The sequence below is a fragment of the Neopsephotus bourkii genome, unplaced genomic scaffold (genome assembly GCF_033783945.1).
Source record: "Neopsephotus bourkii isolate Nb327-2 ecotype Australia unplaced genomic scaffold, CSIRO-AGI_Nbou_v1 NB_359, whole genome shotgun sequence".
Lineage (NCBI taxonomy): Eukaryota > Metazoa > Chordata > Aves > Psittaciformes > Psittacidae > Neopsephotus > Neopsephotus bourkii.
The window spans coordinates 922,153-1,044,048 of NW_026900865.1; the positions used below are offsets into that span (position 1 = coordinate 922,153).

The window sequence follows — 121,896 nt, forward strand, 5'->3', positions numbered from 1 at the left end:
CGACTGGTACCCAGCCTGACTGAGCAGTGATCTAGCCCTTCTGGGTAACTGCCCCCAGTTCTACATCCTGGCCATGACGTGCTGTGGTATGGAATACCTCTTTGGTCAGTTTGGGTCAGGTGTCCTGTCTCTGCTTCCTCCCGGCTTCCCCTCCTCCCTGGCAGAGCATGAGGCTCACAAAGTCCTTGTTCAGAGTAAACATTACTGAGCAGCAACTAAAAACATCAGTGTTATCAGCGCTGTTCCCAGGCTGAAAGTCAAAACCACAGCACTACACCAGCTACTAAGAAGGATTAAAAATGACTGCTACTGCTGAACCCAGGACACTGTACAGGTTTCCATTTATTTTGCATAACATATACTCTTATGTCAACATGATTTTATAGCAGATGCTTGACAATTCTGACAAAAATCCTTCAAAATCAATAAAAATACTCCGTTACTTCAATATTACAGATGGACTAAAGTGGTAGCACACTAGAGCAGAAAAGTCACCAAAAAACCCAACCAACAGCAAAGGGTAAAAACCACCTTCAGGCTGTGTGAAATACAGTTAGTTTCAGATTTTGTCAATAGAATCATAGAATCGTAGAATCATAGAATAGAATCATAGAATAGTTAGGGTTGGAAAGGACCTTAAGATCATCAAGTTCCAAGCCCCCTGCCATGGGCAGGGACACCTCGCTCTAAACCGTATCACCCAAGGCCTTGTCCAACCTGGCCTTGAACACTTTCTGCCCCCTGAAAAACCCTTCAATGTACCTAGCAGGACAGTAGCTCAAACTGATGAGAACCCTCCTCAGCCAAGAGCTGAGAACACAGCTCTGCATGAGCCAGTCGGATTTGGCCAGAAACAGGACTACACACAGTCTGACACTGGGGCAGTTTTGTCCAAGCGAAAAAAATGACAGCAAGCACTGTGCTTTTCATGTTTTCCACAGGATATTATGGGATGTTTTCTGAACAGGTCTAAAACCAGGTTTTCTCCTGTACAAGCATTGAAAATGTCATAAAGGTTTAAATCAGTGCAGGTTGTAAGATCATCTTTGCCAGGGGTGAGCATTAGTTGTTTCAGAAGGAACTGCAAGAAACAATAACAGCTTTGGGATCTGAGCCACAAAATTATCTCAAACTAATGCCTAATTGTTAAAAATTAGCTTCAACCCTGAAGCAAGAAGATTTATGTCTCCCTCAAAGCTTCTCTTGTAGCATCAATTGTCATAATATTGAATATTGTATTCTTCCAGACCCTCTTTAAATCTTGTTACATTCCTGACCTCAGCAGCATCCTCTGGTAATGAGCTCTACAATTTAATTACACACTGAATAAAAAAATGAACAAAACATATTCCCTTCATCTGCTTTACATTTGTCACCCTTCACCTTATTCCTCTGCTATAAGACAGAGAAAATGGGAGCTACTTGTCCCTTTTTGTTCTATTCATCGGTGCTTTCTATGATCTTAGCATGGCCCTCTATGGTATTTTTTTCCTAATATCTTTGTGTTTCAATACCCTCCCCCCCCCCCATATGCATGTACTTCATCATGATAAAACTTCTAGTCATATGATGTCTCAACACTAATTCTATGAGGATGTTGTATGAAACAATCCAAACATAGTTCAAAGAAATGAAGGCTCCAGAGCCCTAGATACTACATCCCTCCATTTAAGCCTCTTACAAGCTGTGATGTACCCTTGATGAAACTAAATGCACTTAAAACATTATCAGCTACATTTTGTATATTCTGAACCATGTCTAAGATATTTTTCTAGTCATTCAGTAAGTAATTTAGGCAAAAGCAGTTATCAAAGAGCACCCTCAGATCTTCTTCCTTCTTTCAGAGCTTAGAAAGGAGCGTGGTATCTGTAGGCAATATTCTGTGGCCAACAATCCCAAAGTAGTCATCCAAGGACAGGCTGGAAAACTAAGGGTTTTTATGAACAGCAACCTAATTATGCTGTCATAGCTCTTTCTAAAATTGCATCAAATGCCACTTTCTGAACGCAGTGACCTACAACAGTACTGAATTCATTGTCATACTTAAAAACTAATTTTGTGCTTGGGCAGATTTTGTTTCTGGGCCAGGCAGAGAGGATATGGCAGCCTGAGACACAGCGACAGAAGCACAACGAAAGGAACAAGTCTGAGGGTCCTATGCAGAGGTACAGTGCCCATCTCCTGGTTCAAATGTTGTATGGTATCACACAAAATCTACGACAAACCATATTAGAGAATGTAATCTCTGCTCTTCCTAACACATCCAGATCACGGAAGTTTCTTGTTATTGTTCAAACATTAATTTATCTGTTGCAGCATAAGTGGATAAAAACCATCAGCAAGTATTATGGAAAGCTTTAATTATCAGCTGGGTTATTCATCTCTGGAACAAGCGTGGCAATGCAGAACTGTTCTGCTGCCTTATCCTGGCTGACCCAACCAAAAAATGTCTGTTAGTGCCAATACTGGAGCAAAACCTGGCAGAAAGACAAAGGCATAAATAAAGCTGAAAACTCCAGGATGCTGGGGGCAAGGGTAAATCTCTGTGTACCAAGGTCAGTGCTGATCAAACCAGGCTTATGTGTTGGTGATCTCTCTCAGAAGACCAGAAGGACAATTTGGTTAAAACCTGTTACCAAAACATGGTGTTTCAGAGTTAAGGAAGCATGTGAGTGATCTGGTAGCTCCTCAAGATCCTGAGGAAAAATCTGGCCACTCAAGGAAAAGGCAGAATGTTCACAGCCCTCTGTGTAGCTAAGGTTTCATGATACTTGTCTTTGTAAAGACATCACTGCAAACAGGAGCTGTATCCCCTACCTGTGAGAGGAGCATCAGGAATTCAGCTTCCAGTTTATTACAGATGCAGTCAATGAGATTGGCTTCTTTGAAGTTATGAGAAGTTTGAGTTGGATTTTCACACTGAGATTTTTTTCTGCTTGGATGCAACCTTCTGCTAAAACATCACACTTCCACCAAACACACAATTTTGTCCTAACTGTCTCATTGAATGGGTAAAAAAGAACATTTAGGGCACTTCTGACACTATTTAGTTCAAAAGAGATGCACATATATATACATTAAAATGATGGCAGAAAGGCAAATCTTATTCAAACCACTAGATGGAGAGGGGGATGGGGAGGAAAAACCCACAAAAAGTATTATTTTAAAGCACTTGAAGTTGACATTGTTTCCTGTTACAAGTCACAGATGCAAATATTCATTCATGGTACTGAGGGAAGAGATAACTGGCATATAAACATTTTCATGTGCAACTCAGCTAGCAATTAAAGCTCTAAATAGCACTTATTGATGTTTTTTAGACTCTTATGCTATTACAGTAAGAAAAAAGAATCAGGAATGATCTGATGAAAACTCATGATGATTTGATGTATTGGGAAGACTTGGATTACTGATATTCACACAGAGGCTTATTGAAGCTTTAAGTTTAGTCCAGGAAAGTTTTGCCACAGACTTCAGTGAGCTGGGATTTCCCTCTGAATATTTGAATTCTATGGACTCCTTCACATGGGAAAAAGTCACATGTCATTTAGACATGTGGACCAACAGTGTTTCTGTGACAGATTTCAGATGATACATACAACTTGTCCTTCCCTTCTCAGAGCCACAAATCCGTTATTTGAAGCATAACACTAAATTGCTCAATGGCAGAACTGACCCAAATCCCATCCCATGCAAACAGAAATTTGGTATGAATGTTGGAATACTTGCAGAATTGACAAGTTCACCATTTTGGTCAAAAGAGTCCTCATCAAAATAAAACTGATCCTGTACAACTAGTCCTTTAAGAAGAACAGAAAGAACTCAGCTTCCTAAACTATGGCAGTGCAGCCCCAGCTTTAACAGACCATGCTAGAGGGAAAAACCAGTCTTTGGGCTTTAAGTGTGTCTATAAGAATGTTAATCTGAGAGATGCAAACACTCCTCTGCCAGGACTGGGCAAGGATCAGAGCACTATTTGTCATTAGGAGCAACACCTTTTCCTGACTGGTGATCCACGCTGCATTTCAGCTGGTACGATGGAAGTGAAGGACAGCGCATCACTGCTGAACACAAGCCCTCCCTAGTTGTTGCTCGCTTTGTGTGAACACGGGTACAATGAGTTAAGTTCTTCAGTCAGTTTGATCTTCACACAGCCTTCTAGATCAATTAACAGGTTAGGGCAAGTCCAAATAATTTGCTGGCAGGTAGTCAAGCCGTATTAGAGTTCCTATATACATACCTAAGGGAGAAACAAGGTCTTACAAAAACAAGACACCAAATATCACTGACATTAATAAGAATGAATTATATGGCTGCAGGAGAATTCTCCATCTGAACAAGCCTAATGAGCCTCCCATTGCATTTTCAGAATATTTTCAGAGTTTTGCCTAATGAGCCTCAGAGAATGGAAAAATGCAAACAATGTTGGCCTGGAAAATTAACCGGCTGAAAGGGAATAAATTATCTTTCTCTTTGAATTTCTTTTTAGCAGGAAAAACACAAGAAACTTACAAAACATAGCAGCAGGCTTACCAGCAGACTTCCAGAGAAGTTTTACTGTCCTCCTCCTCCTTGAACTGCTCAATGATTTAGGAAACCAGTAAAAAAACCGTGCTATCCTCCTGATGGTTTTGCTCAAGTCGCTCCTTACTGCCATAGCTGAAAGGGCTCCACGGCTCCACCAGGAACAACAGACTCATGTATCCAGACAGAAGGAGGAAAGCCCATGAATAACCACACAGAGTATGCTCGCTCTGAGCTCAGCGTCAGCCAGCACGTCTCGGGACCACCTGTTAGTCCTAAATCCCCTCCCTCTCCGTCACTCCACTCAGAGCCCTCCAGACCTCCCTCTTGATTACAAGAAGCAGCTATATTAATAGATGCTCTGGCTAAAGAAAGACCACTGCTTCAGACTCTTAACCTGGTACTGTGTTTCCAATGATGTTAAAACAAGACATGTTTTCCACTGAAAGGTTGAGAGAGGCTCATTTGTTCATCTCTAGCTACCTTTTCTAGGCTGGAAACAAATCCCAAAACTGATACAGACAAGTTCCCTTTCAAAAGCCCTTGATCTAGGTCAATAGATTTCTATCTATAGAGAGTATTTTCAAAGACACTTACAAGCCTCCTATTGCACTGCTAAGTGTACTGCTAAATGTATCTTCATATGAAGGTTCTTAGCAGTACATTTTATAGAGACTTCCTTAGATAAACAGGATGTTAATGCAACTTTACTCTTCATGGATTTTAAGTCAAACATAAAAGTCAAGTCATTCACTGGCACAGTTTGTTTTAGAACTGAGCATCTATCCAACATACCACTATCCAACAAAATTAAGAGCATCTCAGTAATTAAGACTATACATGAATCAAACACAATACATTTGTAGATACAGAGATGCTATGAATAAATATGTGCTCCCTGCAGCACTTATCACAAATTCCAGCATACACTTCTGAACAGCAACCTTAGTGAACCATTTGCTAAGCTTCGTATGATTTCCTCAACTATATCACAAGTTTCTTTTCAGCTTCTCATGTTTGATTTTTTCTGCTAGATCAGTAGAAAACACTGAAAATCGAGACTAACGTCATGACAAAACAAAGATCCTTTTATATCAACTTTTAAACTACAGAAAGTAAGGGCTTTGTTACACCAGCTATGTCCACAGCACACAGTTAAGAACTCTTCTAGAATTCACAATGTATTTTTCTTCACTAAAACATGTGAAATATTTAACCCTGTTTTATAACCCTGACATTTTTAGCATACTGCTGCTTCTCAGGACACAGTGAGATAGATTGCATTTCCTCTGGTCAGGATGTCTCTGTATACAAATACACATTTCCATTTATACTCTATCTGTCACAATTCTTCAGCCAGTGTCAGTGAAAGAGCAGAAGGCAGGACTCAGCCCACCAGACTTTCTTGTTCGAGCTCCACCCTGCCATACCAGTAGGAATTTAGTAGCAAAGTGACAGTTTTAGCAGAAGTAGAAGGTCTGCCACCCAGTTCAGCACAGGCAAGAAGCAGGGTTAAAGGCCCAACAGCTTACTTGTGTCTTTCAGGAAGCAGCACGGGTTTGAATGTCCAAGAGCACCAAATCAAGCAATGACTTTTATTTTTCCTGAGATTTATGCATACAAATTTTTAGCAAAAATCAAAGTGGTATAAAAAAAACCAAAAACAAACCCAAACTATTTCAGGGTGAATATTTGTGAAGACAATTGGTGCTATAACTTGGTAAAGAATCCATGCAGGTATGTATGATTGCAAGTAGGATATAAACAGCACAAAAGTGTCTTCTTCACGTAACAGCAAATGTCGACACAGCATTCTTGTTATACTGGTCTTTTATGAGGCTTAAAAACATTCAGTAAAACACATCAGAATTTAACAATATAAAGGGGTAATTTGCTGATGAGACTAACGAACCTGTGAAGGTTTACAACTTACGGTGTTTGGTGCCTTACTGGAGCACATAATAGACAAGAGCATAAAATGTTGTATATCACTTTAAGGCAAACAGAACTCATTCTATAAGTTAAAAAGTCAGTTGGATGAATCTGACAATTATGTTATGAACAAACCAGCTAATACAGATGAGAACATGGACCTGAATTCAAGCTGAACTGAACAGCAGTGGTAGCCTTGCAATTTCATGGCTTTTCCATCACCTCACATTTCTAGGCCCTAGTTAAACCAAAATGTAGAGCTAAAGGACAACAGCCTGTCCCCCACAGCTCACAGATGAAGGGTCTGTGATGATGATGAGGGTTCCTTTCAACCTGAACTGTGAACTTCAGAATACAAGCCACTGTGCTCTGCACAGCAACGAACTGCTGTCAGCCTGCATCAGCTGCATCAGCTGGGATAAGGAGAGTTCACACAGCCCCTCATGACACAATTCTGCTTACATTACACTGAAGCATTACTGAAGTTAAGCATTTACTGTACTAAAAAGGTACTAGACAGGGCTACATGTGTACCTTTCAATCTCCTCTGACAAAGCAACAGCGCACTGAGATGCTTCCCAAGGAGGGCAGAAGGACCTGAAATGTGAGTAGAGTCCTGCTCTTGATCCCTGCCTCCCTTTAAGGAAAAAAAACATGTAAGGGTATTTCTTGCAGCAGATTTCAACCCCCAGGTCATACTCTGCTCATCTAAGCAGTGTGCTGGAGGAGGGGAGGGAATGATTGCTGTCCATGCTGCCGTCCCACCTGCCTGAAAGGGAGGTGAGCAGCTGTCCCCCCGTTCTGCTATGTGGGCAGCCTCTGACCCACTGCAACAGTGCAGAGGTCAGATCTCAGCAGGGCTCTGTGAAGGGCAGAAAGGCCACACGCAGACTCCATGCACATGGTACCCATCCCACATGCTCTCCGCTCATGGGCCAGGATGTGTGGCAAGTCACCACCTTGGCAGGAGAGCCGGGCACGCCACACTGCTCTCAGCATCTGCCCCGCACCCCGCTTTCCACAAGGATACCTGTGCACACCAGCTGGAAAGCAAAGGGGTTCTCACATCAGTGTCTACCCCAACCTACAGAGCCAGGCCCACCAGCTCTGCACAGAGCTACACTATGGCCCAGTGGCTGCCTTACTGCAGCCCTCCTGTGCCCACCACTGGAGCTGAGAAAATTAACAACACGCAAAAACCCCTCACTCTTACACAAAATACTCTTAAACAATGAATGGCAAACAACCAGCGGCGTCTGACTGGGAATGTTCTCTTGCATGTGCTGAGTTTACGGAGTTTTAAGGTAAATTCTCTGCTGATGAGCATTTGTTAGAGCAATGCTGCAGTGCTGAGATAACATAAAAGTGAACTCTAACAGTAAGGAGGAGCACAGACAGTGGTACCCGATGGGGGGCAGATGCAGCACTTTCTCTGCTCTGGGGCTGAACAGTATTTTTCTTCATTGAGGAGTTACTGCCTTTTCCACTCCTCACAGCTCTTGGGTAGCAGATGACTGGGATGAGCAAAGGATTTCATTTGCTTTGGTTTAACTGGAACTTCTCCGTTCAGTCTGGTTTCAGGAACAAAGATACACACACATCAATTCACAGTGGAAACTGTGTAGGAAAAGCTAAATGTATTGAGGAATACCTGCTTACCTGCATTAGCAAATATCCCTATTAGCTGGACTCAAAATGAGTTTTTGCTTTCTTAGATAACAATGTACTTGGAAAATGAGGTGGTGTCTTTCCGACCTGTCATGGTTTGGGTATGCGACACTATGCTATATACCACACCAACAGGCAGAGTTCAGTGTGAGGAGGTATTTCCAAGCCAGTCCGCACAAGGATATTTTCCACATTGATGGAGTTTGAGCTTCCAGATAATGAGGAAGAGAATTCCAGACCTCCATGGACTGCTTTCCTTCACTCTTTGCCTGACAGAGATCTGAAATGAACTGAAAGATTTCAGCAATCCAGAACTGGTTTATGCAGAGAAACACCCTAACTATGCACTGGACAGAACTGAATGTGTGCAATAGATTTATCTAGAAATCATAAGCAAAAACTGTGATCTTCCTTAAACCCTGTTCAGCTGTTTGTCAGAGTAAATTGTATCCAAGCAGCAAGAGAGGGGTCAGGCTCCAGCATCACTGCATTTGCATGACACTGTCAAGACACAGCATCACAGAACTCAAACGTAATTGGTAACATCACGTGTGACAAAGCTATGCAGCTGCTAGGGAGCTTAATAAGAACGCAATACAACTACTAGAAGTAAAGAAACAAAACACTGCTGGATTTCAGCTTAGTTCAGCAAAACTAGCATAATACTTTTGATTTCCAGCTCAGCTGTTCATCCCTCCCTAATCCAAATAAGTAGCTATATTTGTGAGGTTTCTAAAAAACCCTTTGATTCTCAGCAGCTGCACATGCACAAAAAGAAGGGATTAAAAATTAACCAGGAATTGGTGATCTGCAGCTTCCAAAACCTTTCCTCTGTTTGAAAGATGGAAGTTAAAGAACTGCAGGAACCAATCTGATGTAAAACACACTTGTTATCAGATTTCATGATCGATTGCAGATAAATAAATAAGGTTAAAAGAGAATGTATAGACACCTTTTTAGCTGTGACATCAAAAGTCTTCCACATGTTCAATCCTCTGTTATCAAGGCTTCCAATAATTTAAATGCCAATATGTAATAAATGTGATATGAAAGTAAAGAAAACTGACAAGAGGAAGAATGGTGAAAGCCTTACACCTTGTGCAATGGGTGACAGCTATGCTAAGAGACAAAAATACCATAAAAAGATGATGCAACCCAAACCTTGCTGCACATCAAACTGAACCAGATCTGTATCACTAGAAATTCCCATCCAACATTACCTTCTGCAAAAAATGCTTCTAGCCCGACACATTCCTATGATTAGAACGACTTTTTAAGTACAACAGCAAGAAATTTGGATGAAACTCATCCAAAATGGAGAAGCAAATGAGCATTAAATGAGCTTGAGCAGCATCAACCCCTTTTCATGGGTCTACGGAAGTGTCACTGTGCAAGTAGGTAGCTGGCTCCATCTAATTCAGTGTAGGTATCTGCAGCTGAGCTGGTTGTCATGGCTCCCTTCACAGTCAGTAGAGAAAGACCAGTGCCTCTTGGGCATATTGAGTCCCACCCTGGAGTAAAGTGCAACATCCACAAGAGGAGCTGTGACTTGCAAAGTTTCTGGAGGAGGCAGGATGCCACTGCAGAAAGCAGATCAGAGCCTGGGAGACCACTTCCTCAGCACTCACTCTGAGCAGCAGGAGGGACAAGCAATGGTGTCCCAACCCTTCTATGGCACACCGAGCCCATCTTAAGTGGAAACCCCTAAGGTTTTTTGGTATGCCATCTCTGTCAGGGACAGAAGACAGAACCCAGAATGGCTGAACCCAGAGCAGACAACCAACAACTGCAAGTCTCATTTCAGAGCTCACACAGAAGCACTCACCAAATGCAGTGGGATTTTGGTTCATTTTCTTCAGGCCTGAATAGCTGTTTATTCAAAATAAAATATGTAACACAAATTCAGCCTATTGATCACATCCCAGTGTCCTCTGAGACGAATTGCTTACTTCTGCTAAAGACTCTCTGTTGGGGACTAAATTAATTTCTCCCCTTAAGCAGCAGGGAAGTTTCTTCAGAGCAATAGCTCCAATGAAACACATTCTGGATTTTGAGGAAGAAAAACACAGTGCCCAAGCACATTTAGAATCATAGAATCATAGACCATCCAATTCCAACTCCATGCCATGGACAGGGACACCTCACACTAAACTATGCCACCCAAGGCTCTGTCCAGCCTGGCCTTGAACACTGCCAGGGATGGAGCATTCACAACTTCCTTGGGAAACCCATTCCAGTGCCTCACCATCCTCACAGTAAAGAATTTCATCCTTATATCCAAACTTCCCCTGTTTAAGTTTTAACCCATCAACCCTTGTCCTGTCACTACAGTCCCTAATGAAGAGTCTATCCCCAGCATCCCTATAGGCTCCCTTCAGATACTGGAAGGCTGCTATGAGGTCCCCACGCAGCCTTCTCTTCTCCAGGCTGAACAGCCCCAACTTTCTCAGCCGATCTTCATACGGGAGGTGCTCCAGTCACCTGATCATCCTCGTGGCCCTCCTCTTGACTTGTTCCAACAGTTCCATGTCCTTTTTATGTTGAGGACACCAGAACTGCACACAATACTCCAGTGAGGTCTCACGAGAGCAGAATAAAGGGGCAGGATCACCTCCTTCGACCTGCTGGTCACACTGCTTTTGATGCAGCCCAGGATACGGTTGGCTTTCTGGGCTGCAAGCGCACACTGAAGCCGGCTCATGTTCATTTTCTCATCGACCAGCACCCCCAAGTCCTTCTCCTCAGGGCTGCTCTGAATCTCTTCTCTGCCCAACCTGTAGCTGTGCCTGGGATTGCTCCGACCCAGGTGTAGGACCATGCACTTGTCAAACATTTGTTCACATCTGGTTAGTTCTTACTTCACTCCACAATATATAGAATCATAGAATAGTCAGGGTTGGAAAGGACCTTAAGATCACCTAGTTCCAACCCCCCTGCCATGGGCAGGCACATCTCACACTAAGCCATGTCACTCAAAGGCTTTGTCCAACACTATCCTTAAATAGTCTCATACATTGTTACATGCAAAAGAATACACCTTTGTGTATTTCAGCAGCATTTCTGCTTGATTCTTTTCAGTATTGTCTGTTGTACTCTACAGTTGTTCCCTGTTCCATTTTGTAAAATTGGTTTCAATTTGTTTTATGTTCTTTTCCAGGTGCTGGAAACGTGCAGAGGCAGGACAGGATGGCACAGAACTGTGATGGAAGTGAGTGTCTGAGAAAGGGCATTGCTACGCTTGTTCAGCTGAGCGTTGGGAAGGCAATGCACTACTTCCAGGAGATTGCTGCCAGTACAATCTGATGAACATTGTCATTTTTAATGTAGTTTGGTTACAGGCTTACTGTATGTTTGTATATAGGTTTGTGCATAAAAATTAAAGTTGAAGGTAACTTTAAAAGCTAAATACAGATAATAGTAGTGCAGTGTGAAAATCACAGCTCTGTATTAATTTTAGCTTTGTAATAGATACTACACTATTAGCAGTAAACTCAGGGAAATGAATGAACAGCCTGTAGGAAAACCACTTCTGTACATACACAGATACCCTTTAGAGTACAGGGAAAATAAAACTCAAGGCTGAAATTGGAGAGAAGATACTGAGTTTCCTCCTAACAGGGTTTGACACATAGGATTTAACTCAGTGGATGACAGACCAACTTGCCTGTGGGCTTCGGGTCACTTTGTGCCAAAATTAGCAGACTTCTCAGTGAGAGCTTGCATGGAACTATCACTAAGGGAGATATGATCACAGCAGAGAAGCAAAACTATTTGTTAAACACAGCTGAACCAGTAAGCTTATTCCATCTAATCTGGTCTTAGAACAAAAGTATTCTGATAATTTTTCAGGGTACAAGAAAGCTTTGAGCATCTTTTCTTTACATCCCTGCAAGGAGCATGAATGCTTACATGCTGTTTGCACTTGAGATTAGCAAGGGGTTTTATCGCTTAGAACAGTGTATGTTTCTTACTTCAGCCATGGTAGCTATTAGATAAAAGGTGAATATTTAGAACTGCATATATTAATTTGTATGTATATACGTATAGATGTGTGTATATACATATTTAGAACATTTATACTGAAGTGTAAATGAAAAATGCACAAAACAGATACAGCAGAGCTGAACTTTCATTGTAGCTCTTCATACTTCCTCCCAAGCTCCTACACTCCCTGTCAGACTGTTGTACCCAAGCTACTCCACGTGATGTGCTCTTCCTTTACCGAGCAAATCAAAAAGGCATTTGTCAGTACTCAGTACAGTGTGGAGAAAACAGACATGTCTAGCAGCTCATAAAGCCTCACGGCCAAAAAAGCATCACTATTTAGTTTCTGTTGTGTGCAGTGCTGACCTGCTTTTAACTGTTTAGATAAAGAAATCCAGGCTGGAGGTTTCTGGTCAACACTACTTAGCAACAGAAGGAAGAGATAACTGTGGTCCCTGGGCAAGAGCTGAGCTCTAATGCTGGATTAGACAGAGATCTCCCAGTTGACCTTGAAGAAGTCACTTCACCTCCTGGTGCTTTCATCTCTCTCTGTTTCACTCATAGCACTTCAGAGCAGGGACAGCTTCTTCCTATGCACACATACTGTCTACTAAGCACTTAGTGTGGCCAACAACTCTTAGAGCTTACAGGAAATGCAAAAAAAAAAAACCCAAAACAAAAACCTGAGAAAACCTTCAGCAATGAACCATGTTAGCAACTCATAAAAAAATACATTATCCAGTAAAACTTCAGCTTTACCTTTTCCCCCAGTGCATTAAAAGTCCAGACTAGCAATATATCAATAGTATGTGGATGCAATGTAAATCATCAGGCACCTGTAGTGATACTTTCCACAATGCCCCAAACTCCCAGCCAAGCAGTGCTAGCCATCTGTTGAACTTTGAGCATGGTCCAACTGCATAAAACAGGCACCAAGCAAAGCCTCCAAAGCTCTCACGTAACAAGGCCGAGTTTCTCCTTGGTTCCCCAAGGCTTTCTTGGCAGGCAGACCATCAGCAGGTATCATGCTGGTGAGTAACAGCAACATTTTTATTACTAGTATCTTTGCTTTTATAAACAGATCATTGCTTTATGTTTTATTACGCATCTTGAAGACATCCAAGGTTATGAACACTGCCTCCAGAAACACCTGCTTTATCCCCTTTTCATTAGTAGGCTCATTTCTGCTTCTCTATCAGCTCTCAAATACCCCTTTGTTTGAAACCAAGCCTTATGGCATCTGGCCTGCTTCCATCCCGCATGTGAAATGAAACACTGGGCAGCAGACAGGGCTCCTGCCCCATCACAAATGCTTCTGCGGGAGCTTCCTACAGAGCAGCTCCAAAGCACATTGGGGGGACAAGCGGGAAAGCCATGCAGATCCTGGTCAGCATCGGCATGGGAATGTTATGGGGTGATTTTATAATATTTCTCTCTTCAGGGCTATGCAACCTGAGTAACAACTGCTACTGCCTGTAGTCTCCCAGGGTTGTATCTGAGAGAGCCAGACTCCGAAGGACACCACAACTAATCAACTGCTGATGAGGTGGGGAACACAAGAACAAAGAAAGAGATCCTTGGAGAAAGGGTGAGAGCCTCTGCATACGAGAGTGTACAGCTTATGGAAACCAAGGAACTCTGTGAGGAATTACTGTTCCCTGCAAACCTGGGGGAGCAGGGTTCAGCTTTGCAGCAGTGGGAGCCCTACTGTGGCTGCGAAGATCACACACATGCCCCAGGAGATGGAGAGAAGGCAGCAGGCATTACCCTTGGAGAACAACCCCCATCAAAGCTGATCCTTGCTCTCCATTCCCACACCTCTTCCTTCCTCCCTGCACTGGGCACAGCATCCTCCAGCCCCACTAGCCCTGTGAGCTCCAGCAACTAACCTGCTGGGGCAAAAGATGACCCACACTCCTTCAAACCCAACAGGGAAGAAAACAGCTCTTTCTCTGAGCTGAGCCCCACTTGGCACAACCCAAACGCTGTGTCCTCCTGCTGCTCCAGCCCCTATGGATTCTGAAATGTGGTAGTTTGGGATTTGAAACAAAATAAAGGAAATGTTGGGAATTGTGCATCATTAAACAACTTCCTGGAGAAAGAATGGGAAGTGCCACTGTTTCTAATCTGCCTCCCCAGTTCTCACTCTTTAGAGAAACCTTTCAGGGGCTCCTTTGTCCCTGACCACATTTGGTAATTCAGTCGTAACTCTAGAAGTAGCTTTAGGAACCTAACCTCCCCATTACATGTGATTAAATATGAATGTACTCCTACTGCACAGGTAACAAAGTTTATCCTCTTCCTTAAAAACATGAAAAAGTACGGTACATGAATCTGATGGTCAAAAGAGCATCTTTCTGAAGGAAAAGAAAATCACTGATCTCTGCGTTTACTCCTTCCCTCTACATTTTACCTCCATTTCTGTAAAGGGGAATCTATTTCTTTACCATTCTTGACAGGAAGCATTCAGATAATATACCCTAATTTGTTCTAAGAGGATAAGGGGTTGGGTGGGTTTTTTTTGTCCCACCAAAATACCCATTTCAGCAGAAAAAAAAAGGCAGAAGGCCCTGACAGACCCTGAAACTGTGCTATGCTCTTCACGAGGGAATGCCACTCAAAAGGCAAAATCCAAAAAATGTGTAGGAAAGACATAGAGATGCTTTTCAATGAACAAAGCTGAAATGAATGCCTGGTAGGTGTGAGAGGAAGAGCAGACTTATCTGCACCCATGGGCTTCTGCATCTCTGCAGAGCACCTTGCAACTGGAGAGGCTTCTACACTGGGACAGGTAGGTCTGCTATCCACAGATCACAGTACACGCAGGTAATGTTACAGGCAGAACATACCTGCAGGTATAGCAAGTAACACTATAGGCAAAGGAGGAAACAGGCTGAGGGACAATGGCTTTAAACTTAACAGGAGAGAGATTTAGATCAGATATAAGGAAAATCATTTTTACTGTGAGGGTGCTGAGAAGCTGTGGCTGCCCCATCCCTGTCAGTGTTCAAGGCCAGGTTGGACACAGGGGCTTGGAGCAAGCTGCTCCAGTGGAAAGTGTCCCTGCCCGTGGCAGTGGGTTGGAACTGGAGGAGCTTTAAGGTCCCTTCCAGCCCAAACCATTCTATGGTTCTATAATTCTATGATCACTTCCAACTAGTATTTGAAACATATCTATTGACTCAATGCTCATCAATTGCACCTTTATAAAGAAATCCAACCACCAGAAATATGACAAAAATATTCTGGTTTTTTCCTTTTTGTCCTTTTTTCCTTAGTAACAGGCAACTTTTTACAGGCAACTTTACAAATACTTGTGAGTCTCTGCTTAGCAAGGTCCTTGAAGTCATGCAGTGTACTGGTGGTCTAACTCCTGCAGCCCCATCAACCTTGCCACACAAACTGAATACATGTGGTGTTGTACATGCAACATACAGTTGGTAAGAGTAATAACTATCAGTTCATCAATGTCATGCTTTTAACAGAAGCATCCATGACTTCCCAACCATGTCCCATAACTAAATACTAGAAAGGAACAACCTGGTTTTCCCTGGGTTGCCCAGGGAGGCTGTGAATGCTCCATCCCTGGCAGTGTTCAAGCCCAGGTTGGAGGAAGCCTTGGGTGAAATGGTTTAGTGTGAGGTATCCCTGCCCATGGCAGGGGGTTGGACCTGGATGAGCCTAAGGTCCTTTCTAACCCTAACTATTCTATGATACAAGAAATTGAGAATTTTCCCTCCAAAGTGCTCTGAGATTGAAAGAAAAACTGAATGCTAGAAAAGAAAATCCACTCTTTACTGTACGTCACTTCACTGGAATGAACTGGAAGAATCCCGATGGCTTCTGTTTCAAATTACTTTGTGCAGAGAATTGAGGCCAGGCAATGGCATTCTGCATCTGCGCTCTATCACCATGATTTTACCCCAAATAATAGAGGTGAAAAGGTGAACAGCAAAGCAAGTCTGGACTGCTAGACCAATTAAGCCACTTTTGAAAAGGAATCCAAAACAAACAGCAAGAGCTCAGATACTACAAAGCATCCTTTTCAGAGGTATTTCATTACACTTGGCTTTCTTCCTGGGCTGAGGTCCAGAAATATCAGTGCTGCCTTATTCATTTTTCTGAGAAACAAGTTGCTTGAATAAAGTGCACCTCTGCACCGCACTGCAACCGATGATCATCAGCCTCCTTGGGGTTTTTTTATTCTAATCCTTATTCCCTGAGTTACATGAAAGTCTTTTTCCAGTTTATAGCAGAAGCCCAAACCGAAACTTGTGGATTATGAACAAGAATCTCACAAAGGCAGAAAGACCTTTTCCTCAGGAGTTCCTTGTTCACTCCGGGGATCCCACCTCACTTTATGATGTGTACCAAGGAGCATACAAAAACCCAAAGATGATCCCAGCCCCACTGTGAAATGCCAAAAGGAAAGTGGAGCCTCCAGTGAAGCTCAGCTCAGGTATCTTCCCTGTCCCTGTGTGGATGGCAGGACAGAAACACCTAAAGGAAACCCTCACTCCTACAAGGATGTCCATCATAGATCTCTTCTCTTAGAAGAGGGCTGAACTTCAATACTTCAAAGTTACCCTTTTGATGTGTCCTTTGACTTTCTTCCCAGAGGGAATTCCTCATGCCTTTTAATTCTTATCACCAAATGCAGCACCTCTGACTGGTTTTGTCTAAGGGCAACAATCACAGAATCATAGAATAGTTAGGGTTGGAAAGGACCTTAAGATCATCAAGTTCCAACCCCCCTCCCATGGGCAGGGACACCTCACACTAAACTATGCCACCCAAGGCCTCATCCAACCTGGCCTTGAACACTGCCAGGGATGGAGCATTCACAGCCTTCCTGGGCAACCCATTCCAGTGCCTCACCACCCTGACAGTAAAGAAATTCTTCCTTATATCCAACCTAAGGTTCCCCTGTTTAAGTTTTAACCCATTACCCCTTGTCCTATCACTACAGTCCCTAATGAAGAGTCCATCCCCAGCATCCTTATAGGCCCCCTTCAGATACTGGAAGGCTGCTATGAGGTCTCCACGCAGCCTTCTCTTCTCCAGGCTGAACAACCCCAATTTTCTCAGCCTGTCTCCACATGGGAGGTGCTCCAGTCCTTGATCATCCTCATGGCCCTACTCTGGACTTGTTCCAACAGTTCCATGTCCTTTTTATGTTGAGGACACCAGAACTGCACACAATACTCCAAGTGAGGTCTCACAAGAGCAGAATAAAGGGGCAGGATCACCTCCTTCGACCTGCTGGTCACACTCCTTTTGATGCAGCCCAGGATACGGTTGGCTTTCTGAGCTACAAGCACACACTGAAGCCAGCTCATGCTCATTTTCCCACTAACCAACACCCCCAAGTCCTTCTCTGCAAAGCTGCTTTGAATCTTTTCTTTAACTTCAACCAATACTCCAACAACGTAACTGAAATCAGTATAATAACTATGTCTTTGTGACTCAGAATCATGACAATTCAGTATGTAGCTCCCTCGTACCTGGAAGATGCTGTTGCGTTTATCTGTTTGGATGACATAAAGTGAACGCCCCTACCACTTGTGGCCCCTGGAAAACCCAGAGTTACTTGGGAACCTTTTGGCACTATCACACCTTGCCAGGCAGATTAAAATCTCTGACCGGTACTTGTGATTTTAACCTCGGTTGTGATCTCTGGTTCACAAGGGATACACAAAGACTACCACAGCATTTCCACGGAGGTGACTACAGTGGCCACAAATTCACCCATAGTCCTGGGTATATTTGCTGCAGCTTTCAAGGCCAGTTTAGACACAGTTCAGATGCTGAGCACAGCTGTATCTGCTGGCTTTCCAACGTGGGGGACATCCTTTTTCCCCCTCTGTGTTTGCTTGCTCACAGGAGAGCCTGTGCCTGGTGCAGGCCAATGTCTGGCCACAGAATGGATGAACCAGCTCTGAGCTGCAAGGGCAGCTGGCCACACGTCCCTTCCTGATTATGAGCTCCTGACACAGCCTCTGCTTTCATTGCCCTCAGCCAAATCTCTTTCTCAGTCTGGCTCACTGTGTGCCTGTAAACTGGGAAAGGACAGAGGCTCCAGCAGCAATCCTTTGGCTACTGTTTCCTTTTACCTCCATAGCACTTTACAGCTTTTAAATATTATATTCATGCTAGGTCATAAATGTTGAATGCTTCCTTTGGTATTTAAACAGCAATTCAAGAGAGCGGCTTGAAGAAGTACGCCCCATAAAAATGGAGCTTGTCATGGAGGAGAAGGAAAAACACTGTAAGCTGTAATGATCCTGAGAAAACATTGCTGGGAGATATATAATCCAACATGACACTTGAAGTTCTTGCCATGGAGCATTTGATCATAGAAGAAAAAATACTGGGTTTAAGGTCTATTTTCACATCAGAGCCCTATACAACCTGTCAGAACAAACAGTGCACTGACTGAAATGGTAAATAGAAAATACTTTATTTTCACAGCCAAAGTATTTCCATTCCAAGATTAACCACACAAATAGAGCTACTGGAAGTGACTGTATATGGCATAACAGAAATCCTGTATCTCAGCAGAGGACAGTGGGAGGTTATTGCATCTTCTTAAACCAGAACACAACAATAGGAAAAGACTGACCTTTCTGTCCCAGCTTGGGTTTCAAATGTCACCTGTTAAACAAAGGCGCAGTGACGTGAACAGAAACCAAAGCACACAACATGTCACTCCACTGGAGACAGCACTAGGCTGTCCTGAAAAGTGCAGGAGCATGGCAGCCCTGGGCAAGGAACACCCAGAGAAACAAGCATGAAACCCAGCAGTGTGGCCAAAGGCTTTTCAGACCTAGGGATGGCAAAAGAGGACTTGTCACCAGCACTATTATGCGTGTTCTCCTACAGGAACTAGGAGGGGTAGAGTCCAGCAGCGGCGATGGAAGGGCTGGAAAGCAGAGAAGTTGTTTTCTACACAGGGAAAGGAAAATGCACCTTTGCTGAGAGAGTAAGCACATGTACATGGTGAGCATGGGGGATGCGTGGTACAAGAAGACGCAACCTCCTGCAAAGATGGGAAGGCTACAAAACTGATCAGATGGATGAAGCACCTCTCCTATGAGGAAAGGCTGAGAGAGTTGGGGGTGTTCAACCTGGAGAAGACTGGCAAGACCTTATTGCAGTCTTTCAGTTCTTAAAAGGGACCTATAAGGAAGATGGGGAGAGACTTTTTAGCAGGGCCTGTTGTGACAGGGCAAAGGGTGATGGTTTTAAACTGAAAGAAGGGAGATTCGGGCTGGACGTGAAGAAGAAATTCTTTACAATGAGGGTGGTAAAACACTGGCACAGTATTGCCCAGGGAGGTGGTGGATGTGCCATCCCTGGAGACATTCAAGGCCAGGCTGGATGTGGTTCTGAGCAACGTGATGTAGTTGAAGGTGTCCCTGATCATTGCGGTGGGGTTGGATTAGATGACCTTGGAAGGTCCCTTCCAACTCATACTATGATTCTTTCCCTCCTCTTTCAAGGACCAGAAGCCCACATGGTTTCTGCCAGGCACCGGGAGCCCACGAGGACCATCTGGGGCAGCAGCAACCTTTAAGAGGTGCTGCCCTCCCGCTGGGCAGACACGGAGCACTTTTACCCTGCTCACCCACTGCACCGTAACCCCAACCCACGCCCTCGCCCAGTGCCATGCGCTCACCCCGCACTCCCCTATCGCCCGCCCGGCCTGCAGCGCCAGCCGCTGCCCTCACACCCACCGCCGCCTGTCAGGAGACCCGACGGGGCCGGGCGAGGAGCCCGTTGCCGGCGTCAGTGGCTCGGAGCAGGAGCCGCCACCCGGCCGCCCGCCTCTCGCTCTAGGGCCGCCCAGGACCGCGCAGCGCCCCGAGCCCACCGCTCCCCGCCCGCGACGCCCGTTCCCGCTCACCGGCGCAGCGCAGGCCCTGCCAGAGGACGAGGCGGCAGCAGAGGTCGCACCACGCTCCCGCTGCTGCCGGACCGAAGCGGTGCGGCGGCTCAGGCGCCGGCGGCGGCGCCTCGAAGATGGTGCGGACGTGGCCGGGCCGCGGCGGGACCGGGCGGCGGCGGCGGCGGCGGGCGCCGTACGCGGGACCCGGGCCACCGTCGGGCGCATCGGGCTGCAGGAACATGGCCGTTGGCCGCTTGCCCCGCCGCTCGCCCGGGGTGGCCGCCGTGCGGAGCGGGGCGCGCCGGCCACTGCCCGCCTCTCCCCTAGGCGGCTGGCGCCTCACGCACACGGCACCCGCGGGCCAGGGGAGCGGAGCGGCGGGGTGGGAAAACACACACAAACACACACACACACACACACACACACACACGCACACACACACACACACACACACGCTCGGCTCGGCTCGGCTCGGCGCCGCTGCCGAGTCCTCTCTCCTTGAGACGGCTCGGGAGGAACAAACACAGCCCGGGGCTCTGGGTCACTCCCGGTGCGCCGGCCCCGTTCCCTTGGCTCGCTGCCGCCGTGGTTTGGAGCGGCTGTAACCTGCGCTGGTAGCGGCACGCACTAAGAGTGGGGATTGCAAGCAGATGTGACGCCTTTCCAGGAGGTTAGGATTTACTACAGCAGGTAAAACAGTTAAGACTCAGTAACACACTGCGCCTGGTGGCTTCGGGGTTTTGTTTCCCGAGCTGAAGTCTCCACGGGAAGGGTTTCCGTAACTCTGGCTCTTGTAATTGGGAGCAGCGACGGGCGGAGGGGAGGGAAGGAGAGGGAGAGGCGGAGGCGGGACCCGGCCCCGCACCGCTCCTCCGCGCCCAGCCCCATGTGGAAGCAGGTGACAGCGCGGTGAGAGAGGGGGAAAGCCCTGGTCCAGCAAACCTACAGCTGTGGGGAGCACGCGGTGAGCTGACCGGTGCAGCTCAGGCGTTAAAACATCGCCTGCTTTAAGGCAGCCGTGCACGGAATCGAAGTGATATAAAGTGGGCTGTAGCAGGGCTATAACGTGTTTTCAGGATAACAGGGTTCATGAACAATTCATCTGCACATTTACACAGAAGGTTCCGACGAATAAAAAGGGGAGGGGGGGAACCAAAATAGTTAAATCTCATGACCTGATTTCGTTAAAGGCTGTAAACTGCTTACTGACTGCTGAAAGCCGGAGCTGCTGTAGGGCTCCCATGGCAGTACAATTGTGCCAGCATCATCTTCCTTCACCATGAGTTGGCAGATGTGCCAGCCAAGCAAAGCCAGTGCTTGGCTGCTCCCCCGCACAGTCAGGGCTACGTGCCAGGTGCATTTGCTGACACCAGCTCTGCAGTGAACTGACAAACCCCGCATTGCACAGCATAAACATACTCAAATATGCTGAAGGGACCCTCATGCTGGCACCAGGGAGCTGGCAAGGGCCAGTGATGCACTTCTGCGAGCTCTCATTGAAATGAGCTGCCCAAGTCACTTCAAGCTGCTACTGCAGGGAGTGTTTCCCATGGCCAGGCAGTGGTGACACACATGCACCTTGATGGGAAGGCCATGGAAGCCTGCACAGTCACCAGCTGCATCCAACACCTGAGGTTTCAAGAGCAGAACACAGCTCTGAACAACTGTGGTACCCCCCCTGCTTGTAGCACCCCTCAACTCGACCTGTCCCTGGCAGTCTGCTTTGTGACAGGAGGTGAAAGGTCCCCAAAAGATAAGCATCTGCAAGTGCACTGACTGCTGGCCAGGCCCGTACCAATGTCAGAACAGCAGACTACACTGAGGGATATATCCCTTACCGCACTTTATTTGTAGTCAATGGAACAAATAGCAACAACAGAAAGCTGTCTAAAACACAGCAAATTAAAAGGTCATGCAGCCTTGCCAGTGGTGAGATTGGCCAAAAGAGCTGCCAACAGGTAACCCATTCCCAAACCCCCCTGTTCGACCAATACTGCTCAGTTCCCAGAAAACTATTCTGGCACTTGACTCTCTTTAGTCTTACAAAGGTATTGCCAAACTCAGGATATCTATTGGAAAAGTCTTGGAAAGGTATTTTTTTTTGTTCTGTTTTGTGCACTACGATGTATATTCAGAATCTCAACTCCTTTCACCACAGACACCTTCTGTAACAGCCTTCAGGTGACTTAAGAATTCTGCTCCCCTTTTCTCCCATTCTTCCAGCTAACCCACTCCCACTTTCCCCAGGTCAGTTATCCAGACCCCAGGCATATTTTTCCCCTTTAGCTTATCTTCAGGTGGCCAGTATATCTTGTCAATTTTTACAAGCCAGTTTTGAAGTGCTCATCATGGGGCTGGTCACAGGTAACCCAGGTTTTCCTCCCTAGAACCAAGGCAGGGCTCCTGTCCCTAGTGAGAAGCCACCCCTGGTTTAGCTGACCATCCATGGCTACCCAGTGATCTCATGCCCTCCATGGAAGGGATTTCAGAGCACCAGCAGGCTATGCAACTACGTAGTGGTAGTTCTGCGTTTCATTTTGCCCAAACAAGTTGATGCAGTTTATTCCACGTCTCCCCTCTTGTAGGCGTCAAGTCTTAAAACCCAAAAAGCAATCTTTTCCTTTCAGCCTTTTTAATCCTTGCCATAGTATTGTAGCCAAAATTATTCTGTAATTGCTGCTTCTCCAGTAATAAACTAAATCAGTACTTATGGAGCTCCACCAGTGGACTGTTTCACACCAAGCAGAGACCATGAATGTTGACTCTCTTGCAGAGAACTACTGTTGTTCAGAATACATGTCAGCAGAGTGGTTAAAAACAAAAAGGATGAGTGGCTTTACTGCACAGCCTGTGCTGGCGATTCCACTGTACAGGATGCATTTTCTGCACAGCTAATGCAAGCTAAGCCATGGCTTGCTACTTCAGGCTTTGTACTGTACTGAAGAGAAAACAAAGATATTGTAAGGTGATAGTGAAATTAACAGAAAGTGAAATTACAGGAAGACACAGAAGTAAGTCCACACCGTGCAGTAAGTGGTCGATGATGTATTTATGCCATTAGGTCATTCACTCATGCATTTTCACAATTCATAGGAAGACAGGTTTGTTCAAGTAACAGATAATTAATATACTAAGCTAGCCCCCCCAAACCAGGAAAGCCGCTTCAGGATGAAGAACTATATATTACTTTCTATTACTTCATTTGGCAAATCAGCAGCATGACCAATAGCATCAGGACACTTGGTTTGAGCCCCAAAACGATGGCACTACACACCACACTTTGACTCAAAAAATGTATTTGCTTCGTAAGAACACAATCGGTAGATAATGAACTGATTATTTCAAGTTCCTTAGCTACTGCTTAGTTAAAATTGCTTTAGGAAAAGAAATTTTAACAAGTGTAAGATTACTGATGTGTTTAGCAACACTAAACCAAGCAATGTTTAAAATGAACATAAAATACAACGAAACGTTTTCAACTGTGTATAAAACAATGCTGTGCATACATCAATGTACAGACTGTATTGTTACTACACTTAACTTCCTTTTTCAGACTGCTTCAGTATAGAATCACAGAATGGTTTGGGTTGGAAAGGACCTTAAGATCACCTAGTTCCAAACCATGGATGCCATGGATGGGGACACCTCACGCCAGACCATGTTGCCAAGGCTCTGTCCAGCTTGGCCTTGAACACTGCCATGGATGGAGCATTTGCCACTTCTTTGGGCAACCTGTTCCAGTGCCTCACCAGCCTCACAATAAAGAGCTTTGAAAATGATATATTCCAACTAACACTCGATTTCTTTCAAGATGAAGAGCCTTTGAAACAGCAAAGTGTTACAGACAGTATTGGAAAAAAACACAGTTTATGCCAAATTGGAGAGCATGATTCTTCTAACACTTGTGCGCGTGTGTTACTGACACTCAGTGAGACTGTGGATGTGGATGAACAAGTGTACAAACAGGCATTAAAACATTCCAGTTTGATATGATTCTGGTATTTTAAAACAAACAGTTCAGAATTCCATGGCTATCCAAGGAAAAACACCCAACAAACTGTTGCACTCCTTTTGCATAGCTAGATTTTTTGGGGACAAAGCTTCCAAAGAATGAAGCCTCTCATGTGGGTGTAAAACATATCTGAATTCCCTTTTAATACTTGATTTTCATCATGAACACTAGAAAGCAGGTCTCTGACATCAGGGCAGTGAATGTCCTCTTCCTTTAACAATGGAAGGATCAACTATAAATTTGATGCATTTCTAGTCAAACTTTTTTTTTAAAAAGCAATGAAAACATTTTGTGTTCTGACCTGGACAGGTAAGCAGGGAATCAGCATCCCAAAACAGATGCTATCAGAGGTTACCACTGCTCAGTTTATTCCTACACGTTTCACTGTTAAGGATGACAAATTCTCAATATAACTGGTCCAGCCCTTGTGACAGATGTAGTACAGCAACCAGAAGTGCTGCTGGTCACCACAGAACACCCCTGGCAAGGTTTCCACCAGAAAAGAATGACTCCTGCAATAATTTGCATGCTCTTTGTCTGAAACAAGTCAGTACATCTGCAGTATCCAAACAAAGTGAGGGATGTTTTCTGAGTTTCCATTTCTTTTCCTCTTTCTCCTCTCCTACATGTTTTGGAGCAGACTGTTTTGTTCTGCATCGCTGCAACCCAATAATGTAGTACTGAAAGTAGTAACTACTGATACTGCAAAATAACTGATACTGGAAAATACGTAAGTAGTCTTCCTAAGTTTTCCACCTAAGTTGGGTATCTCAGTTGTAAGTCAGCAGCGAGTGTTGTTCTTTTTCATGATCTAGACTGATAAAGTATTTTTCCAGTTTTCAGTTTCCACTGGGGCATGATGCTGCCTGGCTCCTGAATGCCCACAACCTCTCCACATACCGATTCTTAACCTTTTTAAAGATTATGCCTGCAAACAGGACTCTGAAAAAGCTATTTTATTTTGAGAACCCACTTTTCTTGTTGTCCTGGGTTCAGCAGTAGCAGTCATTTTTCTCCTTCTTAATAGCTGGTGCAGTGCTGTGGTTTTGACTTTCAGCCTGGGAACAGCGCTGCTAACACCGATGTTTCCAGTTGCTGCTCAGTAATGTTTACTCTGATCAAGGACTTTCTGAATCTCAGGCTCTGCCAGGGAGGAGGGGAAGCCAGGAGGAAGCAGAGACAGGACACCTGACCCAAACTGACCAAAGAGGTATTCCATACCACAGCACATCATGCCCAGTATATAAACTGGGAGCAGTTACCCGGAAGGGCTAGATCACTGCTTGGGTCAGGCTGGGTATCGGTCGGCTGGTGGTGAGCGGTTGTATTCTCTTCCCTTGTTGTTTCCCTTATCATTATTATTATTGGTGGTAGCAGCAGCGGTTTGTGTTATACTTTAGTTACTGGACTGTTCTTATCTCAACCCGTAGGACTTACATTCTTTCGATTCTCCTCCCCATCCCTCCAGGAGCAGGGGGAGGAAGGAGTGGGGGAGTGAGCGAGCGGCTGCATGGTTCTGGGTTGCCATCTGGGCTTAAACCATGACACTGTGGTGATCAAAAAAAGAGTTCAGGGAAATTCTGGACGTGCTGTACTCTAAACCAGACATTTTTACATCCAGTCTGACAACATGGAGTGCAAAACTTGCATGTACAGAGCAGTCAAATGTTTACAGACAGCACAGCACCAGATATGGAGAGGAACTTCAAAAAACATCATGAATTTGTTCTCTCAAGTGGAAGTGAACTAACTTCTAATAGTCTGGATGTGAAGAGAATTGCATTTCTACTCTGTCCTACCTGTGCTTTTAGTCCCTATTCACATTTAGAAAAATATCTCATTTAAAAGAGCCATCATGTTCTGTGACAATCAGAGTCATTCAGCTGAACTCCAAACTAGTAGTAGTGGTTAAAGGAAATCCAAAACACCCTTTAAAGGCTATTCATAACGTTCAGGGTTCCACAAGTCCTCTTGCAATAAAGACTAAGTTGCATTCTGAGAATAAAACGGGCAATATTCAAAGCAAACAAATGCCTATTTCATCAACAACATTTTTACCTTTAGGACTTCATCAGAGATCCTCCAAGGGGCTCGATTCCCTGCCAAGAGTAATTCTATCCTAACATTAACCCCCACAAAAAAAAAAAAAGATAGATATTTCTTTTATATTTACATATTATACATATTTACATTTTCTTTAATACTACAGTTGTAGAGGGAAATAAAACCTGGATACAGATTTAATATCTGCCTTTAAATGTCCCAACAGTACTTTTTCCCCTTGAAAAAATTTACAAGTCCTCTTCAGGTCCTTTGAACACTAGATACAGTCCACGTTCCGCAGGCCACCATCCATAGTCAATGCACCAAATCTGAAATGAAAAACATACCAGTGTATTCTTAGGTGACTGGATTACAGAATGAATCCTTAATTCATTATTATCTATTTATGGGGTTTCCTTCTCCTTGCCATGCACCAACACATGCATTTGTATCCAACTTTTATACGTGAAAAGATGGAAGAGAGGATGTTATGCTCCAACTATGGGACTGGGGAACAAAACTAAACCAATTTATCCTGACGCCAAACTCAGCTCTACAGCAATTCACTCTGAAGCTTTCAGGAGATCATTACTTTTACAGAAAAAAAAGCAAAGTCAGTCTGTATAACAACAGGTCTGCACAACAAGTCTGTATAACAGTTATGATAACAATATCCTCTCAGAAATATGTTGGCCTCTTTCTCCTTACTTTATTTAAGCAATCTGAAATTTACAAAATAATATATTTGGATTGGTACAATTCCACAGTTGTTAAAAAATATGTTTAAAAGTGAGGAGGCAAAAGACACCACTGGATCTGCAACAGCACTGTGTTTAAATTCAGAATTAATCTGTGCAGCAGATTTTTTTTTCTAGCCAAATGTAAGTAACGTGACATAAAAATGCCACAACTGCTGCATCAGTATGATTTTACAGTAATGTTTCAAGGCATTGGATACTTTTTTGAGGGGTACACCTCAGATCAGCAGTTCAAAAGAGACTACAGAATCATCCTTTGATGTAAGTTCTGGATCTACAAAATATATCAAATTAAGCCAGCTCCTAGTATGAGCCCCAAAAGGGAAAACAATTGCTTGCCTTTCCAAAATGTGGTTGTTCTCAGCCAGCTCTTTAACAACCCCTTCCATTTCCTCCTTTAGTTTCTTCATACTGTAGTAACAAGAAGCCAGAAAAAGGTTAACATTTTTATAGGGACAGTTTTACGGCTTCCACCAACTTATTACATACAAAAGAAGGAACAAATAACAAGTTGGTTATTTACTAAAATGATACATCAGTAGTGTCCCCTACTCGCTTCCAAGTCTGTGCCACCATCACTTTAGCAATATAAAGTTTCTCTGAAATATAAAATTATTGGTCTTAATGCAACAATCACTAAGTCAACCATATTTGTGTAACAGGTACAGAATACTGCATCAATCCAATTAAGAACTTCTCACCCAAGAGTCATTTCCACTAATGTGTTTGAGCTAGGATAGACTGTATTCATTGTATGTTTCATCCCACTGGAAGCTGCAAACATTTTCTGTGGCAGAGCATCTTGTAACTGTAATAGATAAAAGGAAATGTAAGTTTTAAGTTGTCACGTATACCTTGATGTCCACCTTGAAATTCTTCAAATTCTCCACTGCTGTGATGCCTCATAAGATCATTACAGTATTAAGGTGGCTGATATTCCCCAAGTTGAGATCATCACAAGTTTTTTATTGACATGACCTGTAGTTTCCCAATTTGTTCTATCTTCTTAACTGTCTTATACTTTCATAATAAACTCTCAAAAGGAAGAATTATCTATTTGTTACGTTTGTAGATACCCTAAGGAAACAGGATCCTAATCAATAACTGCCTTTGGTGGTGCTACTAGATACAAACCAGTAACAAGTAAAATGCTGCTCTCTACCATTCCTTCATTGCTTTATGCCTGCCAGGTGCTCTTCTTTCATTTTTTCTTTCTTTTATAAACAATAATAATATTACTGCCTTCATTATCTCAATTTTGAGGCACTTTGGTAAGTTTCCATCCTGCACAGTCACTGTCCAAATTTTAACAAAACCTCTTCTTTCATGTACCAGCAGCACTGGCATGCATCCTTGAGCATGTATCCCCTCATCTTGCATATGGAAGTATTGTTTTTATGCTTCAGTGTATTTAATCCTGAGTATTCAGTTAGTCCCTTAGATGCTCAGATACCATTATAACAGTTACACAGAACACTTCCCAATGAACCCACATCCATTTGCATAGATTTTTTGGGGGGGAATGCTAACACTACCAAAAAACTGCACCCCCAAAACCAAAAAAAAAACCCCAACCCCCCCCCCAAAAAAAAAACCCACAAAAAACCCCTAACCAACCAAACCAAAAGCACCAACAACCCAAACCCCCCCAAACTCCAAATTCATCAGGATTCCAAAAATGACACCACTCTCCAGGCCACTCCAACATCATGGAAATAGATGACCCTTAAAGTCCTTTCCAACTCAAACCATGCTGTGATTCTATGATTCTAAGCTACTATCATCTGAATACTACACCCATGCAGCCTGTGTTTTAATATGACTGCATTTAAGACTCACTATAAACAACACTAATGACACTAAACAATGTGGAACAGTTTTATCTATGCAAACACTTTACAGAATTTTGAAGTGTTCTACCTCATTTATATAATCCTGGTATTTGGATACCTCTTCTTTGATATCAAAACACTGATTGGTGAGAGCCAGTAACTGCTTCCTTGTGTGAAACATTTTCCTAAAAGAAAAAATGGTTTCTTTTAGGAGCTTCCTGTATAAAAGTGGTGCAGTGAACATGACCAAATAGTAATCAACAGCTTGCCTTGTCCAGTCCTCAGCCTTGTCCAGAAATGTATCATACTTGCTGACACATTCATCTTTGAATAGAGTTATGGCTTTTGTAGCATGCAAATACAGCTTCTGCCTGCAACACAGAAACAACCAAACAGTGTTATATTGCTTTCAAAACTTCATTCCTCTGATTTACTTACTGAAACTTGGAGAACAGGCATACGGGCTTAAAATCCCTTCAGCCACCTTTATGCATGTGGTTGTAAGGTGTAAGAATCCAACACAATGCATGAACTAACAGTTTCATGTTTCAAAAATATGCCTTATCAGTGAGGAAAAAAATTATTTGAAGCATTTAGCTGCAATAATTTTAGATGAACAACTGGTAAAATGTCTTCTCTGAGTCAGTATTTATCTGAGCAGATATATTTAAGGAAAAGGGATTCTAAATAGAAACAACAGAAATCCTTATTATTTCTTATTTGCCTTCTGCAGATACTTGGAACTTCCAGCATATATGAAGAATCTTTTGTGCTGAGTAATATACATGCAAGAAGAAAAACCACAGGATTCTTATGTCAGCTTACACTTACGACAAAATTAAAAAGCAAGCAGATAAGGACAGGAAAACAAACCGAAACCCAGTTCTGTTTAGTGTTGCAGACAGTAATCCCAGTCTACTTATTCCCTTATCATGCTCTGCATTGCGCCAGTAAGTGAAACTAAGGGATACTGGGACACTACAGTCCAATACCTGCTTCTGGTATTTTGTTCAGTCTTGCTTGATAGCTATTGGTTAATCACATTCTGGCTACCATGTAACTGGACTGTTATCAAGCATGCATACCTATATTCAACCAGAAAAAAAACAAACCTAGTTGAGTGCTGCTCCATTCTCTGTCTAGGGGTAAATATTACAAAGGCCAGCCTCAGTTGCTAAAGGCAAACAGTTCTTAACAAAAACCACTGTCATTTCTCTCTAGGGTGAATCAAGTTCAATAAGATGTAGGTAGGATTTCAAAGATACCTGAACAGTCATAAGGAGACACTTGTGGTAGAAAATATGCCAGTACTCAAACCCATGAAAATATCACATATTAATGCAATGACACAGTTTGAGTAGTAGAAAAAGCCCTAAAATTTCTTTAATCTGCCCAAGGGAGTGCAGTTTTAAACTGAGCCATGGCTTGCATCCCAGTGCTTGCCTTCTTTCCAACCATATCCTTAAGAACATAATATGAACAGTAATTTTGTAGTATCTGTCACATTAAGTTCAATCCCTCGCTGTTGCAGGGCAATGATGCATCTAAGTCTCAGCATGTCAAATTTGTCTTTCCTGCCCCTACTGTCCTTTATTTCAAGGTAACCTCCCCTCTACTTGGCAGTTATCCCATTTAGCTTTCTCTTTGGGAAAATCAAGCAGCATAGTTTTTGGAATACCAGTGCCTTGTACATGTTAGCTTTCTAGCTGTAATCTGGCAGCAACAGCAGAATTTTACAGAAGCAGTGTCTGAACTCCTGTAGCATCCAGCAAAGTCTAGGGAACCACTCAACTGGTCAGCCACTAGGAGAATAACTTAATTAGTATTAAGCATCTGTGTATGGAACTGAATCAAACCTGAGACAAGTACAACATCAGCAGAGCATCTGTTAACAGTTGCTCAAGAGTTAGTCAGTGGAGTTTAATGGGAGTCCAGACACCCAAGTTACATACAGACACTTCATGTGGCCACCTCTCAAGTGACAATTTTATACAGGCATGGAGAACTGCATTAAAATTTATTTTGCTTGCTATACTTCCTGAAAGATTAAATTGCTCTAGAATTTCATTCAGCTAGCCCATATTTCATTCACCTGTAGAAAATTATCTTCAGTTATAAAGTCACTTCACTCTTACTGAGGGCTTATTCCTCCCTAAAAAACAGGAGCAAAAATATATCTCCTGGAAGACAGTTAATGCCTAGAAAATGAACAGGTATTTCATAAGTATGTAGGTATTTCACATCTACATTTAGAAGGTCTATCAGGGATGAAACTCCAGTGTCAGAAAGCACCTCATTACCTTATATCCTATGTATTTAAGATATTTAAAGGCAATTTTTCACAAAGCAATCCCGAAGAGGTTATAATTTACAACAGGTTATTGGCAAGAGCACCTGAAGGACCTGAAAGCAATCATGCTACTTACCAAAGGTAACTTCAAAACTTACTTGTCAAATTTGTGAATTTGTTCTTCATTATAAGGAAGCCCTAGGATCAAAGCAGATGACAGACATTACCAGCTTAATTCTATTAGTTGTATTTATGTAAAACTCCACTAAGTGCAATTCAAGCTTATGAGATTAATAGTGGTGATACATTCATATGGGTGATTCATTCAGATGGGCTTTAAGATGGTGCCTTACTGAGAAAGATGTACAAACATGTTCACTGTTGCTGACTAACCCTCGATTCCTAATTTCCTAGTGGAACAAGGACTAACCTGACCTTTATATTACAGTTTGTGTTAAAAATGAATCAAAGAAGTTACTTACTTCGTTCTGCTTTGTCTTTTTTGAACTGATAATAAATATCTGTGATGGAACGCAGCAGCGCCTGCAGCCTTTCTGGACTAGAGTGACAAAAGGAAGAAAATGAGATCTTCTATATATAAACTTAAGTTATGTATTGATGAGTTTTAAGAACTATGTAACAATGTAAAATTCAATACATATTTAAACAATTTACTCACTTCCTGTCTTTTGGATGCATGCCTTCCTGATTTGCCCAGGTGTCAGTCAGTAAACCACCTGGAGAAAGTTTGGTTTTGATATCTTGAAGACTAGTTTCTAGCGTGCCCTGAGAGCTGGAGAGCTATATAAGAGCAAGAAAGTTCAATATTACCACTAGGTAAAGGGAAAAATTCCTTGAGGCTGAAAACAAACTGAGCACATTAATGCTATAGACCCATTTACTTCACTGACATTAACTGAAGAAATATGTCCATTATCTGTCTAGGCTTTGCTAAAAGCAGCTAAAGCATGGCATTATTAAAGTAAGAATCATCTCTGATGTTGGCATTTCTGTTACTCACAGAAAACACCGTGTATTTGGCTTTTTCTTTATAAACATCATTTTGAGAATGACACAGGCTTTGTAAGATAACTTACACGCAACAGTTTTGTCTGGATCTCTGAAATTTCATCCACTTCCGACGCTTCCAAGTTGATCTGCATCAGATTCTCGTATCTGGCCACAAAAAAATGCACAGTTAAAAACAAGCAGTGAACACACTTAAAACATTTCTTGAATCTACTGTAACAGTAACTATTTTTTATACGGAATACAGTGTCTGTCGAGCAGGAGCCATGAAACACTGACACCGTTAAATGGCCACTAATAATGAAAATATTTTAGTTATGAAAAAAAATCCTTTTTTTCCCTACACTTTAACTGCTTTTTAGTTTCAAGCTTCCATTCTTGACTTCCTTATTCATTACTTTTACTCAGCAGGCAGTGTAAAACTATTTCCTCTCATCAAATAAGTTTTAAAAGGTTACCAAACTAAAGAAGTCAATGACACACAACAAATACTCCAGTGCACCAAAATGCATTTCTGTGGAAGCTTATTGGAAAGGCTGAGTTACCAAAACCTTGAGGCTGGGTTAGTAGCACCATCTGCTCATACTGACACTTTCCATATGATTATCTCAAGTCCCAAATAAGTCATTCGGGACAGTATTTTTCCTGTTGAGTCTCAGGTACATTTTGTTTTTAAAAACATCATCAAAACCAGCTCAACTGCTTCCAGAAAATACACACTCTGCTCAAGTTCAATACTTCATTCACGTTTTCAAATAAAAGCTATGCATTGTCATGCTTTGAAGCATAGCCTTAGAAAGGGAGGGCAAACAAGAGGAGCTTTGCTAACTCCATCTAAGCCTTCTGAAGTCAAATAAACTGAATATCCTGTCTTTCCATAAGAGGCTGAAAGACCACATGCAAACACATAGCAAATTCCTGTGAAAATAAGAACTGCTCCAGTTCACAAGTGAGCATATTTCATTTTTTTTCTCCCAAATTGCTGCTCCCTGCAGGTCGAAGGAGGTGATCCTGCCCCTCTACGCTGCTCTTGTGAGACCTCACTTGGAGCAGTGTGTGCAGTTCTGGTGTCCTCAACATAAAAAGGACATGAAGCTGTTGGAGCAAGTCCAGAGAAGGGCCACGAGGACGATCAGGGGACTGGAGCACCTCCTGTATGAAGACAGGCTGAGAAAGTTGGGGCTGTTCAGCCTGGAGAAGAGAAGGCTGCGTGGAGACCTCATAGCAGCCTTCCAGTATATGAAGGAGGCCTACAAGGATGCTGGAGAGGGGCTCTTCATTAGGGACTGTAGCGATAGGACAAGGGGTAATGGGTTAAAACTTAGACAGGGGAAGTTTAGATTGGATATAAGGAAAGAATTCTTTACTGTAAGGGTGGTGAGGCACTGGAATGGGTTTCCCAAGGAAGTTGTGAATGGTCCATCCCTGGCAGTGTTCAAGGCCAGGCTGGACAGAGCCTTGGGTGGCATAGTTTAGTGGTAGGTGTCCCTGCCCAGGGAAGGGGGGTTGGAACTGTATGATCTTAAGGTCCTTTCCAACCCTAACTATTGTATGATTCCATTATTCTCTGGGATACTGCTGAATGCACTGAAGTCACAAATCAGAACCTACAGCAGTTTCTTCTGAGCTCTCAGTGGCTTTCTTCTACGGAGACATGGCAGAAAGCATGAAGAAGCTACCTGAACCAAACAGAGTAAACAAGAACCAGTCATGTCAACTAACTAGCTTCAAGAAGAGCTGAGATTACAGCCCTGATGATCTGCAACTAGGCTACAGAGCCATTACCTTGCTAGTTATCAACTTTGCTAATTTCACTGGTTGGTTGGTTGGTTTGGGGTATTTTTTTTAAGCAAATCTCTTTGAGCCTGTGTCATTTTGTACACGTTTGGCATGCACACAGCAAATCTGACAAATCCTTGGGTATCTACAATTACTACATACAAGATGTTCAATTTGCAATGCATAGCACCTCCAACATGGCTTAAGTCTATTCTTAAGTCTATTCTGCAAATGCAGTGGTTCCAACATGTATGCATCAATCATCTTGTCGACATGTGCATTTTCAGAGCAGCCTGGAAGCAAGTCTAGAAAATCCCATGACCAAGACAGCATTTGGGGGATCCTGGCAGTAAATTGAATAGGAAAACAAATACTGTAGAAGAATCCCATGAAGAGTCTGTATCAGACTGTGTAAGAGTAACACACCTTATTCTCTCCCATAAAGATGGAGCCAATGATAGTTTATGGGAAGACTGAACAGGACACTGTAAAGGCACTTTAAAAGTGGAAAAGAATTTGAGAGCTGGGCATTGCATGGGACTTGGAGATGCAACAAAGATCATGAGACAGAATAAATGAAATTGGAGGATGCATTTGATGGTGCAATCTCTTCTCCTACAGACCGCCTTGAGTGAAAAGAGGTAGGGCAGAAGAGTCTGACCACTGGAAAACCACCTGTTTCCTTGAAACAAAACAAGAGAAGTAAGTGTCTTCTGTGGTCTTTGAAACCTGGAAGTCTTCTGTTCTAAAAAGTAGTAATTCTTCAGTTCCTCCCTAATTTTTTTTTCCAGTTTTAAAGTGCTATAATAAACTTTCTGCTATAATGAACTAAATGGGTCCATATGTACAACAGTGAGATTCTGTGATACAGACCTCTGCCCTCTGAATTAACCAAAATAAACAAAAATAATATAACAGCCAGGCACTTAAAACAATGACAGAAGTAGTATTTCCTGTAGAGTTTACCTCTGGTATCCCTATGTGCAGTATCCCACAGTGATACTGGTATCACTGATCTAGTGACATCCTAATGTAGCTTTGTTTTTTGGTGGTTTTGTGGGTTTTTGGTGGGTTTGTTTTGTGGGTTTTGGTTCTTTACTTCTGTTGGGTTGGGGTTTTTTTTGTTGGGTTTTGGGGTTTTTTTTGTTCAGCTGCTCTATGTTGCATTTCAACATTAAAATTCTTCCATGCACAAAATGCTAACATCTTAAATCTGTGAAAGGGGCAGTATTTAACAGTCATCCTTAATAAACACACACAAGCAATCTCAGTGACAAAGGCACTAAAACACTAATTAAAGAATTGAGTAGCTTTTTCCAGGCTTTACTATAGCTTCTGAAGTCAACAACAGCAGATGAGCTAAGTCAGAGAAGAAATAAGAAAAAGAACACATACAATTACTTCTTAGTAGTAATTATTTGCTCCCATTAGGTTAAGCCACACAATAAACATTCTAATTTGTGCAAAGCATAATACTGAATCTGCTTAAGTCAATGCCATCAGCAAATCCATGCTGATTCAAACTTTTTATACACAAAACCCCTGAAAATAAACGTAACTTAATACCATTGTCATCAAAGATACTAAAAAGTCATTGCATTCAGTATAGTGCTTCTACTCACATTTTCTCAGCTTTCTCAATGTTTCTGCTGCAGAAATCCAGCCTGATGACAACCTCTGTCTTTTTGTGAACCATTTCATTGTAATCATCCTTGATTATTTCACTAAAAAGGGAAGCAACAGTCTGTAGGGAAAGCATTCAACTGCCATCTTAGCAGTAATCAGCAATACAATAATATGCCTACAATAGTAACTGCTAGTAAGAATTCCTATGAGTTAGAGATGCATTAATATAATCTTCCTATAGAACTATCCTGTGTAAGCTGCTGAACTGTACCTCCATGTTACGAGACATTAGACTTAAATTATTTACCAAAGAAAGCAAAATTGCAAATACCTAAACCTCATTGCCAAAAAAATGATGCTTGTTTCCTCAACGACAGAAAGAAGGAAATAAGTAGGAAAGCCTATTCATATTCAAGGAGTAAAGAAAACTTCCCAAGATACTGGGAGATCACAGAATTATGGATTGATTATAAAGGCATATCTCAATTAAAAAAAAAAAAAGAAACAAGTACAATGAAATTCCATCAGTTGCTTACAGTAGCCATCGTACTCCTTTTCGCATCAGCTCCTGGTAAAGCAGCAAGGAAGTGGCAACTCTACAGGCATAACAGATGATACCTGTTACTGCCTGGTGGAAAGCACAAACATTAGTACTAATCTGGCATTCTCTTCACAATTGTTTCAAACCAATTAACCACTGTAAGGGATGAAAATGTCTCTATAAACAAAAATGACACCACTTACTCTTAGGATTTACTTTAATTTCTGGGAAGTCACAAGTACATTTCTTCAGTTTAGGAATTAAACACATGCATTAAAAGAGACTCTTAAAAATGGCATATTTTTAAATTCTAAGGCTAGGGACTCTTCATTCACCTAATTCCACTTACAAATTTGCTGATTTACTTAGAATTGTGAACAAAGTTTCGGAAATTATAACTTACAATATTTTAATTCATTAATGTAAACTGATGACTTTATCTTCATTAATTTTAAAGACTCCTGGTGTTCAAAGAGACATATGCTTTCAGGACTACCATGCCTGAATACAAGGCTTGCCAGCAGCCAGTATTTTATAGGCATAGCATAAATGGTGGCCACAAAGTCAAAGCATGACAATGCGTCCATCCAGTAGTTCTAGAAAAGCGACCAAAAGGATGAAACGACTTCTACGTATCTCCCAGATTCTGAAAATTTACAAAAGGCAAAAGAAATTCAACTCTGCAGAGTCCTAGAGACCCCTCTCTATCAAAAGAGGAAAGTTATTTTCCTTATATTAAGTTTTGCACCACGACAGAATGTTATGAATCCTCTAGCTAACTTCAGATCTCCAAAGTGACCATCTCCTTCCCCTGCAAGCACTGAATTACGCAGTACCAGAGCACTTGGACTTTAGAAGCCTGTTTTTTTTGTTTTAGTTTGTTTTTTAATATACAAACTTTTTGTACATAAAGCATGGCTTTGATATACTTTTGGAGCTCTTGTTAATAAATACTCTTCTGTCAATCAGAATCCTCACTAGCATGTTAAAACTCTTTTTAACATTAACATTATTCATCTGAAAATCAAGTAGCTTTCATTTCAGTATGATTATGTGACACAGATCTATAAATTAAAATCATAATTACTCACTTTAGCCATACTGGCATCCCCATCCAAATCATAACGTTGATGTACTTTAGGAAGTAAAACTGAAACACAAAACAAACATCTTCATTTTATTATTTTCCACAGGAGACTTCAGAAATTCAGACTGTTTCCCCTGCCCATGCTGTGCACTGGTTTTTACGTGTATCAACACAGATTTTCATCTAATCTGTTACTGCCTTTCAATTTAACGTGGTTCTCATGCACACCTTTAAAACCAGCCTTTGTCTTAAGCACTTTAAGTGACTTGGTATCTTCAGCGAACTCGTTCACTTCCTTTTCCAGGCTCACTTTTGAACATGCTTCACAGCACAGATTTCATGTAGGTCTCCACTATCGATGTCTCTCCATTGAGAAAACCAATCACTTATTTCTGTTGTTCAGCCCTATGTTTGCCTACGTGGGAGACTATTCCCTCTTATCTTATACTTGGTTTCACTGAGACTCTTAGGGGCAGAACTTCAGCAAATGGCTTTTTGAAATCTAGGGTAGCCTCTATCAGCTGTATCTACTTTGTTCTCACACTCACTGACTCCTTTAGAAAGCTCTGACACAATACAAAGGCGCTGTTGATCCTCCAACAAACAGCTCACCTACCCACCCTCTTCAGCACCTCTGTGCAAGTACCAGCTGCGTAGAGCAGTCAGTATGTAGGACACACTGACAAAAGCACTACTGACTTCTCAAGTGCAGACATAGCCCCAGCTCATCTCTTACACAAAAGGGGTCTGGCACAGGGTCCTCTATAAGCCTCTCAGAGATAAATGTAAAAACTTACTTTTTTCTTTTTTTCTGTTATGGCATTACCTTATGTTCCAAGCAAAGGTAAGGTGTTAAGACCTCCTATTAACTGAAAGGCTAACCACATACATGACATTAAAAAATAAGAAGTCAAAACCTGAACTTCCACTTACTGAGTAATGGAACAAAAGAGCCAGCTTTGAATTACATCCTACAGTCTTCCTTTCTACTTATTAAAAGTGTCATGCTTCAAAATATTTCAGTACTCCATAGACCCCACTTAACACAAAGATGCTCAGGTACCCAGCACTAGGAACAAACATGCCAGATATTCAGCATTTTTGGGGAATAAAAAAAAAAGGGGGGGGGCATAGGGGGAACAAGGGCATTCTTAGAACTTCAGGTATCAAAAGAGAAAACTTTCAAACACTATTTCTACGATGTAACAGCCATAAAACAGTAATTAAATAACTCAGTCTATTTACAGAAGATAAGAAAGGAGAAATGGCTTTCATATACCTTCTTCATAGATCAATCCAACAATGTTCACAGGTTCCCTGCTTACTACAAAGATAGGATTCTCTTCAGTTGTTCTGGGGAAGTGCTGTGCCAATCTGCCAGGCTCCAGTATTAAGCGCCGACCTTCATATATCAGTTCTTGATTCTGAGATGGTATTTTTGTCTGTTTGTAGACCAAATCATGAAATATAGTAGCTCTATAATACAAACAATACATTCAGTAGTAGTTAGACTCACTGCAACAGTTCAATAATTCAGATTTTGTATTACTTTGATAAATATCTCTTTTCCTTCTGATTAAGAACTAGTTGTACACATAAAACATTTGACTTAGAAGCAGAACAAAAACCAGCATGCTGCCCAAGCTTGCTCTGTTACAAAAACAAATACTATTTCCTGCAAAATATCAAGCTTCCCTTTCTACCTCTGATTTTTCACCAAAGCATGTCTGTGTAAACAAACTTGCTTTGGCCTGGGCAGCATCAGATGAGATAAAGGAAGCATACGTTTGTTTCCTCAGGCATATGCATTTCTTCAAAGGAGATGGATGGTTTCTCCAAGAAAAATTCTGGTGTTTTAAATGTCAAAAAGCACACACCTTAAATTCAGCCTGTAAACTGACAGCCAGATTATCTCCAAAACAGGAGTGAGAAGGAAGATCAAAGACATTCTGGTGTTTTATTACCATCAGTCAATGGATACTAGGCATAATAATTTATAACAAACCTCTTCTTCCCCCACATCTCCAAAAGAAGAAAACCCAAAACACCCAACAAACAAAACCTCCCACAAATGAAAAACCTTAAGCACACTAACATGAAGGACAAATACGCCTCCTGTGCAGCACTAGCCCACTGGCACTCTTAATACTGCAGCTAGTATATAAATAATCATGAAGGTAAATAATATTAAAATAAATGTTTAAAAATAAAGTACAACTAGCAGCTTGAGCTCCAGGCAAGATTTCTCTGCAAAAATAGCATTTGGCCTCTTTCAAAATAAAAATGACACAGTAGAAAAACTGAAAAAGGCCAGAATTGTATTTACACATTTTATTAAATAACTGTTCGTGTATCAGCGGATGACACATCCTCTGTATTATCTGAAGTATGGCAGAGAAAAGACACTCATTTTTGTATCAAACCGTACACCAGATGTTATCGTTTTTAACATCAGCACTCGATGACCATAAAGTGAACTCCATATAACTTAGGATCCTAAATTGTACCAATTACAACTTCAGAGCCCCAGTAAGAGCTTTGTATGTCAGACACAGTTGATGTGCACCTTCTGTATTCTTGAGGACAAGATAAGAAAAGAGAGAGCTAAACACAAGTCTCTGGAAAACTACTTTGTCAGTAAGTAAGGTACATAAATGTGGGATGAGCTGGCATCCATTAAGAACATACACTGTAACACATCAAGGATTAAGTCTGTGTCACTGATGAACACCAAGTTTAAGATCAACTGATGTGACCTTTAGTGAGTTTATTATTGTTCAAAAGGCTTCTATGGATGGGGACTGCACAGGAGAATTACAAGCTTCCTCAGATAAACTGACAAGGGAAGGCTGCTGGATTTGTAACAGTGGTGATCTGAGCTCACAGTACAATTTGCCTGAAGGAAAACACAGTAATGAAAACAGAGAACAAGAACACTTACGTATTATAGCTGTGAATATAAACTTTGTGCAAGGTCATCTGCTGTAGTGAAAAGACGTGGATTATCATTCGGTGCAGTATGTCACTCGTTTCTGCAAAGAACTGGTCAAACCCCCAGCATTTTTCCTGGTCTGCTTCAAGAATGTTCACAAGGACAGGTGTGAGCAGTACTTGCAGACCCCTAGAGGACATCAGGAAAACAGAAGACAACTTGGATTTACTTGGATCTTTTTACCTTATATGCAATTGCAACACTTCATTTTACTTGTCTCACAAATGTAAATCTGAATCACAAGAAACTTTATGGATCCCACTCCTGTGTTATCATGAACAACCTCTTCAAAGTTGTCAGTGTGCTTATAAGCCACCGGAGCTTGCTTTAAAACGGTTTGACAGACAGCCCCATTAGAGGTCAGTGGATGCTGTACTCAAACTCACTTTAGTACTAAACATATAACAGTAAATACTGTTCAAATATTACTTGAAAATATTAGCATGAACACATGTTTAATAAAGTCTGCTTCAGTTATTATTTCAAGCACTTCAATTATATGGAATAAGAAAAGGAAACAACTGAGCATTATCATGAAAAATACATATAAACTGTAAGTTCTGCACACTATAAACTAATACATGGATATAAACAAGACTTTCACTCTACACCCTTTAGGAATCCCCATATTGGGCTTTCAGAAACATTTGTTTCTAGAATCTGTTCACAGAACAATTTCTTTCTCCCTTTACCATGTAAGAGCAGTAACTTTAAAATACTGAGGAACTCTCAGGAAGATAAATAGGTAAATGGGCTATGGGAGGTGTTTTTAAGATCATATTGACATCTTAGATCCTCCATGGCTCTTCCTACTGAGGATTACGACACATGAAGCAAACATATGATGATAAAAAAAATGTAGAAGATGCTATAAAAAAATGTTAAAATGTGTTGATGTGATTTTTTTCCCCCCTCCATGGCAAAAATGCAAGTCTCTGAACTGTCTTTTCTTATCATTTCCTTCCTACTGCCTAATCTTTGTAATGTCTGAAGTCACATTCTTGGACAAATGAATCTTCAGACTTTCCTCAGGGTGGAGAAAATAGAGTTATAATCTTTCTTCTACTCATACCACTTCAGATTCTCAGGTGCCCATTTGTAAATTAGCAACCATGAAACTACTTGGATGGATGAGAAGAAAAAACACTTGATAACCTAAAAGTAGACTGTACTGACCTACTGAAGAGTTCAAAGAAAGCAACTGCAGCAGTCAGATCTCTGTTCCAAAGATGCAATCCTGAGAGAATAATTGGAAAAACCCAATCAAGTAGTGTTGAAACATTTTGTGAGAAGTTCAAACTTACTTCGAAAGACTACAAGAAACAGGCATCTCCCGCCTCCACTCAATTGGTCCATTTTCTGCTTTCTGTACTCCAGAAATAGCACCAGAAGGCTTTTCAGTGATTATCTTGTACCTGTGATACATTATAAAAATAACAGACTTCAACTACTACTTCTTACACATACATAGGTATGGTAACTGATCCTCAAAAGGCATCAATAATATAAATAGAAATAATGGGCTGGCCTAAATTCGTAGGTGGTGCAATAACTCGGAAGCTTTACTTTCAAACTGACAGAGAGTGGTGCTAAAACAGTAAACAATGAAAATTAAACACTTTGGGCTGTGTCGAGAAACATCTTTGTCTACCTAAGTTTGGGAAAAACTGAGGAGAGATTTCAGGAATCACTGAAGGAAGCTGATTTTTTTTCTTTTGTACAAGTTTTAATTAATCGGAGTCAGATTTCCAAGGCTGTTCAAATTAGGCATTTACATGACTAACTTCTAACATATTCCGTGGCAAGAGATGACATTTAGCCACACAAAGTCACTTGGGGATAAAGAAGATAGACTCTGAGGAATTACTTTAACTTGGAAACGTTTAGCAATTGGCACACAATTTGGCATTGTCTAACCTTGCACTGACCAGGCTAGTATTTCTCAAATTTCTCATTAAACAAATCAGAAGCAATAGGCTTCTTGCAATAGAAAATTTTAGTTGTGCTTTCTCTTTTTGGAGGACAAGGCACATACAAACTACATTTTCTTGGCTTATCTCTCAAGTAGATACAACAACGATGCCTGTGAGACAATCACAAGATGGGCAGTTCCTTGAAGTAAGAAAACTGAAATCAGCTTTGCAAGGAGTACCAGGACGGAAATGTCACCGGCCTGTGAGAGGTCCCAAGTACCACCCTGCTTTATGTTTTAAATGCAACACACAGAACAACAAAATAGAACTAGACTAAGGCAAAACAGGAACCAATTCCAAACAGCACAGCATAGACACAACTTCAGTTTCATAGTCAGGAGCTGCTCCTGTTATCTTCAGCCACTGTCCACAACCATGCTACTCAAGAAACTTAAATCTCACAGGTAGTGCACGCATTTCAAGACTGCCTGGAAAGACAATCACTTAAAAGACAACAAAAATTTGCAGCACTGGAAATCTGTCTAAAAATGCCATGATTTTGCCTGAATAACCAAGTGATATATACCACAGTGCAACAGACCAGCCCAGTACCATGGTGAAAGAAAGGTATGTGGAAAAACATCAGTATTTTGGTGGAGCTCTGTTGCTTAACTCAGGTTTTAAAGTGCAACACAGTAAAATCCTTGTTGAAGCAGAATGTTTGTACTGGTTTTGGCTGGGACAGGGTTAATTTTCTTCATTGCAGCTCATACAGTGCTGTGCTTTGGATTTGACCAAAACAGTGTTGATAACACAGGGGTGTTTTAGCCACTGCTGAGCAGTGCTTACACAGCATCAAGGCCTTTTCTACTTCTCACACTACCCGCCAGTGAATAGGCTGGGGGCAGGCAAGAAGTTGGAAGGAGATACTGGAAGCTGACCCCAAAGGATATCCTCTATCATATTACATTATGCTCAGCAATAAAAGCTGGGTGGGGAATTTCCAGGATGGCAGTTGCCAGAGACTGAACCAATGTCAGTTGGCTGATGGTGAGGAACAGGGGATTTTTTACACAATTTGTTTTTCTGGGTTGTGTTTTCCTTTCAGTTGGGGGGGGGGGGGGGGGTTGGACTTGCTGGGGTTTTTTTTGTGTGGTTTTCTTAGTGGTTTTTGTTTTCTTATTAAACTTTTGTTTTCTTATTAAACTTAACCCACGAGTTTTCACACTTTTACCCTTCCAGTTCTCTCCCCCATCCCACTGTAGGGAAGTGGGCGAGCAGCTGTCTGATGCTTAGATACCTAGTGGGGTTAAACCACGAAGTTAAAGAATGTTTTTCCCTAAATATTTTCACTATTTTAATGTTTACTATGTGTGCATAGGATTTTTGAGAAAAAGCATGTCATGGACTGACTTATTTTACAAACAGATAAAATTCTCCTTCTAAATTACCTACATCACTTCCTTGTTTCTACGAGGTCCTTCAAAGGGTCGGAAAGGCAAACTCCCTGTTGCAGCATGGTAAAAGGTCACCCCTATGCTCCACAGATCAACTGTTGCTCTGTACTTTTTCTGATGCTCTTTCCTCAAAACGGCTCGCTCGTACATGTCAGGATGCTAAAGCCAAAAAAAAAAGCAGGAAAAAAAAAGAAGTTGGAATTGCTTATGAACAATACAAATCTACCATTTTGCAGCAAGGTAATCTGTCATTCTAAACTTTCAGATTTTTAATCAAATAGCAAAGTTATCTTGTATCAAAGAATTTGCTTAAATTATTCTGACAGGATAGCACAAAAGTGTTCCTAGGTATAATACAACTTTCATTAAAGGTCTACAAAAATATATAAAATTTTAGCTAAATGCTGACTATTAGAATAAAACACCACTAAAGAAAAAAGAGGTGAAAGCCAGTATTCCTCCAGATGACTCTGAAACAAAAGAAACCAAATTAGAAAAAGATCCATAGCAGAGGAGACTATCAGTTACAATACTGCATGGGGGAAAACACGGCAGGAAGAAAACTATGCCTATGATGCTTATATTGATGCCTCTCTGCCTGCCTCTCTTCAGTTAACTAAGGCATCAAGTGAATCTTAACTACACTTAACATCACACAAGAGCTCAAATAAAACCTGAAACATACCCATAGAGATAAAGGCAAAGAAATTCATTACTAAAATACTGTTGTTCTTTCTCTCACAGAAGGCAGCAATGGAGGCTGGAGCTGGAAATTATCTAAAGGCTACTGTGCTCAGATCAGCGGAAGACCTGGCATGACTTAACGTGAAAAAGGATTAAAGTTGTAAAACTAATTCCAAACAGTCCAACCTTCACCTACTCAGCTCTCATCACAAATGGCCCTGGGCTTCAAACAGTTCAAGAGAAAGTGAAATCATATGAGCTTACTAAATATTCTTCTGTGCCATAGAGAGAAACAAATTGTTCATCATCTTCCAGTTCTCTTGCAGCACCGAAGTCTGTCAGTTTGTAAACAGACTGACCATCTTCACCGATAACACGCATTATGTTGCCTGGCTTGATGTCACGATGCACTATTCCATTCTCCCGGAGATGATTCATCCCAGCCACTTCCATTAGAAAGAAGATAATACAGAATTTATGTATACATCTTGACACAAACTGCATAAGCACTGAATTGTAACTGAGGCTATGAAGACATACATTTCTACTTTCCCACTGGGAAACGGACATAAAAAGGGATGCTCAATTAACAAAAAGAGCAGGACCAGAGAATATTGTAAACACTTTTACTTTCTTTTTTTCCAAGCAGCTGAATTTACAGTATCTCCTGCTCTCGGCAACATCTTACCATTAAAGTAACAAACAATAATTCTATAACAGGCAGACACAGGTAAGCCTCACTGTTTTTCTAATTGACTCTTCTGAGATTGTCACTGGGCATTAGTCTAACATGTGACAAATAATTCTGAAATAGACAAAGAATTATAGCAATGCTTTAAACAGCAATGTCATCTTAATGCAGTTATCTATATCACCTACACATAAGCAAAAGATGTGACTCCATATGACCATACTCATTTGCTCAGTTAGTTGACTGTCATTCAAACTGCTCATCTCTTGCCATTTCAAGATAAACACAACAGGTATGACTTTGTTTCAGTCAATAAATTAGGAAAAAGAGCAAAGAACAAAATCCACATACCCACATCTCTCAAAACGATTAAGAACTCAGACTCTGGCAAACCAAAGGCATTAGAGGGCTCCTCTAAAACAGTGTATAAACTCCCACACGGACAAAATTCCATAACTAGTACTTTGTGTCTAGTTGTTGTCTGAAAAAATAAAATTAAGAGGGTAAGCCTGTGACTATTGTGAAAACAATGTCAGAAATTACATATAACCACAGGATCTTAGTTAAAAAAATATAAAAGAAAATCTGTAACTAGATAGAAAACCCCATTCTGGAGATCTTCAAAAGAAGCGTAGGTTATTTACTTATATTGTTTCATGTATTTTAACCTGGAGATGGCGGAAAAATTTAAGAAAGCCTCAAGTTCTAGGCACTTAGAGGGTTGACAGCAGTATTGATAGCTGGACAAATCACAGAATCACAGAACCCCAAGGGTTGGAAGTGACCTCAAAAGATCATCTAGTCCAACCCCCCTGCAAAAGCAGGGCAACCTAAAATACATCACACAGGAACTTGTCCAGTCGGGCCTTGAATATCTCCAATGTAGGAGACTCCACAACCCCCCTGGGCAACCTGTTCCAGTGCTCTGTCACTCTCACAGTAAAGAACTACAGCACAGAAGAGCAGAGAGCAGCAATTGTCCTTCTTTCCTCTTTATTAATCTCAGCATCTGGGTCATTTCAGCTGACCAGTCTCATTCTCAGCACAACTGCAATCCATATTAACATACAGCTCTACATGTCCTATGTCATTATTTTAGCTGGTTGCAAAGCAAAAGCATCAAATTATCAGGATTATTGACACACCTCCCACTATCAGTATGTATTAAATATTCATACATGTAGATAGCTTAAAAATCCTTATTTAAGCTTAGTACAACGGCTTCTCAAGATGGCTTTGAAGAACCATAATCTGTGCAAGCATATTCTTTCAACAACAACAACAAAAACCAGTGGTGGTTGGGTCAGAGTACTTATATCATCATATATGTTACCATTCTTTAAAAATGTAGCTTTATCCTCTATAGTTAAGGATAAAGAAAAAAGACAGTACCACAGTTACTACCATGCACATCAGATTGTAACTACAATTCATTACCTCTTCTTCAATGGCAAACAGCTTGACAATGTTCTTATGATTTAGTTTCTTCAACACTTCAAATTCCCGCATCTGAACATCCACAGGACGAAGGAAACTTAGACTGTTAAAAACTTTGACAGCATATAAATCCCCAGTTTTCTGTTAAAAACAGACAAATTACTAATTAAACAGAAGCATAAGTCTGTAAATGTATATATGCCATTATCCGAGCATTTTGAGATGCTCCGTTGTGCATATGAGCACGCCCAGATTACAAATAGTTCAAAATAGCATTTTGCACAAGGTGAGAATTAAGATTCTACTAAAAAAAAAAATTGTGTATATCCTGGTTTAGTCTAACATAGACTAGAAGCAAACAGACTAGCAGAATGGAAACACGGTCTTAGCCCACAAAATCTAAGTGCTTTTAAAAACAAAGAACAATTAGCATAAGAAGGGCTTCACGTTTAAGAATGACACATGTATTTTGCTGAAAAATAAAATTTCAGCAAGAGGTAGGCCACTTGCATCAATCAGTAAGAGGCACACACATGCTGCAGTTGAGAATCTTGGCTTGCTTAAGAGGCAAGTTTAAGAAGCTGAACACTGCTCTTTTTCTTTATTGTTCCGTTTATGCTCATAAAGCAGTATTTTATTTTTGCAAAGAAGGCAGTGTCAGGCACTACATACCACTCATGCAAAATCCTAAAGCAATTCAAACCCCCATAATAAGTAACAGGAGCACAGACATGAGCTCAGTCAGACTTCAGTTTTCAAGTGGGACTAAGCCTCAACATGCTCAGGCACCCACAGCACCAGCTGAGAGTGTAGTTCCGGTCCCTTTTAGGGCCAAGTACCTCCCTGAAACCACTCTAGGAATAAGCATACATTAGCAGCCATGTGGGTGACAGATTCTGGCTAAGGACAAAGCCTTCCTGTTATACAATACACTTATATGCACTACTGGTGCCCAGCTAAAAGTTTTTTCTCACTGACAAGTTGCAGGTCACACACTCAGACTAGAGAGGCTGATGAGAGGTGCAAGCATGAAAACGTAAGCTTTAAAGGGGAATCATTCTGTGAGGAAATCCACTAACAGAAAAGCACATTATTATTATTCCTTAGTGTTGCTTCATGGTTAAATGTGGAACATAGAAAGCACTGTAGCTTTTATATAACTTCACTCTGATTTCACACAGACATTACTGTAACAGAACATTATTTTCACTATTCTTATCTTCATTTTGTGAGATATACCATGAAGTTCATAGGAACAGAATGACTTACACAAGTAAGGTCATTTTAGCTCCTCACTCAGGTTACAATATACACATCAGTATAACATTTGCACGGCAAAACTCCTCAAAGATGTCCTATTTTGTACTGAATAAAAATGGTATGTCACGAAGAAAATGGTGTGCTAGACATGTATGAAACATTGACTTAAGGCCAAAGACTACAGCAACTCCATCCAGTAGGATAATATGTTAAGAATACATCAAGAATATTGAAAAATAATAAAAATCACAAAAAAAGGGTTTTTAAATAACAGGGGAAAACTGTGAAAAGGTAATTTAAACAAGAAAAAAACCAACATATCATGTACTGTAACAAAAACTGATTAAAACTTTCATTGCTATTTAAATTCTTAAACGAGGAGTATTTTTTCCATAAAACCAAAAAACAGAGGAATGAATCATAGGATACTTAATTACATTTCATATTTTACAAGGACAAACAGTACAATATTGGAAACAAATCCACAGAAATTACTGTATAGAACTCAATTAATTGGATGAGTGTTAACAACTAAACGCTAAGAATTAATAACAGCAAAGATATATTTGTTTTAGGCTTAAATCTTGAGTATTTTTTGTTGATTTCATGATACGACTCCCATACGGAAAAAAAAATCAGTTTTATATATTACTCAGATTAGCAATTCCTCACCAACCTTGTGTCGGCCCCGGAAAACATTCGCAGTAGCTCCCTGCCCTAGGATGTCAGACAACAGCCAGAGGTAATTCAAAGTGCTCTGCATCTTTGCTCTTTGATTAGACAGTTTTCTTTTTCACCTTAAAAACAAAAAGTTAAATACATGGAATTATAATTTAGTAAAATACACAAAAGGAACTTATTTTAATTAGGAGGAACAAAACTCCAACTCAACCAGAACTCCAAAGACATACAGAAATAATTAAGAACAACCAACTAGAGGAATAAAAGATGAAACAAACAAAATCAAGCTCAACAATCAAACTACTGCCATAGACACAACACCTCTCTGCATTTGAGAACTTTACCCCCCAAAATTTGTTTAAAAAATCAACTGGAAAAGTAAAAGCTTTATAATCCCTTTTCTGTTGTACACAGGTATTTAATGCTACAGTAACAAAAACTATAGAATCACAGAAGGGCTTGGGTTGGAAAGGACCTTATCACCCAGTTCCAACCCCCCTGCTATGGGTAGGGACACCTCATGCTAAACCATACCACCCAAGGCTCTGTCCAACCTGGCCTTGAACACTGCCAGGGATGGAGCATTCACTACTTCTTTGGGCCACCTGTTCCAGTGCCTCACCATCCTCACAGTAAAGAACTTCCTCCTTATATCTACCCTGAACTTGCCCTTTTTAAGTTTAAACCCATACCCCTTGTCTTATCACTACAGTCCCTGATGAAGAGTCCATCCCCAGCATCCCTATACGCCCCCTTCAGATACTGGAAGGCTGCTACTAGGTCTCCACGCAGACTTCTCCAAGCTGAACAGCCCCAACTTTCTCAACCTCTCTTCACACAGGAGGCTCTCATGGCCCTCCTCTGGACTTGCTCCAACAGCTCCACGTTCTTCTTATGTTGAGGACACCAGAACTGCAAACAGTACTCCAAGTGGGGTATCACAAGAGCAGACTAGGAAAGAGTGAAAATCACATGCACAAGGTCTCTTGAAAATCAGTAACACCTGGGATCAATTCCATTATTGGGTATACATGCCAAAGAATATATACGAGATGATGCAGATATATATATACATGTATATATCTTTTATATATCTATATACACACACACATTTGCTTATTTAGATTGCCTGGGCTCCGGAAATTGCACTTCAGTACAACTGTAAAGGAACCAGATTAGCTATTTATGAAAAGCTATTTTATGTGAGCTAGATAAAAGTCACAAGTTAACACAAGTATTTTCAGCTACTCATTAGGACCACAGGAAGAAATTAAGGAACATTTCTCCCATGTCTAAACTTCACATTTGGAATGTCACATCTTTTCTAGCGAGACAGTCTGGATTGCTCAACCTTCGTGAAATGTGAACTACCAGATGCTCAGGTTTTCACAGATTCAAAAGAAAGAGACAAAAATGTTTGATTAAATTAAAATTATTAAAAACAGTATTAGGACTGCCAGAATTTCCCCCCCTGTCAAAACAGTAGGAGCTCCAGGTGAATGCCATTCCTTTTGGGTTAATTAAAAAACCTGATTTTGCCATTAAATCTACTGAAAGGCTGTAAGATCAAATATGTAGCTTCCAGGGTAAGGTCTTACAGCAGCAGCTTTTCCTCAAGTCTGGCAGCAGACCCCTGCATCTGCCTGTGTTAACCAATAAGAAACAGCTGATACTCAAAAGAAACGAAGCCTAGAATGACAGTTTCCTGTGCATGTTGTTGCAAGAAGATGGTTGGTGCTTTCTGAGGGCTCTCTGGCACACAGGACGAAACCAGCACAAGCCTCATGGCGTGTACTACAGGAGAGCAGAGAAAGCTGCAGGCCAGCCACCACAGCACTGCACCCTCATCCTGCTCCAGCCACCCGCTGAAGCACCACCTTTGCGCTGCTCCTGATCCCACCCATGCCATGACACAGACACAGGAATTGTCTCCTATCTTTGAACACATTTCTCTATGCACAGCGACTGCAGATTGCATACTTCCATTCAGCTATTTGCTCACAATAAGATGTGGAGCTTCTTGCAAAACTGTCCCAGAACATCCAGGTAACGACATGTTGCATACAGAACTCAACAACACAATGCAAAGACTTCACACATCACTCTACATTTGGTATCATGCAGCAACACCATTTTCAAAATCTAGATAAAGTTCTTAATACAGAGAAGGGAAAAAAAGTTTCACCTCAAATCTGAACCAAATAAACCTGCAGCAGCACATCCCAAACCCCTACAATTCTCAGTTAACTGTGACAATTTGCAATAGTAGAACAATTCAATTTTTTTCCAGCTGGCAACTACCATAGATGCCAAAGAGCTATCTACAATGCAGACACAGAGGTAAGCAAGAGGTCTGCAAGGAAATAATGCATAGACCACTCTGTAAATCACTTGAAAAATCTCCAAATTAAAAAGTTCTTCATAATTAGAACTCTGCTTGCAACAAGCCAGTTCGCACGCAGCCAGTAAGCACATATTTTGTCATGTATTTCAGCATAATATTCGTTAAACTCATTCCAAGAAGCAGAAACATGATGAATCCTTTCTAAGCAGACAGGAAACGTGCAGGAGGATCAAGTAAACAGAGTTTCTTCACTGATGTGTGTTCAAATGCTAAAAATTTTAGCAGACTGAATTATTAAGTTGCCCGAAGTGATAAAGATGACGTAGTTTATGTATGAGATCATCCCTTTACTTTCTTACTTTCAAATTAAATTTGCATGAAGCTCAGTGGGTGACAACAAAACAGATGAGCTTGAATAGAATCCAATGGATTTTAAAACAACCCAATAAAACAGCAAGTCACTAATGGGTTCTCAAGGTCTGGGTTTTTCACTCATAAAACTATAGATATAATTATGTCAGTATTAATCCAGGGCCAAACCAGAGTCAGTGTTGTACTATGACCTTCCTTTTGTTTTTTGTCAAAATAGTATTTTTATAATAATAATAATAAAGTCTACACTGTTCTGGCAGAGTTTTCACTTTTAAAGTCTCATTTAGCTTTCAGTCTTCAAATTATAATAATTTGAATAACTTACATAAGGTGTTAGACCTCCTCTGATTTCCCTACTTTGATTCAGAACTGATCTTTGCTTGTTCTGACTTGATTCAGCTGGCTGGGATTTCGTATTTTCCATTACCTTCCTAAATCAATTCACAAAGTTTCATATTAAAACGCACATATATATATAGCTGTATGTTTGGTCCTGTCAATAGATTTAATGCTGAACTTTCTATTTTTTCAAATCTCATTTATGGCCCTAAGTCTGATCCTAGATGAGTCACAAGTTCCTCATACCTGCCTAGTTCTCTCTCCTACCAGCAGTGTGAGCTACTGTCCCCCATGCCTCATTAGCACTGCAAGGGTTTGGGGGGTGCTTTTTGGGTGTTTTTTTTTCCTGCTCTGCTGATACGACTTCTTTATTTACCAGCAGGGGTGGTTGTAACAGAAAAAGGCTGCATTGCCACCGTGACATTTTAAACTCCCAGTCTTTGAAGCAGAAGCACTGACTGCTTCTAATTCATACAAAGTGTGCTGCTACCTCAGGCACGCGGGATAAGCACACAAAGCCCTGTTAACAGCTGCAACGTACAAGTTCTGCAGGAGAGTAGGGCAGCTGAAGAAGTGAAAGTGAAGGCTCTTTCTGCCTACAAACAAGATCCCATTTGCCACCAAAGCAGACAGGCAAAGTGCTGAGGTTCTGAATAAATGTTATGTTAGAAGCACAGAATCTGGTAAACACAACGGTTTTACACTTCCTGTATGCCCTCTCTAAGAAAAAAAGGAAACCTAGCCTAGGAAATGCCCCCCGCCAAAGTTCCTGTTTCCTGTATCTAATCTCCTCCCGGGACTTTCCAGTCCAAAAGCCAGTATCTCAATTACCAGACACCCTGCCCCGGGCTATACAAGGTGCTGCTCTGAAGCACACGAAGCAGGACATGCAAAGGCCCGTAACGCAAATGCCAAGCCTGGCTCCAGTGCTGCTCAGCACCACTGCTCTTGGCGTTTCCAGTCCGTAACGGGGGAGGACTCCGCCTCCTGTCAGTGACAGCAGCTCCCGGAAAGCTATGGGAGACCACAGGCCCATCCCAGCCACCAGCCAGCCCCGCACTCATACGGGTGCGAAGGGCACGGTGCAGCAGCTCATCTCCACAACACGACATCCTTCCTGAAGTAAAAGTTTAGCAACTTCTACAAACATAAAGGCGACACTGCTACCTGAGGAACGCTTTAAACAAACCACCGTGAACATATGCTTCGCTTGGCTTCCCCTCGCCCCCTTCCAATTACAAAACCAATTGGACGGGTCGCGACCTGCCGACATTCGCCACGATAAAAGCCATGGAGAACCAGGGCAAGGGACGAGCTCCAGACATGCCGCCGAGGCTACAGGCCAGCCCCCGCTTCGTTCACTCCGGCCCGGGGCCGCTCCGGGGGGCTGCCCCCACAGCCAGGCCTGCTTTTGCCTCAGGGGGCTCCGCCGACGTCCGCCACCCTCCTTGGGCGCCGGCAGCGCCCGGGAAGGCCCCGCCGCCGCCCCAGGAAAACGAAAGCGCCTCACCCCGCAGACAGCGCGGAGGGAGCCGCTTCCCCGCGGCGGCGGCGAGGAGCCGCGGTTCTCTCCGCGCAGCCGCCATCGGCCACCCCACCACCGACGCAGCCTCCCCCGCACACCACCGGCCCCACGCACCGAGCCACCTCTCGCCCTGCCTGCCCAGCGCCCCGGCCGCTTCCGGCTTCCTGCAGCGGCGCTGGGAAGGCGGGGCGGCAGAAGCACCGCCCCGGCGGCTCCCGGCCGGGCCGAGCTGCTCCCCGCACGAAGGTGAGAACGCGGTGGGGCCTAGTCACTGTGTTATCCTGCACTGAGGGGATGAGGGAGCGTCGGGGCCTAGTCACGGTGTTATCCTGCACTGAGGGGATGAGGGAGCGTCGGCCCTGAGGCGAGGGGACCGCGAAACGGCGAAACGGCGGGAAGTGGAAGTAGGATGTTCCTTAAACAGGGTGTCGTGGTTTAAACCCAGCCAGACAGCTTTTCACTCACTCCCCCCACTCCCCCCCTTCTTGCCCTCCCCCTACTCCAGGAGGGACGGAGAGGAGAATCAGAAAGAACCAACTCCCACGGGTTGAGATAAGAACAGTTTAGTAACTAAGGTATAACACAAATCACTGCTGCTACCACCAATAATAGTAATGATAAAGGAAACAACAAGGGAAGAGAATACACCACCTCAGCACCAGGCGACCCCTGGACACCACTGGCCCCCCCCCCCAGCCCGACCAAGCACCTACCTATACCCCCTCCAACCCTGCAGTCCACCTAGCCCTTCTGGGTAACTCTCAGGTACATCCCAGGCATGACGTGCTGTGGTATGGAATACCTCTTTGGTCAGTTTGGGTCAGGTGTCCTGTCTTTGCTTCATCCCGGCTTCCCTCCTCCCTGGCAGAGCATGAGGCTCACAATGTCCTTGGCCAAACCAAAACATTTTTATCAGCTTTGTTCCCAGCCCGAAAGTCAAAAAACACAGCACTGCACCAGCTACCAAGAAAGAGAAAAATGACTGCTACTGCTGAACCCAGGACACATGGTCACTCTGGGGCTTTTAGATCCTGTGCTGTTCAAAGCGAGCTCACACCCGTTCCGGTGATGGGGCTTTTGCTGTGTAACCGCTTTGAGCAGTGCTTCCGTTCCCTCGCCCCCTCCTGAGGCGGAGCGGCCGCGCTTCCCTCTGCCCGGGGACCATTAAAAGTTACACTTATGTCCCAGAGCCTCACTGGTGCTTTTCCAAAGGATATCCCGGAGAAATGCCTCCCCGCCCCGTGTATTTTTACTCGGTTTCACCCTTTCTAAACTTCACAAGTCTCAGCATTTTTCATACGTTCCTGTTCCCATTTGTTTTTTACTTAAATGTCTTACAGCAGAGTTACTTGCCGGTGTATCTGTTGCCTTTCATTTTCGTCTGCCCAGTAATGCTGCTGTTCCAATAAATGGTCTGTATAGCTTGTATAAGGAAAGAAAACCTTTATGATTTATGCATAATGTAATTTAAACAGAATTATAGTGGGAAAATAGTCAAAATATATTTTTTTTTCCACCCAATACTGTCTTTCAGAGTCATGGAATGGTTTGATTACCTTAAAGGTCATCCAGTTCCAACCTGCTGCTGCGGGCAGGGACACCTTCCACTAAACCAGGCTGCTCCAAGCTCCATCCAGCCTGGCGTTGAACACTGCCAGGGATGGGGCAGCCACAGCTTCTCTTGCCTCAGCACACTCATAATGAAGACTTTTTTTCCTTATATCTAATCTAAACCTCCCTTCTGCCAGTTTAAAGCCATTCCCCCTTGTCCTGTCACTTCATAACCCTGTAAGAAGTCCCTCTCCAGATTTCTTGTGGGCTCCCTTTAGGTACTGGAAGCTGCTCTAAGGTCTCCCTAGAGCCTCCTCTTCTCCAGGCTGAACAAGCCTAGATTTCTCAGCCTGTCTTCATAGGAAAGGTGCTCCAGCCTCTGATCATCTTCACGGCCTCCTCTGGACCTGCTTGAGCTGAATGCAGTATTTAGGTTGGGTCTCATGAATGCAGAGTAGAGGGGCAGGATCACCTCCTTCGACCTGCTGGTCATGCTCCTTTTGATGCAGCCCAGGATACGGTTGGCTTTCTGGGCTGCAAACACACACTGAAGCAGGCTCATGTTCAGTTTCTCAACAAACAGCAGCCCCAAGTCCTTCTTCTCAGGGCTTCTCTGAATCCATTCTCCACCCAGCCTGTATTTTTGATCCTCTGTACTTCCTGTTTGGAATTATCATCTTCCCAAGTCTTAGAAGCCTATTCTCCTGATAAACTGATGCATAAAAGATAACAACCTTTTTTTTTTTTTATAGGCATTGTTTATTGCTATTATCATGTTTCCTAGGCTTTATCACAAGTCCAAACTTCCACTGGTTCCCTTGTTAGAGGGCACTAAGCTTGTTCCAAATTCTGCTTAGTGAAACTGATAAACTAACTTAGATACATTGTATGCTGTTATTGTAATTGCTTAATTCATATTCCCCATTTTTTGGCATTAGAGCTTAATTTCATGATGATTCTTCACTACAGAGGAAATAGCTCCCCACCATATCTGTGTTCTGTCCTTGCATCTTTCAAAACACTGCCGTGCTCCTCAGCAGTTATATGGTTAATTTCTGCCACCCTCTCCTCTGTACTTAGGTTTTCAAGCCTTTTTTTTTTTTCATTAGGTAGATACCCATGAGGCAGCTTTGTCTTCAGAAACGTTCATCAGCTCTTCCATACACATTTTAGCAAAAGCCCTCTCAACATCAGGAAAATGCCAGTGAACTTTCCTTTGTACCTTGGACATACACTTGCTTCCACCTTTGAATAAAACCAAGCTGTTAGCTGTGTATGTTGATGCTTTTTGGAACTGGTCATTTTAAATCATAGTCTCATTCAGGCTGGATGGGACTTTCAGAGTCTCTGTTTCAAAGAGATGGTCAGTGCTGACTTCAGACAAGGTTCCCCAGGACTTCACTTAAGACCTAGAGTATCTCAGCTCCAAATAGCACCCTGCCCCTGGGCCTGGCCACCACTGTTCTCACTGCGGTTACCACCCCCTGTGCTTTTCCTAGGTCTTGCATAAATGAAGATGATTCATATAGTTCACATGATTCACATTGTCCTTTTTGTTAGGGTATATCTGTAAGATAATCAGTGATCCTTATGCAAGGAGGATCGTCTCAAGCCTTTAAATGTTTCACTGCATGAATCACAGGAAAACAGTATGTTCAATATAGCAATAGGAAAAACTGACACCAAAAAGTAAAAAAGTCATTAGTTTAACTCTAGAGATTGTTTGCTTCCTTCTACTTCTTTTCAATGCATTAGCAAAAAATCAGTAAAACAACTGGTATTCCTGACCTCTCTTGTATTTGGATTCTCATTCATATTCACGAATTCAGCAGTCTGAACCTGAAGCTCTGACAGATCTGGCCAGAGATGACAAGGGAAAGTAGTTTTTGACAGGTACATTGGTGACAAAAGAAGACTAGGGACAACTCGGGCCCTCTTCAGAAGGAAATGGGAGACCTGGTTATCCAGGATATGGGTAAGGCTGAGGTATGCAATGGCTTTTTTGCCTGTCTTCACTGGCAAGTGCTCTAGCCACATCATCTAAGTCACAGAAGGCAACAGCAAGGACTTGGAGAATGAAGAACACCCACTTCATTAGGTGGCAGGAGACCACCTAAAAAACCTGAAGGTGCACAAGTCTATGGGACCTGATGAGATGCATTCACAGGTCCTGAGGGAACTGGTAGATGAAGCAGCTAAGCCATTATCCATTATATCTAGGAAGTCATGACAGTCTGGTGAAATTCCCACTGACTGGAAAAAGGCAACATAACCCCCATTTTAAAAAAGGGCAAAAAGGAAGATCTGAGGAACTACAGGCCACTCAGTCTCATGTTGGTGCCCTGCAGGACAATGGAACAGATCCTGCCAAATGGGGTTATAATAGGATTCAGCAGGGTCAAAGCATAGGAAAGAGCAAAGAATTGTTTTTTAATTCTTCAGGCTGAAACAAATTTGTTTCTTTGAACATCCAGGCTATCTAGCCATTCATCCTGCAGAATACTCTTACATTTATGGATGTAAGGGCAGGGAACAAGTTTATAAGATAGCCAGGCTGATGGCTGCCACTCACAGCTTGCTCCTGCACTCTTTTCAATCCATTCCCACCTGATACCACTGTAGCAGACAACATGTTTTGAGGGGGAAGTGTTTCTGCCACTTCAGCTTCCTGAATAGCTACTTACAGAGCTAGATGAGATTTGGCACAGGAGGAAGCTACAGAGGGATAGTGAGAATGAGGGAGAGCCATTGATTTTGGCAGTGGCCATTTCAAAAACTTTTCTCATTAGGGTGTAATTTAACTATAGCTAAAAAATCATGTTCTATGAGACAAACACCACAATCAATTGTACTAACAGAATTAGTAAGTGTAGGTTTTTTCCCTGCTTTTATGCAGTACTAAGCAGTAGTACTACCCTTACTTCCAAAGGCAAAAGTCTAAATCATATATGAAAACTGAGAGTGACTCCATTACAGTGACACTCTAATTTAAAACCAGAATACCTTTGCTTCATAATCTGCGTAGGGATAGCTCTTCCCTCTGTTGGTGAAGTTGCTATAACTGCAGGGGAAGATAAACAAGCCAGAAAGCAGACTGACAGCAAACACCCTGCGACAGCAGCAGTAGTCAGGGGTGCAGCCCTCTTAGCTGGGGAGGGGCAGGAACACAGCAGCATGTGCAAAGCATCAGAGCAGAGATGGAAGGCTTCTAGTGCTACAGGAGAAAATGAAATGGGTATCAGACCCAGGGCACATCTAGCATTGGTGTGGCACCAAAGACAGGGAAAGGGGATTATGAGATTAGGGAGTACAAAAAGCACTATTAAGCATTTCAGCTGCGATAAAACAAATCAAGTAACAAGAAACATTTGATTAAATGCACAAAAATCAGGAATAAAAATTTTACATAAGTGATACTGTCCTATTGAAGAGTAGTAAAGGTAAACACTCTCTACTTTCTTCCCTCAGTGAAAAGGGAGGGAATGGCAGTGAGCACCTCCAAAGCATCACCACACTCTGCTCCTGGCTGCTGTTTCTGACCCACCTTCCATTTATTTTCCATTTAAGCTGGGTGAAGAACCTAGCACCACACAATCTAGATGAATGCTCATCTGATTTTGCTAAGCATCTGTCAGCTTTTTACTCTGGAGATGAGTTCTTAAGGATTAAATCCCATGCATGGGAAGATTCCTAGCTTTTTCTGCCCCTATGAAATAGCTACAAAAACTGTAACATCATGGAATTAAAGCAAACTGAGCAACGCTCTACTAAAATATCTACACAGACCATTGATCCTACTGAAGTAATGCAGTGAATGCAATTCGTTATTTCTGTCAGCATCTTCCACATGCAAGACTGCAATACAATTTATTAGCCAAGCATCAAAAAAACTTGCCAGGTTTTATGCAAATGTAGCAGCCAGAAGGTTTAAGGATGCTGTAGCTTCCAAAGATTCAACCAGAATGATTGAAAGAGACTTAAGTTTCATGGGATAAAAATTTTATTTTTTAATTAAAAAAAGATAACACCAGATGCTACTTTTAAAGAAATCATTTATTAAACCAATCTGTTTTATAGGAGGTATATATATATTTTATCATTAAGACAACTTCAATGAAATTGCTATCTACAAGAATGACTTTGATTGTTTTATTTTCATGTCACCATACATGAACAAATGAATTTTATGTCTTATGAAAACATTTTACTCTGTATCAAAAATGTACACATTTTAATAACCATTCCTATGGTCTGAAGGTTTTTTTTACATTTAATTTCAAAAATAAGTGTCATTTCATTGCTGTGTGTGTTACAGCATAAGCTTAATCCATCCTATACATAGTAAGTTTGTGTAGGTATACAGATACTTTTCCATGTTGTCACATACCTTCATGTTTGAGACGCAGGTGGGGGATTTACATTTCTCTCTTTTTTGCAAAAGGCTAACGTATGTACTGATGTGAGCACAAAGCAACTTTTCTTAAACCAAAACCAGTCTGAATGGCACAAGAGTTAGTGTTTTTATAAATTAAGAACCAGAATGCTGGGTTATGGAAACAGCTGCGTGAAATTCCAGTACTTTCCTTATGGCTTCGCTCTCTGGAAGAATACCTGTTAAAAATGAATCAAAACCCAACATTTTAAAGACAAAGGAAATATGACATGGAATGGCTGAGGTGTAAGGTAATTAGTTTGACTGAGCTCATTTTCTTCATTAACATCCTGGTTAACACACACTAGGTTCGAGGATGTAACTTGTTCTGTTCAATTACACTTATGCCCTCAAATGAAGCATTCTGACACATTCTTACTATTATAGCGTCACTTTTTAATTATTTCAACTATTAAACATAAGCCACAGGAATATCAAGCTATTTAGAAGCTGACAAGGTGCTGAGGTGACAGTTCTACAGATACAGGTTTGGTGGTGGTGGTGTTTGGCTCCTTCATTCCAAATTAACTGCTTTTCATACCTGGAGATTCCCTATAGTTAAAGCTAGTGAATAAATGCAGTATTTCAATGTTTTAGTTTTACTTCAGGTCACTCCCATGACTCAATTGTACGATGACATGCAAATGGAATTTAAAACTATTTAAAGAAAAGAAAAATCTTTACCTTTAAGTAATTTTTAAAAACTTTAGCATCAGGCTGCTGAAGTGCTTGACAAAATTCCTGTAACAGAGAATAAATATTAAATAACTGAATGAAGCAACACAACAACCTGAAATATGTTAGGAACATACAGAATACCTTGTACATAAAGCAGTTGGTATTAGTATTTTCCCTAATAATTCCCTAATTCTATCCATAACAAAGCATGTTATGGATAGAAAATTGTAAAAGCCTGTAACAGGCCAAGGGCTTTGTGGGGTTAAAAAACTATTTTCAAATACAGGATATCATATTCACTTTTAGCTGAATAGGCAGAAACAGGACTGCCTACGAGGACTGCAATCAAGAAGATTCTAAACCTTTAACTTTTCCAGTAACTTTTTGTGGCTTTGAAATAAACACTTCAGATGAACACTGAAGCTTAAGTAGTATTATGTACATGCTAAGTGACTCTAGATTGCAGCAGAACAGCTGTCATTTGGAAAAATCCTAATGTGGAATCAGAAAATTGGCATGCCAACAAGGATGATACTTGATCCTTACATATCTTTAATGCCACTTAAAAGTTCTATAGTTTAAGTATAGAAATGAGTGTAATTGTCCCTTGATGCAGCAAACCCAATTATCCAAACTAGCAAACCTATCCAAACTAGCTGAAATTAAAATTAAGTTGTCACTGTTCATCGAACAGTTCCTTCATGGCGATTGCTTACCATACGGCTAGCAATGCTTCATGGTGAAAGAGTGGTCAGGTATAAAGTTTCACTTTTGAGAACCCTTACACTGCTCCAAAACAAGCACACAAACCTCACACACTTAACGTTGTACATAATTTTTGACAGTAGAACCAGTGCTTTGGCTTAAATTTCTGTAGTGTTGAATACACCCTTTATCACCAGCCTGTCTATACATTCAGTGTTCTTCATTTTACTTTTAAGCTATTACTCAAGTATTCTGATACTTTTTCCTCAAATTTATATTAAAGCAGGAAGATGGCTTAGAAAGTCACACGCACTGGACTATTTCCCCCTTCCCTCCTCCCCCAAGGTACTCTTGCAGTTAACTTTACTCTTTATGCTAAATTAGTCCTATTCTGATATGCAGTATCAGAGTAAGTTTTGCTGCGGGATGGTAGCAGGTTAACTTTGGCAGTATTCATTTTGCTCCCATTTAATATTTATCATTGTTAAAAAAGAGTTTTCCAGGTATTATTTTAAGAATGCCTACCTGAATTATCTCAGGAGCTACTTGCAAAGAAGGCAAATACTCTTGCTGAAGATATTGAATGCACTCGGGGCCCTAAAGAAAAGCAGTACACAATTTTCTCAGGTATATTTTTGTACAGAAGTGGAAAATCATAGACCTGTACTGTACAGTACAGAGAAGAGTTTCCAAACAGGGTGTCTAAATGACAGTTTTACAGAGAAGCTCTGCATATCAAATACCTCACCACCCTCACAGGAAAGAACTTCCTCCTTATATTCAATCTAAACTTCCCCTGTTTAAGTTTTAACCCGTTACCCCTTGTCCTATCACATGTCAACTGTAAAAGTCAGTTAACTAAGAAGGCAGCCCTAATGTCACTGACACAGGAAAGGAAAAATAATTGGCAATTAGTATCTGCCAACTGCATTACCGTAGTACTCCCATTGCAAAATTTAGTAGCCAAATACCAGAAATACCACGTTTCTTTTCTTGTAACAACTGTGTAATCTACAGTGGACTAACCAGTAATAACATGGAACTTCCAAACCTTTAAGAGAAGCAGCACATCACTTTTTGTTTTCTTTATCTGCATTCACCAGATACCTCTCATCACAAGAGGAATTAGGGTACACTAGTAGTTTGCTAACATGACTCAGTACATACCCCAATACCAGGGGAAAGTGAATCAACTTTATTAATTCACACAAGTCACCCTAGAACTATAACATAGTATACAGTTTACACAAGAAAAGATAATTTTCCTCTATTTGTATCTGCACTGCCAAAAGAAGCAGTATTTGTAATACGATGTTATTTTGAGAGATAGATATATATATATATATATACATGCACACACTTATCAAAAGCCTGATTTCCTACAGATTTAAGTCCTCATTGCTTTCAGGGAAAAAGGAACAAACTCAGAAGCTCTCCTTAATTAAAACACAATCTCTTCTCTGCTAGTTTATAACTTCTTACATTTGTTGTGTAGTTGTGACTTTTATTTGCATTTGATAGAAAAGTTATCAGCAACTTAAAGTTGTAGCAGGAAACAGTAATACAAATGTAGAAACTTGAATTTCCCATTAAACATAGAAATATACTATGAAGTTCTAGTCCTTAGACAAGGCAAAAATCCATGTTTTTCCATGTTTCTCAATCTAGTCTTCTACACATCAAAAGACACCTTTAGTTTTCACAGAAGTACACTACGGTACATCTGTAATTATTATTTTATGTCAAAGACCTACATTGAAAAGTGAAAGATGCTACTTGATCAGTTAAACACACTAACAAGCAAGAGAGCAGATTCTTCTCCTTAATGAAGTGCCAATATTAGTTCAGCAAGAGGTAGAACTACCATACTGCTACACAGGATGGTAGTGGTCATCCTATTAATTTATGTAAGAGTAGAATAGTAATTCACCCTAGTGGGTATCTTAGTTTGAAAAATCCATAAAAGCACTAGAAAAAAACCCTGCAAGAGTTAATCCCTGCAAAGTATTATGAAGCTTACCCTTTTGAGATGAATTGTTTTTAACGTCACTGCACATTCTGATAAAGCCTGCAATGTAATACATAACATTAGACTGTTCAATTAGTCTACTGATAAAGTATTTAAAGCCAAAGAAGCTAATGAGGCCCAACACAAGGTCTAGTTCATGCCATTACTCCCTCACTGTCTGCTCACACAATGCTAGCTCAACCTTCCAATTTTTGTTCCACTCAAAACAGAAAGATTCTCACAGCTGAACCCAAAATGAGCTGAAGAACCTGTGTGACCTGTGCATTCACTTTCACTGAGTGTTAGTAAGTAATACAGCTCGATGTTAAATACTCAGATGTACGATTCTCTACCTTGATTTTGGGCACAGGTGAACTACTTAATGAAGTACCACAATACTCAATAACTAATCATCCAGGTACCTCAATAAGAAATATGAGGGACTTAATTTGTGAGACAATGATCTTCAGTACTGCATGGCCATTACAGGTTTCTTTGCTTGAATCTGCCCCACAAGAATGAAAGTAAAAAACCTCCATAATACACACCAATACTGTCTGGGCATCTGCCAAGTCAAACGTTTGCTTCAAAGGTGCTAAGAAACATGCAGGAACAATATGCTTGTAGACAAAGTCTGCAAAACCTACTGGTCCATCTTTACCTCCTGAAAAGAAAAATAACATTCCCTGTTCTATTACTGCTTCGTGGTTAGCAGCAGCTGCAAAGGAGTTACGGAAAGACAGTCTTACCCCAAAGCTCCACCAACTTGGAAAGAATAATAAAACAAGTCTTCTGTGCAATAGGATCTGGGTAATCCACTGCTCCTTGAATCACAGTAAACAACACACGCTCCACATTCTCTGCACCTTAAACACATTAAAATAGGCTCGTCATTTCAACTTGCAGCCCAAAAAGTTTCTGTAATCTTATACTATTTTGTATAAGCACTGACCTGGAAGACATGCTTCAACTTCAAAATACTCTTTTTTGCACATATCTCAAATATTTTTGGAAAGTTTCCCCTATGATGCAAGACAACTCTTCTTTAGGTTATGCTTTTGTTTATTTGTTCCTTTTTAAGTTTGGAGATTCCATTGCTCTTCTGGCCTTTAATACATACAAAGTTGAGGGGGTACTTTGACCTGGTTACAAATGCAAATTTTTTCCTCTCTACCCAAACCTGGGGGTGTTAATTAAAACTCAGCAGCACTGAAATAGTTTGCTTATCTTCCAATATATGGAATGATATTTTATCATTTATAATTTCTGTGCTGCATCTATGCTTAATTTCTGATTGAGTCCCTTAAAAATTGCCCAGCTACCAAGAACCTCTTTCAAGAAAGCTCTCACTATTTCTTAATGCCACCTTCTCCTTTCCCTCAGATATCACCATTATTTTAGTAGGAGGGAAGGAATTCTGAGCTCCACCTATCATATGAGTCACTTTAAAGCTTAAGTCCCTAGCCATTTTGATGGAATACAAACAGAATTATTTAAAGAATCAAGAAACTGGACATTCAACTTCAAGTTCCTGCTATTAAAAGTACTAATTTGCTCTTGGCCACAAAGGGCAAGGAAAGTCTGGTAACTACGCATGTAAGAAGCCACATGATGCCATCAACCACAAATAACAAGATCAGTAATAAAAAAATCACTTACAAAAGTTAAAGAAGTTACCGACTGTCCTTCAGAACACGAACACAATGAATACTGGCAGCTGTGAGTGGCCTTACCCAAAAATCTGAACATTCCTATACACTTACGTATTGCATGATCTCCGATTCACCAAATACAATGATGCATGAGGATGAATACACTGTTCTTGTCCTTACTGATACAGTGATCATATATAAGCTGAGAAAAAAAATCTCAGAATATGCCTATTATGGTTGGATTTTACAAACCCAAATCCTTCCACAACAGTTAAGAAATAGGCGAGTCAAATGCTCTATTTACATTAGTCCATTCTACCTTGACATAGTTAACAGTACTTGACAGAAACTAGGCTAATGATTTTAGCAGACAAAACTTAGACAAGAATAACCATCTAATGCTTACCCTATCTATTCTACGCTTCAAGAAACTGAACTGCTTACCTTGATTAGCTATGACTTCACTCATTCCACTGCCAGTTACTGTCTGCAGAAAAGCAAAGTAACTCCTTCGTAACATTTGTTTTTCTAAAGTTGCAGACTGGTCATTTTCTTCTGCTGGAAGGAGCAACACCTCAAAAATAGCATGAAGCAATGGCATAAACATCTGTTGCAGAAAAGGTGAAACCTGTGTCTGTGGAGGTAAGAACAGAGTATAAACTCCAACAGTTACAGAAATCAAACATTTCAAAATTAAATATTAAGGGCTTGTTAAGTTCTCAGCTTTGATTCACCTTTCTAGTTAGTTCACACCTTCACTACTCATAACCAGCTGAGTCACATCAGGTCACCATGAACTACTGCATCTTGACTTACACACCACTTATTTCAAGTCTTTTGTGCAAAAATATCTAGTCCTATCTAGTCTCATTCTGAATTGGAACAGCAGCTTTTTCTGCACCTCTCTCATCCTTCTGTTCAGATACACACTCATTCAAATGCCCTGAATCTCAAGGGAGACTGTTGCAAAATCACTGTAGTTACAGAAAATGCATCTCCAAGATGTTACAACTGGCAGCAGGCCATGTTTTGTAGCACTTGTCTATAAAGACTGCTTTCAGAAAAAAAATAATCCTGAGCTGAACTATTACTGGCATTACAGAATAAACATGTCATTTATGTTTTACTTGCAGTGAGAAATATATGTAAAAGCACTAAATTAGTTGAATATCTATGAACTGAAAAACTGAGTGTTACTCAACCACACCCAAGTCACAGAAAGAGGCATCTCATGTCATTTCTTAATGCTTAAGCAAGGTTCTATCCTTAATCTTCACTTTGCTGTGCCCTGAAAGCGTTAACCAAGGTGAGACTAATGAAGCTAGGATCTTCACATTAATATGTTGTAATAAGAATGGTACAGTATCAAAGTTAAACATTACACCTAAACATGGTATTTGTCCAGTCTTACTCTTTTTGTTTTTTAAAACCTTCCTCACCTTACACAGACAATTTTAAAATATCTACTTTGTTATCTGCAGCCTTAGAAATAACTTACTAATTTGTAAGGTAAGTTTCTAAAACATAGCTAGTTTTACTGGAACCAGAAAAAAAGAGGAGAGATCGGCAGCTCATTGACCCTGAAAAGCTTAATGCAGTATCATACCTTAAACTTTGCTGTTATTTGGTTTATAAGAGGAATGAATTCTTGAAGATCTTTTGCTTCACAATCTTTAAGCATGTGTTCAGAGGCAGAAGGAATGAATGGAAGAACTTCTTCCTCTAAGCAAATAATCATGCGGTGAAGGAAAGTGCGGACACCACTTCTCAGAACTTCCTTTTGTAATGGGCAACTGAGAGCTGGCAAAAATGTTTGTAAGCAGTCCAGATAAACCTCTGAGCAGCCACATTGTTTTACAGTTTGCTTATTGCTAAAAGCCTTGCTGGTTCGGCTGAAAAAGCAATACACCAAGTTTTATATAAGCACATGTTCCAATACAATGAAAAAGCACTAACACAGAAAACAACAAATGCTTTAAAACACATGCCCTAAACTAGAATATTACAGTTCATGAAATGGGAGTAAAAAAAAAATATGGTAGTAATAAACACAAGTTACTTGATATGAAGTCACCACATTTGTGGCAGTTTTTTAGAGAATTAAGTACTAACAATTTACAAACAACATATTATTAGAATAGCTCCATACAATTAATTGGGGAAGAGAATAGATGCGGGTTCATTATGAATCTGCGCAATGTTCTCTGTATCTGCATGCACAGCAGCCTTTTTTAAGGGGACTTAACTCATTTTCTGGTCTACCGTAACAAATTCTAAAACCACTGATTGTTTTCTGAGTCAAGAAAGCCCAGGTAGAAACTCACCCCATCCTCTCAATAAATCCTTTGTATTTCCTTTTTACTCAAACCAGAAACACACACGCACACACACACACACACACACACAGAGTCACTCTGTGCTGCACCTACCTAGCAAACCCAACAGCATGATTGAGGCAGTCAGCCAGTGCCATCTGTCTATCCTCATCTTGTGCCATCATCAGTTTTTCTAACAGTACTTTGAACTTCTCCATCAGTGGCGTCAACAAATTCCTCATTAGAACCTGTTTTCTTTCTGCAGAGTATTCGCTGTTAACTATTAATACTCCAGCTGTTTCATAAATGAAAAGTTGATCATCACTGCTTAACAGAGCCTGGTAACCATTTTCCTAAAATGGAATAGAACAGGCATAATTCACTAAATGAACTTTATAAAGCTTCTCAAAGTTTAAAGATACTATTTCTTTCATCATGCCTAAGTAACCTCTATAGTACATTTACAATAGCTTTATTCTTTTTCCTACTTAAGTATCAAGCACAGGTAAAAACATAGCTGAAGGAACAACTATATTTATACAGTTCAAACAGACTGCTATATATACCCATCTCTAGCCCATGCGCCCAGAAACCCACGTAAGGTTATTAAAATTAGGTACAAATGTAAGCACACAGTGATCTCACACCAGAAAAGCAGGACAGTTATTTGTGCTTAAGTATTTGTATGCTAAGCTTACAATTCAGTAAGTATTCAGGCACAGCAACAAGTAAGTGCAAGCCTTATTTATTGCAAAAACCTGCTCTAAATACTCACAGGAGGAGAAAGTTCCAGCAGGTCTTGTATTCTATTCAGAACATCTTCAATAAAGGGATTCATTTGCTTACTGAAGTAAAACACAAGTACATAACACTATTCAGAAGCATGTGCATTTTTTACAGGTTTCCTGGTATTTTATTTAAGTGTAAAGCTAGAGACTAAACTACCTTCTCAGTACAGAACTCCCCTTTAAATATCAACAAGCACTGCTGTAGAAAAATCTGGTTGATGGATGTGCTGCTCATGGTAGGCCAGGTAGAGCCAAGGCATGGTGGGGAAATGAACATTTCTTTCTTTCTTTCACCCATTTTTTTTTAACATGCATAAATAACTTCGCTCATCTGAGTAAAATGTTTTCATTAGAAGTTGAAAACTAGGATCCTCCTGATATCTGAACCATCTTGGAGATCCTCCTGCCTCAACATTACATGAACATTATCTCACAGCCATGTGAAATAACACCAACAGGGCAGGACTGTTTGAAGGGCTCTAATACACTAAGTAAACTTCACCAGTATACATTCTTTATAAATATTCAGGAATTGTCAGGGAAAAGCTCCTCTTGGGAGTCTCCAGATCCACTCACTCTCAGCTCTGCTCGCTGAGGAAAAGCAGGACAGACATTTTCATTGTTGATCAGCTTTAACATCCAATCAAAATAAGCTAAGCATATGTATTCTAGTTCTTTGTTGTTCTATGACAATTTTTTCCACTGCTACCTTAGTACTACACAACAGGACAACTTTGCTAAAGCACTGTTTTGATATATCACTTCATTGCAGTCCATGTGAAGCCCAACCTGTTTCAGCGATGACTGTGATGTACAGAGGGGCTATGTATGGTAAATTCGGTGCCATTTGGACACATTTGTAACAGCTTTACTTACTTAAGAGACTTCACAAATCTGGAAAAGAGGTAAGCTGTTCGACTTCGTACTTTGGGACTGGTATGACGAAGACCGCGGTGATCTAAAAATGCCATCTGCAATCAAAGAAGCGTCTCAAGTCTTAGAATCACTAAATGAGGGACGGAAAAGCTGATAATCCAACAATTAAGGAACCTGGCCTCCTTAGTGAAAAAAATTATTCAGAAAATAAGATTTTTTTAAGTCTAAAGAACTTATCTATCCTTATCTAGTTGAAAATGTACATTAGATGAAACTTACTAGAACAGTTGGAATGTGTTGAGGTTCAACAGCAAAGAATTTTTCATATCTAACCACTGTTTCAAAGAATTCCAGGGTCACTGATGTATGCTGATAGGCACTAACACCAGAAGTCACCAGCTACAAAGTAAAGCATCAGCAAGTTAGTACTTTAGCCATTCGTAATACCAAACTACAGTGTAAGCAATGTGCTACTAATTAAGATGAGCCATATGAACTGGAATATTCCAGTCTTTATTAGCATTTTTAAACTGCTCCCATAACACACATGCTTACCGTTCTCATCATGTCTTGTAAAGCCGTAGCTTTTGTAACATCACCAGAGAAGTGAGCACCATGAGATACAGGAAGAGCCTCAGCCAACATATACAGCAGCCTTATTGCTACTTCTACTTCCATAAATCGTGTAGTCTGCCAATTCCTACAGTAAGAATATGAAGATCGTATTAGTCTGTAGTAGCTTGGTTTGCTCATACTGGTAATACATAAAATTATTTGCCACATCTCATAGGCATTTCCTTGAGGTGTAAAGTGAACACTTGTGCAAATAGCTGTTGCTATGCAGGTAAGTGATAAAGATCAAGGACATCTCTAGGAAAAAAAAAAAAGCTGCTATTTATGGTTATAAAAATAAAGCTTTTTCTAAGCAGCTGAGTAAAAGATTATACAAAGTTATATGTACCATGAAGTTGTAACAAGCTCCGTACGTCAATTAGCTTCACCTTACTACATCATGCTTACATTCGTTACAAACTCTTGACAGTTACAGAGGCAAAAAAGCTGAGGGCGTTTTGTAAACAAGTTAAAAACCCCAACTTACTGAAGTGTAGTATTAAAAACTCTGCGGACAGATGCCAACAGTAACTCTGGTGAGACCTGAGCAAGTCTGTCCAGCAACAATTTCAGCTGTTTTCTGTATTCCACAAACATCGCTTCATCTTCACCCTACAAAACATTCACATCAGCAAAGTCCACATTTCATGTTTAAATTAATCCACAACCGTTTTAGACAAGTTCACGTAAACCAAGAACATGTACATACAAGAACAGTATACCATGCTCAAAGGATTCAATATTGCTCCCTGTGCTCTTGCAACACAACAGCAGGCTCCCTTTTTGGCTGATTGTAATAGGTTAAGATTCACTGCGCTCAGTCCAGAAACAGTATTAAAAAGGCTTTCCAAGCTGATGACTAGCCAAAATTAAAAGAAAGAAAATGCCCCTGGGAAAAAGCCTTATTGACCCAATTCTTGAAAATTGACTCACTCCTCAAATATGTTCTTTCTCAGCACCTACCTTAGTTTTAAAATTGACAGACATTTATGATGGCCTGCATAAAGTTTAAGTTAACCTTCTTAAGTCCATATGTCTCCAAACAGCCTGCAGCATAAGTGTAAGTCACACATAATCATTACTGCCAGCTGACAGATACAAAAACATGGGAGGAAAGTGAAGTCAAAGACCTTACACCTCCTTTAGCTTATTTTTGCAGAGGTATGACCACCTGAAGCAGATGAAGCAGCACCTCTTTACCAAGTTTCATTACACAGTGATTCTCAAATCTTTCTGCAAGACAGAAGTGATGTGCAGAAGAAACTCATAAACCCACGCTGAACAAGTCAGCTCAACAGCGATGTTTAGCTAACAGCGCAGCCATATTCGCCTAGGAATAGTTATGCACAAAGGCAACCAGAAATATTCTGTTCACTGAAATGGCTGGGATATCCCTTTACTATGTTGTTTTGTCCTATGCAGACATGCCCAGAGATCAAAAGAAAGCTTTCCACATCAGAAAAAGATTCAGCCTACAGACCTTTGCTTCCTACCTTCAAATCCTTAGTCAATGAAAAATATGGACTTTAAAAGCATGGGCAAGTTTTACTACATATAAATTAAGTCGCAATTGTCTGTTTATTCATATAACATAATACCTCATTTTCAAAGTTATACTCTTCATCATATGTCAACTTCTTCATAACAGCCAACATGATTGCCTAAGGTAAAAACAAAACTGTAAGCACGGAACAGACAAGTCGTAAGAAGCAACAGTTAAAATCCTACAGTAAAGGAGACCTTAAAGCAAGTGTTAAATGTTTACAAATATTTTAAATCCCATTTGAATTATTTTCTTCAGAGATTTAGAAGAATTAACAGTCCAAATTAAAACAGATGGATCACATCCAAACACCACAAAGATGCCATTCCAGATACACAGCATGGATGACTTGGAGCTCTCAGTCTCTGGAACTATTATCCGGCTTTGTTTCCTGCGTGCACTCTATGCATTTGGTTCACACTGGAAACAGTAATTAAGATCACTGAACTAGGCAGAGGAAGCTAAACAGGTTGTCCAATCTCCTATTTTAAAGGGGCAGGAAGGCTTAGCTGTGACATTACTCTTCTCTAATAGCTCAACATCCTTGAAAGTCTTTTTTCTGGGGACGGGTTAGCAAGCTGAATTGGTTCAGCAAAAAATCCAAGAGTAAGAGCCAGGAGCAGCAAACAAGAATAATAAAATCAGAACTTTCCCTTTGCAGCAGTAGCATGTTATTGGATTAGTTAAGAGTACCGATTTCACCTTAGTAGGGACTTGGTAGTCCCTGAAACAGAAGTAGACTTGATCTCACCTCTGCTGAAGTCTCAAACTCCGAATATACCATTTTGATCTTACCAAGCATTTACTAGTTCAGTCTTTTATAGCACTGATTTAATGTTTAAAACGCATGGAGTACTCAATTCCATTCATGCTTTCTGGAATGGATAGAAACTGGACTGAACCACGCAGCTAAAACAAGCATTTAAAAATAAGTTACGTTTTCGTTTTCACTTTAGCTTAAGTTTGTTCTGGGGAACTTAAAAAAAATCAAAATATTCCAAACAGACAAAAAGCTATTCTGAATAACTAGAACCGAATCAGAGGCAGACCATTTTTATACCTATGACAACAATAAAGTGTCAGAAGTCCAAAACAATATTTAGTAGCAACAAGTAATGGGGCAGGACATAGCCATATACCTGTTACAAGGAAGAGGTTCACTGAATATCAGAGAAGATTCAATAGAATTGTTACAGGCGTTTGATGAGTATCACAGAGCACCTCATCCCTGTATCTATTACCAGGTGAAAAAAACAAACTTGTGGGGTTTTAGTTTTGGGTTTGTTTTTATTTTTTAAATGTTGGCTAAATTCTGTAGCCAACAGCTTTTATTATAACTACAGCAAATGAAAATACTGATCATATCAGCAAGAACTTGACTAACATTTTGCTATCCTCCTCCAGTACTGGAGGTTCTGAATGCAGAGCACCATAAATTTCAGACCAATAATAAAAAACGGGAAATTAAAAACACCTCCCCCCCCAAAAACCCCAACCAACCAAAAAATAATGCCAAGACTTTTGACTAGTAAGTCGTGATTACAGATTTTTCATTTTAAGCGCAAGACCTAAAGTTCTTTTAACACCAAAAGTGGACCAATGAATTCAATTTATGTTACTAAAGTGAAAATCTCCGTAATCTCACAGAAATAGACGCTTATAATACTTTTTAGGATGAACATGGTCAAATAGCAAGAATGTGATCAGGCTTTCTATTGACACATGTCAGGATCATCTGTGAGAAGCCTCTGTAAGTCATAGTAAAGAATTGATATAACTACAAAACATTAATGTTATATGCTTGTAGCCAGAAGCACTTAAACACTTGTCACTAAGAATTAAAATATGATCTTGCTATGAGGAAAAAAAACTTTGGGACCTTAAATGCACAATAAACAGGATCCCCTTTTTTCCTGCTCAAATAATGGATAGTTGAAAGTGAGGACTTCTTAGGTGCAAAGCTGTAAAGGCACACAATTTAAAGCTTGAGACAATAAGATTCAGACTATTTCCAAACAGTTTGTTATTATGAGTTGGATAAAAGAAGAAAGATGAGTCTGATTGCTTCTCAGTTTAACACAAAACCTCAAGAAGTGCTCAGTAAAATTAAGAAATAATTACAGCTCAAAGTTTTTCAGTATGAAGGCAAGTTTAACAAAACAACAGATTTCTGGGCAGTAACATATTAAAAATTTAAGTGCCTTAAGTGCACTGCAGTAGGAATTGGGTTTGATCCAGCTACAAGAATGAGACTTGGTAACAAAAGCAAAAAGATTTAGTGATGTTATAAAACCTCTTACTGTGTTACCTCACCCAATTTAAATAGACAAAACCAAAATAACCTAGACCAGTTACCCAAATTCAACTGTTCATGTTATAACAGGTACAGAATTCAGTTTTCTTTGTACAGAAAAGGAATCACAGCTGTCAGCTGTATGAAGTTACAAAATACCTGCACAAATCTAACCAGTTCAACGTCTAAATTAGTACATCCACATCAGTGCAGAAGGCTCACAGAGATCAAAAAAAGACTGTGCCAAAAAAACCCCGAGTTTAATACCTCTGAAAGTGGACATAAACCTTATATTAATCTTAATGCTTTATATATTTACTTAAGCTGATGCATAAACTCAAGCATATAAACTTAAGCTTAATGTATAGTTTAATGTAATGCTTAACATATAACTGCTCATAGTAAGTACAACTGTTATTAGCTTCTTTAGGAAGCTTAACTTATACTACCAAGGGTTGAATGTTACGACAACCCTTCCCATACTACTTCCAATCCTTTTGATCTAGGGCAAGTTTTAATAAAGTTACAAACCTTTAGGGAGAGACAGGCAAAAAAAAAAAAAAAGGTAAAAAAACCCAAACCCCAACAAAAAACCAACACCCACAAAACCAAACAAAAAAAAAAAAACAAACCCAAATCCCACAAAAAAACCCACCCCAAAACACAAACCTCTCTCTTATCTCAATTTAAGAACATTCTAAAAAACATTCTGTCAACAGTACAGACTGTATAGTAGTTTACCAACATATGCTTAAGAGTTGCTTGGAAAGACCAGCTCTAAAATAGCTTTCATGTTCATACACAATTCAATATAGGTTTACTATTTAAGGAAACAGCTGTAGTTAGTTAGGAAAAGAGGGAACACACTGTCCTTACTTTTAAGTCTTCCCTTTTAATTACTGTCGCACACACATTTTAAGGATTATAAATAAAACATTATTTGTTTCAGCAAAACGAAAGATTCTGACCCAATGTATTCCTGAAAAGAAGAATTTCTAGTAAAAAGGAAATACTTACTTCTACATTAGCTTTTTGTTGGTCTGAAAGTGCAGAAAGCTGTAAAATAAATTTCAAGTGTTATTTTTTCCTTTATTACTGCATAACAGGAAAAGACAGTTTGGTGCTAACAGCCTTCTTTCTTAGCCACTTTTAAAGCCACTTAACACAAGATTTGATCTTCGAGCTTCTAAACACCACAGAAATAGTATGACCATAGCCATTAAAAATGCTGATTTACTAATTAGTAACCCCCCCCCATTTTGCAAGTCAGCTAGCACACTGTATGAGATTCATATATCCCCACAAAATTCAAACTAAATCATATGTCAAAAGATATGCTAAATTGAAACAAGGCTTATTTACTTGTTTCAAGATGTGAAGGTAGTCATAACAAAAGCCAATAATATTTGATGAGATGTCATCATCTTCATGAATTAGCAGTTGCAACATTAGGGCCACTTTCGCTTCAATAGCTTGCAGAGTGTCTTGAGCACTTTTCATATCACCATTTTTTATCAGTTTAGTCCAACTAGCTATTAATGCTTGCCCCATTCCATTGACCAGCTTAGAAAATCTGGCCAGAAAATCCACATCGTCTTCCTGCAAAGAAGAGACATCCAATTAAAATACTAGCAGAGCTCATGTTTAAATGGCATGAGCTTAAAGACTCTATTACCCACATATAATATGTAGAAGTTAAACCAACATTTGTCTCCTAAATGGAAAGTGCAATTTTCTGGTTCATTTTCCCAAGGAATAGAGAAAAATTAAAGGAATGCCAGGTTTGGCTGTTCTCCCTTATATGACAGTAGCTTGCTTCATCTCTTCAGATTACTTTGTTTATCTTTGTACTTGACAGCAAGAAGTAGGTTCAAAATAAAAGCAGCGGCAAATACCTACCATAAGTTTTAGGCTGCATAAAAGGAAAACTTTGTATGGGAAAGCTTCAAAGAATTAACAGCTGTAGCTCGCTTTAGAAATACTGATAACGAGTATCATTCAGTACTGCCTAAAAGTGTGGGTTAATTTTTAATATTTATGGCTTGTTTTGCAGAAACACATGAATCAGAATTGAGAATTACCCCTAGACCACTCATCCCAAACAGATGCTTTGCTTCAAAATGAAGAGATAATCGTATTGCAGTCTAAGGACTATAGCTTCATAAAAACTGGTTCCTCTTTCTCCATGGCAGGTAACAAAGAGCTGTCCCTTAAACACTGCAACTGCCAGCAAATGTGTGTTTGGCTAGTTAGGTGTATTTTTCCAGCTCAGAGATAAGAATTTCAACCCTCATGTCCAATGGTGCAAACATGCAGAACAGCATACGTGCCCTTAAGAAGTATCTCTCCCCCACCTAATTATGCACAGCTGATCTAATGCCTTATCCTAAAAACCAAAACCAAACAACTTTACTTTGGCTACAATACCTACTACAGAACAATTGAGAAGATTCAAGGTAATGAAACACTGAAGCAGTATTCACAGTAAGCACAACATGCTTTGGAAGAGGAACAGAGGAGTTACGTAATACCTTGCTTCTAAAACAAGCCACTCATACTGAAGACAAAAAAAATGCAGTGTGTTTTAAATGAATAACGAATATTAAGGACAAGCTGTTAATTTAAGTATGAGAAAACTCTAAGGAGTGTTTAGCTTTGATGCAGAAGCACAGCTAATTCTCCCTAATCTGCAGACTTAGTTTTCTGTTCATTTGCTTATTTAAGAACCATTGGAAACCTATAGAATCATAGAATAGTTAGGGTTGGAAAGGACCCTAAGATCATCAAGTTCCAACCCCCCTGCCGTGGGCAGGGACACCTCGCATGGCTTCCTACTGTAAAAACCAATATACAAACCTGATCAATACTGAAGAGGCCAGCAGACTGCAATACTTGACATAAAGATTCAACCAATTTTGTTTTATCAATTGGGTCCATTCCCTTATTTACAATTTCAAACAAACAATCACAAGCTTCTTCCCGGAGAACTTCCACAGACATGTGACCTAGCAGCATATTTATGAACCTTCAGAGGAAAAACAAAAGTTTACTTTTGTATGTACACAGTGGCATTGTACAGAAGCTTTGTATTATCTGTGTGTCTACATACAATACTTTCTTTTCATAAGACAGTTTTAAAATCTATTGCACTGACTAAACTCAGCATTTCACACATGATAAGGAGCAAACTGCCTAGTGCCCATTTCGGCCATTATATCAGCTTGGCTTGAAAACTAAATCACTCTACTAAAACCCCCCAAACTCCAAAGACTTATACATAATTGGAATCGTTTTTCAAAGATGAGCTTCAATTCTGTGTCAGAAATACAGTCAGCATGCTATTGCAGTTATTTTTTGCAAACATATTCTATCAAAACCCCCTTACCTTTCATTGGCTATCAGGCTCAAATCTATCCAGGATACATAAGCTCCAACTACTTCAAGGCACTGGCATGTCAACTCTGAGTTATTATATTGATAGTTTTGTAAGATTTGGTACCATGATTCCACCAAACTTGGAATGCACTGTTCCCTCATAGTATCTTTTAATAAAGTGTTCCTACGAGCCTCCTATCAATACAGAAAAAGGATTAATCAGTCTTGTCACAGATCAATCTTGACTAATCTTGTCAAATTAGTAGCATTTTTGTATCCACTGCCAGACACTACAAGATAAATAATTCAAATCAGAAACCCAAAGAGTACTTTATTTTCCTGGCAAGAAATAAAATGCTCTGGTTTTCGCTCTTCTTTTCTACCACAATGCCCAAATACTGAAGAAAGGCAGACAGAAGTGAAAACTCCTCTCAAACATTAAATGGATTTTTGATATTAGGGCTCCTTAAAACAGGCACCAGCAGGAATTAACATTTAAAAATGAGAAAGCCCAATATTAAATTGGCTAACTCAGTCCATTAGTAGTCTGCTAGCTTTCCAAGCAAAAAATGCATTAATCGAAGAGTATGAGATAACAAAAAGCATTAAACAACATATGGCTTTTGAATCTAAACCACCTACTATTTCTAAGGCAGAGCTGCCATAAGAAAAAAAATAGTATCTCAGCAAACCTTCAGCTCAAATTAAAGTAAGAGAACTTCTTTTTAAAACAAATAGTCATGCAAAATAATGACTTGCCTCTGATGTATGAACAACATCCCGGTCTACCAGCTCAGCATCAACAGCCATCAGGATTCGGAGGTACATGTCCACACCTCGTGGATTAAGGTCAACTACTGATAGAATATCAAAGAAAAACTTGGGCCATTTTGTGAGATATTCAGTAACAAAAAGTAATGCAAAGACTTGTGCTGCTTTGTTGCGAATAAAAGTCTTCTCAGGCTGGGGATTCAGCATCTGGTAGAAACAAGATATTTTATTTGTATATTCTTACTGTATTAGAATCATAGAATAGTTAGGGCTGGAAAGGACCTGAAGATCATCAAGTTCCAACCCCCTGCCATGGGCAGGGACACCTCGCTCTAAACCGTGTCATCCAAGGCCTCATCCGACCTGGCCTTGAACACTGCCAGGGATGGAGCACTCACAACCTCCCTGGGAAACCCATTCCAGTGCCTCATCACCCTAACAGGAAAGAATTTCCTCCTTATATCCAATCTAAATTTCCCCTGTTTCAGTTTGAACCCGTTACCCCTTTTCCTACCACTACAGTCCCTAATGAAGAGTCCCTTCCTAGCATCCCTATAGGCCCCCTTCAGATACTGGAAGGCTGCTATGAGGTCTCCATGCAGCCTTCTCTTCTCCAGGCTGAACAGCCCCAACTTTCTCAGCCTATCTTCATATGGGAGGTGCTCCAGTCCCATGTACACTGTTGTCCTCTGTATAGTGATTAATGTGTTATCTCTCTTCCTGGTTAAGATCAATAAAAAGCCTTACCTTTCCAGGGATTTTGAAGAAAATTTAGCTAAACTGACATGAAACAGGGAAGACATTCTCTCTGGGTGATACAGTCCTAAGCCCTTCATTCAGTACTGAGGCATTAAGTGTACTTACTATTCAAAGTCTAAAAGCTGATTTGAGAGTTTGGTGAAGGAAGTAAGCAGTAACTTAGAGAAAACAAGGTACGGCCCTCTTGTAGCTAGCCTGTGTCTAAGTTAGATGTTAGCTTTAAGGATAGTAAAGGAAGTTTCTAATCTAAACTCAGTGAGGGGTTGAGACAGGATGGGGAATAATAAAAATGCCATTAAATCTCCCCCTCTCTCTCCTTTCCCTCCTAAATGGAACAAAGGTAAATGAAATTTAATCCATTTCACAGTGATCTCTTCTTTTTCAAGTTGTATTACATTCCACTTCCTATGGATAAGTTTTCTACGAACAAAGCAACTGTTAATTTCCAGTACAGAATGGTAACTAGATAATGGCAAGTACAAACAAAAGCTTGTATAAGCTCATTGATGGTTCTGCCAATTACAAACTCCTGGGTCCCACTTGTATAACATGTTTTGCTACAGTAACTAATTAAACAAAAGTAGCCAATACTCTGCCATAGTATTAACAGAGGACTGATGTGGTTCATTCACAAATATCTGCTAGTATTCTACACTCAGGAGTATCAGAATTACCTCTCTCTAAAGGGAAACTTCTAAAACACAAAAATCTAACATAGGAGTTTTATATTTAGTACTAAATTCAAGCACAGACTTTTTCGTAGCATCTGACTTAAACTATTTCTAATAAAGATTGGCATGTTAAAAGCTTTTAACAACCAGATACCATGTATCTTCAGGAAGCCATCTTTAAACTATAATGACAGATTTAACATTCAGCCCACACTCAATGCTTTATGTTAGCCTACTATTCAAAACTGCTGCAAAGGGCCATACTTACCTGTGCTTGCAGCCATGTTATGAGTGTTTCCCTAATCAGCTGCTGCTGGGCTTCAGTAAGTTCAGAGTATCTGAAACAAAGCAAAATGCAGTCAAAATACAACTACTTCATGACAAGTGCAACATTCAGCAAGGGCAAACCTCTTAATATTGCACAAAATACTGCACACTAATGTAAGTGAAAAGTTCCTAGAGAAGGAATTTACACAGCTATTTTTATGTTACAATTTTGAGTGAAAGACAAAAATAAGGGAAAACCCCCAACATTTTGCCCATATTAATGGATAATATTTTGAGGCTTGAAATTCTGCAGGAAGGCTGTTCTATCAGGCCCTTACTGCCCTACTTACGACCCTGACAAAAAGCACACATTTGACAAAAAGCCAGTGGGGTAAAGGAAGACACATCTGTACAAGCTCAAGCGTGTTTACTACATGTTTAAGACTGCTGATAGTGAGCACAAGGAAGTCCTTCACTGATCTGACCTACAGTACATTTATTATCAGACATATGTGAAAATAAAAAACCCAAGCAAGCAATTCTGCTTTAAGTCACACATAAAGCCTTGGCAAAATTTGACATTATATTGAGCCCACCTCAAATACCACCCACAAAACATGTTCCTTCCCAGGACTAGGTAAGCTGACAACACTCTCCTTACAACAGAGCCAGCTACCAGTTTGCTACAGTCCTTTACATGAATGACTGCTGCATGCAAATCCAGTGTACCTGTCATAAGTAACTATTCATTAAGGAGAAGAAAAAAGCAACCACACTGAAAATGATGAGCTTCCTGAGCAGCAGGGAAGTAGGAGAAAAACATACAGGAAAGTAGGAGAAAAACATACTGTAGGAAGCAGGTGGCATGAGTGGAACAAGCATAGGGAAATGGACAATGAGGTAAAATCAGGTGAATCACAAAGTCTTTCACTTTTGCTCTGATATATAATTGTGAAAATCAGCTGCAAAATACATCTTATTCCCATCTAAAGCCCGACCCAAGTGTTCAGTGTATTGCAACCAGTCATGATGCTATTCCAAGACGCAGACACCTCTGTCATGATGTTCAAGTTTAAACCAAAGCAGGCCAAAGTATGGAAAAATACAGTTTTGTGCAATGAAAATTCTACTATTTAAAGTATTTTTTTCCTAAAACTATGATTCTGTAAAAACACCACTCAGTGAAAAGACTACTTTCTCAACACCTCTGCCACAGTTTTTGAATGAACAGGGTTTTGTTTGAAGTCCAAGAGTCTCTACTGAGCAAGGCTGCTGCTTGCAGGATTCTTCTCTGCAAAAATCAGTGAGTACAGAGTAAGGCTTGAATCTCCAGAAAGGAACAGCTAAGCAAGTTTCAAGCAACCCTCGGTAATTAGGTCTGTGTTGGGGCATAAACAGGTGTTAGATTAGAGCATGCTGCTCAAAACTCAACTGCTCTTCACGGAGGAAAAGTAATATCTGGATGGGATTAAAGCCACCTTATCAACCACACAGAGACAACACACATTATTTTAAGTTTCATTGCAAGCAGAATAAAAAGGGGAAAAGAAATGAATGGATATGGCTGATGTCAAGAAAGATCACTCACTTGAACTTAATTTGATGTTCCAGAACTTGAAAGCAAAAGAACTTGATGTGATCATCACTAGAAAAGAAAATTCTGTTACTGAGGGCAATACAGTACACTTCTCTGGGAAGAAAAAAAAAATTCCTCAAACATTACAACCAGGTCACCCTTTGGCAAATGAAGAATTACTGTGCACCAGAGAAAAATGTTACGGTTAGTACTTCAAAGGGAAAGCAACAACTAGTCAAGCAGTTCACTTGGTAAAAATGAGCAACTGTTAAACTAATATTTGTTTGATTTTATAATATTTTTTATATAACCACCAATTTATCATGCTTTGTTTTCAGTAGCGAACACACAAAATGACAATATCTATTGTACCCTGCCTTTATAAGATATGTCAGGCTTCAATAATACATTCTGGGTCAATTAGCACATTACACATTAGTACACAAAGTTGAACACTGGGGCTTAAAGAGCAAAGCTGAAGACAAATTGAGGCACAGATTAGGAAGGGACATTCCGCATGCTGTATAACCTACACAGACTTTTTCGCTTACCTAAAAGTTGAAACAATCATAATGTATTCTGATAAAGACTATAAAATGCTGCTTTCAAATCTTGTGTGGCTTTGTTAATTACTGCATATTCTGTTGGAGTCAGAAGGTTTGACAGATCATTTACAAAAATAAGTATTCACTACAAAACACTGTTGTTATGCAGAGATATACTTCCTTCGATTACCTTCCAACCTGAATTATTCTGTGATACAGCAACAGCCTAATATTTAAGATGTAAATACACAACTTTGTGCAGAAACAGTGGTGACTACATACTCTTTGCATCTTGAAAAATTAGATGGTCTAGAATATAGGCATAGAATAGGGGCAAGGAACTACTGAATTACTGCATACAAAGTAATTTGTATAGTCTCAAATAGGGAATTTTTCAGCTGTCCTTTCCCCTGCATCTTATTTTTTCTCCCTGGATTTCACAAAGCAACAGTCTTTACACTACTAACTGAATACAGAGTTTCATTTACACATTGCTCTTTTGTGAAAGGCATTATATAGAGGCCACAGATCAACCAAGACACTAAAAACAGTATGAAGACTTCCAGTAATTAACTTTCAGCAATTTAGTTGATTATGCTGTAGAGCTAAAACCAAGCTCAAACATATTAGTAATGAAAAAACTCCAGTGATTCTTATCTACATTACCTGTATATATTCTGAGCCAATGCTTCCGCACAGACTTGCCAAGCATCCTGAGATACCTTCAGCTGCTCAAAGTAGGCTAGTGCCTGCAAGCATCCAAGTAAGTTTCATTTAGGAAAGAGAACAAATCAAACATAGCAAGACATGTCATTCACATGTAGACTCACATTTAAACAACTTTCCTTCAAAAAAACCTCAACATGTGGATACACCAAGTATTTATATGGCTCCCTAATTACCATAACACAAGAGTGTAAGAGAAGAAGAGTTATAAGTTCAACTCCAAGCCAAAATTTGTTCCACAAATTCTAAAAGAAAGAGACCTCGATTTTTCACTGAAACAATTCGCTAGTTTCATTGCACCACTTTGGCTGCATTTGATACCTCAAGCTCAAGAAACATTCAAACAGTGATCACCTGAATCATGTCAGTTTTTGGATCTATTAGAGACTGTAAAAAAAGTCTGCCAAATTGATATAATCAAGTTGCTTATCAGAACTTCTAAATAGCTTTTGAAATGGTTCAGTTGATCTACTTGCTTTAAGATTTAGTGTAGCCTGTTGTACAAAACAGTAAAGTAACTTGAAATAGATTAGATTAACAACATTATTTCAATTATATGAATGCATTGTATTCAAGGTTTATTTTTGGTTGTGAGAGGATATGGTTTGCTTGTTTTGTTGGGGTTTGCTTGTTTTTCATTTTGTTTAGTTTTTTTTTTTTACATTAGTTCATAATTGTTTCCCTTCTCCAAAGTAATTTCCCAAAGTAATTACTCAGTGAGTTGAAATAAGTTCTTAAAACAAGAATTCACTTCCTGTGGCTAGCACTGGTACCTTCCTTATACTGAACAGATTTACTAGAAATTGTTTTGTACTTCCCTTATACGTTACATCTTACAAGATTAGCGAAAAGTAACCTTTTACAATAAAATACTTCAAAATTAGGCAGACTGCATCATTACATTTGTAAGCTTCAAATTTTACAGTGATATTCTATTAACAGAATACTAAAGGTTTTAGCTATATGCATGTTTTTCATAAAGGACAAACAACCAGAACCACCATATTTAACAAGCTACTTAGCAATACTATGCTGCACCAAACTACAGGTTTAGCTTTCTTATATATTCCAGGATTTGTTTCATGAACACAAGCCCAAGGTATTAACACCTTCATTTCTGAAAGAATTTACGGGAGGTTATCTTGTAGGCAGCTGAATCAACTTGATTATCAATCAGCAAGCAGGAATACTTACTCACTGAATAGTTATGTAAGTTGTAATGCCTTTTCATAGGAGCATCTCTTATGAAATAACTGTTACCCACATATCACTATTACTTTCTTAATCTATGCTATTAATTAATACAAGCTCCACTACAGTTAAAAACATACATTTCTATGAAAGACACTAAAGATAGGTAATCCATGAAAATAATAATAATAAAAAAATAATCTAAGAACTAAGAGGACAATTGCAAGCAACTCATTTTCAGTGGCTGCTTTTCATTCTGTAGGAGTCTGGGTAAGGAGCTGAGCAACAAGTACAAAAAACTGAAAGGACTTCAAAACTCAGAGCCCAGAAAAATAAATGACATGCATGTCAAGTGTAATTTTATAGAATTAGTGACATACACAACCTTCACCTTACATATTTGTGACATGAACTTTTTTTGTACTTGCCACCACGAATCCTACATACAGGTTAACAAAAAAAAATCCCCAACCCAAAATCCCACACACCCTCCCAAGGCTTTTGCACTGAAACAGCACCCCCAGTATTAGAGAGATAAGCAAGCTAATTACATACTCTTTGTCTGAAGTCCGCATCAGCATTTGGGTTTAGCCCTAAAAGGGCTTGCTCATCCATCTCTATTGCTATACTCTTTGTTTCCTACTCCTAACTGGTCTGCCCACTTCTTCTAGAGGAGGAGCTAGCATCATCTGCAAACAGAGAAAGAGAAACTTTTATTTGCTCAGCAGAATAACAAAATTTTAAAGCAGGACAGCAACAACCACAAAAGTTTGCCAACAAACCTCAAACACATTGTATGTACTGCACCAAAACATAGATGTGCATACTTCTTATACAGATATCAGAATTCTAAGTCCTGTAATCAACTTTTAATAGTACTATACTACTTACTGAATAAGGAAAATTTGAAGTGTACATATATTTCAGTTATTTTGAAAAGAGCCAGTATCTTCATTAACAATGAAATGGCATGATGTGTGCTATTCAACTGAAAGGCCTGAACTCCAATTTCAAGCACACAGAGAAGGTTTCAGCAAGATATGACATAAGCAAAAATTTGCTACTTAAATGACAGACCACCGTTTTTCTTTTTCCCCCCACGACAAATTTCTCAACCCCCAAACTCTACTCATCTTTAATATAGTTAAGCTGCTTCATAAACCCCCTATAAAATATTTCCCCTAGGGGAACAAATGCTATTAGGAGGTCTTTCTTCCACAGCAAGTGCATGCAAGTGCCTTAGGAAGTAATCACAGAATACATCACACTGAGTTGTTAACAAAGTTCTCTGTTGCTGCTAATGGGCTTACCTAGCAATGATTTCTATTCAGAAAATTCAGTGTAAAGTTAAGCAGCAAGCTAGACAAATGTTCTGTGAGGCTCTACAGGTATCATTGTTGAACACTAGGACACTGTTAAACAGCAAGAGGGGACAAAACTTCATCTATCCTTCAAAGCCCTTCTACCCCCCCATGATAACATAGTAATTAGGCCTGAAATAAGGCCTTGTTACATAAGCATGTAGGAGGCAGGGGAAAGGAAAATAGAGAAGAGGAAGAGATGAAATACAAAGAAGCTGTGGTTTGAAGCTGCCTACACGCCTATAGGTAGGACTTCTGATTTCTTAGCATTGCATGTCTTGTGAATGCTCTTGCTCACCCTCCCCCACTGGAAGAAAGGTGGCACAGCTACAACTGAAAAGGGAGCACAAATTTTAACGTAACATACAGGCGTTTCTAGAAATCTCACTACAGAACACACTACAACAAAACACATGATTAAAAGCATTTCAGTGAGGAAAACTGAGTTTGTACCAAGAAAAAATTGCAGGTTGCAAGCAATATAGAAACCAGAAAGTCTGGAACAAAGCAATGACTCGTGGCAAAACAAGCTTCACACACTGCCTTACGACACAGAGTAATCCTGCTCAGGGTCAGAACCTTTAGGGATTAAAGTTGCTCTGCTGAGTTGTCTCCCTCTTTGCCCCCAGCTTGTTTTCCCCATAATCAACATCCAAACCACACAGATTAAAATAAAGGTAAAATGCTGCAGGGAAAATTAAGGGTTCTTGTTGGTTTGTTTTTTTTTTAACAGCATCTTTTGATTAGGGTCTGGTCCAGACTTATGCAAATCAAACTAATATACAGAAGCATATTTCTGGCATATTTCCCTGTTGATATCACTAATTATCTGCCCAAAAGGTTGCAGTCTTCCACAGGCGGGTGACAAGTTTAACTATTAAAAATAACCTGGCTCAGATATGTATTCTCTTCACTGGCTCTGCTAACAGCAATGCCAACCAGTTCTACTATCTTGTATATGCTACGTATTTAAAATTTCATTTTCTACCATATATCCTTTTCTAAGAGTTTCAGCTTGAGTAGACAACTCTGGAAGACAATTAATGAGATGAACTACCTGAATAAGCCTTTGGAGAAAGCTAACAAAACAGCTTTTCATGCTATACGGTTTTAGTTAAGCGGGTAGAAAAATCTATTTTACCAGCCAGTTACACTTTAAAAGCAAAGCTGAACTGCAATTTTTTAATACTACAGTTTGAAAAATTCATTCCAACATGCATTCAGTTATAACATCAAGTATGTTGTTAGAGCAAGTTTTATTTATATAAAAAATGTTAATATGCAACTGTGTAGAAAGTACTGTCTTATTTACATAGTGACACTTTTTTTGTTAACCAGTACATTGTGTTGGGTGGCAAACTGATCTGACTACAATTAGGAAGGTGCAGGCCTGTAACAGCAAAGTCATACAGGCTCTCATCAGAATAGTTTATTCCCTTTCATATATTCTTATAAATGCATTTGATAATAGAGGCTGCTTTCATACAGGAAAGCACAAATAAAACATAGTCACACTTCAAGTAGGGAAGACTGCCCAGTTTAACTATACTAACGTGGTCAAAGGTGTGTTACTTGGGCCCAGATACCCTCTAATAATGAAAGCATTCAGAACATTTTAACCACAGATGCTAATCACAGGAACAATAAGTAATTGAAGAATACTTCATTTACAGCACTCATTCTAGGCATTTACAAGACTGTGATGGCACACTGGAAGCCAGCGACATGCTTCATTTTAATTCTCTCAAATTTTCTCTATAATGAAACAAAGACAAGAAAAAAGTAATATTCTTTTTCGAACGGCTTTGCTTGCTGCAGAGCCTACCTACAGGCTCTTAGGCGGTAGATCCTTTACACTGACCTAACGTGGTCAAAACGAACAGCTGAGTAATTATACCTAATTTTGAGAACTTTTCAACTGGACTAAGAAGTTTTTCTTTCTGGAAGTGACATAATCCATGTCAGGCACATTATTACTATCCGGGAATTCCCCATGAAGAGCAAGGCCCTGTTGCCCTCTCCCCGGCCAAGGCTTGGTCAAAGAGCGCAGCCTGCTCTCCCTGCAGAGCCCCCACCGCTGCGTGGCTCAGCCGAGGAGGGCATCCACACCCCACCGCAGCCACACTTGCGGCGAAGACACTGGGGCTGCAACTTGCCTTCCCGAGGCCGCTGCGGAGTGACAAAGCATTCCTCCTCCTCCGGCGGGACACCGGGGACCTCCGTGCCGACGCACACCAAAAGCAGCGGAATACGGAGGTGCGGGGAGGTTCTCCCCTCATGTTGCTGCAGTCCAAAAGCTTGAGGTTACTTCCTTCCCCCACCTGAGCTATACCGGAGGACTGCCACCGAGGCAGCCCCAGCAGCACACGATCATAACCCCGCTGCAAGGTACAGAGCACATCAGAAAGCCCCACATTTTTCCGGCCCCCCACCAGCTCCCTCATAGGGGTGAGGCCCGGCGAGGACCGGCCAACTACGGCACCCTCCGCTCCCCAAGCACAGGGGTGAGGGCGGGCGCGGAGGCTTGCAGGGAACCCCCTTCCCCAGAACTCCACAGCTGCGGAGGAGGCAGCATCGGCCTAACTAGAACCGGGTCACCAGAAAGACCCCGCCACCTCAGCGGGGACGCCCGCTGGCGCTTACATCGTCCCTTCCCTGCCGCAAAGGCGCCGCGGCCCCCGTCAGCGACTAGGGAGGCCCAGTCCCCTCCGGGCTGAGTCACCACACGCCGCGTATCACGTCGTGTCCCGTCCCCGTTTCCCCGCTGTTACCTTCCCGGTCACTCCTCCATCGTGGCGGCACTGCCGGCTCCCACAGCTCTGCGGCCGCCACGAGCATACGGAGCGGACCAGGCCGCGCCGCCTCGCCTGGCGGCGGGAGGAGGAGGAAGAGAACGCCCAGGGGAGGTGCCGCAGCCCTCGCGCGTGCGGAACGGCCTCCGCACCTCTGGGGAAGTAAAGGAAGCGGCCCCCGCCCCTCAGCCCGCCTGCCTGCCTGCCGCGCAGCAGGACTACAGCTCCCAGCATGCCGCGCTCACCTCCTCTCGCGGCCGGGGAGGCCAGTGCAGGGCACGCCGGGATGCGCCGGCCCCACGGCACGCTGGGAGCCGTAGTCCTGCCCCCTGCAGAGCGCGAGTGTAGGGGCTTCAGCACCGTGTCCCGCCGGCCACGCACAGGTGCGGCTGCTGACATCTGACGGCGCTCTAAAACCAACCGCACCTATTTAATACACCGGAACTGGCCCGTTCCGTTCCCAAACTCTCCTCAGGGGATCCGGAAGCCGTGCGCCTGCACACTCAGTGCCTCATGTGCGAGCTCGCCAGACGGGAGCAGCCTGCTCAGTGGCTCGCACGGGAAAGGGCTTGTCAGTGAGGAAGGAGGATCGTGAAGATCACTGATGTCAGTGAGGATCGGCGGATGTGACAGCAGTGTCCACCCATAATGTTCTGCAGTACAGCGATCTATGCGGGGTGGAAGGGGAGAAGTTAGGGTTGTGGGTGTCTGTGGAACCAGTTAGAACACCATTGCTAAATGCAAATAAAAGGACCTAAGGGTGCTGGTTGATGGCCACTGAACATAAGCCAGCTTGTGCCCAGGCAGCCAAGAAGGTCAACGGCATCCTGGCCATAGCCAGCAGGGCCAGGGCAGTGATCATCCCCCTGTACTCAGCGGTGGTGAGGCCGCACCTCGAATACAATGTTTAGTTCTGGACCCCTCAATGCAAGAGGGACATTGAGGTGCTGGAGTGAGTCCAGAGAAAGGTAATGAAACTGGTGAAAGGTCTGCAGAACAAGTCTTATGAGGAGCAGCTGAGGGAACTGGGGCTGTTTAGTCTGGAGAAGGCTCAGAGGGGACTTTTATCACTCTATAATTACCTGAAAGGAGGTTGTAGTGAGGTGGTGGTTGGTCTTCTAAATAAGTGATAGGATAAGAGGCAATGGCCTTACTCTGCCAGAGGATGTTTAGATTGGATCTTAGAAGTTTATGCTGACAGTGATCAGATGTTGGAATGGGCTTCCCAGGGAAGAGGTGGAATCACCATCCCTGCAAGTGTTAACAAACCATGTAGATGTGGCCCTTAATGACATGCTTAAGTGGTGGTCTTGGCATCCTGGGGTTTGAACTTGATTATCTTAAAGGTCTTTTCCTGCTGCGGAACCGTGCCCAGCCTCGGTGCGCAGGGGAGGCAGCACTCGGACCAGTTATGAAACAGAGCAGCGCCAACCGCAGCGGGAGGGACACACACGCCCATAGGGGCAGCCTACCTGTGACAGCTACCCCAGCCTCCCACGGGTGAGAAAGGGAGGCTATGCCTGGCTACCGTCCCGAGGGGAGCGCGCTGCCGGCTTATGTCTCCTACGGGAGCCTCCCTGCCACGTCCTCCTCATCAACGTGGTCAGGGACGGCGGGAGACAGCGCCACGCTCAACTGAGCCTCTTCCTATGGGGACCGAGACCCGGCCGGCCCACGGTGCCGGGAGGCTCTGCTGGCTGCGGGCCATAGGGGCGCTGCCGGACCACGCGGTCCCCATCGGACCGGAACCTGAGCGGAGACTGACGGCTGCCTCCGCCAATGGCGCTCTCGTCCCAGCCAATGGGAGGGCAGGATTGGCGGGGGCGGGACTGCCGGCGAACGGGTGACGGGAGGCGGTGGCGCGTTCGGCCTTTCCTTTCCTGCGGGCCGCGGAGGAGGCAGCACCATGAAGGCGTCGGGCACTGTGAGCGAGGGCCGGGTCGCAGGGGGCACGGCAGGCACCGGGGCTGAGACTGAGGTTGAGGCTGCCGTTGGGAGGGCGGCGGCTCGGGCTTGCGGCACTTGAGAGCGGCTTCTGCGCGCCCAAACGGCCCTGCCAGGCCCTCGAGGAAGGCGAGCGGCGAACATGGCGGCAGTGCTGTTCTAGCCAGACGCGTGGGGAGGCCGCGCCTCCCGGGGGAGGGGGCCGTGATCGGCGGAGGGCATGGCTGGGCCCGCGGGGTGATCTGCTTGGGTCGTTAGGCATTCTCTACCCCTTCCACTGCGTTGGCAGCGGGGCCGGCGCGGAGGTGCTCATGCCGTCTGTGTGTCGTGTTCGTCCAGCTGCGGGAGTACAAGGTGGTTGGGCGATGCCTGCCCACGCCGAAGTGCACGACTCCTCCTCTGTACCGCATGCGCATCTTCGCTCCCAACCATGTTGTCGCCAAGTCCCGGTTCTGGTACTTCGTTTCTCAGCTGAAGAAGATGAAGAAGTCTTCTGGAGAGATCGTGTACTGCGGCCAGGTGCGGGATTTAAAGCACAAAAAAGTGGGAGATACGTAAAAAATTTCAGCTGGTATATGTGGAAGGAATTTATATGAAGTGCTGTTACTGGGGGTGAAATTGAAACGAACTTACCCTTCGGTGGCTGTGAAGCTGAGTGACAAATTAGTTTTTTCAAAGTAACAGTATATGCCTAGTAAACTAAACCGAAACTGCCCAACACTCAAGAGTTACGAACTGTGTTACTAGTCAGTGCTGCTATCCAGTTCTGGTGCTTGTTTCATTATGGAATGTAAGAGTCATCTGGACATTCATAATCTTTGGAAAGTAGATATTTGTGTGTTTCCACTGCTCTACCTTGATACTTAAAGGACATCGTTTAGAGTTTTAGAACTGAAATCGTGTGTATTGTTTTTTCTGTGCTGAATTACTAAAACTCTTCACTCTGAATTACTGAGGCTTTACTATAGTTACGTGGCTGCGGAGAAAGAACAAATAGCTGTTTTTTACAATAAAACATAGCACAGTGGTGTCCTTAGAGCTCTAAAATATTCAAACTTGCAAAATGCTGGTGATGAACTGTGTCTAACTGCTTTTGTGCCCATGTTTAATTCCAGGTTTATGAAAAGTCCCCTCTGCGGGTAAAGAATTTTGGTATTTGGCTGCGCTATGATTCTCGTAGCGGAACGCACAACATGTACAGGGAGTATCGGGATCTGACCACTGCTGGTGCTGTCACCCAGTGCTGTAAGTACATCTGACTGTTTGACGTATAAAATAGTTAAATAAAATAGATGAAGTCTTAAACTGGACATAAGGTGGGCTGACTTTATCCATAGTAAGATAACTGTAACACTGGTAAAATAATGTGGTGAGTGCTTGGAGAAGCGCATAGATGTCTATATGATGTATGTGGTATCTTACTTATTACCACCTATACAGTTTTGCTGAAAATATTCCTGCTTCATCTTGGTGTGGCTTCCTACATTCTAGTAGTTTTGCTGTACAGACCGAGTTTTGTGACCTTTTAAGTGCTGTATAGCTTCCCAAGCCTTGCAGAGACAATATTTCAGCTGTCATGTGGAACATATTGGATCTGTCCTTTGGAGAGCAAGTGAAAAAACTCTGTGTTGCTCCAAGATCTCATTGCCTCAGTTCAAGGAGAATTACAGGTGGTCATTATTTCAGTCTGTAATGTGATGTGATTGAGGAACAGACCATTTGTTTAGATGATGCTGTTGATTCAGATATTATAGAAGTGTTACGAACGCAACAGAATGCACATAAAAACCCAAAGAATATTGTTACTCATAATGATATTCTTGTCATGTGTGCAGATATTAAAGGTATCTTGTCGCCTTTCAAAAGCTGAAGTGCTGTTGAAAGTGAAATTTAAGGTTCTACATTAACTTACACAATAATTCCTGTTAATTAACATACTGAAGGACTGCTTCAGAGTCCTGAGAACTTAATTTTGTCACTATACAATGAGTTTGATACTTTTATGTTCAAGAGTACTTTTGACAGGTAAGTTTTTAATAAGCATGTTAGATGTTCATTGGAAGCATTGTAAGTGCAATAGTATTTCGATAAGTGTATCTTGTGAAACTAGCTGTGGACATCAGGATTTAAAGACAGGGATTGGCACTGCTGCAGGGAGGAATTTTCAGGGAGCCCATGCACAGATGGCTTTCTTCTGTTCTGAAAGCTTAATTATGTGGCCTTAATAATCCATGTTTCTATCACTTGTCAGTTTTAAGAAGAGTAAAGATAACCCCACATTCTACCTTTACTTGCACCTGCCTTTGGAAGAAAATGGTTTGGGTTTTTTTTAAGTTCACCCGTCTTTTCAGTAATTATACTTCAGTGTTTATTCAATCAGTTTTCTTGTGCAAAAAGGGAAATAGTAGATTACTTCTGTACATGTCTACCGTCTTGAAATCAGGCAAGAGGAATAAGGTGGCACTTTCTTGGAGGAGTTTGGTTATGCATTCCAGTTGGCTGCTGGATGTTGATTCTGATATTTCTGCCATTGCTTTAAATACTAAAATCAGTGTGATTAAATAAAGAACTTAGAAGAAAAGTGACCTTAAAAATTGTAGATGATACTGTAAACATTTCCTCAAAAGATGGTAGTAAGATTTTTGAATTGAAAATGTCTTGAGTTCTGAAATGGGTGAATGAGTTTTCCTGTTACAGACCGCGATATGGGAGCCCGTCACCGTGCCCGTGCTCACTCTATCCAGATCATGAAAGTTGAGGAAATTGCTGCTAGCAAGTGTCGTAGACCAGCAGTGAAGCAGTTCCATGTAAGTGAAGTAACGTCACAGTTTCTGGTGGATCCTGCACTGGGAGGGGGAGTTCTCTGGTACAGGTTTCCTTTGCTGACTCAAATAGTGAAGGAACCAAATAGCAAAGGATAGGAACTCAAACAAAGGAACACCTGTGTGCAAGCGTTTTCAATTTTGTTATATTATTGGTAATGGTTTCTAGAACTGCTTGAATGAAAGTAAAACCCAAATAAATATTACAGTGCCAAGGATGTGCCTTTAGCAGGTGTTTCTTTACAAAATTTGCAAAACCAAGGCATCTGTTAGCTCCCCTGAGCTAGATCTACTCTGTGGGTGCATTAGTTTTCTGTATGTAAGTTGGCAGTTGAATATAGCTTAGCTGTTTATTACAAACTATTTTCTGTTTTTCATCTAGTATCTCAATTAATGCAGAACTATTTTTCTTGCAGGATTCTAAAATCAAGTTCCCTCTGCCACACAGAGTTCTGCGTCGCCAGCACAAACCACGTTTCACCACCAAGAGACCAAACACTTTCTTTTAAATATGGAAACATGCTATCAACTCTGTGTTGTAATAAAGATCTTATTGGAACCTTTGACTCACAGTTGTCTTTCGGAAACAGTGTCCTGGATACAGAGGAGCACCCTTTCCTACTCTTTACTTTTCTAAACTGTTGGCAGCCTGCTATGTACAGCTACAATTCCCTTGAAACAGACTAATGTTTCAGGTGCCGATTTGAATCATCAAACTATCCTATCAATAAACCAAAATTTTAATAACCAGCTTTCCAGGTCAGAGTAGATCTGTTGTTGAGCAGCTGTAAAATCCTACATCCATTTAGTTCTGTCCTGGATTCAGCAGTAGCAGTCATTTTTTTTCTCCTTAGTAACTGATGCAGTGCTGTGGTTTTGACTTTCAGCCTGGGAACAGTGCTGATAACACCGATGTTTTTAGTTGCTGCTCAGTAATGTTTACTCTGACCAAGAACTTTCTGAGTCTCATGCTCTCCCAGGAAGGAGGGGAAGCCGGGAGGAAGCAGAGACACGACAAGACCCAAACTGACCAAAGAGGTATTCCATACCACAGCATGTCATGCCCAGTATATAAACTGGGGACAGTTACCCAGAAGGGTCTGCTTGAGTCAGGCTGGGTATCAGTTGATGGGTGGTGAGCGGTTATGTTCTCTTCCCTTGTTATTTCCATTATCATTATTGGTGGTAGCAGCAGTGGTTTGTGTTACACCTTAGTTCTTATCTCAACCCATGGGAGTTACGTTCTTTTGATTCTCTTGCCCATTCTTCCCGGGGCGGGGAGTGCCAAGTGAGTGAGCGGCTGTGTGGGTGAGCTGCCTGCTGGGCTTAAACCACGACAGTCCTGCACCATATGAATGGTGCATCAGTGGCAGCATCCCACATTGGATAGCGGCCTCTGTTGAGATCTGTCTTGCTGGGTCCAACAGCTCCCTTTAAATGCTTTTGGATGGCTGCGAATGAAATCCTGGCTCCACTGACGAGTGATTCCATGGGGCTGAGTGCTGCTGACTAGCAGCTGGAATCCTACAGCCCCTCAATAATGCACCAGCAGCATGAGCTTTTCTATGCAGTTTCTTTTTTTTTAGTCACCCCATGGGCAAGGGGTAACGGGTTCAAACTTAAACAGTGAAGTTTAGATTGGATATAAGGAGGAAATTCTTTCCTGTTAGGGTGGTGAGGCACTGGAATAGGTTGCCCAAGGAGGTTGTGGATGCTCCATCCCTGGCAGTGTTCAAGGCCAGGTTGGATGAGGCCTTGGGTGATATGGTCTAGAGTGAGGTGTCCCTGCCCATGGCAGGGGGGTTGGAACTTGATGATCTTAAGGTCCTTTCCAACCCTAACCATTCTATGATTCTATGATTGTTGAAACCATTCATGTTATAACACACAAAATGCTTTTAGGTCTAGGTCTTATCCAAGTCCTTTAGAATTGACCAATAACCATTCTTTTGGCTTAAGTAAATTCAAGATCAAACCTTTTGGTTTAGGATTTAAGATTTTTACCTTAAAGCAGTTTCTAAACAGATATATACAAGGTGGGTTAGCCAGGAGAACAGTACATCTATGAACCATAGAAGGAATGTTCCAGGCATTATGTATGCTCATGTTCTGTAGACACTGAATTCGAGAAGTGATGTAATAGTGTGAAGTGCTTTAAAGAACTAAACCTTCCTAATTTATCATTATAAAACACCAGGCTGTTAAGTGGTATGGCTACGTGTGCATGTTGTTCAGGCTAGATTTACAAAGGTTGCATAAAAGTCTCTGCTCAAAATGCCTTTAAGATGCTAATGAAATTCTCCCAAGATGTGCCTTCTGTGTGTGAATATCTGAGCCTCTGAACTGACTGCCTCCAGTGCCAGACTGGAGTCAAAGGCTACATGCCTATCTACTTGCTAACAGGACAATGCACAGCTGCCTCTGACAGTGCTGAGCAGATGAGGCAGCTCTGTACAGCCTTGCCTCTTTCTAGCACAGTCATTACAATAGGTTTGGCCTGTTTTTTTAATCTTTTTTTCTTTTCTTCTCTAATGAATGAATGACACTTAGGGAGGTTCTTGTCCAATAAATGGCCCAAATGCTCTTGGGACTGCAAGTTAATAAATGTTGGTATAGTTACATTTATACAGCATAGCTATATAGAAGAACCATAGAATGTTACATTTAGACGATTAAGCACAAGAAATCAAACACCTGAGGGATGAATTAAGCAACTGTAAAGAGAAAGGAGATGCAGCTAGACCCATGACAATGACCTACCTCATTATATTTGTATTGACTTGGAGAAATCTCCAGGAACCTGCCACCGAAGTTGAAGCTGACAAGCAGAAATTCTTTATTGCAGTGCTGGGAGACATAGGGGATTGCTCCTCCTAACATGTCTCATCCAAGCATCAACCAGGCTGTGATTAGATTGTCTTAAAACAGACATATTCATTAGATTACATACATTACATCCTACTTCTAGAGAATGCCTCCCACGTGCTCACTAAAATGTGGTAGTGGGCTTTGGGACCCCTGGTGGTTATTTCTTCACTTTGTTTTAGGATTGTCACATCAGTAACCAGCAGGCTGGTTCTGGCAAAGCTGACCCTAGTCATTGCCTTTTCTCTACAGTTGCTAACAAAGGCTGAGGTCCTTGAAGTTACTTATTTACAACCCCATTCTTCAATCAACCCCATTCTTTAATCCCCCCATTTTCTTGTCCTATTGAAAACTCTTTTGCAACCGAGTTATTTCCTTCTTATTCAAAGTTTCCTGAAGTATTTCCCTTTTTCTACTTGATACTTAATTTTGTTCCTCTTCCATTCTTCATAGTTCATCATGGATTGTTTGCAACACCTAAAGAAGCATTGGACCTTTAATACACGTAATCAGAACCATTCCTATTATTACCAATATAGTTAAAAACAACTGTCTCAACCAGGAGAGATTGGGTACCCTTGATGTTATTTTTTCCCAGATTTCCTCAGATCCCCATGAGGTGTTGTCTTGTGCCACCTCATGAAATATTTTCACTTGTTTCCACGTCTAATCTATTCCAATTTGTCTTAAATGGGATAGGGAGCCCAATTAAAGGAATACCCAGTCTCTCTCTTGATTTACGTGGCTGAGTACAGATCCAACAATCACTTTGTTTAACATTTTGTATCAATCTCAGGTATAGCTTTTGATTCCATGCTTCTACACCTATTATTATACAAGTCCAGATGATGATCGATGCAGTCTCACATGTGTGGGTACTGAAGACTCGACGTGCCATACTTTTTCTCAGTTCTGGTGTTTTCCTGGTTCTGGTGCCTTCTTTATTCTTGACTAATGTATCCAAGCAGGTTGTTCCTTTATCTTCACTGCTGTAAAGGTAGCCAGTAATACCTGGTATGGTCCACTCCTCTTCTAGGGGATCACCTACAAAATTCTTACTAAAAAACCTCAATCTCCTGGCTTAAAAGGGTGATCAGGATAATCTAAACCTCTGGCCCTGGTCCCTAACACTGCCATTTATTTCTTCTACCTGTTTTCCCAAGTCTACCAAGAACTGTTGAAGGTATCCTTCTCCTACTTCTTGAAGGCTCTCTCCTTTAAATTGGGATTCATATGGCCTTCCACATAGACTCTCAAATGGGCTAATTCATTTGAGGTTTTGTTCTGATTCTCAATAAGGCCAATGGTAATGCTTGATACCAGTATAACTTAGTCTCTTGACAAATCTTCCCAAGCTGTTGTTTAAGTAAGTGAATCATTTTGGCCACTTGCCCACTGGCCTGAGGCCTATATGGAACATGTCATTGCCAATCAATTTGCTATTTCTTGCTGATTTCTCGTAATAATTTTGCACTGAAATGGGTACCATGGTCAGAGGAGATAGTTGCTGGTACCCCAAAATGAGGTATTATTTCACTTAATAGCACCTTAATCACTTCATTTGCATTATTTGCCCTGCAAGGGAATGCTTCCTGACACCTTTAAAAAGTACCAGTCAATGCCAACAAATATGGATAACTCCCTTTTCCGGGTAATTCAGAAAAATCTATTTGCCACTGTTGTCCCAGATAATTCCCTTTCCCAATTGTCCAAACCTCATTCCCATTTTCAGTCTTAGGGTTATCATTGTTTTGTCACTAATTGTACTATGGTACAGAAATTCCTTCCTATGATCTGTTTGTTTAATGTTTATACGAGGCATTACTTCCCCAATGAGTTTTGTTATGTTCTTCTTATATCAACTTCCATAATTGATTATAGGGGATCACTACACTTCCCCAATGAGTTTTGTTATGTTCTTCTTATATCAACTTCCATAATTGATTATAGGGGATCACTACTCGCCCATCAGGTATTTTTATCCAACCCGTTTGATTTTCCTGTCTTTCCAAGTCTTCAGTTAGTTTCATATCTCCTTTAGAGTACCTAGGTTTATTTTTCTCAATCACCAGTTTCCCATCAGGAATTAAGGACATAACCTCAACTCTTTCTGCTTCTGCCACCCATTTAGCCACACGAGCAGCCAGATTATTTCCAATCTCTTATCAGAGTTACCTTTTTGATGTCCTTTACACTGTATGATAGTCACTTCATGAGGTAATTGTACAGCTTCTAACAATGGCAGAATTTCCGTTGCACGTTTAATTTGTCTTCCCTGGGTATTTAAAAAGTCCTCTTTCTTTCCAAATTGCTCCATGTGCATGAACTACACCAAAGGCATATTTGGAATCAGTCCATATGTTTATCCGCTTGTCCTTTGCCATCTCCAAGGCTCTAGTCAGGGCTATTATTTCTGCCTTTTGTGCTGAGGTGTTAGAAAGTAATGGTTTAGCTTCTATTACCTTTGAAGTTGTAGTTCTGGCATATCCTGCTCTTCATTTACCACCTTTAACAAAGCTGCTGCCGTTGGTGAACCAGGAATCTGAACCCTTCAGAGCCTCCTCCTTCAGGTCTGTTCAGCTCGAGCATGCTGTCTCTATAGTGGCCAAGCAATAGTGAACCAATGGCTCGGTAGGAGTTTCCTGAAGGAAAGATGCTGGATTCACAGCATTAGTGATCACAATTTCCACATCATCCAGTTCTGCTAGGATGGCTTGATACTTCAAGAAATGCGATGGCGATAGCCAGTGAGTACCTTTTTGTTCTAGGAATTTTGATACTGCGTGTGGCACTAGCACAGTGATCTTTTGTCCCAGTGTAAATTTTTGGGCCTCTTGGGTGTTTAAGATAACTGCTGCCATTGCTCCCAAGCATCCAGACCAGCCTTTACTTGGTTTGTCCAACTATGTTGAAAAACAGGCCACTGCGTTTTTATAAGGTCCCAATCTTTGAGTCAAAACCCCCCAAGGCTATTCCCTGTTTCTCATAGGAATATAGCCAAAAATGGTTATTTATGTCCAGGAGCCACAGAGCTGGAGCTCCCATGAGTTCTGTCGTTAAACTTTTAAACGCTTCTTCAGCTTGATCTGTCCATTTTAGAAAGGCTGGATTTTCTTTTAGCAGGTCATATAAGGATCTTACCAGAACACCATAATCATGGACAGAGAAGGCTGCGTGGAGACCTCATAGCAGCCTTTATCTGAAGAGGGGCTATAGGGATGGTGGGGATGGACTATTTGTTAGGGACTATAGTGACAGGACAAGGGGTAACGGGTTCAAACTGAAACAGAGGAAGTTTAGGTTGGATATAAGGAAGAAGTTCTTTACTGTAAGGGTGGTGAGGCACTGGAATGGGTTGCCCAGAGAAGTTCTGAATGCTCCATCCCTGGCAGTGTTCAAGGACAGGTTGGATGGAGCCTTGAGTGACATGGGTTAGTGTCCCCCATGGCAGGGGGGTTGGAACCTGATGATCTTAATGTCCTTTCCAACCCTAACTATTCTATGATTCGATGATTCTATGGATCCAGAGTCAACACCACCCTGTCATTCCCAGAAATGTCTGAAGATCTTTAACTGTGGATGGTAGTGGTGTTTGACAGATTGCTTCCTTCCGAGCTGCTCTAAGTTCTTGTTGTCCTCCTGTTAATTTCTATCCTAAATAAGATACTCAAGTTCGAATTAGTTGAGCCTTCGATTTAGATACCCACTGTCCATTTAGCTGGAGAAAGTTTAACAGTTCTACAGCCCATTGGACACATTCTTTCTCAGTTTCAGTAGCAATTAACAGGTCGTCAACATATTGTAGTAAAGTGCCTGTCTGGGTGGGTGCTTCCCAGGATTCTAGTTCTCCTGCCAATTGATTTCCAGAAATGGTCGGACTGTTCTTAAATCCCTTAGGTAACACCATCCAAGAGAGCTGTGTCCTTCTTCCTGCTTCTGGGTTTTCCCATTGGAAAGCAAATTAATTTTGAGTTTCTTTGGCTGGGGCAGACAGAAAAATGCATACTTTAAGTTTAGAACAGTGAACCACTTCTGATTGTTATTCGATTTAGTCAATAAGGTATGCAGATTAGCTACTACTGGATGAATATCCTCCACAATTTTGTTGATTGCTCTGAGATCTTGAACTAATCTGTGACTTTTCCCATTGGATTTCCTTACTGGAATGATAGGAGTATTATATTCTGATTCACATTCAATTAATAATCAGTATTTTAAAAATTTATCAATGATTTCTTTGATTCCCTTTCAATCCTCCAATTTTAATGGATATTGGTTTATTATAATTGGGCAGCCCCCCTTTTATTTCTACTTTGACAGGCAAAGCATTTGTTCATCTTATCTGGAGCTTCAGATACCCATAGTCCCAGATATACCTGATTAAGGATTTCTTCTCTTTCAGGGAGGTCCTCCTGTTCGCTTTTCTGTTGAATTAAAGATAAACTCAAAACTTCAATTAATTGATCGGTTTTGACTCTTAATTCCATTTTGCCTTCTTTAAATGTTGATTTTCGCCCTAAGAAAGATTTTAGAGAATTTGGCATGTATAAAAATGTATGCATTCCAATTTGTTTTCCCAATTTGTACTCCAAAGGTTTCAGAAAGAATGCCTTTTTCTTGGTGACCCGTAGCTCCCACATCTATAACAAATTCTTTCTCCCTCTGATTAAACACTGAATAAGTTACTCCTGTATCCACTAAAAATTCCACTTCATTTTCTCTAGTCCCTGGCTTTAATTTAACCAGTGGATCTGCCAGGGTAGATTCCCCAGGTCCCCGTCAGCCTAGTTCTAATTCAGCCACCGGAGCCACCTTGTGGGTAGTTGGTGTAGAGCAGTCTCACTTCCAAAGTCCGAATTCCTTACAAGTATGCACACTGATCCCATCCCACAGGAGAAGAATTCACTCTTTCACCTCTGCCTGACATTCCTCCTCTACCTCTGCCTCGTCCTCTCTCATTAGTTCCCCCACCAGTTTCTGCTTGCCCCAAAGCAGCCACCATAGCCGTGGCTATAGCACGGCTCAGCTTTTTCTTCTCTACCTGTTCCCTGTTCCTATCTGCTCTCCAAGCTTCTTTAACATTCTCAGGTCCTTCTGCTCTGTTGCCAGTGACAGCAACCCCTTCCTCCTTATCAATAACAGATGGGGCAGATGCTGAGGGTGCTCCTTTGGAGGTACCTGCAATACGTAATCCATCAACCTATCTTCTTGATTACTCTGTTTTTTTTAACTTTAAACATCTTTCCCCAGTATCACAGGCTGAATGACAGCTCTCCAACTTAGCTTTCGGGTTTTCCCTGTCCTTTTCCAAAGCCAAAATTAACGGATCTGGTGGAGCTATATTTATTTCACATTCCGTCTCCCACACCAGGTAGTATCTTAAAGTGAAAACCATATCTGCATACATCACTTCATCCAATTTTCCTTGTCGTCTTAAAAATAACATTAATTGCAACAACATGTTATAATTCCAAGTCCCAGTTCTGGGCCATTTTTCCTGATCCTCCAAGGTATATAATGGCCACCATAGGTTACAATATTTCACTAAAGTCTTTTTATTTACTGAGCCCCTGGGGGATGCTCCTAATTCTTGCCAATGAGCCAGAACAGATCCCAAAGGCCTCTTTTCTATTGTTTCTCTGCTCTATTTCCCATTATTTTCTTATACACGCTATGCACACACATGCTCACATGGGATTCCAAAAATTCCACTCACTTGCTCACAATTTCTAAAACAAAATCATGCACAAAGTACACAAATTAGGTCAGATGCAAGGAAAATACAGCTGTGTTCCCACATGTGACGTCTCCTGTTCCTTACGGAACAATTCAGAACGTATACCTGTATACCAAACGGACACTAGCAGCCAGGTATATGCCCTCACCTACGAGATTTTCCTATCCCAATTTACAGAAGGCTTTCTCATTCCTGTGAACACCTTATGGAATATTGACCACGTTCCCACGTTCCTACGTTGGACATCTCCTATGCCTTATGGAACACTAATTGGCATTCCTGCATAGGACGTCTGCTATGCCTTATGGAATGCCATAAAACAAAATAATCAAAATAATACCTTTGCAATGATGGTGATGGTTCTTGTCTGCTCCCGCAGTGATCCCAGTGAGTTGAGGGGTCCCTCCAGGGAAACTCGTCCTGGGGGCCCTAGGGAGCCCTGCCTTCAGTGGGTCCTGCAGCCGGGCAGAGAGGGGTGCCAAATTGATCTGAGAAATCTCCAGGAACCTGCCACCAAAGTTGAAGCTAACAAGCAGGAATTCTTTATTGTGGCGCCTGTAGACACGGGGGATTGCTCCTCCTAGCGTGTCTCATCCAAGCATCAACCAGGCTGTAAATAGATTGTCCTTAAACAGACATATTCATTATATTACTTACATTGCATCCTACTCCTAGAGAATGCCTCCCACATGCGCACTAAAATGTGGTAGTGGGCTTTGGGACCCTGGTGGTTATTTCTTCATCACTTTGTTTTAGGATCGTTGTCACATCAGTAACCACCAGGCTGGTTCTGGCAAAGCTGATCTTGGTCATTTCCTTTCCTCGATAGCTGATAACAAAGGCTGAGGTCCTTGAAGTTACTTATTTACAGCCCCATTCTTCAATCAACCCCATTCTTCAACCCCCCCTACTCTTCAGACAATCCCATTCTTCAGTGATGTGGTAGGGGGTCCGCAGCATGGTGAGATTGAGGGTTCCTCCAAGGGTGATGGGATGGAGGATCCCAAGGTGCTGTCGCCCCTAGTGACATGACAGGTGTCCCCAAGGTGATGTTATGGGGGGTCCCAAGGGTGTTGTGACAGGGGGTCCCCGGGTTTACATAAATGGGGGGGGGTCTCCCCCTTACAGCGCCGTTGTCCGGGGCAACGACGGGAAGGGGGCATGTTCATGGCAAAGGGCCAAGCCTATAGACAGGGGCGGGTAAAAGTCGGGGGCGTGGTCATCGCGGGGGGGGGCGTGGTCATCGCCGGAAACGCCATGCTGGGAGGCGGACCGTGGGGGGGGCGACAGCGGCGTTGCCCTGGCAACGAGGGTGGTCAGTTGGCCTGGTCAGTTGGACCTGTGGCCACAGCGATCGGGCTATAACCGCCAAACCACACCCTCAAACCGGCACCGGTACCCCCAAACCCGGCGCCCACCGGCACAGGGAACCCCAAACCCCGGTACCCTCCGAAGCCACAGTCACTAGTACCCCTAAACACTAACACCCTCAGACACTGGTACCCCTGAAACAACAGAGACCGGCACCCACAGACACCAGAAACCCGAAACCTAGCCCCCCCCAAACCCCAACACCCCATTCTTGTGGGGTGTCCGGGTGCTCTGGGGGGGCTCAGGGTGCCTGTGGGGTGCTCAGGTTCTCCCAGGTCTGCTTCAGGAAGGGGAAGATGATGGTGAAGGCCATGAAGAGGATGGAGGTCTTAAGGCTGATGGTGCTGTCCTGAGGAGGGACAGGGTCCACGATACCGCACGCGGTGGCTCCCTCAAACCAATGTGTACCTCCCCCCCCCGTACCTTGCCCAGGGTCCCCTCATGGTTAGGGTCAGCAAAGTCGATGGAGTCATTGAAGCAGGGGGAGAGGCTGAAGGGGCTCTGGCCCCCGGGGCACCTGCTGGGGCCCGGAGGTGGGGGACAGATGCAGGCACATGGGGACACGGGGACACCGGCAGGGCTGGGGGCACTGGGACATGGCCATGGGGCAGAGGGAAATGGCTGGGGAGAACTGGGGACGTGGGCAAGGGGACACTGGGGACAATGGGGACATGGCCATGAGACAGTTACAGGGACAAGGGGCACCTGGCCATGGGGACAGGGGGGACATTGTCAGGGGGAACAGGGGATATGGACAAGGGGAACATGGCCATGGGAACAGGAGCCACTGGGACATGGTCATGGGGATATGGGCCAGTGGAACATGGCCTGGGAGCAGTGGGGATGTGAATGGGACAAATGTGCGTATGTATTATTGAGAAACTGTAAGGCAGATCTAGTGTTTGCCACGTTCTGGGGAGCTGATGGCTATTTAGCTTTGTCCAGCTGACAGGCTTTGCTCCTTGCCCAGAATGGTGGTTGTGCTGGGAGGATGGAGGGCAACTGTTTCTGGTAACCTTGTTCCTTTGTGTATATAAATATTCCCTGTGATAAGCCTGGGCTGGCTCATCACACAAGGTGGCAATCCATGCTTCCCTTCCCCCTGCCTTCCTCTCCCTCCTCCCATCTTTACCAGCACAGCAGATTCCAATAATAAACCCATCACTGTGAAAGCCAGGTGTCATCCAAATTCATCTGCTGAAGCGTTTGATCTATCTGCTGCTTCAAGATGCAGGTTTCAGAGTATTTTATGAGATGTACTTCACAGCTTTGTACCATACAAGACATTCTGCAGCATTTTATGAGCTGCATTTTATGAAACGGTATAAATTACTATGTAGAATGTTTTAGCAATCAGCCCAATTTTTAAAGGACAAGTCCCAGTACAGGCTTGCATAGATATGAAAGTACGCAGAGAAAATGTGAACATCCTCAAAATACTGTTAACATTTAACCTTCCAGAAGATCTCTGATGGGCCATTTATTTTGCAATGGAGCTTGTGCAGTCCACGGGAAAACTAAAATGGGATATAAGGCCCAGGAGGTGTTAATGGTGCCTCTCAGCTGCCTGAGGAGTGCACACGGTTCCTAACTGCAGGCCAGGAGTGGGGAAGGGAGGAATGGAGAGGATGGTGGGGCCTGAGCTCCAGCCTGTGGAGCCCAGGGGACTCGGGAGAGCCCCTGCCTCAGAGCTGCTGCTCTCTGTGGCTCCCAGCTCCTCCAGCTGCCCCACACCAGCAGCCACGGTGTCAACTTGGGAGCCAGTGGCAGTGCCTTGCAGAGGGTCTGTCCTGGGCTGCCGCTCGCCTGGCTCCAGGGTCTGCTGCCCCACATGGGCAGGCTGTTCCCAGTCTGGGACAGGCAGGTCCCCAGAGCCCAAGAGCCCCAGCACAGCCCACAGCAGGCTGTGCAGCTCTCTGACATTCACATGTCCCATGTCGGATGTGCTGATGGCAGTGTCCAGCAGCTGGGACAGGCTGAGCGGTGCCATCGCTGCTGCTGTGTTCCACAATGGGAGTCTGACCTGTGGACAGAAGAGACAGCGGTGGCCTTCCCCCTGCTGTGCTCAGCCTGTGCGGACCCTGTCCTGCCGCCCCGGGTGGGGATCCCACTGCAGCACTTACTGCCCATGGACAGGGACTCTCTGAGCTCCATGGCCTCACTGCTGCTGGCACCTGGCACCCCACACCAGGGTGATGGTGCCAGGGTCACTGGGCCTGGCAGGTGGTGGCGCTGGTCCCTCCCTGGGCATGCACACCCCTCCCAGCGTCGCTGTCCCCTCCAGTAAGCGATAATCATACCCCTAGGCCAACGAGGCACTACATGGGTTTCATCTCACACCCAGCCAGATGTTGAGCAGGAGGTAAGAGCTGGGTGAGCAGAAGGACAGTGAGGGACACCCATCCCCTGCCAGAGCAGATCTCCCCCCATCACTCACCATCTTCTGCAGCTCCTCAGCAGGCTCCTGCACTTGTTCCTGGTTGTTGCTGTCCACCCCTTGCAGCTGGTCAATGTCCCTGGGATCCATACTGGAGCTCGGGGCTATTGGCCGAGTCCCTGCTCCCTGGAGGTCTGCCCAGGAAACCTTTCTTGGGCAACATATCCCTGGGCTGCAGGTCTGGATGCCAGCAGCTCCGGCCTCCTTCCATGGGCTGCTGGCCTGGGTGAGAACAGGCACCCTTGAGTGTGTTTGGGATGTCTCCCAAATTGAGTCCCGTGTTCTAGATACCTGTCCTGGGGTCAGCAGTATCAGTCATTTTTCTCCTTCTTAGCAGCTGCTGCAGTGCTATGGTGTTTTGACTTTCAGCCTGGGAACAGCGCTGATAACACTGATGTTTTCAGTAATGTTTACTCTGACCAAGGACTTTCTGAGCCTCATGCTCTGCCAGGGAGGAGGGGAAGCCAGAAGGAAGCAGAGACAGGACACCTGACCCAAACTGACCAAAGAGGTATTCCATACCACAGCACGTCATGCCCAGTATATAAACTGGGGGCAGTTACCCAGAAGGGTTAGATCACTGCTCGAGTCAGGCTGGGCATCAGTTGATGGGTAGTGAGCAGTTGTATTCTCTTCCCTTGCTATTTCCCTTATTACTATTATTGGTGGTAGTAGTAGTGCTGTTCTGCAAGAGTTGGATCAGCCCGTGTTGCCACAACAGCCCCCCTTCTATAGCCTCATGGCCCTGCAGCTCAGCTTTCTGCTCCTCATTGCCTCCATGGTGGAGCAGTTCAGGGAGCCCATCTGTCCAAAGCATGGTCCAAAAAATGGGAATTGATCTGGGCAATTCGGGGTCTCCCCTCACAAGGGATGAAAAGCTATGAATGCGTGGCTGGAGGGTCCTTTGTAACACCAGGGTAACACCAAAGGGTGGGAATAAAGTCACTGGCAAGACCCTGTGTTTTGGAACTTTTTAACTGACAGAACAATTTAGACTCAGAATAATTTGGGTTGGAAAGGACCTTCAAAGTTCATCTAGTCCAACCACCCTGCAATATGCAGGGATGAGTAGTGATGTCCCAGTTCACTGCAGATCATCAGGTATTCCTTTGGCATCCAAACTGATTTACGGAATAGAACTTCATAACTCACAAAGAGTTATATAGGAGGTATGTTTATTGTGGCGCTGGGTGCAGAGGGGATCGCTCCTCCTAACTCACACACCAACAGCTCAACAAGCTAGATATTTATTATATACAAACATACATATTCATCAGATTTTACAAGTATAGAAGGAGATTATTACAATTAGTTCCAAGAACTCATTAATACCACTCCCCTCCCCTCTACACCTGTGCACTGCCATCTGGTGGTCTTGGGCCGGGGTCTTCCTGATGAAGTAAGAGGTCTTCCTCACCATGCACTTTTCTCCCTTGGCTTAGTTTCCCCAGCTGGCAACCTCAAGTCTTACAGAGACTAGCTGAAACAGGTTCTTGTCAGACATTCATCTTCTTGAGAGAAAAGGGTCCCTGATTTTAAACAGTGTGTTGCGGCTACCTATTCTATTCTGAGTTATAGTTTAAGCACAAGACTAACAAGAACCTACCTGTTCCCTATACTAAGTTAAGACAGTCAATACATAGTTTGAAGAAAACTTTACCCTTTCCTTAGTCCGTTACTATTCCTCACACAAGAACTACCACTCATATTACCACCAGACTCAAAATAACAACTCCAATGCTTCAAGAAACTTACAGTCAAATGCAAAAGGTGCCACAATCTGACACAGCACTAGAAAGGGAACTCTCATATCCGTATATAGAAACATCCTACCTGTGCTATCTCCATGCAGTCTTCACCCTTCACAGCTTCTGCACAGCATAGAAACGGCTTCAGATTCAGGTTAATAAAAACTGGTTCGCCCATCAGCAACTCACCCAATGGAGCCGCAGTTCTGCTCCTCGGTCCGACGGACCCCGCTCACGACCGGCCCCAGCCCACCACGTGACACACCCCGCCCGCCCCTCTCTGTCACGTGGCAAGGGCAGGCCTGCGGGGCGGGCCGGTACGAGCTTCTTCCCTCACGTGGGCGCGGCGCCGGACCCGGAAGTGGTGTTCGTTGTGGCGGCGGCGGCGCCTGGCGGGATGGGGGAGTCGATCCCGCTGGGCGCGCCGGTGCCGGTGGAGCAGGCCGTGCTGGAGACTTTCTTCTCCCACCTGGGCATTTTCTCCTATGACAAGGCCAAGGACAATGTGGAGAAGGAACGGGAGGCCAACAAGAGTGCGGGGGCCAGCTGGCTGTCGCTGCTGGCCGGGCTGGCGCACCTGGCCGCAGCCGAGAAGGCGTACCACAGCATGACCTTCCTGGGCCAGAAGCTAGGTACCGCGGGGCCCGCGCACCCCCTGGGGAGGGACCCGTCTCCTCACGCCGTCCCCCCTTCCTTGCTCCTCGGGTTCCCGGTCCTTCCTCCTCACTCACGCCTCAGGTCGCTGCTGGGGGTTGCAGCGCCCGCGCCTGCGCCCGGCCTGCCCCGGGTTTAGCTCTGCAGGTATCGTAGCCCGGCGAGGTGAGCTGAGCTGTCAGCCGGCAGTTGCAGAGGGCTGGGTACCATCGGCGAGATGCGTGTCTGCGTCTGAAACACAAGAGCAAGTGTCCGTGGGCTCTGTGTGAAATCGGCTGTGCCATTTGGGCTGCCCCTAACGAGTACATGAGAGTGTAGTGCAGGTCGCACGGTAGCTGTGCGGATCGCTGCATCTCATTGTCTGGTAGGCCACCTACCTGCCGCTCCCGAGGTACAGCCAAGGGTGTTTCAGTGCTGCGATGCTCTGGCTGAGATTTTGGCAAAGGTGAGCTCAGTGGGGTGACCAGAGTTGTTAAGCTTTTTCATGTCATAGTTCCAGGATCTAATATTAGAGCTGCATATGTGTAAGTACATGTGTAAGTACTCAGGGCTGGAGACAGACTCATAAAAATTGTTATTTATGTAGACTCTGTAGGATCTCAGGATGTTTTGGCCACAAACTTGGCTGCTTCTCACTCTCTCAGTATGTGAATAGAAAAAAACCCCAGCTGGCATAGGATGAGCTGTCATCATGTTGCCCTCTGAGCAAAGCTGCTTATTTTCCCTTTGAACTGCAGACTGGCATGGAAAATGGATCAAGGAGTATGAGTCTGATGTGTAATGCAGTGAAGCATCAAGAGAATTCTGCTTTGGTGTTTAAGTGGTGGCTTGGAACTATTTTATGAGATCTTTACAGACATAAATCTATTTGTAAGGCTGACTTTAGAAAGCAACTTTGGTGCTTGCAGGAAGGATAAAATTGGCAAGAGAAGGGCCAAAGTTTTGTTTCTTTATATACTTCATGAAGTACAACCATACATGATTCTTCATTCTGCCCATGACCTGGGGGCTACTCTTGGCCTAGGAAGGTAGCTGTTTGCTGATAGTAAATTCTTTGCCTTTCTGCCTTAAATTGCTAAAGTTGCTTTTGGCTATTATGTGTGTAAAATGGAAGTGAAAAGGCCTATCCACCATTACAAAATAAGCAGTTTCAAAGTGGAACTTAAATTTGGAATATCTTTGAAAGTTCCACAGATTGAGTCCCTGTGATACTTGCTCTGCAAGTTGAGTGCCACGGGAGCACATAAGGCCATCTGTAAATAGAGGTCATGAAATAAGGTTAGTACTTTTGAACAGTCTTTTGGTAGTGTCAAAGTTTGACTCTACTTTTGTCATTTATGTATTTTTAAATTTGTCATAGTGTTAAGCAGCCAGAAAAGCACAGACTTATTTTTCCTCCTCAATTTTAGTTATGGATTAACCTGCACTGTGGTCTCACTGAGATAAACTGTGATTGATTTCCCTTTGAATTCTAGTTTACATTATGATTGTTTTCTGACTTCCACAGATAACAGTATTTCAAGTCATGTATCATAGTGGCAAATTTAGCTGGAACCTTGTTTTCTGGAAATGCCCTAACCGAGACAGATGTGAGGGAGTTGAAGTTTTGCAGCAGTCACTGGCTGATGAAATATGAATTGGGAGAAGTATAACTTGCATGAAATTTTATAGTGTGCTTCTGAGTGCACACTATGTGTAATTCAGTTACAGAATAATACACTGAAACCTGTTCCTTGGTTAAAAAGGAATAAATAATGTGATCAAACACCTTAAGAACACCTGGGGGAAAACAAGCATGGTTCTATGCGATTTTTCCAGTATTGCTGTCTATTTTTGCTGTCCCTGGATTTTGGTAATACCTCCATATTTATCTGAACAGGTGGTCAGTCATTCTTCAGCCGAAAGGACTCCATCCGAACCATCTACACATCTCTGCATAATGAGCTGAAGAAGGTGGTGGCGACGGGTCACAATGCACTAGGAGGAACAGCTCCTCACTTGGAAGAGCTGCTTTCTCACCTGTCTGAACAGCTCTGTTTTTTTGTTCAGGCTCGGATGGAAATTGCTGACTTCTACGAAAAAATGTACATGCTCAGCACCCAAAAGTTCATTAACTCTGAGGAACTGGTAAACATTTTGGAATCCATCTTAAAGAAATACAGCTCAAGGTCAGTGCTTATTTGCTGGCAGTAAGTAAGTACTCAGGCATATGATCTGAAATAAAAAATGTTGAGGTTCAAAGCAAGCCTAAAGGCTTTGCTGTCCTTTGACTGCTGAGCAGTAGAGCCCCTTGCATGAGTTCACCTATGAAGTGAATGTTGGTCAGCAGCAGCAGATGCATGAAATCTCAAAATACGACTCCTGAAGAAGAAAAATAAAAAAGGGAGAGTGTTTCCTCTCATCATGTTCTAGGAGCTGTCTTCCCTATTCCGTAATTAATACTCAGCATGTTCACATTCAGCAGAGAGGAAGAGTCAATTTCCTTATAAAAGAGCTAAGACTACTTGCACTTTTTCATTAAAGGTCGAGAGGAAACAAGACTTAATTCCATATGGACTTCAGTAAAACTGATATATATAAATAAAACAGGTATTGTGTGATGATTTTACTTTTTAGATGAGAGTATGTGTCTGCTTATTAATGCTAAAAGCTACACCTAGCAGGGTGCAGCTTTTAGAGCTGTAGCAGGTCTACCTAGCAGGGTTTTATGGTGCTGTTATCACTTCTCTTGAGAGGTATTTAAGCCAGTAGAAGGAGCACCTCTGAGTCTTTGGTCACTGCTGTTATGCTTTCTTGAAGTTAACATCCAGTAGTTCCTGTTATAAGAATTCCAGGATGTTTGTAAATGAACATGGGGTGGGTATTTCACATCTAACACATGTGAGCCTTGAAAGTGATGGCAGTTTAAAAAAAGAGAGAATTTTTGAATGCTGAAGGCTGAAATTCTGGTGCTCTATTTTAAAGCAAAACAAAGTAGCCATTGTGGGAAGTTAACTTAAAAATGTAGGTTTTTTTTTTTTTTTAATCTTCATTGATGAAATAGTGTCTAAGAAGATATTTGGGGAGAATATTCTGAGGTCTTTTTTCAGCTACCATTTTTTAAGTGCACACCTAGAAAAAATAAAAAAAATTCAGTGCTGCTTTCGGAGCTTTCAAATCAAAGCACTGCAGTTGACTCCCTTATTTAAAATTTTTAGGAATAACTTAGGCAAATTGCTACAGATTTTTGCTATTTGAAAATCAAACCTAGTCTTTATGATCTTACTAGAGATATTTTTTTCTCTCTGCAGTTCTTGGTTTGTGAACCCTTATAATATCAGTTATTTGGTCCAATAAAAAATGAAACATATTTTTTCCTTGGTGAGATACATGTTAAAGAGTAGAGGGAGGTAAGTTTTTTGAAAACTTAATTTGTTGTAGACTGACCATCACCATCTGTTCCCAGCATGTGCTGGGTCAAACAGCGCTGTTAAAAATCTGAAAACCAAAACTGATACTTTGACAAAATGACTGGAGACTGTTACATATGAAATGTTTTACTGTGCTGTTGAAATGAATTTCAGTGACAGCTCTGTACTTCTAAGGCATCATTATAACCTCTTTAGAAAAACAATCAGTGTCTCCCTGGGAAAGAATACTGATGATCTTGCTTTGGGTTAATGAACAATCTCTAAGATGGACACATTCTAAGATGGTTTATTGCCGATTCAGTGGCTACTGTGTGGTCCTCCCCAGTCACAGAGTATGTCTGAAAAAGTGGGTATAATGTTACCTTCCTTTAGCCCTTCTTTAGTTTGTCTTTCCTTAGTTTCTGGGGGCTGTTAGGCTGATGTTTGTGGGCTGGAAGGCATTTCTGTTTTACAGTCTGTTGACCCTCTCCAGTGAAAAGTCAAACTCATCCTTACCCACTCTCTTCCCTCTGTCAGTATATCCCTCACTTGTAGTTGAGGTTGTGTGCCATTATTTCAGCCAACTGTGCTAAGAGTAGAGAGGGCATCTGATCTGTAGATAAATTCTGGCCTTGGTTTCTTTCATTTACATCTGAAAATAGCTGTTCAGATAATAGTAAAGGAATGACAGGATTAATTGACTGTCAACAGTAGAGTCATATTGTCTGTATCTGAGAAATCATTAACTCTTGAACAGTTTAAAGCTGTTTTCTTACTACTTATTGCTGACTTGTGCACAGCCAATACTAGACTGTTTTGCTATAGAATACAGCTGGAAAAGCAACTTTTCCTGATTTAACTGTTGGTTTGGGTGGGATTTTCACTGAAATAATTAAACCAGCATCAGAAGCCAGATCCTTTAAAAGCTTAGTATAAAATGAATAAGTAATTAGTAAAACTATTTTGATGTAATTATTTTTAATGTAACAAAAAAAGCGTGTGATCTATGGAAGGAAATAAAACTTATTATGATGAGGCTGCTTTATGTCTGCAAAAAAAAAAAACTCTAGCATCCTTCTGCTCTCGAGAATGATTGGGGGAAAAAAAATCCATTTTCCAATGTGTTTCTAAGTTCTTAACACTCTGGCTTATTGAAATATTGTAAAAATCTGTCTGGTTTATGTGATACTGAGCTCTGTCAGGTGCTTCTGTGTTATGAAACTCAATTACATCAGATATACAGAGTACATAACCTGTTACTTTGCAACTATATCAAGCTTCTCAGCTGTGGCTGAGGTGCCTATTTTTGGATTAAAACAGTTTAGCAAATCCTGCTGTGCAGTGAAACATGAAAATAGCTATGAGCCACAAAGCAAAGTAGAAGTGGGAAGCCATACTTCATAATGTTAACCCAGGAGACTTGCCAGTGTGGAACTGTATGAACTTTTTAATTGCTTTTAATACTGAAGAATAACTTCCTTGATCTGACTGCAGGTGTGTTGAAACCACTGTGCTCAGTCTGCACTTGAAGTATGCTTTTTTTCCCTTCTTCTAATACATGGCAATGAAACTGTTTTTTTCCTGAGTACCAAAATCATTGGAATTATATAATGTTGACTTAGCAGAGTATTATTTTAAATTGACTCTTGTTTGTTCAAAGAAATCTAAATGTGCTTTGGACTTCTGAGCCCACCGAAGTAGCCAGTAATGGCAATCTCTGCTATAGTGGGAGATGAGAAGGCTGCTGACATATAGTGTGTACAAAGATGGCTGGTCACTCAGCCTAGCCTATTTGCAGAACATTGGGCATCAAATGATTCCTAATATAATTTTCTATAAATAAATATGGACTTACATCTTAAATCCTTTCAAGATGTGTATTGTGGCTATTAAAAAAAGAGATAAAATTGTCAAACAATTTTCACAAGCTTAAGGAATAATGTTTTGGTGAATGCTTCATGGGAAGTCAAAAAAGGGGCTGGGAAGAAGGGGAAGGGATGAAAAGCCTAAAATTCTCATTCTCTCTTCTGGTCCACAATAAAATTAAGTATTTTGGTTTTGAACCAAGTGTTTCCAAATGGGTTATATATGTTGTGTCCTGGAAGCTGAGGGAGTTGCTTCCATTTTGAAGATAAGCTGTTAAAGGTGGGAAGACTTCAATATAGACTTCTTTGTTTTAAAGCAATAAAAAGACTGAGGATATTTGTCTGAAGTGAATGGATAAATGTCTTAAATGGAAACCCTGTCAAATCTTGTCTTTGAACTATTGCTTGTTCTTTGTTGGAGATCCTTTAAGAGCCTTAAAGGCCTGTTATGGAACACATTTACTAAAAAGGCCGCTTCTGCCTTTGCTGAAGACTCATTCTTTCTAAATTTAAATATTTAGCTTCTGTAACTGGAATAGTTTTGCACAGTTTTAATTAAGCATGTATTTGTTGATGATACAATTTTCAAAGTAATTTTTCCCAAATTTACAAGTAATTTGAGTATCGAGAAAGGAGGGAGGCTACACTGATGGTTTTTCCTGACGTTTAGAAAAAATAAAGTGAGAAAGCTATAGAATGGATTGATAAAATTCCATTTAACCAAGAATTTGTTTTAAAAGTAGGCTTACTCTTGTGAATAAGATGTACAGTGACACTTCTACCTGGTAGATGAGGTGCTGTGTGTGTTTGGGCTCATTTTCTTTTTTAAACACCTGTTTAAAACCTTTAAAAAGCAAAAGAAGCTCAGCTTGCTTTCACATAGTTTCCCTATCAAACATCAAATTTATAACATCATTATTTTGATTTAACTTAATTTCTTACTGGTATTCCAGAACTATCCAGACATATTTTACCACCAGAAGGGATTTTAAATTGGAACAAACCCACCTGAATTTAAAGAGAAATGGTGTTATAACAGTACATGGATCAAGATAAACAGTGATTGTTCTTGAACTGATCAAATACTGCTTTAATAGAAAAATGTCTGCCAGATGTTTTTGTCAAGTGCAAAGTGTTCTGTTATGTTAGAAGAGCCTTTCTTTTTAAATCAATGTTAGTTTTGGTTTACACTTCACTCTGATGTTTGGTCTTCTGTCTGTTAACTGACATATGCTATCTGATTATTTCACTGTTGTGTACAGCAGTTCTCATGTCTTGACTAACATTATGTTTTCTAGGTTTCATCATCCAATCCTTAGTCCTCTTGAAAGCAGTTTCCAGCTGGAAGTAGATGTGCTTGCACATCTTTTAAAGGCCCAAGCTCAGATCTCAGAGTGGAAGTTCCTTCCATCCCTGGTTAACTTGCACAGTGCTCACACAAAACTACAAACGTGGGGCCAAATATTTGAGAAACAGCGAGAGACCAAGAAACATCTGTTTGGAGGGCAGTCTCAGAAGGCTGTACAACCTCCACACCTTTTCCTCTGGCTCATGAAGCTCAAAAACATTCTCCTTGCCAAGTTTAGCTTTTACTTTCACGAGGCTCTTAGTCGACAAACAACAGCATCCGAAATGAAAACTCTGACTGCTAAAACAAACCCTGATTACTTTGGGAAAATTTCCAGCTTCATCCGGAAGTATGATGCCATCAATGTTTCCTTAATTTTTGACAATCGTGGATCAGAGAGTTTTCAGGGACATGGTTATCATCATCCCCATTCTTACAGGGAAGCCCCCAAAGGAGTTGATCAGTACCCTGCAGTGGTGTCTCTGCCCAGCGACAGGCCTGTTATGCACTGGCCCAATGTAATCATGATTATGACTGACAGAACCTCTGACCTCAACAGTTTGGAGAAGGTTGTTCACTTCTATGATGACAAAGTCCAAAGCACGTACTTTCTGACTCGCCCTGAGCCTCACTTTACCATTGTAGTTATTTTTGAGTCGAAGAAGTCAGAAAGGGACTATCATTTTATTTCTTTTCTCAATGAAATTTCACATTCCCTCAAGAACTCCAAAGCTTTTGCGAGCTTGAAGCCTGGATCCAAAGGGTAAAATGCAAACTACAAGTTGCCAAGGCAGTATACTAGCCTTGGGGGAGCTGTAGGTTTCAAGGAGTATAGGAATTTGTGATTCTCAGAGTCTAATTAAAAAGGAACCGTTATTTTTAATGTTTTAAGTTCCTTGTTTTAAGCTAACAGACACTTGAAGAGAAGTAGTTTTGGGCAGTTCTCAGTGGGAAAATTTAATTGTGGGGTGCTAAATTGCCACAGTAGGATTTCTTTCTTGGCATGGTTTTCAATTTTCAGTATGATTTGGTTTTCCACAACTCTGTTGCCTGTATGAGAAAGGAATATATGCACTTTATCTTAGTCTGATCATTGACTGTCTGCTACAGAGTTTATTGAAAATGGGGTGAGGATGGAAGATACTATCTTTTCAGAAAACTGCATTGTCTGACGGGAATGATTTCTGGGAAATAAGCAGTGATGCAAGGGAATATTAAAGCAAACTTGCAAGAATTCATTTTAAATAAAAAATAAGAATCATAAAAAAGCACTACTGCTCATTATAACTTAGTTTTCAAATGTTTTAAAATGATACTTGAGATCTCTCTGTTAAGCATCAGTCTGTATTCTGAACACCTTGTGTCATAAAGCTTTGCCAGTGCTTCAGAACACAGGCTGGGGCAAGACAAGCTGCAGTATGGGCTGGAAGGCCAGTGCTCACTGAAGTGTCCTGACATTGTGTGTCCAGCACCAGTCTCGGCTCAGATTAACTGAAGGAGACAAGCTGAGGTTGGGCAGGTATTCTGGAAGCAGCAGCTCCATGGAAAAAGCAGCAAAGCTCTTGTCAAATTGTGCCTTTGTCATGCTAAGTTTAGAAAAAAGTAAGACAGTAGGAAATGTCCTTTATAAAGGATTTATTTTCTAATTTGCTGTTAGGGTCAGCTTGGATTTGTTTTCAGATTTTTATAAGTACATAGTTCTTACTTTCTGGTCAGTTTTTAATAATTTCACAGCTAAGCCAAATCACTTCTGGAATTTGGATTTAAATACATAGCCTATGCAGTATTATTACCTCATTCTAAAATGTCTCTTTCACTACTTCTGGGCTGCAGGTTTGGGAAAAGTATGTTTTCTAGTTATCCTGAAAGTACTTCGTTTTTGGGAATCAGTATTTCCAAGTACTCTAAAGAGTTCATTTGGCTGTGCCTGTAGCCTTATATTGCATGATTCTTCTGACTGTTAGCTATGCAGTTGTGCAAGCACTTTCATCGGAATTCAGGAAGACTGATATTTGTAGTGAAATTAGATCCTTAGTTGACACTGTGTAAGGTATAACATCATCATGTTTGTTTAAAAAGGAGTTTAAGGCAAATATTGATTTCTGCTAAGACTGAAATATAAAAGATAACACTGCAGACATGGCTTTTACCAATTCCCTTTTTCTTCCACAAAAGGTTATGGTAACTTATCTTGCCTCTTGCTGCAAATACTCATTTCTTTACAGTCACATAAGCACGTTCTGTTCTTAGAATGTAAATTCTGACTTTACACTTTGTGCCAAATAGAGCCTTCTGTGCTTTGCTATAATTACATGCTAGTCTGTTGTGAAGACCTGTGCTACTGTCTTTCCTGTGCTACTGCTTTTCACTTAAAGTCTTATTCTGACTGCAGTATCACTCAAAAGTTTAGTCTGCTCTTTAACATTTGAAAACTATAGGAGCTGCGAATACACCAGCCACTGGAGGGCATCAGGTTGTAACAGCATTACGCTTTGCAGCCCAGGTTGCTCTTTTAACAGGACAAAGTTGCAAATCACAGTATTGAGTTTGTGGTGCTTCCAGACTGTGACCTCGTAATAACATTGTACTATTGACTTCCTCAGCCTGAGTAACAGTAAAGAGGCTGTTGCCAGAACTGATTCCCAGTCTTCAGCAGTGTAATAAAGTGTTGTACAAATCCTGCCTGTCTCTACAGTATTTCCCTGTCATACTAGCTATGTGTGGGAAAGGGAAGAGGAGTTTGGGGAAAGAGACTGCGTGTGGCGCTGGCACCTTCTTGCTCATTTCTGAATTGCAGGGAAAGGAAGGTGGAAGAGAAACCTGCTGCCCTCTGGAGCAAACCAGCATCTTTCACCAGTTGCTGAAATGGGTGGAGGCTGTTCCCAGTGATTTTTAGGGAGAGAGGAGGTGACTGTTTGGCACACCTGTTGGTTCACTGGTCTTGGCAAGTGATGTCTCTGGGAGTGGGGAAGGAGTGCTAGGTGATGCTTCTGTGCAGGAGGAGGCAAGACTTGCATTGCTCCTTCTCAGTGCTGGGGTGGTTTGCTGCAGTTTTCTTCAGAGGATCTTGGGGAAGGTCAAAGGATCCATGGGACTCATGGGTAAGAATTTCTGAATATTTAGGTAGATGAAGAACCAAAGGGAACCATAACCATTGCTCTCTTGTGAGAAGGGAGAGAACAGGGGAGAGGTGCAGGGAAACAGTGGGAGAAAATTGGGTGCTGGAGAGTGAAATTTTTGTGGAGCTGTCTCTGGATTTCAGAGTCCTGTCTGGAAGGCTTTCCTTGTAAGGTCTCATCTTAATACAAGGTTGGGAGCAGAAAATCCTGTTGTAGGAAGTGGCTTTGATGGGAACTGCAGGGGTAAAGCTGAAGAGGGGCTACATTATAATCGATACAGAATCATAGAACCATAGAACAGTTAGGGTTGGAAAGGACCTGAAGATCATCAGGTTCCAACCAACCTGCCATGGGCAGGGACACCTCACACTAAACCATCTCACCCAAGCCTCTGTCCAGCCTGGCCTTGAACACTGCCAGGGATGGGGCATTCACAGCTTCCCTGGGAAACCCATTCCAGTGCCTCACCACCCTAACAGGAAAGAATTTCCTCCTTATATCCAATCTAAACTTCCCCTGTTTAAGTTTTAACCCATTACCCCTTGTCCTATCACTACAGTCCCTAATGAAGAGTCCATCCCCAGCATCCCTATAGGCCCCCTTCAGATACTGGAAGGCTGCTATGAGGTCTCCATGCAGTCTTCTCTTCTCCAGGCTGAACAACCCCAACTTTCTCAGCCGATCTTCATATGGGAGGTGCTCCAGTCCCCTGCTCATCCTCATGGCCTCCTCTGGACTTGTTCCAACAGTTCCATGCCCTTTTTATGTGAAGGACACCAGAACTGCACACAATACTCTAGGGAGGTCTCACGAGAGTAGAGGGGCAGGATCAAATAGTTTTGCAGAGATGAGGTGTACGATGACCAAAACCTACTTGTGTGTGTGGTGCAAGTCCATGCAATGATCAAATATTTGTAGATCTGTTAGCCTAACGAATTTCGCTAAAATAAATCAGGCTAACAAATCTTTAGCCCCATGATTTCCTATTTGATGCTTTGAGGAGTTTATGTTTCAAATGACAAATGAGGCAACGGGGACTTGAGTTATCTACAGTGTGAAATTTGCTAGGCCAGTAATCAAAATCTGTACAATTAAGGGCAGGAAGGTATCAGTGGAGTAAGTGAAGGTGGCCAGAAACTCAGTAACTTATTAAAACATACTCAATTACTAACTTCAGTCCTGGAAAGATTGATCAGTCTCTTTACTATAAGAACTGGAGAACAAATTCAGTTTTGCTGAGCTGAGTAACAACCCATCTGCCAGCTCCTCCTCTCCACCAGTTTAGCTAAGCAAGACTGAATGTACTAATACCCTTAAGAAGTCTTCCATATATGACTGTTTTAAATGCAAGATGCAAACATGTTGATGATAACACAAGGAAAGCCAAAGCTTCCAGACATATTTAAAAGTTTTTAAAACAAATACTGAGATTTGATATTCTTGATGTCACTCGTTGCTTGTAGCATAGCAATGTGGAAGCTTATCCTGCAGCAGATTTCATGTACCTCATCACTTAACTCGAGTCCATGAGGATCTTGGCAGAACATTTAATTCAGTATCCTTTTCCTGGAGTGTGAATTTGACAGTGAATGTATCCTCAAATCTCTTACATATTTTATATTTATGTCTTGTAAGCTGTTTTCTTTTACAAGTGGTGTTCAGGGTTTTTTGAATAAAACATACTTCCTTTTCTCCCCCCTTTGCATGAAGACAATGCAGGGAATGGAAACTATTAATATTGTGCTGCAAAGGTCTGCAATATATGCATAATGCACATAATATTCAGGTTTTAATGGTTTATAACAAATTCCTGGTATCTATCTGAATGCTAGCACTCAGTGTTTATCTGATTTGTTTAGAAAGAAGACTGTGCTGTAAGTGGAAATAATTTTATGGCGCTCTCCCAGTTAATTATTGCTCTAGTCCACTCTTCTTCGTATATGAGCCTTTTGAGACACTTGTGATCATTCTAGTGGTTGTTCTTTGATATCAGTTATTTGAGGCTTCCTTTCATGCATATGTGTCTGTGATGCCTGCTGCCTTTTACTGCACTGGGTCCCAATCTTCTCCTAAGCAAGCTTTGCTTGAGAAAATCAGCGACATGCTATACTTCATTCCTTAAATCCTGGTGGATTTTTTTGTCCAAAAAGCTGCAACCTCTCATCTCGCAGTAAGAGTGTCGCACAGCTTGGTGGTTAGCTCTGTGATTGCTTCCAGAAGTGCTGGCACTATGCTAGCTCTCTTGGCTGCAGCTTTGGTGTTTCTGCCCTGTTTTCTCTGGAAGTCCTGTTTTCAGACTCGCAGAGATGTAAGCCAGTCCTGCCTGTGTGGATGCAGCTGAGGCCAGATACTGCTTGTTGGCTCGGGCTCTGCCTGAACCTTAAGAGCAGAAGGTCAGCGTCCTGCCTGTTGGGGACAACTGTTGTGCTGCACAGCAGGGCTGGCCTTTGAGCTTCAATCGTGCAAAAGCAGGAGCTGTTAATGGGGAAAAACGGGAGGCTTGGGAAATGAGAATGCTGACAAAGGACAGCAATAGTGTAATGTTTCGCAGAGCAGGCATACAAAATAAAGAAGTCAAGTGCAAGGTGGAATTAGACTTTGATTTCCTTTTCCTGTTAGTGAAGGATTAATAAAAAATAAAGTCTTCCCTGGAAGAGAAAAGAAACAGGTTCTTTTGCCATGAAATTGTTTAAATACTTGATCATTTTCCTCCAGGAACTGCCTGTTGTGCGTGCGTGCTTTTAACACATTGCCTGACTTATTTTTATGATTGCAATTATAGCAAACTCTTTTCTGGGAGAGTTTGCCTGTGGTTTGAGGCCAGTTCTCTCCTAACTTTCAACCTGGTGTTGCAGCTTCTGGGTTTGTGCTAGAACAACAGAGCTCTCCGCTTTGCAGCTGGGACCTGACTGTGCCCCAGCTGTACATGGAGCTGAACTCCTTTTTCCCTACCTTTAAACCTCAACTTGTCAAAGGGGAGCTCCTACCCTGAGGAAAGTGCTCTGAATAAGAAGGGATTGAAGACTGCAAATATGATTTAAACTTAAAACAGGGGAAGTTCAGGTTAGATATAATGAAGAAGTCCTTCACTTTGAAGGTGCTGAGGCACTGGAAGAAGCTGCGCAAAGAAGTGAATGTTCCATCACTGGCAGTGTTCAGGGCCAGGTTGGACAGAGCTTTGGGTGACATGGTCTAATATGAGGTGTTCCTGCCCATAGCAGGGGGGTTGGAAATAGATGATCTTAAGGTCCTTTCCAACCCTAATCATTCTATGGCAGTGGCAAGAATAGCAAAGTGCAGGAGAAGGGGAAGCAAGTCACTGCAGGATGGGCTGGTTTGGAGGGCAGCTCTGGGAAAGACAGGCAGGGAGAAAGAAAACAGGAAAGGACTGCAATGCAGATGGACCATGAGCAGAAGGTTTTAGTTGGTCCTTCTGTGTTACTGGCCTAATTTCACAGGAACCCATCTAAAATTTATATCCTGCAGAAGCTGCGCTAGAACCTGCCTGTAGTTGTGGCTGCTGGTTTTATGTGACCACTTTCAGACAGCTATGCCATTTCCAGGATGGTGGTATTCATTCTTTAGGTACCAGCAATCTTGTCGGAGAAGCCGGTTTTGGGCAGATGATTAAAATGGACTTCATTGTATCCCAGTATTACCTGGGATGTGACACTATGAGCTAGCATTTGAAACTTCAGAACTGTGCAATGTTGTGCTTTATTTGTGCAGCTCACTGCTGATCAGATAAAATATTTAGTGGCACTAAATTTTTCATTGTGGTGTACGCATCATTTGCTACAAAAGTACTGAGAGGTTTTTTAGTGTGTGCAAGTTGAATTCCTTGGGTTAGAGCCATAAAGAGCCAGCATTGCCATGATCATTTACTGTGATGCACAACCTTGAACCAAGACCTTGAAGTTTCCTGTGAGGAGGATGTTGTGGTTCTCATTCACAGTGGCCAGAAGGTCAGTGAGAGATGCTAAGGGAGGCTGTGGGTGTCTGTGTTAAATGATGTTCCCAGCCTTTGATTTTGTCTTGGAGTTAGTCCTCTCTGAGAACAGAAGCAGAGGAAACTGTCCCACAGTATGGAATAGCCTGATGATCTCTTAAGCATTTACTTAGTAAAATGTCATACCCAGCTTCAACTCTGTCTTTGACCAGGGGAATTCAAGCCAACATCTCCGTTCTCTGCATGTTTATGCAGACGTTCAGCAGAGCCTCCAGGTATTTCCTTGCTCTCTCAGATGAGGAGCTGGTTTTCTCTCCCTGGCTCTGGCTCATTCTGTTGGTGAATGTGGGATGAGAGATTAAACTGCCTGAAGAGCAGAAACTCATCTGTTTTCTGGGTGGGTGTAGTCATCACTGGGCTCCTGTGTGAACAGTGACAGTAGTAGAAAGGCTGCCCTGATTTCAGCAGGACCAGAGGTGGTTGCTGCAGCCTGTGGTTATGTGCCCTTCCAGTGCACTTGCTGGGTCTGGTTCTTTGGGCATGGGGAGTGATGCTTCTTCAAGGGCTGCCTGGGACTGTGTGAGACTCCATATCACTTGGAATACAAAATGTAAGAGTATACAAGACTTCAAAAGTGAAAACTTGGGTTATGAGAGCATACTTTTCATCTTTGGGCTCTGCATCAGTCTTGCTGTGGGATGCCTGAGACTGCTTTTACCCACAGCAATATGACTGGACCATGTCCCCAGCCTGAGAGATGCTAGCACTTAGAATCATAGAATCATAGAATAGTTAGGGTTTTAAAGGACCTTAAGATCATCAAGTTCCAACCCCCCTGCCATGGGCAGGGACACCTCGCTCTAAAACCCAACACCTCTTGTCAGAGGGGTTGGGGTCACTAATAGGTTTCACCATCTGCTTTTATTCTGACCCTGCAAATCTGTCTGAACTCAAGTCCTATTCCAGATATGGAAGCTTTTTTTTTTTAGAGCTCACCTCTGAGTAAGGTGCCTGCAGCTCTGCTGAAGGCAAAAAGTGTAAGCCAAGTAAAATCTATCTTCCCCTTCTCTTCTTGCATCTCTGTCCAGAGAGAGCAAGTGAAAATTGCTTTCAAGTGTCATTGGGCAACAGGTTTTTTGGAAAAGCTTGTTCTTCATTTGTTATGGAAGTGGGGACTTAGTGGGATGAATCAAGTTCCCACCCCAACTTTCTGAGCAATTCATCTACACTGTTCTGCCTGCAGATTCAGTATGCTTAGATGTAGTTGATCAGCCATTTCCATACTGAAGTTACACTCTGCTTGCAGGCTGGCTTTGCTTGGAGAACTACAAAATTCCATGCACTCGAGTTTTCCTAACACAGCGGTTGCCTCAAGCCAGCTGACCTGCAGACTGTGCCTTACTGAGAGAAAAGCAGGAGGCAGGATCCTGAAGTTGTGTGTTACTGGCTGTCTATTAGGTATAAAAATAGATGGGTCTACAGCTTGGGCGAGCCTGGTGGGATTTGTGGCACTATCTAATTTTCCTTGCTATCCCTGTAAACTGAAATTATACCCAAATCCACATCCCTGAACTCAATATCCAAATATGCATGGGTGCTTCAGGCTTATCTCTGCTTAGAAATAATGGCTGCTAGATTAAGAATGGCTCATTCTGATGTTTCTGACCCAAGTTGTAAAAGAACAGTAAACCCCCCCCACCACCACCACCACCTGCATGATGAGTCTGTAGCATGTCCAAGAAGGCGGTGCAAGTCCAGAGAACTGAACTGTCACAAGCTCTTGCCATATCTATCTTTGAAGCTGTCAACTAAAGCATCTTCCGGGGGCTGATAAGATAATAACGTATCGAAAGCATAAGGCTCATGCTTCAGAGTGTAATGTGCTCATCAGGCACTGAAGAACTTACCCATCTGGAAGGTTATTCTGCAACTTTGGTTTATAGGGATATTGCAATTTTATGCTTTTCACAGTAGCATTTTCTTAGGCATGTATTTTTATAAGTTATGTTTGAAACAAGCCAGGTATGGCTTTTTCCAAAGCTGCGGAGATTCAGAGGCTCCAGAGTGTGGGTGTTAAATTCAGCACAGGTAGGCACATCAGTATTTGCAATTCCATCTCCTAATGCACAAGATCAGTATGTCACTACATTATTGCTTCAGTAAAGCAGAAGAAGTGCCGCTAGATGGTGGTATTAATACAAAGAGGAAAAAGTAGTTTTGGACTCTGCCTCTTTCCAGCCTGAAATAACATACACTCTTCTACACCTCTATAAACATTGACTAGATTTGATTTCTCTAGTTGGATTTGTCTGAGTCTTCTTGGCTTTTTTCCCCATCGAGCAATTTACATAGTTCTGTTTCAGCTGTAAACAGCAATAGCAGGTATCTAGTTTCATACCTTAATGTATATATGAATACTGAAATGATGTTGTTTCATCTTCTTTGTGAGGAACTTTTTTATTGACTTGGCAAA

At 41.8% G+C, this 121,896-nt stretch overlaps 4 protein-coding genes and 1 non-coding gene across 11 annotated transcripts; 3 read left to right on the forward strand and 2 right to left on the reverse strand.

Moving 5' to 3' along the window:
* Positions 1-26,735: 26,735 nt before the first annotated feature.
* On the reverse strand, positions 26,736-52,941 carry TBK1 (TANK binding kinase 1). 5 transcript variants are annotated; one of them, XM_061348499.1, is made up of 20 exons: positions 52,803-52,940; positions 48,104-48,224; positions 46,168-46,308; positions 45,082-45,211; positions 44,304-44,485; positions 43,354-43,514; positions 41,290-41,400; positions 39,935-40,114; positions 38,273-38,469; positions 36,998-37,056; positions 35,902-35,993; positions 35,362-35,463; positions 32,029-32,107; positions 31,611-31,732; positions 31,414-31,490; positions 31,090-31,129; positions 28,911-29,012; positions 28,730-28,826; positions 27,511-27,617; positions 26,736-27,220 (listed from the first exon to the last, which is right to left on the reverse strand). In XM_061348499.1, exons 2-20 carry the CDS (start codon positions 48,188-48,190, stop codon positions 27,028-27,030), a joined length of 2,259 nt encoding a protein of 752 aa, XP_061204483.1. In that variant the 5' UTR covers positions 48,191-48,224; positions 52,803-52,940; the 3' UTR covers positions 26,736-27,027. The 5 variants fall into 5 exon arrangements, 4 of the variants coding, with proteins under 4 accessions (XP_061204483.1, XP_061204485.1, XP_061204484.1 ...); XM_061348501.1 differs by lacking the exon at positions 52,803-52,940 and adding an exon at positions 52,674-52,697; XM_061348500.1 differs by lacking the exon at positions 52,803-52,940 and adding an exon at positions 51,525-51,877.
* Positions 52,942-58,274: 5,333 nt separating this feature from the next.
* On the reverse strand, positions 58,275-86,387 carry XPOT (exportin for tRNA). Of its 2 annotated transcripts, XM_061348509.1 has the most exons (25): positions 86,155-86,385; positions 82,578-82,711; positions 80,772-80,854; positions 79,573-79,629; positions 77,986-78,055; positions 76,276-76,494; positions 75,527-75,711; positions 74,998-75,166; positions 73,504-73,740; positions 73,159-73,197; positions 69,904-69,966; positions 68,793-68,917; positions 68,249-68,393; positions 67,973-68,092; positions 67,694-67,788; positions 66,805-66,874; positions 66,144-66,382; positions 65,321-65,606; positions 64,159-64,348; positions 62,812-62,928; positions 62,611-62,726; positions 62,075-62,122; positions 60,580-60,651; positions 59,356-59,412; positions 58,275-58,850 (listed from the first exon to the last, which is right to left on the reverse strand). In XM_061348509.1, the coding sequence occupies exons 2-25, from the start codon at positions 82,635-82,637 to the stop codon at positions 58,824-58,826; spliced, it is 2,889 nt and encodes a 962-aa protein (XP_061204493.1). In that variant the 5' UTR covers positions 82,638-82,711; positions 86,155-86,385; the 3' UTR covers positions 58,275-58,823. The 2 variants fall into 2 exon arrangements, with proteins under 2 accessions (XP_061204493.1, XP_061204494.1); XM_061348510.1 differs by lacking the exons at positions 58,275-58,850; positions 59,356-59,412; positions 60,580-60,651; ... (1 more) ...; positions 62,611-62,726; positions 62,812-62,928 and adding an exon at positions 63,020-63,084 and having other exon boundaries at positions 86,155-86,387.
* Positions 86,388-87,992: 1,605 nt separating this feature from the next.
* RPL18A (ribosomal protein L18a) lies at positions 87,993-91,500 on the forward strand. Its single transcript, XM_061348512.1, has 5 exons — positions 87,993-88,099; positions 88,459-88,638; positions 89,235-89,364; positions 90,817-90,926; positions 91,358-91,500. The coding sequence occupies exons 1-5, from the start codon at positions 88,082-88,084 to the stop codon at positions 91,448-91,450; spliced, it is 531 nt and encodes a 176-aa protein (XP_061204496.1). The 5' UTR covers positions 87,993-88,081; the 3' UTR covers positions 91,451-91,500.
* Positions 89,894-90,025, forward strand: LOC133209760 (small nucleolar RNA SNORA68). Its single transcript, XR_009724754.1, has one exon. It is a non-coding gene; the product is annotated as a small nucleolar RNA SNORA68 (small nucleolar RNA).
* A 13,902-nt stretch (positions 91,501-105,402) lies between the features above and the next one.
* On the forward strand, positions 105,403-115,035 carry KICS2 (KICSTOR subunit 2). Of its 2 annotated transcripts, XM_061348514.1 has the most exons (4): positions 105,403-105,731; positions 107,633-107,706; positions 107,785-107,921; positions 112,306-115,035. In XM_061348514.1, exons 1-4 carry the CDS (start codon positions 105,497-105,499, stop codon positions 113,120-113,122), a joined length of 1,263 nt encoding a protein of 420 aa, XP_061204498.1. In that variant the 5' UTR covers positions 105,403-105,496; the 3' UTR covers positions 113,123-115,035. The 2 variants fall into 2 exon arrangements, with proteins under 2 accessions (XP_061204498.1, XP_061204497.1); XM_061348513.1 differs by having other exon boundaries at positions 107,633-107,921.
* Positions 115,036-121,896: the final 6,861 nt, after the last annotated feature.

Bases quoted from the DNA above. Each gene is read 5' to 3' on its own strand.
- RPL18A (XM_061348512.1), top strand. The intron at 89,365-90,816 runs GTAAGTACATCT...TTCCTGTTACAG, and splicing joins TGGTGCTGTCACCCAGTGCT to ACCGCGATATGGGAGCCCGT. The intron at 90,927-91,357 runs GTAAGTGAAGTA...TTTTTCTTGCAG, and splicing joins CAGCAGTGAAGCAGTTCCAT to GATTCTAAAATCAAGTTCCC.
- TBK1 (XM_061348499.1), bottom strand. From the start codon at position 48,190: ATGCAGAGCACTTTGAATTACCTCTGGCTGTTGTCTGACATCCTAGGG. The intron at 28,827-28,910 runs GCAAGCTGTTGA...TTTTTCTTTTAG, and splicing joins AAGGCTGAGGACTGGACAAG to GAAAATGTTTCACACAAGGA. The intron at 27,618-28,729 runs GTAGAACACTTC...TATCTATTACAG, and splicing joins ACCAGGATTATATAAATGAG to TTACAAGATGCTCTGCCACA.
- XPOT (XM_061348509.1), bottom strand. From the start codon at position 82,637: ATGGATGAGCAAGCCCTTTTAGGGCTAAACCCAAATGCTGATGCGGAC. The intron at 73,198-73,503 runs GTAAATAAGCCT...TTTATTTTACAG, and splicing joins ACCTTCACATCTTGAAACAA to CTTTCTGCACTTTCAGACCA. The intron at 58,851-59,355 runs GTAAAGATTTTT...CATTTTTAACAG, and splicing joins TTTTTAAAAATTACTTAAAG to GTATTCTTCCAGAGAGCGAA.
- KICS2 (XM_061348513.1), top strand. From the start codon at position 105,497: ATGGGGGAGTCGATCCCGCTGGGCGCGCCGGTGCCGGTGGAGCAGGCC. The intron at 105,732-107,632 runs GTACCGCGGGGC...TTATCTGAACAG, and splicing joins CTTCCTGGGCCAGAAGCTAG to GTGGTCAGTCATTCTTCAGC. The intron at 107,922-112,305 runs GTCAGTGCTTAT...TATGTTTTCTAG, and splicing joins TTAAAGAAATACAGCTCAAG to GTTTCATCATCCAATCCTTA.